Raw genomic sequence first — 115,458 nt, 5'->3', positions numbered from 1 at the left:
TTGTGCTCAGAATACCAGCAATCTATAATTGGTAATATTCATGGAATAGTTGCTAGAGTCGGTAGTTAGCAATTTTCAATTCTACCCAGTAATAATGGAGGGGTTGATTGTAAGGTTTTCAAAAGATCGCTCAGGACAATTTGGGGTTAAAAAGTGGAGTTCAAATGTTCCAGTTGAGTTAGCAGGTGGGAGGGGGACTGTCAGACATACCACGTTCAACTCTTTCCTGCACATACATTTTGTCTACTGAGGGCTAAGGGAAGTCCTAGGAGCCAAGGGGGCTCAGCATAAACTAGGCTAGGCTAACTGCCTGTGAAGAACTGGAATTATGCATGTGAACAAGTACAGGAATACAGTTTCAGAGTTCAGGAGGGAGTGATTGTCCAAGAAAAGAGGGTGATTAACAAAAACTGGTTCAATTGATGAGGCAGTCCATGATGGAGCAGTTCTTGAGAGGAATTTTCAAGGTCAGATCAGCGCGTGTGTTTGTGTGTGTGTGTGTGTGTGTGTGTGTGTGTGTGTGTGTCGGGGGGGGGGGGTGAATGTTTAATTACTCTATTGCCCATGTTTATTGAGTGTTAACTTGGGTGTTAAAGACAAGCTGTGAGCGTATTGTAGGTGTATTACTGTGCTAACTTTGTATAGTAACGTTGTTACTGATTGTTCAAAACTGGAATAAGTTACACAAAAACAATGCTACACATGCGTATAGTAAAAGATGCTACACACACACACACACAAAATATGCATAGAAACAAAAACAATGCTATGCACGCACAAAAGCAAGACCATAAACTAACGCATACACTCGCAAAAACAATATCCTGTCTGCTCTCTTACACAGTGTCCTAAGATCTTTAATGTCTCTTGCAATGAAGAGCAGAGAACTTCTTCTTAGAGTCACAGCTAACACTCATCCTTCAAATGACATCATAAAGTATCATATCATTGCTATTTGTGGGAGTTTACTGTGTGAGAATTAACTGTGGTCTTTCCTACCTTACAGCAGTGACTGTACTTCAGAGGTATTTCACCAGTTGTAAACCACTTGGGGCAGTCCTGTGAAAGGTGCTACAGAAATGCAAACCTTATCTCTTGTTTTCAATGGCCACTGCAGCCAACCATTGAGGCCTTCATCCCTGAGTAGAAATTAATTCCCCCTTCCTTCCATTTCAATGCTCCTCCATTACAGCTTGTTTCTCGGTGGTCCTGCCTGGACAGACGACTTTCATTTATTTTTCAGGAAATTAATAAAATATACTTAACAGATTTTAAGTCCTCCACTGAAGACTGCAACCCATCCCTCACTAAATTACAACTACATCCTTATTTTTGAATGTTCTTCCCACCAAGATGCATCATCTCCCACTCGTCTGCTTCAAACCCACATGCCACCCATCTGCCAATTTTACCAACTTGACTATACCCTTTTGAAGTTCTACATTGGCCTCCTCGCAGTTTACAAATTTTCCGTGTTTTGTGAGATCTGCAAACTTTGAAATTGTTGCCTGAACGTCAACATTTAGATCAGTAAGATAGATTAGGAAAAACAAGGGTTCCAATACCAGCCCTGTGGAACTTCACGGAAAACCTTTCTCCAGCCCAAATAATATCCATTGACCACTATTCTGCGTATCCCATCAATCAGGCAATTTTGTATCCATGTTGCTACTGTTCCTTTTATTGCATGACTTGTATGTTTCCTCAAAGGTCTGTCATATGGCATTGTATCAAATGCCTTTCAGAAGTCAAACACACCACATCAACAGCATTACCATTATACAGCATTTCTGTTGTCCCTTTGCAAAACTCCAGCAAATTAGTTAAACACAGCTGCCTTTTTAGAAGTAGTCAAAGATCGTAAGAATTGCAGATGCTGGAGTCAGAGATAACACAGTGTGGAGCTGAAGGAACACAGCAGGCCAGGCAACATCAGAGGAGCAGGAAAGTTAATGTTTCAAGTCAGGACCCTTCTTCAGAAATGGGGAGGGGGTTGGGAGCTCAGAAATAAATAGAGAGGAGAGGTGGGGCTGGGGAAGGTAGGTGGGATAGTGATAGATGAGTGCAGGTGGGGATTGATCAGTGAGGTGGGAAGAGCGAATCGGTGGGAGAAAGATGGACAGGTTGTGTCAGGTCAAGGAGGCAGGGATGAGAGGGAGGGTTGCTCACGAATCCATGCTGACTCTTCCTAGTCAATCCACTCTTTTCAATGTGACTACTAATTCTATCCCAAACAATCATTTCTAGAAGGTTCCCAGCACCCCAAAGTTAAACTGGCTGATCTTCTTGACTGATCTCTAACTGGCGGGCTTATCTCTCCAGCATTTATTGATCAAGGCTTCATTTTTTAAAAATCATAGTCTATCCAACATTTTTCATTATTGATTTTGAACCTTTAATGTTTTTGAGGAGATTTGTAGCTCAGATTGTGGATGAGCTTACCGACTTGCTTACTGAGCCGGTGGGTTTGATTGAAGATGTTTTGTCACCCTGCTAGCTCACATCATCAGTACGTTTGTGGTGAAGCGCTGGTGTTCGGTCCCACTTGTTGTTTGCTGGGGTGGAATGGCATCACTTCCAGTCCTGTTTCTCAGCCATTTGTATATTGGGTCCAGTTCAGTGTGTTTGTTGACAGTGTTCCAGTTGGAAAGCCATGCCTCCAGGAATTCCCTGGCATGTCCCTGTTTGGCTTGTGCAACTATGGATGTTTTGTCCCAGTCAAGCTCGTGTCCTTCTTTGTCCGTGTGTACTGAGACCAGTGAGAATTAGTTGTGTTTCTTGGTGGATACAATCCGTCATTACCTCCATGACAGACCATAACAAGAAGACACAAAAAGGCCAGACACACTAGTCATCCTACCTTACATCAGACACATATCAGAAATGACCACAAGGCCAGTCAGACCTCTAGGTATCAGGGTAGCCCACAACCAACAGCCACCCTGTGACAACTACTGATGAATGTAATGGATCCCATTCCCACAACCAATAAAACTGACATAATATACAAAATAAAATTGTATCAGAGATAGTAAGAACTGCAGATTTTGGAGAATCCAAGATAACAAGGTGTAGAGCCGGATGAACACAGCAGGCCAAGCAGCTTCATAGGAGCAGAAAGGCTGACGTTTCAAGCCTAGATCCTTCATCAGAAAGGGTCTTGGCCCGAAACGTCTGCCTTCTGGCTCCTATGATGCTGCTTGGCCTGCTGTGTTCATCCAGCTCTACACCTTGTTACAAAATAAAATGCAAGGATTGTGCGAAACATTGCATAGGCTAAACTTGAAGAAAACTGACAATAAAGATACACAAACACCAACTAGCTACCAAGAAACACAACTAATTCTCACTGGTCTCAGTACACACGGACAAAGAAGGAGACGAGTTTGACTGGGACAACACATCAATAATCGCACAAGCCAAACAGAGACATGCCAGGGAATTCCTGGAGGCATGGCATTCCGACTAGAACTCCATCAACAAACACACTGAACTGAACCCGATATGCAAATCACTGAAAAAAAGAACCAGAAGTGATGCTCACCACCCTGCAAGCCGAGGTATATAAATAATGAGGGGCAGAACACCAACACTTCACCGGAGGCACACTGACAAAGTTACTTAGCAGGGTGACGAAACATCTACAATCAAACACACTGGCTCAGCAACATTGAACCCATCTAACGACGTTTCTCCTCCCCCCATGATATGGGTAGCACCTTCCCCTTTGGTAAAGACAAATGCAAAGTATTCATTCACATTTCAGCCATGACCACTGCCTCCACTTGTAAATCCCCTTCCGGTCTCTAATCCATCCTGTTCCTTCTTTCACCACTCTTTTACTATTTACGTGCCCAGAAAACTTTGGGACATCCCTGTACATTGGCCATCAGTCTTTTCTCATAATTTCTCTTTGCTTCTCTTATTTGCTTTTTCACCTCCTCTCTGAACGTTCTGTATTCACCATCAGTGTACCTTGAGAGAGAGAGGCTGAGAGATAGCAGTCGGGGTACAGTTATCTCCCCGAGAGGGAGAGCTCAGAGATAGCAGTCAGTGTAGATATCTCCGTAAGATAGAACTTAGAAATAAAAGTCAGTGTAAAGCCATCTCTCTGGGAGAGGGGACAAAGATTCACCAATGTACAGATATATCTCCAAGGGAGGCATCTCAGACTCCAGCCAGGGTACAGATATCTCCCAGAGAGAGACAATTCTGAGAGACACCAGTCAGTGATATCTACCTGAGATAGAAGAATTAACAGATATCAGACTGTGTGCAGATATCTCCAAGGGAAAGGAACGGAGTTACACTAGTGATTGAGTCTGTTTACAAATACATGAAGACCAGTCAGTATGCAGATATCCTTGCACGAGATGTTGAAAGTTACAGAGACTCTGTGGGACTGAGCACCAGCAGTCATTATGAGATTTCACCTTGAGCGGGATTGAGAGAAACCAGATATCACATTGAGAGTGAGTGTGAGACAGCAGATATCACAGAGACCAAATGTCACTGAGAAACTGAAACTCACCAGAAGTCTCCATGAGTCCAAGAGATGCCAGATATTACCAACAGAGACCAAGAGATGCCAGCTATTACTGAGATACAGCCATTCTGCATGAATTAATGACTCTATATCATCCGGAGCGGCAACAAATATGAGAAAAAGTCGTTTTCTTGGGTCCCTATTAGAAACTGCAATCCTTTATCATAGAATCCCTACAATGTGGAAACAGGCCCTTCGGCACAACAAATCCACACCAAACCTCAGAGCATCCCACCTAATTTACAATAACAAAGTGTGGAGCTACATGAACACAGCACACCAAGCAGCATCTTAGCAGCACAAAAGCTGACGCTTCAGGCTTTTCTGATGAAGGGTCTAGGCCCAAAACGTCAGCTTTTGTGCTCCAAAGATGCTGCTTGGCCTGCTGCGTTCATCCAGCACCACACTTTGTTATCTCGGATTCTCCAGCATCTGCAGTTCCCATTATCTCCCCTCCCCTGCCCAATCTACACCTCCCTGAACATTACAGGCAATTTAGCATGGCCAGTCCACCTAAACTGCACATCTTTGGACTGTGGGAGGAAACTGGAGCACCTGGAGGAAACCGATGCAGACACAGGGAGAATGTACAAACTCCACGCAGTCACCCAAAGCTGAAATCAAACATGGGTCCCTGGCGGTGTGAGGCAGCAGTGCTAGCCACTGTGCCACTCTGCCGCTCATCCCTTTCCATGGCAAGTAGTTGAGGCTAAATTAGATTGTTTGTAACCTTTAAGTCACATTTTTAATTAAGTTAAATTCTGTTTGTGCATACCCATGCTGACATTATGATCACCTCCTTTACCGCCAACATACCACAACATGAGAAGCAACAAGCAATTTTTTGCTGTCTCAGTTTCATTAAGACTAATGAATTGGGACAGTACTGCAGCCACAATGGCTGTCTACAGAGCAACACTGACAACCCAACTAACAAAGTGTGAAGCTGGATGAACACAGCAGGCCAAGCAGCATCTCAGGAGCACAAAAGCTGACATTTCGGGTCTAGACCCTTCATCAGAGAGGGGGATGGGGAGAGGGAACTGGAATAAATAGGGAGAGAGGGGGAGGCGGACCGTTGTATAAACATACAACGCATCATCCTCCGACACTTCCGCCATCTACAATTCAACCCCACCACCCGAGCCATTTTTCCATCCCCACCCTTGGCTGCTTTCCGAAGAGACCACTCTCTTCGCGACTCACTTGTCCGCTCCACACTCCCCTCCAACCCCACCACACCCGGCACCTTCCCCTGCAACCACAGGAAGTGCTACACTTGCCCCCACACCTCCTCCCTCACCCCTATCCCAGGCCCCAAGATGATTTTCCACATCAAGTAATGTTCACCTGCATATCTGCCAATGTGGTATATTCTATCTATTGCACCCGGTGTGGCTTGGGGAAACCAAATGGAGGCTTGGGGACCGCTTTGCAGAACACCTCCACTCGGTTCGCAACAAACAACTGCACCTCCCAGTCGCGAACCATTTTAACTCCCCCTCCCACTCCTCAGACGACATGTCCATCATGGGCCTCCTGCAGTGCCACAACGATGCCACCCGAAGGTTGCAGGAACAGCAACTCATATTCCGCTTGGGAACTCTGCAGCCCAATGGTATCAATGTGGACTTCACCAGCTTCAAAATCTCCCTCCCCCCACTGCATCCCAAAACCAGCCCAACCTGTCTCTGCCTCCCTAACCCGTTCTTCCTCTCACCCATCCCTTCCTCCAACCTCAAGCCGCACCTCCATTTCCTACCTGTCCGTCTTCCCTGGACTGACCTATCCCCTCCCTACCTCCCCACCTATACTCTCCTCTCCACCTATCTTCTTTTCTCTCCATCTTCGGTCCGCCTCCCCCTCTCTCCCTATTTATTCCAGAACCCTCTCCCCATCCCCCTCTCTGATGAGGGGTCTAGGCCCGAAACGTCAGCTTTTGTGCTCCTGAGCCTGCTGTGTTCATCCAGCTATGCAGTTTGTTGCCTTGCCTTGTCTTGTCCTTGGAACTGGGAAAATCTTTTTCTCTTCTATCCAATTCTGATCTGGAAGCTCTGAATGAGTTTACTTCCACTATATTTTCAGGCTATATGTTCCAGACCCTAATCACTTTTACTATTACTGGATTTCCCCTCGCATTGCCTTTCATTATTTTGTTGTTCAGTTTGTGTACTTCGATTATTGACATCTTCACCAAGGGAAGCAACTTTCACCTATCTTTCTGTTTTATCCATTCATGGGATGAGGGAGTCGCTGGCTAGGCAGCATTTATTGCCCGTCCCTAATTGCCCAGAGGGCAGTTAAGACACAACCACATTGCTGTGGGTCTGCAGTCACATGTAGGTCAGACCAGGTAAGGGTAGAATCAACAACGGATTCATGGTCATTACATGGAAAACGTGTTTAAATTTGATTTGGTACAGAATAAGGAGCTCTGACAAATTCAGGGGAGACCGAAGGCAACTGGTGGATGTGGCCGTGTGTTCCCGTCCAGAGATGAGCGTCACTGATGGACAAAGGGGGAAGGAACTGTTGTTGTTTTAATACAGTGTCCCAAGGCATCAGAAACAGGGAGCGCCCGCCTACCTGCTACTCACTCGGGGAAACTCCCTCAATGAGAATCCCGAGAGCAGGCCCCGTCTCCATGGGAACCAAGGTCTGTGGGAGACCACGTGTCTCGGCGGAGCATGCCGGTCCACAGCGCGGAGACCGCCGGGTAAAAGCGGGACACGATCACGTGGCAAAAGCGGCAAGTCCGATTGGCCAGAGAGAATTTAAACCCGGGGCCGGGCGGCGGGACCAGAGACTGAGACAAAGCGGGAGGAAGGTACCGGGGGCATGGGGCACCACTGGGCAACACGGGGGAGACATACACATACACACACACAGGGCACGTACGGGGTGGGCCAGACATTGGGGACAGGGGCAGGCGGGCACTGGGTACACAGGGGGATGCGGGCTCACCCTGACACCGGGTACATGGGGAGGGGGTAGCGGGTGCTGGGTACACTGGGAGATGGGGGGTTATCCTGACACCGGGTACATGGGGAGGGGGGCAGGAGGGTACTGGGTACACAGGGAGATGGGGGGGTGGGTCACCCTGACAGTGGGTACACGGGGAGATAGGGGGGTCACCCTGACACCGGGTATGCGGGGACAGGGGCAGACGGGCACTGGGTACACAGGGAGATGGGGGGGTGGGTCACCCTGACAGTGGGTACACGGGGAGATGGGGTGTCACCCTGACACCGGGTATGCGGGGTCAGGGGCAGGCACGAAACTGGGTACATGGAGATGGGGGGTCACCCTGACACCGGGTAGATGGGGACAGGGGCAGGTGGGCACTGGTTACACAGGGAGATGGGGGGGATCACCCTGACACCGGGTACATGGGGAGGGGGGCAGGGGGATACTGGTTACACAGGGAGATGGGGGGGATCACCCTGACACCGGGTACATGGGGAGGGGGGCAGGGGGGTACTGGGTACACAGGGAGATGGGAGGGCACCCTGACACTGGGTACATGGGAAGGGGGGTACTGGGTACACAGGGAGATTGGGGGGGTCACCCTGACACCGGGTACATGGGGAGGGGGGGCAGGAGGGCACTGGGTACACAGGGAGATGGGGGGATCACCATGACACTGGGTACCTGGGGAGCAGGGCAGTGGGGTAGTCGGTACACAGGGAGATGAGGGGGGTCACCCTGACACCAGGTATATGGGGGTTCACCCTGACACCGGGTACCTGGGGAGCGGGGCAGGCGGGCACTGGGTGCACAGAGAGATGGGGGTGTCACCCTGACACTGGGTACAGGGGGAGAGGGGCAGGGGGTACTGGGTACACGGGGAGATGGGGGGGGCAGGTCACCCTGACAGTGGGTACACGGGGACAGGGGAAGGTGGGCACTGGGTATGCCGGGAGATGCGTGGGGTCACCCTAACACCGGGTACATGGGGCAGGGGTGGGGGGGTTACTGGTTACACAGGGAGATGGGAAGGTCATCCTGGCACCGGGTACATGGGGAGGGGGCAGGGCTGTGCTGGTTACACAGGGAGATGGGGGGGGGGGTCACCCTGACACCGGGTACATGGGGAGGGGGCAGGGGGGCACTGGATACACAGGGAGATGGGTGTGTTCACCCTGACACCGGGTACATGGGGAGGGGGGCAGGTGGGCAATGGGTACATGGGGAGAGCGGGGGTCACCCTGACACCGGGTACATGGGGAGGGGGCAGGAGGGTACTGGGTACACAGGGAGATGGGGACAGGGGCAGGGGGTGTACTGGGTAGATGGGGGTGTCACCCTGACACCGGGTACATGGGGAGGGGGCAGGGCTGTGCTGGTTACACAGGGTGATGGGGGGGAGGTCACCCTGACACCGGGTACATGGGGAGGGGGCAGGGGGGCACTGGGTACAGAGGGAGATGGGGGGGAGGTCACCCTGACACCGGGTACATGGGGAGGGGGCAGGGGGGCACTGGGTACACAGGGAGATGGGAGGTCACCCTGACACGGGTCGAGTAGGGGATGGTAAGGGGGCGCCCTGAGTCGGGGCCACATGGAGAGGGTGGGTCTGGCGGGATGTGGGCGGGGACTGGGGGAAAGTGGGCGGAGTAAAGGCGGCGGCGGCGTGAGGAGCCCATTGTGGGGAGGGACCGCCCGAGGACGCCGGGGCTCTGGCCTGCGGCTGGTGAGTGAGCGAGCGAGCGAGCGAGGGAGGGAGGAAGGAGGAGGAGGAAGGAGAGCCCGAGGCCTGGACTCGCGGAATGGGGGTTCAGCTCCTCCGCCAGCCCGAGGCTGCGGCCTGTGCTCTGGCCGGGTTCCTACCTCGCTGACGGAGCCCGAGTACAGGCCCGAGGCTGCGGCCTCCATCCCTGAGAGGTGGATGGTGTGTTGGACGGGGGGGGAAAGAGAAGGGGGGTGGGGTTGTGTGTGTGTGTGGGGCCGGGGCCTTAGAATCGCTGGACACGCTTTACCTGTGTCTCTCCCTGTCTCTCCCTGTGTCCCTGGGGGTAAGGTATTTACCTCGTGGGGATAAACCTTCTCTATCAAACCCTGTCCCATCAGACATGAACTCCCTGGGTTCACTCCGCCTGACCCTTCACTGTGTCCTGGCTGCTATCTCCTGACCAATATCGTACTGTGGGTCTGGGCATTGGTGGCTGTTTGTGCTTTGAGAACTCGCCCTCAGCATTTCCTGACAGTGTGCTGGTGTTGACCAAACCTTGCCAACAAACAGGCATTCTGGTGCTTGATAACGGATCGTGGAGCATTTGCGGTGTCCGCGCCTTTTTTATTTGACAGTATTGTTATGGAAGGCATTGGTAAGGATTGTTGGGACAAAATGGTTGGAGCTTCTCCATATTAGCTGAGGCTGCTCAATCTAATCCCACTCAGTACAACAGTGAACACTCATCTCTTTGTGGGGACTTGTGGTGCTGATAGTGCTGCTATTTCAGAGATCAGAATGAGGCATTCAGGGGGAGGAGAAGGGGAATGCAGGCAGGGTGGCATAATACAGGGATGGTGGTGTGATTGTTGCAAAAAAAAAGGTGAAAGTGTGGGTGAGGTGTCTACATTGTGGCTGACCTGGTGAAGTGAATTAGCCCATCCTCATTTCTTGTGACCGTCCCTCAGTAACTTCCTTCTCTTTGCAGGATTATTCGTGATGGAGTGGCAGCCCGACGAGCAGGGTCTTCAGCAAGTTCTTCAGTTGCTCAAAGACTCTCAGTCACCAGATACTGCAACACAGCGTGCAGTGCAACAAGTATCCTGTCTATTCAAAGATTCAAATTGTTCAGCTATGTGTATAATCCTAATTCTCACTTGCTTTCACTTCCACTTTTGGTCATGCTATCTTTGACCTTCTCATTGATAGTTTAAAAATTTGACAGATGAAGTTGAATAATCATTGGGGAAATTACTGTAGTGCTGTCTAATACTTGATGTGCATTTTACATTTTTAGTGGAGGCATCGGATGTTGATTATTCAGTGTTCACCCACCAATCGGGCGCTTTCGTCCTGATGATCCTGACTTAGGGGTTTTTGGAACTGCAACCATCCAGGTCACTAGAGAGTGTCCTGTTATACTGCTCGTTTCATTGAAGATGGTGGGCAGGCTTTGGGGAGTCACTCACCCAGCCCCTGACCTGTTTTTGCTGGCTCAGTTTTGATATGCCTGGTCCAGTTCATATTCTGCTAATGGTAACTTCCCAGGATATTGCTCCTAGGGTAAACCAGTAATCCAGAGGCTCAGGCTAATGCTGTGTGGTCATGGGTCTAAATTCTATTTCAGCAGCTGGTGGGACTTAAATCCAAATAAATCTGGAAGATGAAGTCTGTCTGAAATGTAAAAATGGATCATAAATGCCAGCAGCCCCCACATCCCATGGAAGAATGAGGGGCTGGGGGGAGGTGGGGTGAAGGAGCGAGAAGAGAAATATGCTCTAGTGCCACAGGAATACGTGGGCAATATTCTCCATTCAAAATTTGCCTCCAGGGTCAATTATTTGTAGCTGTATGTTTTTTGTCATGCTCGCTATCCTCTGTCTATTGTAGTGCAGGGAGTGGATAATGATTGGGTTTGGTTGCTTTTATTTGTGTTATCACCTCTTTAGTTTATCAGGTGAGAATTTTAGTATTACATTGCTTTATTATCCTAAACTTCATTTCCAGAAATTGGAGCAGCTGAATCAGTATCCAGACTTCAACAACTACCTGATCTTTGTCCTGACCAGACTGAAATCTGAAGGTGCCATTCATTTAAGTTCCCTATTTTATTTGAAAAGACATGCACATTTCCACTTTGCCAACCTTCTGGTAGAACACTGGCTCATCCACATGAGGTGTGGTGTCATGCAAGGTGGATGCTGCCTGCCAGCTGTAATTTTTTTATACAGTGAGGTGTGCTCCCTCCTGATGTTACCACCTGTTGGTGTTTCCAAAGGCTCACTGTTGACTAGATGGGACAAACGGCCTACTGCTATGACTGTACCCAATATAACATGCTAGTGCTGCTTTTAAATAGTTAAGGCACCCTGAATGTGCCACTTGTTATGCTGGTATTTACAATGTGGTATCATTCCAGTAACGTGATGTTGTTTCTCCATCTTTAGATGAACCTACACGGTCCCTCAGTGGCCTCATTCTCAAGAACAATGTCAAGGCTCACTACCAGAGTTTCCCACAGGGGGTTGCTGACTTTATCAAGCAGGAGTGTTTGAATAATATTGGAGATGCCTCTCCACTCATCAGAGCAACCATAGGTAACTGAACTAATCAGATACTGGTTTCTGTGAACTGCTGCTTTGAGGGATCTGCTGTTCTGTCAGCAGTTAACCGAAAATCCTGCTTAACCCCACAGTCTCTATGGTCAAATGAGAAATCCTTTGAGTTAGTGTTCTGGCAGTGGTCTCTTTGCAATGTTTTCAGTGACTTTGCATGAATGTCGTTGAAGGCCATCCTGTTGGAGTGCCTGGTCCACTCCCGCTTTCACGCGAGACCGGTTTTTAATTTAAATGAATATGATCCAGCGATGTGGGTTGAGGCATAGGTCAATAGCAGCACGGTGGCATGTGCAGGGAATATTCCAGAAAGTGCAGAGTAGAGACATTCCAACGAATAAGAGAATTCTAAGGCTTGGACCCACTATCCATGGATAACTAAAGTCGGTATCAAATTCAAAGAAAAGTCATCTGTGCAAAGATGAGTGGCAAGCCAAAAGATTGGACAGAATATGGAAAAATAGTCAGTAAGTTAGTCAAAAGTATAAAAGCAGACAGGAAAAGTTTCTTCAAGCATGTTAAAGAAAACCCAAACAAAGAAAAGAGATGGCAGTAGTGAGTTCACCAGAGAAGATGTGATACTGTGGCTCAGTGGTCAGCACTGCTGCCTCAAAGAGACCTGGCTTCGATTCCAGCCTCGGGTGACAGTGTGGAGTTTGCACGTTCTCCCTGTGTCTGTGTGGGTTTCCTCTCGGTGCTCTGGTTTCCCTCCACAGTCTAAAGATGTGCAGGTTAGGTGGATTAGTCATAGGAAATGCAGGGTTACAGGGATAGGTAAGGGGTCTGGATGAGATGTTCTTCAGAGGGTCAGTGTGGACTTAATGGGCCGAATGGCCTGTTTCCCCACTATTGGGATCCTATGATTCTGACAATAAATAGGAATTGGAAGGGGGGAGTGGACCATGGGAAAATTGTAGTTACTGAGTAAAATGTTGGAACAGGGAATTGACGAGTTCCTGGATCCTGATGGGTTTTGTTCTATTGCCTTAAAAGAAGTAGCAAGTAAGCTGAGGGTTCTGAAAAAGGGTCACTGGACACTGAATGTTAACTTTTTTAAAAAACTTGATAGATGCTGCCAGACTTGACTTTCCCCAGGTTTTTTTTGTTTTAATTAAGCGAGTGAGATAGTTGAGTTGGTTTTAATTTTCAGAAACTTGCACAGGAAAGTCCTTTTAGTTTGGAAAATTAATAAAACTCATTCAAAAAAAGGGAAACGGAAAAGAAACAGTGTGCCACCTTTAGCCAAAGTTCTGTCAAAGGGAAAATATTGGAGACTTTTATTAAAGATGCTATTATAGGTTACTTCGATAAGTTTAAGGCAGAGCCAGTATGGTTTCAACAGAGGGAAATCTAGTTTAACTAACTTATTGGAGTTATTTGAGCAAGTTATTTGTGTAATGGTAAAGGTGAATCAGTGGATGTATTGTACTTCTTGTGGCATTTGGTAAAATACTACAAAAGTTATTGCGTAAATTAAGAACTCGTAGTGTAGGGAGTAACATATTGATGTGGATAGCAGATTGGCTGACTAACACCAGAGAACGGATAAATAGATCTTTTCCTGCCTGACAGGATTTCATGAGTGGTGGGTCAGTCCTGGGTCCTCAACATTTTTCAGAATAATTCATATGAATCATTTTGAAAAGACCATAGCTACAGTAGCTAAATTTGCTGGTGACATACAGACTGGGAAGTGAGTTTTGAAGCAGACACAACGACCCGACGAGGGGATACATAGATTGAGTGGGCAAAGATCTAGCAAATGCCATAATGTGAAAAAACTTGAAATTGTATATATTGCAAAAATAAAAGCCCTGTAAATAGTACGGGGTCTGGAAAGATCTTAGAGATGTAATGCATGAGTTGCAAGAGGTTAGTATGCAGGTACAGGTCATAAGTGACATAAAGCTCACAAGATCACTTGTTGAAGCGCGGTAACCATTATCTAATTTAAAGCAGATTTTGAAACTTGCCAATTTTTAACACATTTATTCATGTATTTCAGGCAGAAATAACTGACTTTTGCTTGTTGAAGTGCACTATGTTCAAGTAGAATTAACACCTTGGTGTTGAAGCATTTCTGTTCGATTAATGGAAAGCAAACCCAGCCCACAATATGAATAATGTTTCTTGCAAGTACTTAGCAGCTTTCAAGTCAACCATAGAAAGCTCTGGCAGCTTAATATCCAGTTCAAAACTTCTGAAATGAGCAATGGCATTACTTGATTTCTGTTTTTGTTATTTGAGCTTATCATTCTGTTAAAAGTAGGTGCAAGATCTACAATTTAAACTAATTTTATACTATTTCAAAATGCGAAGTCTTGTAGAAACTAAGCCTGACTTGTGTATCAGACATCAGATGAATGTTTGCATATGCTGGTGCTTGCACTCACCTGATCCCTTTTGATATATGCAACATGAACTGTGCAAACAGTAACCGTGTAAGCAGGAATTATGCAGTAAGCGTTTACTTCTAATAAACTTGGTTAAGTTGAATTCTTAACTAGAGTAGAGCCTGTGCTTGAATCGAGAACTTCCCAGTAAATGATGGCATAACAATTATAACTATCAGTAAAGTTCCTTCTTATCTTGCACAGCGCCTTCTTCCTGTGAATGATCGATTGTTCATCAAGCAGTTGAAAACCTTCTGACGTTGTTCAAATTTTCGCACTTGCTCCAATTTTAATTTGTTTCCAATAAATGAGGTACAAGACTTATAGACCCACCTTTGCCCCAAAAAGAGTGCCTGGCAATATATTCTTAGGGTCTGTGTCCTCATGCAATCAGAATGCTGTAGGGTTAAGTTTAATTTTAAAGTTCAGTAATTGGTTCAAAAGTCATTGGCTATACTTTTGCCTTGTGAACGCTTTTACAACAATGTACTTACCCTGTTGCACCAATTCCATTGTACAGTCTTCTAGCTTGAGGGCTGTAATCTGCTACAGAGTCTTGGTTCTAATGGCCTCCCAATAGAAAGCTACAGGAGAATAAGATGTAGATATCTGAGTGAGGCTTTAATCATTGCATGTCACTGTTGAAATATTGGAATTTTGATGCAGTTGGTTGCATGTTGTAATTCTGCCCATGTCTGGAGTCCAAATGTTTTCTTCTGGTTTAGTCATGTTTTGGGGTTCATAATAAGCTATCAGTGATCTGGAATACAGTTGTGGGTTTGAGTGCTCTGATCAACAAGTGTTTCTCTCCCCCACCTGCCTTCCACATGCTTGGGTCTATAGTCTATGTGACCCTTGCCAGAATCATTGATCTGTTAAGATGCCTGACCTTTATAGTCTGGTTTCTGCAGGTATTTTGATTACTACCATTGCTTCAAAGGGAGAGCTCCAAGCTTGGCCAGAGCTCCTGCCTCAACTCTGTAACCTACTCAATTCTGAGGACTATAACACATGTGAGGGAGCCTTTGGAGCTTTGCAGAAGATTTGTGAGGATTCATCAGAGATGCTGGATAGTGATGCCCTGAACAGACCCCTGAACATCATGATTCCCAAGTTCCTGCAATTTTTCAAACATTGTAGTCCTAAAATCAGGTAGGAGTTTGTTGCACCCTCTTGCTGAACTGTGGTGAAAGGGAAAATGACCTGGAGCAGCAGGGGGTCACGATTCATATGCCTAACTATTTTTCTCTCAGGTCCCATGCAATCGCTTGTGTAAATCAATTCATCATCGGAAGGGCTCAGGCACTGATGGACAATGTCGATACCTTCATTGAGGTATGATATTTGTGTAATAGATAATGAATCATTGTCTCAGTCAATTATATGTACTCGCAGTTCTCTTTCTAGTATGTGCTGAAGTGGCAGCCCCAATTTGGAGGCAGTTTGGGATCTTACTCATGGTTGCTATCGAGCATCCAACTAAGAAGTATGTATGAATAGAGCCAACTCTACCTATGCCCAGTGGCATGTATAGTGGGGCTTCAAAATGCAGACTTTGTTCTCTGAGACACTTGTACCTGAGATTTTTTTTTGTCAGTCTGAAAGACCCTATTGAGTGGTGGCATTGCTTTCTGACAAAGTGTATTCGGGCACTCAACTTAGAATCAGAAGGAAATCTGTTTAGTCAAAATGCTCCTGAAGCAATATGCTGCTGTAGTGTGGTCAGACCAAAATGGTGTAATCTGATGACAGGACTGAGAACTGTGCAATATTATGATATAGCAAGAGTTTACTTCCATCAAATTTATTCCTGACATTGCTGTCATTAAAAGGAAGGTACATTTTACTGGGGTCAAAATTCGATTATTTTAATTGAATATTAAAAGAAGGTGAATGTACATCACAGCTGTCTCTCCTTAGCTTTCAGTTCTCAGTGTGATGGAAGGACCTGTGATTATTTTTAATAACTTGAGAGATGTGGGTGATGCTACATTTAGTACCTGTTCCTAATTACTCTCGAATTTGGGGAAATTCCTCACCATTTAAGAGGGTGGATAGGAGTTACCACATTGCTCGGTTTGTAGTCACATGTAGGTCAGACCAGGTAAGGATGGTGGATTTCTTTCCCACAGAACATTATTAAACCAGATTGGTCTCATGGTTGCTGTTAGACTAGCTTTTAATTTCAGATTTTGAGTTTGAATTTCACTGTTTGTCTGGGACCTTGGGTTACTAATCCCGTGACATTATCACTGTTAGGAAAGGTGACTACATTGGGAAACACATTGATACATAGAGATGGGCCTGTCTTTGTGTAGAGGTCAGTTGCGTTAGTGTCCTTGCTGAACTTTGACGTGAACTGCCTGGGTGAGTTCATTGGATATTAGGGAACCTTAAACTGAAACCAGTGCTAGCCAGCTGTTGGGAGTGTCCAGTAACAGTGATAAATCCCCTAGAAATCTCTTCATTAGGCAGTTCCCAAACTCAATGTCCTGCTTGTCTTCTGCAGCATCTCTTTGCACTGGCGACAGATGACGATTCTGAGGTGAGGAAGAATGTGTGTCGGGCACTGGTGATGCTGCTGGAGGTTCGGATAGATCGTCTTATCCCACACATGCACAGTATAATCCAGGTATGTGTCTGTTGTGTATACTGTGGCGGTTCAGGTATGTAACGGTACATGTCTGACTGAGTGTACAAAATGGTAAAAGTAAAGTTGCTATGGTCTTATCAGACTCTAGGGCTGCTTTCTGAGATTTTTAACCGAAGAGCTTGGGAAGGGGGTTCCTCTATGATAACCTCAGCCCATGTGAGATCACTCTGCCTTGTAAACCACCTATCTAGCTGACTTCCACACTTTAAGTATGCCGCATCAATAAGCTATTTAGAAGTGCCGTCCCTGTTGGAGTAGATGTAATCCTTAAATGAGGAGACTGCCAGCCTGTGTTTATGGTGTTATTTAATAGAAGAGCATTGGCCAAGACCCCAGAAACACCTAGTTGTTGTTGTGTATCTGATGCACTGAACCTGTGGAATAATTGGAGATAATGGGAACTGCAGATGCTGGAGATTCCAAGATAACAAAGTGTGGAGCTGGATGAACACAGCAGGCCAAGCAGCATCTCAGGAGCACAAAAGCTGACGTTTCGGGCCTAGACCCTTCATCAGAGAGGGGGATGGGGGGAGGGAACTGGAATAAATAGGGAGAGAGGGGGAGGCGGACCGAAGATGGAGAGTAAAGAAGATAGGTGGAGAGAGTGTAGGTGGGGAGGTAGGAAGGGGATAGGTCAGTCCAGGGAAGACGGACAGGTCAAGGAGGTGGGATGAGGTTAGTAGGTAGCGGGGGGTGCGGCTTGGGGTGGGAGGAAGGGATGGGTGAGAGGAAGAACCGGTTAGGGAGGCAGAGACTGGTTGGACTGGTTTTGGGATGCAGTGGGTGGGGGGGAAGAGCTGGGCTGGTTGTGTGGTGCAGTGGGGGGAGGGGAGATTTTGAAACTAGTGAAGTCCACATTGATACCATATGGCTGCAGGGTTCCCAGGCGGAATATGAGTTGCTGTTCCTGCAACCTTCGGGTGGCATCATTGTGGCAGTGCAGGAGGCCCATGATGGACATGTCATCAAGAAAATGGGAGGGGGAGTGGAAATGGTTTGCGACTGGGAGGTGCAGTTGTTTTTTGCGAACTGAGCGGAGGTGTTCTGCAAAGCGGTCCCCAAGCCTCCGCTTGGTTTCCCCAATGTAGAGGAAGCCGCACCGGGTACAGTGGATGCAGTATACCACGTTGGTAGATGTTTGGTAGATGGTATATGAATATATGAATAATTGGTAGATGAATAATTGGACATGACTTTTCACAAAGAAAGCACCTTAGATAGAACAGCACTCTTCTGGTGTTATATCCACACAATGCGGCAGTGTCTCAGTGTGATGTCTGTCTTGAGTTAAGGCTAGGATACATGCCCTTCATCTAGCTCTAGCCAGCAATTTATTTGTTTGATTTCCAGCATCTATAGTATTTTGCTTCATCCTTCAGTATCTGTCTAGAATATCCCGCAGGTGGGGTCATAGTCAGGTTTGGATGGGATTCTCTCTCTTCCTTCCCCCATGGAGAAGGGTACATAGAACATTACAGCACAGTACAGGCCCTTCGGCCCTCGATGTTGTGCCGACCTGTCATACCGATCTGAAGCCCATCTAACCTACACTATTCCATGTACGTCCATCTGCTTATCCAATGACGACTTAAATGTACCTAAAGTTGGCAAATCTACTACCGTTGCAGTACTGTGTGTAGTCACTGTTCAGGGACATGAACCATTTTGGTCTACAGCCCCACCCATCCAAGTTGCTCAGTGATGGCAACTTTGGAATATGCTCTGATTCCAGTCTGGCTGTAGGAGCATTTCTGACGGAGGTGGAGGCAAGTTAATTAACTTTCTGGGTTGCTGTAGATGTTGGGGCTGTTGGCTTTTTGAAAGACCCTGGGACATGGTGTAGGGCTGCTGGATAGTTTCAGAATAATGGGCGGACCTTTTGCCTGTCAGGCTGAGGAATTCTCTGACTCCTTGTTTTATCTCCTCACACACTCAGTATATGCTGCAGAGGACGCAAGACGCTGATGAAAACGTGGCATTGGAAGCATGCGAGTTCTGGCTAACATTGGCTGAACAACCAATCTGTAAGGAGGCGTTGTCAGGACACCTAATACAGTAAGGACCAGCCACTGGAGTTGATCATAGTGAGGGCTTGGACTACCTTCGGAGCACAGCAAGTGTTACACAGATACCACAGTCTACCCAGTTTCCCGAGCCCCAGAGTGATGGAGTTATTGACTAATTGGTGATGAATATCCATCAATGAGTTGAAAACACCCAGGAGCATTGAGGAAGACTCCTAGTTGGAGATCATGTTGACCATGCATTCACATTCCAGTTCCCCTCAAGCTTGTTCTGCTGATTGTGCTAACAGATTTCAACTGTATGCTACAGAATGTAATTTATTTCAAAAAATCTAATTTTGTGTAAATTGCCTCTACTGTATCTATGGACAGTCTGCTACACAGATTTGTAGTTTGTGTACTGTATTGAGGCTACCGCAGGTCAGTTTTGCACTTGCTCCCTTTTTGTACAAGAAATGTCTACTTCTACTGTTGTGAACAAGGTGAAACAGATTTTGTGGTACCATATCATCAGGAAATGAGATTCATCTTGAGTGGTGTCTTGTCACTAGATAGTATGCTTCATGTTTGTGTGATATTTTGTAAGGTGTTCTTTCATTAACGAACAATTAATTTTTGACTTTTTTAGATTGATTCCTATCTTAGTGAATGGAATGAAATATTCTGAGATTGACATCATACTTCTAAAGGTAGGAACAGTTAACTGTTAAAGTAATTCTGAATTGTGTTGGCCAGTAGCATATTTTCCCTCCTTTTTCAATTCTAAATCCACCCACAGGTCCTGTAAGGAATGGGTTGAAGCTAACTGTATGAGGTTCCTGCACAACCTTGACTTGCATTTATAGAATTCCAAATCTCTGCAGCACCCTCTCAATTTTGTTTGATTTATTGATTGGTCCTGTTCTTTCCTTTTGTGGTTGTGTACGAAGGGTGATGTAGAAGAGGATGAAGCAGTTCCAGATAGTGAGCAGGACATCAAACCCCGTTTTCATAAGTCCCGCACAGTTACACTCCAGCACGAGGAGGATGCTACTGAGGAAGATGAGGATTTTGATGACGATGATGATGACACGCTCTCTGACTGGAACCTGAGTATGTTTGTGCAAGATGATTTCCTTACTATTGGGCAGAGTATCTAGAGCTCCAAGCTGTAATGACCATATAGGTTCCTGATCCTTGCTGATGTATCCACTCAACTTGGCATGCCTTCCTCTTGACCTGTCTGCTGGATAGGCTAGGCAGATGAAGTCACACTCGCATCTCCTGTAATGCCACTGAATGAATTGGGGCATCAGGCTGATTTGGGACATTCTGGTTACCTGTAATCATACAGCACTTGTAGAAGCAGAAAGGTCAATGGAAAAGGCAGTTAAACTGAAAAGCTTGGATTTGTGCAAGTTTCTAAACCCAATAACCAGCTGCAGTACAAGTCATGAATAGATAAGGGAATGGGTTCTTCTGAGGGACCCTGCCAAGTGTGTCTGAAATTACTCACTCAAGGCCAGTCTGCCACAGTGTCTGGGTTCTCCTGCTGTATTGTTTAAAGTAGTGTAGACAATGAAGTAGTTTGGCCTTGTAGGTGGCTGTGGTAGGTTGCATCCAATCTGGGCTGGTTATGGTTGTGATCAGAGATAATGGGAACTGCAGGTGCTGGAGAATTCAAGATAATAAAGTGTGAGGCTGGATGAACACAGCAGGCCAAGCAGCATCTTAGGAGCATAAAAGCTGATGTTTCGGGCCTAGACCCTACTTCATCTAGGCCTGAAACGTCAACTTTTGTGCTCCTGAGATGCTGCGTGGCCTGCTGTGTTCATCCAGCTCCACACTTTGTTACCTTGGGCTAGTTATGTACCACTTTGTGTAAACTGCTGTGTATCAGGTGAACACCACTCTTATTGCTGTCTTCCTAACAGGAAAGTGTTCGGCTGCTGCACTGGATGTCTTGGCTAATGTTTTCCGGGATGATCTTCTGCCTCACCTCCTGCCACTACTGAAAGGGTTGCTGTTCCATCCAGATTGGGTTATTAAAGAATCTGGGATCCTGGTTCTGGGAGCAATTGCAGAAGGTATGAGGCTGGAGCTGAGCTGTACTGTGGGCGAGAACAGTTCTCTCGGGGCGTACTATCTGAAATATACAAATCTATCGGGTGCCTGCATTCTGGACAGCTGTTTCCATGTTGCCCTTATGTTGCCATATAGCACTTTGCCTCCCCTTGGCATGACGATGGCCTAGTGGTATTATCCCTGGACTGTTAATCCAGAGACCCAGATAATGTTCTGGGGACCTGGGTTCAAATCCTGGCATGGCAGATGGTGGAATTTGAATTCAGTAAATATCTGGAATTAACAGTCTAATGGTGACCATGAATCCATTGCTAATTGTTGGTAAAACCCACCTCGTTCACTAATGTCCTTTTAGGGAAGGAAATCGCCATCCTTGCCTGGTCTGGCCCACATGTGACTCCAGCCCCACAGCAATGTGGTTGACTCTTAATTGCCCTCTGAGCAATTAGGGATGGGTAATAAATGCTGCCTGGCCAGCAACGCCTTCATCCCGGGGAAAAAAGGCCTGCTGCTGTCAGATCCAGGCTCAACAAGTTCTCCCCCAGTGGTCCAAACGTACAGCTTTTAGTTCTCTGTAGGACCTGTTTCAGTCCAGGAATCCAAACAGGCCATAAACGTTTTAGTTTTAATCTGGTCTAGTCCTGATATCACTCTGCAAACAGTGTCCAACGTATCCCAGAGATAGTAGGAACTGCCGATGCTGAAGCATGTGAGAACACGGTGTGAAGCTGGATGAACACAGCAGGCCAAGAAGCATCAGAGGAGCTGGAAAGTTTGACGTTTCGGGTCGGGGCTCTTCTGTGTTCATCCAGTTTCACACCATGTTATCTCCAATGTACCCCACCCTGGTTATCAACTTACACCTATCCCTCCAGCCGTTTCTGGCTACTCCAACATCATAGTCTGTTATTCATGACAAACTGTGGAGAGTAGGGAGCTGTGCAAGGGGCTGGTGAGACGACATCGGTGAGCAGTTTTGATCCCCTTATTTATGGAAAGATATTATTTCACTGGAGGCAGTTCAGTGAAGGTCACTAGGATGATCCCTGGCATGGAGGCCTTGTCATATAAGCAAAGGATAAACAGGTTGGAACTTTACTCACTGGAGTTCAGAAGTATTTATGATGAACTCATTGAAACAAATAGGATTATTAAGGGGCTTGACAGGGTAAATATTGAGAGGATTTGGGACAGTCTAGGACCAGACATCATAGTATAAGAATAAAAGGTTCGAATTTAAGACTGAGATGAGGAGGAATTTCTTTGGATGGTTGAGAGTCTTTTTCATCTCCATTGCCAAAGAGAGCTGTGGAGGCAAAGTCCTTCTGTATCTATGTATCCTATATCTAGGGCTGAGGACAGATTCTTGATCAGTAGAGGAGTTCAGGCTTATGGGGCAAGTGAACATGAGTGTTGGAGCAGACCTGATTCTGTTGAATGGTCAAACAGGCTCGAGACCAAACAACCTGCTCCTGTTTCCTCCTACTAATGTTCTTATGGAAAGGGACCTCCCTCATCATCTGTGTTGGCTTGTTAGTAATCCTGCTTCCTTTCTGCCCCTAGGTTGTATGCAGGGGATGGTTCCTTATCTCCCCGAGTTGATCCCACACCTTATACAGTGTCTGCCAGATAAGAAGGCACTGGTGCGCTCAATTGCCTGCTGGACACTCAGTCGCTATGCACATTGGGTGGTCAGCCAGCCACCAGACCAGTATCTCAAACCGCTGATGACTGAACTTCTGAAGAGAATCCTGGACGGAAACAAGAAAGTACAAGAGGCTGCATGCAGGTGAGCTGAGCCAACTTGCTTCCTCAACAAATAGTATAGAGCCATTGGTCATCTGGAGCCTCTGTAAAGCTGTTCTCAGTCCTGCTGATAGCTGTCTGACAAGGAGGGACAGAGCCTGCTACTGAAAGTGAACAGAAAGGGACCATTCCCCGTGCAGTGGGGCAGGACAACAAAGGGTCCACCGCTGGTTGTCTGCTGATTCTTCTAAGTATAAGCATCAGCTGACTGATCACTGTCGGAGTAGTCTGGCTGCTGAGGTGCTGGAGAGTGACTGTATCCCGGTGACGATCAGGAGTGCCTTAAGGCTGTTCTGGCTGAAGCACAGTTGTTTAACTGAGCCACATGTTGTGTTCTACATTTGCAGTGTTTTTTTGGGCAAGACGACTGAAGAGCCCTGATTACTGTATAGTTTTGTATATGCGCTGAGGTCTGGTAGGGTGAGTCAGTTGTGGGCACATCTCTCAATCTCAACTTTGCAGGGCTCATGACTTGGTGATGAATGATTTCACTTCATCTGGAGATGCCTGCGGTGGGTAACTCCTGGTGGGTGGTGAAGGGGATAGCCGTAAGGTTATTAGAAGCTGAGGGAGGGGTACATTATCATTTGAACCTGATTTCAACTACGGAGCAGCTTTCCTTTTCCTGTTTTGAGTGCCTGTAAATGCCTTCAGCGTGGCCTTACTGCTGTTTGTGACCTTGACTCTCCCTTTCTTCTCCCTGCAGTGCGTTTGCTACATTAGAGGAGGAAGCCTGCACTGAACTGGTCCCATATCTCAGCTACATCCTCGACACGCTGGTCTTTGCATTTGGGAAATACCAGCACAAGAACCTGCTGATTCTGTACGATGCCATTGGTACATTGGCTGACTCTGTGGGACATCACCTCAATCAGCCAGTAGGCAGTGGCTCTGAATTTTATTGAGGGATGGGGTTCAGATGGTGGAGGCCAAAGTCCAGTGCAGAGATTTAAACTCCACGCTGGGGAACTGAGGCCAAAGCAGAATTCAAACAATGGTTTTATTTGGATTTACTGGGTGCAGGGTGGGTGGTTGCAAGAGTGAAAAGTGATCTATAAAGGCTGGGATTCTGCATGTGGTTGACAGTGATACGAGACTGGGTTTCTCTGTGTAATTAATATGCTGTTTTTACTGTATTGGAGAGGCTGAGATTTCTTGGTTCTGTTGCCAGTGCAAGCATTAATGGCATAATGTTCCACTCTGCACTCTCAGGAATACATCCAGAAACTAATGCCTCCCCTCATTCAGAAATGGAATGAGTTGAAGGATGAAGATAAGGATCTCTTTCCTCTGCTGGAGGTGAGTATCTGTTGGACTCTCTGGTACCCCAGAGACTACTATTTGTGAAGATTACACTAGAGATCTTGTGTGCAGTTTTGATCTCTTTATCTAAGGAAGAATGTTCTGGCTAGAAGGGAGTGCAACAAAGACTTACCATACTGACTCCTGGGATGACAGGGCTGATGCATGAAGAGACAATGGATCAGTTAGGGCTGTATTCAGTGGAATTTACAATAATGAATGGGGATTGCCTAAAAACCTGTAAAATTCTAACAGTAAATGCAGGGAGCATGTTCCCATCGATTGGAGAGTTCAGAACTAGGGAATCACAGTTTAAGGACATGAGGTAGGCCAATTAGGGCGGAGATGAGAAATTTCTTCTCCCAGAGTGCAGTGAGGCTGTGGAAATCTCTGCCACAAAAGTGGCAGAGTTGTGGTTTTATTCTTTTACCATTCCTGCACCCATTAACCTGTGTTTCAGTTCAGAGAGTCAGAGTTTTCCACATGGAAGGAAGCTGCGACCTTTCTTCCTTTGGAGGAGCTCTCCACCTAATTCCTGTCTTTTACTCTTGCTCCCTCATCTCTCAAATTCAGTTTTATTGGAAGTTTATCCCTCTGGTTTTGTAGAGTAGAGATTCTGTTTGGGTAGTCTGGATCCTAACATTTTGTTAAAATATTTGCCGAGCACCATCTGTGTCCTGCTGACTAAGTTTTCCATGGACTCACTTAGCCTACTTGGAGTAAATCTTAGTGCTGTTTATCCTCCCGAATAGCTATGTTTGCTATTGAACCCCACTGGCCAGAAAGTGCTTGTAAATCCTGGGTCTGCACTGGTGTGCCTGTGAGCTTGGAAATGGGCAGTATCTGGGATTACTGCTTATTTATGTCCAGAATCACTTCTCAGAAGTGTATGGAGTTGCTCCGCAAGGGCCAACAAACTCTCTCTGGTGCCCTTTGGCAGTGTTTTCCACAGGCCTCTGTCCAAGAGGTGAGAGCACTCTGACGTTTGGGTCGTATTAGCTTACAAGAAGCTTTTTGTCAATGTTTCAGGTTGCTGCGATGGTCTCAGATCTTAGTTGAAGCTGCCATATCTTCTTGTAATGTCTGATTCCAGTATGTGACCCTAATGTAGCCTGTCTGAGTTTGAGGTTATAGTTTCCTTGCTGACCTTGTACTATTGTTCCTGATATGCTGTACCTCCTTTGTGGTATTGGTATTCATTATTCCTTCTTCCTTAGTGCCTGTCATCGGTGGCCACTGCACTGCAGAGTGGCTTCCTCCCATACTGTGAGCCTGTCTATCAGCGCTGTGTAACACTTGTGCAGAAGACACTTGCCCAGGCCATGGTAAGTTCCTTTTAACTGGAGTTTGAATCTGGAAAACACGCTCTTGTGAAGTTTAGGAACTTTGGGTGAATTAGAATGACCTGGGCTCCAAGTTGTTTGGTCTCCTCAGACTTTGGGTTTTGATATAGACTTGCTGAAGTGAGGTTTTGGTCTGTAAAAGACTTGAAAAGATGTGGGGTGATGATGGGTTGGAAAATGATGTTTGTTGGTATGGATCTTTTGGCCATACTGAGGAACGCATTAACTCAATCAGTGAATGGGTGGGACCAGAAACATGTAAATCAAACTGAATTCTCTCTTGTGGTGCTGTAACAGATTAGCTCCTTTGCTTACTGTACACAGGAGGCATTGAGAGGTTAACTGTGATAGTAACTTGTGTAGGAATGCCAAATGTTGACACCTGTTGGGAGTTGTACAGTAGACTGGTTTTATGTCGGCACAGTAATTAGGTACCATCTATGTTCTGTTATGTAAATGACAAGACTCTGCTTTGTCACATTGTATCCCCCGATTAACCTTTTTAATCTGAATGTTTCCAGATGTACAACACGCAACCAGACCAGTACGAGGCTCCAGACAAGGACTTCATGATTGTAGCTCTGGACTTGCTGAGTGGCTTGGCAGAGGGTTTGGGCGGTCATGTGGAGCAGCTAGTGGCTCGAAGCAATATCATGACCCTTCTGTTCCAGTGTATGCAGGTGAATGAAGAGTGAACATGAAGAAATGACTTGTTTGTCTTTGTACAGTGAATCCATTGTGAAGAATCTCTAGTGTGAATAGAAAGCCTTGCCAAACAAGCATTCTCCTGAATGTATTGCGGTTACCCCCCTTAAAACCATTCTTCCCTGTGTACGTGAGAATGTAGCAAGGCTACTGTAGCATGGATGAGACTGAATTTTGAAGGCATCAATACGTGCCTCGACACTCTTGTTTGAGCAGTGTCGGAGGTAAATTGCCTCACAGAAGTCCAGGAGATTTCGCCCATTCCACTAACTTACGGAACCTCCTTACACCTGCATGATAGGGACAGAAGGGGGTCTTGACTTAGCATCTTGTCTGTGAGGGAGCACCTCCCTCAGTATGCAGCTGATTGTGTTTAATTGGTGATTGAATCATTGCCAATTTGCTTCTACTGTTTCTCAGTGAACATTGAGCAGAAGTGCTGTTGTGGCTGTGAACCAACATGGGGGTGAATAGATCACTGGGTAATACCATAATCTGATCCAGGCCTTGCTGCTGAGAACCAACCAGGTCATTACTCGACAGCAGCTCCATGTTTCCTCTAACCTGTACCAAACACTGATCCTGTAGACTGTGTGCTTATGGCCTGGTTGCTCACTCCCCAGTTAATATGATATTGGGCAGTGGAAGGAGACCCCTGATGTTATAGGAAGTTGGGCTTATTTCATGAGGCAGTGGGTCGTGTTGACTGTATACTGTTTTGATAATTATGTTTGGTGTTTCTCCTTCCTGTAGGATACAATGCCTGAGGTCCGGCAGAGCTCGTTTGCACTTCTGGGGGATCTCACCAAAGCTTGTTTCCAGCATGTCAAGCAGTGTATAGGTGAGTGCTTTGGTATTACGTAGCCAGGGTGTCTCTGACTTCTTGTACAAAGCTGGTTTCTTACTGTCTGTTAGGTCCTGATACTTCCCTCCTGCAACTGGCATGGGGTTAGGGGATGAATACTGGGGGGAAACTCTTGAGCGTTGGAGGTAATTTTGAAGCTCTAGAAATGAAAGATTACACATTCCTAAAATGTGGCTCAAATATTTGTACTGTCTGCTCCACAAGTCCTTTAATGTTCTCTCGTTGTGCTTTTTCTGTGATGTCTGACTGTGTTACCATCCCCCCCTTGAATAGTGGGTGTGCAGCCTCTGGTTGGCAGCTACCCCACTGTTTCCATTGCCATTGGCATTTCTTAAACCATTCCTGTACCAAGGAACTATTTAAACGTGACACTGTCCTCTTAAAAACTGGAGCTCCAACCTGGATTCTGGATGACCTGTGTCCTGGGGAAGTAATGCACCTTTAGAAAGTAGGGTCTAGTGAAACATTCACCTATTGGTGAAATGATGTGAATCTGCTTAACTTGAGACCCTGATTTCTTCCTTTTGTCTTCACCTTAGCTGAGTTCATGCCAATCTTGGGCACCAACCTGAACCCGGAATTTATTTCAGTGTGCAATAATGCCACCTGGGCGATTGGGGAGATTTGCATGCAGATGGGTAAGTTCTTGCTTTTCATGGAGTGTGCAGTATTGGCCGAACCTATTTTATAATATGATCTACTTTGAGGAGCACTTGTGCAGTGGTAGTGTCCCCACCTCTGGGCTTAGAAGGCTTGGTTTCATGCCTCTGTTTGGAGTTTGAATGTTCTCCGTGTGTCTGTGTAGGCTTCTGCTGGTTTCCTCCTGCAATCCAAAGGTGTGCATGGTAGGTGCATTGGCCATGAAAAATTGCCTGTAGTGTCCAGGTGACATGGGAAGTGCAAGGTTACAGGGAAGGGGTAGGGGGTGGATCTGGGTAGGTGCTGTTTGGAGGGGTGTTTTGGGCTTGTTGGGCCATGATATGAAGGCTACTGTCTCTGTTCACTGAGACAAGGTGTTTCTTGATGTAAGGAGAACCCCAAACCAGAATTCCCCAGCAGTTTTGAGCTGAAGTTTGCACATCTTTATGGGAGAGAAATAGCAGTAATTGGAAATGGTGAAGACAACATGTTTGATAATATTCACGTGAAGCAATTTGTTTGCACATCGTTATGGGAGAGAAATAGCAGTAACTGAAAATTGATCTGTTGAAGCTGTTGTAGAAAGCTGCTGTGTTTCAGTCTACTGATGCTATCTTCTGAGCTTCCCTAACATTTTTGTTTTGAGAACAGTGGTAAATTTCAGGTGAACTGTACAGTTGATTTGAATTCATTTTCACTGCCCTTTTAAATATGAGCTCAAATAAAACTGAATATTCTGTAGATTACCAGGGTGTAACCAATAACTGAACTGGACTAACTATATAAATAATATTTACAAGAGCAATTTTGGAGGTTTGAGATACTGCAGAGTGGCTCACTTCCTGTCCACCATTTGCACGGTGCAATGTCAGGAGTGTTTTGGAATGCCCTCCCTGCCCCTGGATGGCTGCAGCTCCAACAAAGCTTGACACCATCCAGAACAAAGCAGTCTGCTGACTAGTACCCTGTCCACTATTTTTCGTATTCACTCCTTCCTCCATTGCACCATGGTAGTGTGGTATCTCTTATAACGTACACAAAATACTGGAACTTCCTTTCTAGCAACGTGGAGGTCCTTGAACCCCATGGGCTGCAGCATTTTGAGGTAGCTCGCCACCACCTTGTGTGGATGGGCATCAAAGTTGGTTTTGGAAATGGTGAAGACAACATGTTTGATAATATTCACGTGAAGCATTTTGTTTCTTCCTGTCTGGGGGGGAAATTACTGGAATACTGTGCAAGTAGAAAATAAAGATCTTCTGCCTCAACAGGTGCTGAGATGCAGCCATATGTATCACTGGTTCTGAATAACTTGGTGGAAATAATTAACAGACCAAACACTCCCAAGACTTTGCTTGAGAACACTGGTAAGAGACAAATAGGAGTGTGCTCTGTGCTGGCTTTGTTTGGAGCCATGTGACTACCTAACTTCAAAAAACTTTCTGATTTAGCCCTGTCGAACACAGTTGCTAACTGTGTAAGAGCTGTATGTCAAAGGAATGACGTCCGACTGCTGGACAGTTTGGAAAATAGCCCCCACTTTAAATTCTAGGCAGTTACCGTTGGATGATGTAGATATTCACTATCTATACTTCGCCTCGTGACAAGATATTTAATTCCTGTCCCTGACTAAAAGGCGATACTGAGGGCATTCTGAAGCAGCTGTAAGCTGTTATGTCTCCTAATACTCTGGGCAGGTGCACAGGGCTTTTGAGATTTGTGGGTTTTGGGACAGACATGGAACTATAAATTCCACTCATTGTTCCCTGTGCATTTCTCATTAATAGGTAACTAATTGAAAACGTTCCTGCCACTGCACTGTATAGTATGTTAGAAATTGTTCTGCTTTTGGCTTGATTCACTCAATATTGAAGGTCAGTCTAGTGCCTTTTGGGATGGTTTACTGTACTGCCTTGCCACACTGCTGTGATGACTAGAAAATTGCAGACATTTGAATCCTGAACTGAAGAATGTTGAACTTTTTTCTATTCTGAGCATGTGGCTTTGCGGGTAGCTCTCAATGGTAGCAATCGCAATGATTTGATTTTCATTTTTCTGTCTCTCCTCCCCACAGCTATTACCATTGGCCGTTTGGGTTATGTGTGTCCCCAGGAAGTTGCACCTATGTTACAGCAATTCATCAGACCATGGTGAGTGTTTCCTTTTTTCTTCCCACCTTCATTTCTGACCATTGTATTTACAGTCTGGAGGGAAAGTGTGAGCTCTGTCCTAGTGTATGTGCTGCTGTTCTGTTTTTTTTTAACAACCGTTGCCAGAGCCAGGCATTCCTGAAATCCAGGTCCTAATGAACCGAGTCTAGTGGAGATTTGGATTTTGCTGCATTTAACTGCTACTATGGCTTTGTAATTCCCAGGTGCACATCTCTGAGAAATATCCGTGATAACGAAGAGAAGGATTCTGCCTTCCGTGGGATCTGTATGATGATTGGAGTGAATCCAGGTGGCGTGGTGCAGGTAAGGAAATATTCTTTACATTGTCCATTTGAGAGACTGTCCTGGGTCACTGCTGAGATGCCTTGTGTCGAGCTGACTGATCATTGGTTGGACCATTGGGTGGCTTTTGTATTCTCTTCCCTTTTTGGCGTGTGATGTCGGTGTCACTGTTTGGGCCAATACTTATTGCCTGTCCGTGATTTGACTTTCAAAGGTGATGGTAAGCTGCTTCCTTGAATCACTGTAAACCATGTGTAGTTACAGCCTCATTGTTGGGAAGAGAGTTCCAGGATTTCAATTTGGGAATGATGATAGAGCAGTGATCAGAGTTCCAAATTAGGATGGTTTCAGTTTGGGAAACTACCAGGTGGTGCTCCCATGCATCTGTGGCCCACGTACTTTGGATGGTTATGGTAATGGGTTGGGAAAGCCTTAGTCGGCTACTGAAGGTATTTTGTTGACACCATGGTAATAGTATATGCTGTTGTTGGTAAGGGTGTTGAATAAAGTTGGAGGTTGGTGGGGTGCTGCTTTGTCATGGAGGATATCAAGCTTCATGTGTGGCAACTGCACTCGTCCAGGCAATTATATTTACTGCACTTACGGGGAAATAGTTTGCAAACTAATTGTAAACTCACCATTTTGGTTCTTGCAGGATTTCATTTTCTTCTGCGATGCTGTTGCTTCGTGGGTGAACCCAAAGGATGACCTACGTGATATGTTTTACAAGGTGGGTGTTCGTTAAGTGGACAATGTCCTCTTTGCGCCTTCCACTCCACTCAAACCAAAACTGTTGAGCGCTGCAGTCAGTTGGTCCCCAGATAGCAGTCTGTCTATTTGAACGATGCTGTGACCAAGTGTTGCTCTTCTGTGGGATACACAACATAAGGACACTGCTCGCAACAACTGACTAAGAACCCTGCCCATCGCTCTTTATAGTAGTGAATGTGGTGCTCTGTGGTCCACATTAAAGACTTTAACTCTCCCCATGTCAGTGTGTCTCTTGCACCATTTGGTATGGCATTTTTTTAAAGACTGAATATTAGCATCCCTGAGAAATGCTGAAATTCATCCAAGTGATAAATCTGTGTACGTTGCCAGTTCCTCAGTCGCATGTTCCTGAAGCGTGCCTCCATCTCTCCGGCAGTCTTTGACACATGTTACATTGAATGAATGATCTAGAATCCTAACCATTCTATCTCACTGTTCGCCACCATGGTAACCCTGTCACACTGGAGCTGAACGTGCCTAATCCTCTAGCTGATCTCCACCTCTGCCTAGCTGCTACTAATCAAATCGGCCCCATTTTAATTCCATTGATATGCACCAGATGCTTTTACTGCAGCAGAGGTATACTAATTCAAGCTGTTGTGTAGGTCCTGGCAGCTGAATCTTCCAATGTGGATGAATGGCTGGTTGTCTGGTGCAGGTGCAGTAGGAGCCGGCCACTTTCCAACCCAAGCACCACCTCTCACTGCCCTGCCTAATGCAGCTGACATAGAGCAGACACTTAGCATTGAACCAGGAATCCTGCTGTGGATAACAAGAACTGCACGTGCTGGAGTCAAGAGTCAATACACAGTGGAGCTGGAGGAACGCAACAGATCAGGCAGCATCAGAGGAGTAGGAGGGTCGATGTTTTGGGCCTACACTCTTCATCCGAAACATCGACTCTCCTATTCCTCTGATGCCTGACTTGTTGCGTTCCTCCAGCTCCACTCTATTGACCCTGCTGTGATGGCTGACTGTGTTTACCTGGATAATTCATTTACTCCACCTTTAATCTAGGAAACAGGCTGCTTATCGGTGATGCTTGTATTGCCACCCAGAAAGCATGCCACATGTGCTGACCTTTTCATTCGCTACTTTCTAACCGTGGACCCTGTTGTGTCTCTTGCAGATCCTACATGGCTTCAAGGAGCAGGTTGGTGAGGAGAACTGGCAGCAGTTTTCAGAGCAATTCCCACCACTTCTGAAGGACAGGCTGTCCGCATTCTATGGCGTATAGCTGAGATTAAGGGATACCATGTCAGGTGGGCATTCTGTGATCATAAGGCATCAGTTAAGGTAGACAATACTGACCAATCCCCTTCCCAACATATAGCATCTCTAACCCTGCTCCTCCTGTCTGATTCTTTTGTCCTTGCTGGAGAACCTTTGTTTTTATTTCTTTCTTTTAAAACAAAAAAGGTGCAAAGTAGGCAGAGAGATAGGGAGATTGATGTGTTCTTCCCCTTCCTTTTCATTTTTATCTCAGTGCTAAAAGGAATCCCTGTGCCTAGCTGTGATCAGTTTTCCAGGCACAGCTTCCAGCCTCCGCAGAGTGGGGAGGAACAACCAGCGTCTTAACTGTGGCAGTTTAAGACTGATTTGTTGATTGCTCGGGGTCAATGTGATTATTTTGATGTTATTTATGGGTTTGTTAGGTACTCAGGATTAATACTAAAGTCTGTGTCTCTCTGTGTCTCTTTTTCAGGTTTCTGTTGCTGGGAGGGCTACTGGGAAATCATCCACATCTTGGAGTTGCACTGCCCTGTCATTGGGGGGTTAGGGTGGAGCTGGTGGGACAAAAACAAGCTCCCTTTCTCTGAAAATATAGGGGGGAATAGAGCCTCTAAACCAGAGCAAACTGGATTAATTAGCGGAGGGATCTTGCACACCTTCTGTCTGAAGAGAATCTTCCACTACACATGGACATTCCAAAGTTCTCGAGGGTCAGATCTCTCAGTTGGACAACTTGGGAGGGGGTAAAGTGTGGGAATTTTAGGAAAAAAAATTAAATATAGGCAAGCTTAGTGAAGAATTCCACAAGATTAACAATCAGCTAGATTCAAGCGGTCTTGTCCACATCTAAATTTGGGACGTTGCAAGTCTGATGCTTGTGCTGTGGTTTGAGTAGATGTTTTTAAAATTAAAAGGAAAACAAATTTTTTTAACACATTAAAACTAGAAAGCGTACCAAGCTTTGTATTGTCACATAGATACCCTAGCAGTCATCCAAGAGAGTCACTGTGTAAAACCAGACTGCATGGAGGTGAGCTGTAATAGTCTAGTGAGCTCTGAATAGAACATAATAAGTCGTAATGTGTGTAGATCAAGGCTTCACTACCATTTCCAATGGGTCACAATGTGGAGAGACACTCAGCCCTCTGCTCCCCTCGAGGCCGGAAGTGGACAGGAGAGGCCGGTCTGAAAGCCTGTAACCCTGATACTGTAATGAAGCAAGTCTGTACTGTCATTCTGTGGCAATGCCCTGGTGAACTATGAACTGTTGGGTTTGTTTTGTGATAATGTGCTGCTGCATCTTCTCGTCTCCATATCCTTAATGCAAATGTGTAAACTAAATGGCAAGTGTTAAAAAAGAAAAGCAAACTTTTTATAAAAAAAAATTAGTTGCTTTTGTGACTTTTATTTTAAGATGTTGTTTAGCTTCATGCAACAGAACAACTTGACCAGCATATGTCATCGGACACTGGACTGTTGACCTTTTCCTGAATATGCTGAGTCTGTTGTTCTAGTATTGGGGCAGGCAGGAGAAGCACTGCTGTTGAGTAGCTGGAAACTATGGTGAATTGGATGCTCTCGATTGAAGGCTGGTGAAGGGGTATTTCTTATGATTTGCTGGCGTTTCATGTTCCCAGATTGAGTTCTTCCTCTTGGACCTTATGACGATTTGTTTCCATTCTTGGCATAAATTTATGTCAGACGCACTTGGATGTGCCTGCGTGCCACTTTATTTTCTCTCGAAACGAAGTAGCTTCCTGTGGCAACTTTCCCTAATGCAGAGTTTGCCCTCTGAAGGTAGGCTGATGGCTTAACCTGAGAACCAGCTAGAGGGGATAATGAATGTGGAAAGTATATTGCTCCGACTCTCTACTGATTTCTGAACTGGGAATCATGCCGCTTTCCCTTTTTCTGCGTGCAAACCCCCCCCCCCCCCCCGCGCGCGCCATGTGAGGCCTGCAGTCTCTTATCTCTGTCCGAGTGTGTTAAGCCTGGCCTTCACAATGGAAGAGTCTTCACCCCAACTCTGTCCTTGACCGGGGGGGAACCCTCACTGTATGCAGTGGCCCTCTGTCACAGTTTGTTGCAGGAGCCTGGATTTGGGTGGAGAAAATGTAGTTCCTTTACAGGTTGAAATGTTCTGCCTGTCATTCCTCTGGCATCTCAGATGATAGTGTTAGTCATTGCTGTTCCAGTGGGGTGGTGGGGGCTCCACTTGCTGATGTTCTTGTGATGTGCCTGTCAAGTGTAAGGGGCAAGAAGCTGTGTGCACCATACCAGTGGTGACAGTGACGTGCAGGTATTGCGTGAGGTTACAGATAGTGTTGATGCTTCAGTGTGAAAAGGGCCTGATAGGATGAGGAACAAGCCCTATACTATGCTATTGGCACATGGTCATGGTCAAGGACCAGAAACATGAGGAGACTGTTGGCAGCCACTCATGTTTACCAGCCGCCCTGTATCCGCACTGCAGCATGCTGACAAAGTTCTTTGTTGCTTGCCCATAGTCCTTAAGTTTTTCTTTTTTTATTGTTCTAATCTTGAAGGGTCTCTACTCATTGCATTTGGTTGATGTCAGGGTTTTAACTTCCTACAAACAGGGATTCTTACTGCTCAGGTGTGTAATTGTTTGAACCTGGCTGTTGAAACAGACCCAAGGATATCCCCTGAAGGAACAGTGCACTGTTATCACGAGGCAGGAGTAACAGGCAACACCAGGGGGTTGATGGAGATTTTTCAGGCAGGGTTGGCTATGGAATTCCCTGTGGGGAACATTATTAAGCTGATTCCCCTGATCTCACTAATGTGACCTAAAACCTTTGAGTGTGGAAATATCTTTGGTTCCAATCAATGCTGATGAATTCTGTAATAATAGCATGGTGTTGGAGCAATTCAACAGATCTTGGAAGTCTCTGTGGAGAGAAGGAGAAAGGAAAAAGCTAATGTTTCAAGTCCAAATAACTTGTGACTCTTGAGCTCGAGTTTCTCCAATGCTACATGTTTTTATTTCAGACTTCTAGAATCGGCAGTGTTTTTGCTTTTATTCTGATTTATTTCTGTGCTTGATCTTCCTGCCAATCGATTGTGTGTCTGTTAATTTATTAATGTTTGTTTAATTAATAGCTGCGGCCTCAGCAACAGCACTGAAGTGAGAATGAGCATGAGAGATGGGTAAATCTGTTGATATTGTTCCTTTGCCTGTCCTCTGGACCCAAGTGATTGGATTTATCTAGCTGTAATTTGGGGCTCTCTAGCTGTTTGTGGGCTGTGAATGTTGCATGCGCAATACAGTGTATCTTCCTAAATATCATTCATAAAAATAAACAGCATTGTATCTTTGTCATGCTGGTGTAATCAAGATGTAACCTGTTTATGATCTGAAAGGGGGGGGGGGGGGCGGTGAGATGGGGTGGGAAGCAAAAAAAAATTACAAGAGACCAATCAGGCTGCTTTGTTTTAATGGAATCACAGGTTTCTATGCAGTTGGTCATTTCTATTGAAAAGGGGGAGAATTGAAACTCTTTATCAGAGTTTATTGTCTGAAGGATACTTTCAGATTTTTCTGTTGATGGTGCTGCTGCAGATGTTTGTAGTAGGGGTAAAGCTATATCTGACTGTCTGTATCCTCTGTCCCATGTTCTGTGGAAGCCATTTGAGGAATGACAGCTTTCTATGGAGCTTGTATGTTTACTTGTAACAATTCCACTTTTTTTTCAATAAATCCTTTGCAGCATACTTTTGAATTTGAATTCTAGGTCCTCTGTCATAGCAGTAAATCAGCCTGAGGGTGAGGATGGTGGGCTGGAGAAAAGTGAGCTCTGGGGTTGTGGTGCATCTCCCAGTGAGGCCTCGCCACTCGGGAATTTGTATTGAGCTGATTGGCTGTGAGACTTGTCCTAGGCCACCCAATTGCCAAAGACATCTCCAGCTCAAGAATGTTCCTCATTGAGGACCACTCCTGGAGGTGGAGTGCCCTGACACTGGTGTTAATAACCCTTTTTGTGGTGGATCTCAATGATTTGTTTTTACCCAGACTAAGAAAACTAACTTGATTTTGTGGGGTTATAAAGTGTGGAGCTGGATGAACACAGCAGGCCAAGCAGCATCTCGGAAGCACAAAAGCTGACGTTTCGGGCCTAGACCCTTCAGCTTTTGTGCTCCTGAGATGCTGCTTGGCCTGTTGTGTTCATCCAGCTCCACACTTTGTTATCTCGGATTCTCCAGCATCTGCAGTTCCCATTATCTTTGATTTTGTGCGGCTGTCTTTACAAAATGAATAGAGAATGAGCAGGACTGTCTTAACTGGAAGTTAAGGGAATATCGTGACTGGCTGCAGTCTCGTGTTGTGCCCTTTGCCATTCCCTATGTGTGTCCCTGTCACTGTGACCACTCTGGATTTGAGTGGGAAAATACAGAAATTGAGCTCTGTTTAAACACCCCACGCCTTCACTGAAACACTGACTGTGATCCTGTGATTGGTACTTTGGTACAGCACTGTGGTGAGGTCACTCTGTTTAATTCATTTTCTGTCCATGGAGAGGGAGAGACCAGAGGGAAAGCTGACCAGAACAGCCACTGCCCAACTTTGTGCATGGGGCATTATGCAAAGATTTCATTCGAGATGGAAAGTCTATGCACTAATAGGTGGCTTAAATGAGTGAAGTATGGGAGGGATGGGGACAGTGTGTGGTGAGGGCTGTATGCTTCAGCTGTGTCTTTCTCAGATTCTCTTGCTGAACTTTCAGCTCAGAGCTATCTCTTCCCTGCTGTCTGGCAGCAGTGTTACATTGTTGTATGTTTGTAAATTACAACATGTTTGTTGTAATGCCAGGTGCTTGCACCTTTCCTTTAAGATTTTTTCATTATTGTGTATGTTTTTTTAAGGACTGAAGTTTTTTTTATGACTGTAGTTTGCATCTATCTTGTTTTTATTCTTGTATTATGAAGAATAATGATCTCAATGTGGCTTCTGTCCAGGGTTTTGCAGCATTGACCATAGTGGCCTGAGCACAAATGGGGAGCCACACACAAGTTTTTACCTGGAAGGTCACTTTTTTTTTCAAACTGGGGAGCTGAAGCTCATCAAGGTCATCAACCTGAAACATTAACTCTTTCTCTGTCCACAGACTCTGCCTGACTTGAGTATTTCCAGCAACTTCTGCTTTTCATCTGAGGAATGGCACTTGATTTAAATCTGATATGTGTAAGCGGAACATCTATAGACTGCTAGTGACCAGGCTAAACTTATAAATGTTTGCACTTGGTTTGCTCCTTAGGACCCACATTCCAAACCCATGACCTCCAGCCCTTGAAAGACAATGACAGCAGATTCATGGAAGCCACCTCCACACCATTCTGCCTTGGAAGTATACAGCATAGAAACAGGCCCTTCAGCCCACATAGCCTGCACCGATTCCTAATTCTTATTTTGATCCACTGCCTATATCCCAAGTGTGGTATCTATCCTTCTGTTTGCCTCTGTTCATGTGTCTATCAAGATATGCCTTAAATGTTGCTAATGTACCTACTTCCAGCAGTTCCACTGGCAGTGCATTCCAAGCACCCTTGCCACCTGTGGAAAAATTTTCTCTCCAGTTCTCCCCTAAACTACTATCCACCCCATCTATGATAATAAAATGTGAGGCTGGATGAACACAGCAGGCCGAGCAGCATCTCAGGAGCACAAAAGCTGACGTTTCAGGCCTAGACCCTTCATCAGAGAAGGGGATGGGGTGAGGGTTCTGGAATAAATAGGGAGAGAGGGGGAGGTGGAGATGGAGAGAAAGATGGAGAGAAAAGATGATAGGTGGAGAGAGTATAGGTGGGGAGGTAGGGAGGGGATAGGTCAGTCCAGGGAAGACGGACAGGTCAAGGAGGTGGGATGAGGTTAGTAGGTAGATGGGGGTGCGGCTTGGAGTGGGAGGAAGGGATGGGTGAGAGGAAGAACTGGTTAGGGAGGCAGAGACAGGTTGGACTGGTTTTGGGATGCAGTGGGTGGAGGGGAAGAGCTGGGCTGGTTGTGTGGTGCAGTGGGGGGAGGGGACGAACTGGGCTGGTTTAGGGATGCGTTGGGGGAAGGGAAGATTTTGAAACTGGTGAAGTCCACATTGATACCATTAGGCTGCAGGGTTCCCAGGCGGAATATGAGTTGCTGTTCCTGCAACCTTCGGGTGGCATCATTGTGGCACTGCAGGAGGCCCATGATGGACATGTCATCTAAAGAATGGGAGGGGGAGTGGAAATGGTTTGCGACTGGGAGGTGCAGTTGTTTGTTGCGGACTGAGCGGAGGTGTTCTGCAAAGCGGTCCCCAAGCCTCCGCTTGGTTTCCCCAATGTAGAGGAAGCCACACCGGGTACAGTAGATGCAGTATACCACATTGGCAGATGTGCAGGTGAACCTCTGCTTAATGTGGAATGTCATCTTGGGGCCTGGGATAGGGGTGAGGGAGGAGGTGTGGGGGCAAGTGTAGCATTTCCTGCGGTTGCAGGGGAAGGTGCCGGGTGTGGTGGGGTTGGAGGGCAGTGTGGAGCGAACAAGGGAGTCACGGAGAGAGTGGTCTCTCCGGAAAGCAGACGGGTTGGGGATGGAAAAATGTCTTGGGTGGTGGGGTTGGATTGTAGATGGCGGAAGTGTCGGAGGATGATGTGTTGTATCCGGAGGTTGGTGGGGTGGTGTGTGAGAACGAGGGGGATCCTCTTTTGGCAGTTGTGGCGGGGCGGGGTGTGAGGGATGTGTTGTGGGAAATGCGGGAGACGGGGTCGAGGGCGTTCTCGATCACTGGGGGTGGGGAAGTTGCGGTCCTTGATGAACTTGGACATCTGGGATGTGCGGGAGTGGAATGTCTTGTCGTGGGAGCAGATGCGGCGGAGGCGGAGGAATTGGGAATAGGGGATGGAATGCTTTTCAATTTAATAGACCTCTTTCTGTTCCAGCAGGATTGCTATATCCAAATCCTGAAACTGCTTTGGTGAGGGAAGTAGATGAAGACCTAACCAGTAGTAATGGGATGAAGAAATGAACAGCTTAAAATTCCTTTTAACAAGACCCAAAAAAGATTGTGCTGAAAGTGGCTTTGAGTTTGCTGCTCAGAGATAATGGGAACTGCAGATGCTGGAGAATTCAAGATAACAAGGCTCTAGGCCTGAAACGTCAGCTTTTGTGCTCCTGAGATGCTGCTTGGCCTGCTGTGTTCATCCAGCTTCACACTTTTATCTTGAATTTGCTGCTATTGGATCAAATGGCTTTACTGGGCCAGTTACTGCCTACATACCATTTGGGGTGATGGACATAATTTGACTTTAGCATTTCAACTCAGCATTTTTAGTCTTTCAGATATGTTCGAATTGTGAAATGAAGTTTAGCAGAACTTGAGAGGTACATAATGCATGGTCAATTGGTCTATAATTAGAAATGTATTCTATGCAGGAAATTGTATTGAGTTGCATTGTTTGACACTTCCTTATTTTAGGATGGAAGTTAAAGTATTGGTTTTGTAGTGGAGTTGGAATCTAGGCTTTGCTGTGACTTGATTTGGCAATAATGCTGCAAGACTAGACATAAATTTGTCACTGAGACACATTTTGAGCTGTCAGCATAACATTTATAGAATCCCCAGTGTGTGGAAACCAGCCCATTCACCCCAACAAGACCATACACCACCTGAAGAATATCTCACTCAGTCCTGTCCCTGCATTCATTTGAATAAATTTTTTAAAGCTTTTAGGTAGCTTAATGTTGACCACTTATTCTTTTCGTGCTTCTGAAGAGTGGTCCTATTACACACAAAATACTAATCAACTCCTTATTGCTATGACTCCTGCTCAGCAGCTATTCTGTTCTCCCTCATTCCCTTTCAGGCTCTTACTTGCTTATTACTATTGTTGTTACTAGAATGCAGGACCTTTGGTAATAGTTGCTGCTTAGAGTGCAATAGTTTGTGATTCTAGATCAACAACTGCACTTATTTCCAAATGAGGTTTTTGTAATTTTTTTTAGTGATTTACAGCTTCAACATGACTATCTCAACTATCTTCTCTGGTATGTGGCACAGCACGGAGCTCTCAGTGCCTGTGATGTGCTGTTGTTCAGGATTTGTGACACAGCACTTCCAGTAAAATTAGCAAAGTAGACCAAGAGCTGGTAACCTAAGCAATCAGCTGTGGTGACTGGAGAGAGGGGTTTTAATTTATGAGATAATAGGAACTGCAGATGCTGGAGAATCCGAGGTAACAAGATGTGTGCTCCTGCTCCACAGGCCAAGCAGCGTCTTAGGAGCAGGAAAACTGACGTTTCAGACCTGGACCCTCCGTTAGCTTTCCTGCTCCTAAAAGGCTGCTGTGTTTATCTAGCTCCACAGCTTGTTAGTGGCTTTTAATTTATATTGCCTGAGGTGAGTTTGCTTGTTAAGGCTACCGTTGTTGCAAGGGTAGATAACCATCATTGTATCAGTGATAATGGGAACTGCAGATGCTGGAGAATCCAAGATAACAAAGTGTGAAGCTGGATGAACACAGCAGGCCCAGCAGCATCTCAGGAGCTCCTGCTGTGTTCATCCAGCCTCACATTTTATTCTTAGATAACCACCATCTTGTGTTTAACTATTTTGAAAAAGTTTAGATAACGGTTTAAGGCCTTTTTCCCCACCCCCACCCAGTTGGCTTCAATGAAAAGGCGCTAAAGAAATGAAGGCCAGTGCTTCTCCTTTATTCCAGGGGCCAGCATCAGATCCGTTTTCCCGAGTTGTGACTCGGGAATGTTGCTGCTGCTGCTTTGGTGTTGTACAGTTCTATCCCAGTACTAGAGAAAGCTGCTACCGGCGGGGTGGGTGGCGATGGAGGGGAATCATGGTGGGGGGGGGGGGGGGGGGTGCGACGACCTGGGGTATTGCTAACACCATCTCCCCAGGCGGCCCCTCGTGCACAGCAAGATTCCACAAAGGGCCCTCTATTAGCTAACACCGGACTTCCGGGTCCTGCGGGTGCGTCACGCCCAATAAGGGCCAGGCCTTCGATGAGCAGGCGCGTGGGTATGATGCCCTGCCCGATGCCGCTGGGCCTACTGTGTTCATCTGCACCTTGTTATCTCCGGTACCCCTGTCCCAATCAGGAGGCAGGTGGTGCAGCGCCCCGCCCAATGAGGGCTGGTCCTCCAATCAAATGCATAACCGCGGGTCATCCATATGACGTTTTAGGCCCGTGCCCCGCACGTCATGTGACCTAGATCTGTGACGTACTTCGGCCGCGCCGCCGGCGGAGGGAATGCGGAAGCTGAGGTAGCGGAAAACGCCCGGCCTCAGCCGCGCTGCGGGCCCGGCCTAACAGTACAGGCCGCAACCGAGGGGTGGGGATGAACGGGAGTGGGTGGGGTCTGGGTAGGAGGAGGGGTCAGCGGGTGTGGTCTGCGGGTCAGAATGGAGGTGGGGTTTGTGTCAGAAGTCAGGAAGGTGATGGTCACTGAGTGAAGGGGGTTCCTGTTCCTGAGAGTAGGGGGTGGAGGGTGGGGGCGTGCGGGCGGGGAGGCCCTAATCCTTGGGGCTGGGGGAGGCCCGCCCTAATCCTGAGGGCTGGGGGAGAGGGTGCGCCCCGATCCTGAGGGCTGGGGTGGGGGGTGGGCGCCCCGATCCTGAGGGGTGGGGGGTGGGCGCCCCGATCCTGAGGGGTGGGGGGTGGGCGCCCCGATCCTGAGGGCTGCGGTGGGGGGCGCCCCGATCCTGAGGGCTGCGGTGGGGGGCGCCCCGATCCTGAGGGCTGCGGTGGGGGGCGCCCCGATCCTGAGGGCTGCGGTGGGGGGCGCCCCGATCCTGAGGGCTGCGGTGGGGGGCGCCCCGATCCTGAGGGCTGCGGTGGGGCGCCCCGATCCTGAGGGCTGCGGTGGCGGGGGGGGGGGCGCCCCGATCCTGAGGGCTGCGGTGGGGCGCCCCGATCCTGAGGGCTGCGGTGGCGGGGGGGGGGCGCCCCGATCCTGAGGGCTGCGGTGGGGGGCGCCCCGATCCTGAGGGCTGCGGTGGGGGGGGGGGGCGCCCCGATCCTGAGGGCTGGGGGGGGGGGGGGGGGCGCCCCGATCCTGAGGGGTGGGGGGGTGGGCGGTGGGCGCCCCGATCCTGAGGGCTGCGGTGGGGCGCCCCGATCCTGAGGGCTGCGGTGGGGGGGGGGGGGCGCCCCGATCCTGAGGGCTGCGGTGGGGGGGGGGGGCGCCCCGATCCTGAGGGCTGCGGTGGGGGGGGGGGGCGCCCCGATCCTGAGGGCTGCGGTGGGGGGGGGGCGCCCCGATCCTGAGGGCTGCAGTGGGGGGGGGGCGCCCCGATCCTGAGGGCTGCAGTGGGGGGGGGGCGCCCCGATCCTGAGGGCTGCAGTGGGGGGGGGCGCCCCGATCCTGAGGGCTGCAGTGGGGGGGGGCGCCCTGATCCTGAGGGCTGGGGGGGTGCTGGGGTCTGCTATTCCTGAGGTCAGGATTTTGTGGGGTGGCTAGGCGGGCTGTTCCTGAAGGCTGGAGGGTAGGGATTTGCCAGTTGGTCTGAGGTTGGGAACTGATTTAGACTGGAATGAGTTTTTCCTCAAGTTGCTTATGACTTGTAGAGGTCACTGTCCTGTTTTGACTCCGAAATGAGCCCAGTCTCCTCTCCCCAAACCCTGCAAATTTTTCCCCTTCAGTGTTTTTCTGGTTCCCTTTGAAAGTTCCAACAATATTTGCTTTCATAGCACCTTCAGGCAGTGTTCCAGATCACAATACCCCACTGTGTCAGTTATTTTCTTCATTGCTGTCCTAATTATTATATCATTTAGTTTAAATCCATGCCAATCACATACTCTGGATTTACTCTATCTTTACTCATTCATAATACCAAACATCTCTCCCCTTAGAGCAGCGAAGGCGCTGATGTTTAAAAATTGAAGACTCACCCAGTCTCCTCTGATCAATGGGTTTGTAGGAAGTTCCATTAGACATATTTTGTACATTGAGTGAAAGATTGTGTGAGGATATCTGTTTGCTTTTTAAAATGTGGGTGAAATGCTTTTAGCCCAGGAGCCTGAGACAGGATCTGTGAAAAAATCCTCGCTTTGTGTAAGCCAGGTATTTCTCATTGTTGAGGACAAACTGTCAAGTTAATGTCAAATCTGGCAAGTTAATGAAATGCAATGTGCCACTAAGAGACATTGAAAAAGTGTTTCAATACTATCTCAGAAAATAGCGCAATAAGGAGCCACTCAACGCCCTGCTTCTGCTCTGCCAATCAATATGATCATCTCTATGGCCTCAGCTCCACTCTCCTGTTTGCTCCTGATACCTATTTGACTTCTTTGACAATCATAAACCTGTTTTTATTCAAATCAGTTGAATGGGAAAGGCTTGATTGCCTGTAGAATGCCAAAGAATAACAATTGTCTGAGAAAAGAAGCTGCTCCTTGTTGCTGAGTTCATTTGAATTGTTTTGTTTCTGTGTCCCCTAGTTGCGCATTCCCCGAGAGGGCGAAACATCCTTCTACCAGTCTGAGTTACTTTAACCTGTGGCTCGTTTCCAGGATTCACTGAGTGAATTTACATTCAGTTTGTTTTTGCAGCTTGTATTCCACTGAGACTGGAGCAGTGAAGAAATGATGATGAGTGAGTCCTGTGACAGCCTGAGCACGCAGTCTCATCACCTCCCTGAGGGAGAGTCTGACCTAGAGCGGGAGGATGAGCTGGAGCTCCAGGCCCAGGAGTACGTGGACCGCGTGCGGAACCCTGAAATGTCTGGCCCTCGACCCCAAAGCTGCCCCCCAGAGCCAAGCAGTGAAAGCCAACTTCGTGTCAGCAAGTCAAGTGCTTCAGACCTGAGTGTGAAACTGCGTTCCAGCCAGGTGCTGGCTGGAGACACTGGCCAGTCAGGTCTGCTGTCCCTCCCCTGGGAGCTGGTGCTGGAGATCTGCTCATACCTGGATGCCAGGTTTGTGCTCGGAGTGTTGCCATTGGTTTGTCGAGCGTTCCAGTGTGTCCTGACTGATGAGGTGACTTGGAGAATCCGGGCCCAGAAGATCCTGGGGCTGAGCTACCCAGTGTTGGAAGGTTTGTGTCACTGTTCGTCTGTCTTTGTCTCTGTCTCCATTGGAGACATGACTGCGGTGGGGCAATTTCAGACAGAGAGGGTGGGACTAAGGTGTGTTGAGATAAGTGAGTGGGTGGTTGAGTTTAAGGCTGGAGCTGTGGCTTGGATTTTGAGTCAGACCTGTCTCATTCTAATTCAGTTGCTCTTTTCATAGGAAAGGAATTTGATTGGCCATCAGCATGTATTGAGCTTGAGGAGCATCTGTCTCATTGGTCCACCAGTAACCCAAAGGTTCAACATTTCTCACTGAGCGATGGACATTTTGCCTCTGTCGACTCTGTCTTGTTGATTCAGGTGACTTTGTAGTCAGTGATCCTGCCGAACCTACTTCTGAAATGGTGTTGCTGGGCAGAGCCTTTGTGTCTGCCTGCCTTCCCACCTGCCTGTCTGCCTGCCTTCCGGCCTGTCTGTCTGCCTCCCCGCCTTTCTGTCTGTCTGCCTTCCCGCCTGTCTGTCTGCCTGCCTTCCGGCCTGTCTGTCTGCCTCCCCGCCTTTCTGTCTGCCTGCCTTCCCACCTGCCTGTCTGCCTGCCCTCCGGCCTCTCTGCCTGTCTGTCTGCCTCCCCGCCTTTCTGTCTGTCTGCCTTCCCGCCTGTCTGTCTGCCTTCCCGCCTGTCTGTCTGCCTTCCCGCCTGTCTGTCTGCCTGCCTGCCCACCCGCCTGTCTGCCCACCCACCCGCCTGTCTGCCCACCCGCCTGTCTGCCCACCCGCCTTTCCACCTGTCTGTCCGCCTGCGCCTCCCCGACTCTGTCCACCTGTGCCTGCGCTTCTGAGTCTGCATCAGTATGACTACCACTAAAAGTGTACTAATCCCAAATTTCCTGCTCATGTCCCATATCCTTGAATGTCATATTATTTTAATTACTCCCCCAAATATTTTTTAAAAATTGTAAGATTTCCAGCCTACACTACCTTCCCCGGCAGTGCATTCCCAATTCCCAACACCCGCTGAGTGAAAAAGTTTCTTTTCCCCAATTCCCTCTGAATCTCCTGCTCTTTACCCTAAAACTATGTTCTGTCATGATTGACCCCTCAAACAAGGGCAACAGCTGCTCCCTATTCATCCTGTCCATACCCTTCATTATCTTATACACCCCAATCATGTTCCAAACCCCCACCTCAGTCTTCTCTGCTCTAAAGAAAACAACCCAAGCCTATCTAACATCTCTTTATAGTTCAGTTTCTCCATCCCAGCCAACGTCCTGGTGAACTCGTCCATACACCCTCCTGTGCAATTACATCTTGCCTGTAGTGAGGTGACCAGACTGCACACAGTATTCCAACTGTGGCCTGACCAATGCTCTGTACAACTGCAACGTTACCTCCTTGCTCTTATACTCTGTGCCACGACTTGATGAAAACATGTGTCCCATGTGCCTTCTTAACGATCTCATTCATGTGCTCTGCCAACCTCAGGGATTGGTGAATAATTACCCCAAGATCCTTCTGTTCCTCAGAGCTACCAAGTGTCCTGTATTCATGAGATACTCCCTCGTCTTGTTTCTTCTTCCAAAGTGCATCACCTCACACTTCTCAGGGTTAAATACTATCTGCTACTGTGTCTGCCCATCCTACCAACCTCTCCCCATCTTCCCGTAATCTACAACCATCTTCTTCAGTATTAACTATTCTACCAATGTTGGTGTCATCTGCAAACCTGCTTAATATTTATGTGTATGACAAACAATAAGGGTGCCAGTACTAATCCTCATGCTGTCAAGGTGTGTAATCCTAATGCATGGTGTCCTGGGACACGTGATCCTGATGAGTGTGATCACAGGCAGAGTAACTGCTGATTGTTGAGATTGTAACAGTTTTGTTATTTCCTGTCCTGCAGAATGCTTCGCTATGTGTTTCGGGATCCAGGGATCGGAATGTGAATATCTGGGACCTGAGACGTTTAGGGCAGGATGGGGAGAAGGTTCTGGTGAAAACTCTCGGAGACCAGCCACGGGGGACTCACAGGGTGAGGAGAGAGGTGTCAACTCCCGGTCTTTCTGTAACACAGGTTTTCAGCGACATGAGTCAATGGTGCGCAGGTTGTCAGCTATTTGTAAGCATGTCTCTGACAGTTAACTTTATAAATCATTGTGCATGTTTGGCCTGTTCCACGCTCTGTCCATTCGCACAGGCTGCAGATGGAACCGCTGAGGCGGTGGCAGCACTGGGCAAGTTCATCTGAACAACAGGCCTGCAGCTAGTGAGGGAAACCTTTTCAAAAGCTGGTATTACCCCTGCCCCCTCAGCTGGAACATTCTGGTCCTGGCCAATAACTATTCTCCAAGCTCATTGTCTGTCTGTCTGATTGATTGTCACATGTACCAAACTACAGTGAAAAGCTTTGTTTATGAGCGTTACAGGCGGGTCCCAGCAAGCAAAGGATGTACAGATCAAACAGACTTAGAGGCGTGCAAGTTACCTTGCAGGTTACATTATTTGAGGCTAGAGTCCAATTAACAGTCTGATAATTGTCTGATCTGGTCAATACTCCTGTTTTATGGGATCTTTGTATGTAAAAATTGGCTACCACTGTTCTTATATTTACAGTAGTGACTGCAGTTCAGGACTCCCTCCACTGTAAAGCTCTTAGGGACATTCTGAGCTCATGAAGGATACTGTGGGAATGCATGTACTAGATTCTGTTGTGAATTTCTCTGCCTGTTGTTTACCACTGTGACTGTCTGCTCTTGTTACAGGGTTGGGTTTGGGCTCTTGCAGCACAGGACCATATGCTGTGCTCTGGATCGTGGGACAGTAGTGTCAAGCTCTGGGACATGGCTTCAGAGGGGGCAGGAGTGCGAGAGATCAGGTAATGTCTGTGCCTCAGTCAGTTTCCAGTGGTGTGAGTTTCTGAGGCAGCAGGTGCAGTGTGAGGATTGACGTAGGCATACTCTGGTGATGTTGTTTGCCTGTGAGGGTAACAGAGGGGACTTGTCCTTCGTGCTGTTTCCTTTGCCTGTTCTCTGAGGGCAGCTGAGGTTCCCAACAGGCACAGCTCAGATAAAGTTCTTCCATTGAAAGGCCAAGAGGCTGACGCCAGCCTGTCAGTCAGGCTCTCTGCTGCCTCATCCTTCACAGGAAGCTGGCCCTGTCTCCCTCCCTGACCTCTGTTACAACTCGGTCACGATCCAATGGGGGAACTGAAACTATTCCTTTGATTTGTCATTTTATCCTGCAAGGGCTGCTGGAAGTAGATTTTTTCACAAAGTTAAATTCTCCCACTTGGTTTGTGAGCAGGCAGTTTGCTGAGATCAGATAGGAGAAGGAGTAGGTTATTCGGCCCTTCTGCTGGATGATGGGGTGGCCTCGAAAGGCCTGCTCCTATTGCTTTGTTCCTTACGTTATATTCGGTCCTTTGTGTGATAAAGACCAAAATTCGGTTTACCATCTCAGTGACTTGTTGCCCCAGGCTACTCAGCTCCCTGTATAGCTCAGAGTTCAGCAACCCCCTTCCTTTTGTATAACATGCTGTTTCTCTCTTCTTCCTGTCAAAATGGGCAACGTCATCTGTTCTCACATTGTACACCATCTGTCAATCTGTTTATATCTCTTTACAAACTCTTTGTTTCTTCTCTATAACTTACTTTCCTGCCTGACTTGAATCACCTCTAATTTGGTGACTCTGTTCGATGGCCCTACCTCCGGGTCACATTGTGAATAGTTAAGGCCCCAGTACAGTGACACTCGACTGGTTAGAGTTTACCAGCCAATTATTCAACTAAACTCTTGGTTTCCTATCAGTTTATCAAAGTTGTATCATGTTTATAAATCACCTCCTACACCGTGAGCTCTTCTCGTTTGCAGCAATTTTTAAATGACACTGTTGAATGTTTTTGGGAAGTCAAAATAAACCAATACCCATTGAGTATTGCGGAATATTTTACGGTCTACTTACATGTTATTTATTATTTCTCATATTCCAATTTCTCCCTTTTTTATTAAAATCCAAAAGAACTGCGGATGCTGTAAATCAGGAACAATAACAAAGTTGCTGGAAAAGCTCAGCAGGTCTGATAACTGACTTTCTCTTCACAGATGCTAACGTTTCGGGTCCAGTGACCCTTCCTCAGAACTTTTTAATTATTCTCTTAGTCATTTTTTGTTGGTTTGTAACATTTTGAACAATCCTTTACCAACCACTAGGTTTTGCAGCATTGTGCTTGTGATCTTTAAATGTGACACCATGGATGGTTCACGCTTCTCAAAGCGGTGTTCTTTCTGAATGGAATATATTTTTGTTGAGCTATAAAATATTTCCTTCAATGTTTGACACTGCTTCTCTACTGTCTTAGCTTTTAACCTGTTTCCTTAGACCACTTTAACAAACTCCATCTTCATACCTTCATAGAACAGCACAGCAAAGGAACAGGCTTTTTGGCCCACCATATCTGTGCTGACTATGATACCATTCTAAACTAATTCTATCTATGTGCACATAGTCTGTAACCTTCTATTTGTTACTCGTATGTGCTTCTGTCTAAATATCTCTTAAATGTTGTTATTGCATCTGTTCTGTCATCTCCCTCAACAGCATGTGCCAGGCACCTAATACCCTCTGTGTAAAAATCTTACCCCCTCTCACCTTAAACCCATTCTGCCTGCTTTTTGACATTTCCACCCTGGGAGAAAGACTTCAACTATCCACTCTTTCCTGCCTCTCCCAGTTTAATATATTTCGACCAGATCGTCCCTCAGCCTCCGATGCTCTCTCAAAAACAATCCAGAGTTGTTCAATCTCTCCTTATAGCTAGTACACACCAATCCAGGCCACATCCAGATAAAGCTCTTCTGGACGTAAATATTTTCGTTTAAGTTTGATGCTTGTTTTAAACTCACATTTCTCACCCTCAAGTGTGTAATTTATTGAGTTATGATCACTTTTCCTGTGACATTATTAATTAATCTTGTGGCATTACAAATTGCTAAGTCCAAAAAAAAGCTTGTTCTTTGATTGGTTCCCAAATGTATTATTCTAAGAAACTCCTGAATACTTCCTGTGAGCTTCTCCTCCAAGGTATCTTTGTCAGCTTGATTTGTTCTAGAGTGTAGTCACTGTTTCAGTAGTTGGGGCTATAAGCTACGCTGATCTTTAACTACTTTCCTGTGATGTTTCTCATCTGCACCAAACTGATTTTACATTTTAATTCTTGAAAACAAGATCATTTGTCTCTGCTGTACTAGTTTTCATTCATGTTTATCTGGGCCCCCCACCTCCCAGTTGTTTCTGGTTGTCTTTCCAAAATGTCAGATTCCACCAGATGTTTCACGTGGGTTGCTATGTGCCCTCAGCTCCTGTAGAGTAGGAAACCGAGACCTGAGGAACCCCCTCCACCCTGAGACACAGCTCTGCACCACCACCATCATCCCCACTGTCCCCACCCTCTCCTGGCTTCACAGTGTCTCTATCAAGGCATCTTTGGGATGCCATGCTATGGTGCCTTCAAGCCAGAGCTGGAAGCTTGTCTCTGTGGATGTGCAGTGAGTGGGTAGAGGGCTGCTATCTGTCAGTGGGCAGGGGAGGGCTGTGATTTCGTGTTATACGCGGGGAGGTGATCATGCAACCCAGTTACGCGGACTGATGTTTTGTTTCTGCAGGGGGAAAGCAGCTGTGCTGTGCCTGGTTTACCAGCCTGATGTACTGGTCACTGGATCATACGACAAGACTGTAACCTTGTATGACCCAAGAGGTTAGCCCAGCGATTCGAGCACTTTTTGTTTAGAACATACAGCATAGGAAAAGGCCCTTTGGCTCACAGTGTTGTGCTGAACATGACATCAAATGAAACTAATCCCTTCTGCCTGCCCTTGGTTCATATCCCTCCAACCCTTGCATATTCATGTGCCTGTCTAAAAACCCCGTAAATGCCCGTATTGTGCCTGCCTCCGCCACTACCCCTGGCAGCACATTCTAGACTCTGACCACTCTGTTAAAATACTTGCCCCTCACATGTCCTTTTGAACTGACCCCCTCTTAAATACATGCCCCCCCCGCCCCCCACAGTATTAAACATTTCAATGCTGGGAGAAAGATTCTGACCATCAAACCTGTGTATGCATTTCGTAACTTTTTAGACTTCTGTCAAATCTTCCCTCAGACTCTGCACTCCAGAGAAAACCGCCCAAGTTTTTCTAGTCTCTCCTTATAACTCATACCCTCTAATCCAGGCAGCATCCTAGTTTACCTCTTCTGCACCCTCTCCAAAGCCTCCACATCCTTCCTGTAATGTGGTGACCGGAACTGAATGCAATATTCAGTGTGGCCTGACCAAAGTCTTGTAAAACTGCAGCATGACATCCTGACTCTTGTACTCAATTCCTTGACCAATAAAGGTAAGCAATCCTTACCACCCTATTTACCACCCTATTTACTTGCATGGCTACTTTCAGCGAGCAATGGGCTTGAATCCCAAGATCCTACTGCACATGAATGCTGTTCAGATTCCTGCCATTAACTGTGTACTTTCCCTTAACATTTGATCTCCCAAAGTGCAGCACTTCACACTTTGTCGTGGGGCTCTTCCGGTTCGTGCTGTATGTGATTGGTGGGGGACTGATTATCTGAACAGGGATCAGCACCTTCAGGAGAGGAGCATCTGTACTATTTCTATTCCTGATACTATTTCTGCCTGTTGGAGCTTTAGCCTTTTAACCTTCCATACGCTGTGGTACAATAACTGGGGCTCAAATTTTTCCTGTCTCTCCGTACTTGGCTTTGCCTCTCAGAGGGAGAGAGAGTCTAATGGTCATTGTGAACTGTGGGTTGAGGTTGGTTTCTGTGTTTTGTTTAATTCCGTGTCTGACTGTGTACCTCTCCTGTGTCCCCTGCAGCCGGTTACCCAGTGTTGGCCAGTCGCAAGCTACACTCCAGCGCTGTGCTCTGTCTCGCTGCCAATGACCACTTTGTCCTTTCAGGCAGTGAGGATCGGACATTAGTTGTGGTTGATCGACGAACCAATCATATTCTCCAAAAGCTACAGGTACATCAATTCAGACAGAGTTTAATCACAGAAACAGCACTAACCCTGTCCCAGAGAGTTTAATCACTGCAGTGACACTGACCCTGTCCCAGAGAGTTTAATCACAGAAACAGCACTGACCCTGTCCCAGAGAGTTTAATCACAGCAGTGACACTGACCCTGTCCCAGAGAGTTTAATCACAGAAACAGCACTGACCCTGTCCCAGAGAGTTTAATCACTGCGGTGACACTGACCCTGTACGGAGAGTTTAATCACAGAAACAGCACTGACCCTGTCCCAGAGAGTTTAATCACTGCAGTGACACTGACCCTGTCCCAGAGAGTTTAATCACAGCAGTGACACTGACCCTGTCCCGGAGAGTTTAATCACTGCAGTGACACTGACCCTGTCCCAGAGAGTTTAATCACAGAAACAGCACTGACCCTGTCCCAGAGAGTTTAATCACAGCAGTGACACTGACCCTGTCCCAGAGAGTTTAATCACAGAAACAGCACTGACCATGTCCCAGAGAGTTTAATCACTGCAGTGACACTGACCCTGTCCCAGAGAGTTTAATCACAGAAACAGCACTGACCATGTCCCAGAAAGTTTAATCACAGCAGTGACACTGACCCTATCCCGGAGGGTTTAATCATAGCAGTGACACTGACCCTGTCCTGGAGAGTTTAATCACAGAAGTGACACTGACCCTGTCCCAGAGCGTTTAATCACAGCAGTGACACTGACCCTGTCCCGGAGAGTTTAATCACAGCAGTGACACTGACCCTGTCCCGGAAAGTTTAATCACAGCAGTGACACTGACCCTGTCCTGGAGAGTTTAATCACAGCAGTGACACTGACCCTGTCCCAGAGAGTTTAATCACTGCGGTGACACTGACCCTGTCCCAGAGAGTTTAATCACAGCAACAGCACTGACCCTGTCCCAGAGAGTTTAATGACTGCAGTGACACTGACCCTGTCCCAGAGAGTTTAATCACAGAAACAGCACTGACCCTGTCCCAGAGAGTTTAATGACTGCAGTGACACTGACCCTGTCCCAGAGAGTTTAATCACAGAAACAGCACTGACCCTGTCCCAGAGAGTTTAATCACTGCAGTGACACTGACCCTGTCCCGGACAGTTTAATCACAGCAGTGACACTGACCCTGTCCCGGAGAGTTTAATCACTGCAGTGACACTGACCCTGTCCCAGAGAGTTTAATCACTGCAGTGACACTGACTCTGTCCCAGAGAGATTAATCACAGAAACAGCACTGACCATGCCCCAGAAAGTTTAATCACAGCAGTGACACTGACCCTATCCCAGAGAGTTTAATCATAGCAGTGACACTGACCCTGTCCTGGAGAGTTTAATCACAGAAGTGACACTGACCCTGTCCCAGAGCGTTTAATCACAGCAGTGACACTGACCCTGTCCCGGAGAGTTTAATCACAGCAGTGACACTGACCCTGTCCCGGAAAGTTTAATCACAGCAGTGACACTGACCCTGTCCCAGAGAGTTTAATCACTGCGGTGACACTGACCCTGTCCCAGAGAGTTTAATCACAGAAACAGCACTGACCCTGTCCCAGAGAGTTTAATCACAGCAACAGCAATGACCCTGTCCCAGAGAGTTTAATTACTGCAGTGACACTGACCCTGTCCCAGAGAGTTTAATCACAGAAACAGCACTGACCCTGTCCCAGAGATTTTAATCACAGAAACAGCACTGACCCTGTCCCAGAGAGTTTAATCACAGAAACAGCACTGACCCTGTCCCAGAGAGTTTAATCACAGCAGTGACACTGACCCTGTCCCAGAGAGTTTAATCACAGAAACAGCACTGACCCTGTCCCAGAGAGTTTAATGACTGCAGTGACACTGACCCTGTCCCAGAGAGTTTAATCACAGAAACAGCACTGACCCTGTCCCAGAGAGTTTAATCACAGCAGTGACACTGACCCTGTCCCAGAGAGTTTAATCACAGAAACAGCACTGACCCTGTCCCAGAGAGTTTAATCACAGAAACAGCACTGACCCTGTCCCAGAGCGTTTAATCACTGCAGTGACACTGACCCTGTCCCAGAGAGTTTAATCACAGAAACAGCACTGACCCTGTCCCCAAGAGTTTAATCACTGCAGTGACACTGACCCTGTCCCTGAGAGTTTAATCACAGCAACAGCACTGACCCTGTCCCAGAGAGTTTAATCACTGCAGTGACACTGACCCTGTCCCAGAGAGTTTAATCACAGAAACAGCACTGACCCTGTCCCAGAGGGTTTAATCACAGAAACAGCACTGACCCTGTCCCAGAGGGTTTAATCACAGAAACAGCACTGACCCTGTCCCAGAGGGTTTAATCACAGAAACAGCACTGACCCTGTCCCAGAGGGTTTAATCACAGAAATAGCACTGACCCTGTCCCAGAGAGTTTAACCACAGCCACAGCACTGACCCTGTCCCAGAGAGTTTAATCACAGCAGTGACACTGACCCTGTCCCAGCGAGTTTAATCACAGAAACAGCACTGACTCTGTCCCAGAGAGTTTAATCACTGCAGTGACACTGACCCTGTCCCAGAGAGTTTAACCACAGCAACAGCACTGACCCTGTCCCAGAGAGTTTAATGACTGCAGTGACACTGACCCTGTCCCAGACAGTTTAACCACAGCAACAGCACTGACCCTGTCCCAGAGAGTTTAATGACTGCAGTGACACTGACCCTGTCCCAGAGAGTTTAATCACAGAAACAGCACTGACCCTGTCCCAGAGAGTTTAATCACTGCAGTGACACTGACCCTGTCCCAGAGAGTTTAACCACAGCAACAGCACTGACCCTGTCCCAGAGAGTTTAATGACTGCAGTGACACTGACCCTGTCCCAGAGGGTTTAATCACAGAAACAGCACTGACCCTGTCCCAGAGAGTTTAACCACAGCAACAGCACTGACCCTGTCCCAGAGAGTTTAATGACTGCAGTGACACTGACCCTGTCCCAGAGGGTTTAATCACAGAAACAGCACTGACCCTGTCCCAGAGAGTTTAATGACTGCAGTGACACTGACCCTGTCCCAGAGAGTTTAATCACAGAAACAGCACTGACCCTGTCCCAGAGAGTTTAATCACAGCAGTGACACTGACCCTGTCCCAGAAAGTTTAACCACAGAAACAGCACTGACCCTGTCCCAGAGGGTTTAATCACAGCAACAGCACTGACCCTGTCCCAGAGAGTTTAATCACTGCAGTGACACTGACCCTGTCCCAGAGAGTTTAATCACAGAAACAGCACTGACCCTGTCCCAGAGAGTTTAATCACTGCAGTGACACTGACCCTGTCCCTGAGAGTTTAATCACAGAAACAGCACTGACCCTGTCCCAGAGAGTTTAATCACTGCAGTGACACTGACCCTGTCCCAGAGAGTTTAACCACAGAAACAGCACTGACCCTGTCCCAGAGAGTTTAATCACAGAAACAGCACTGACCCTGTCCCAGAGAGTTTAATCACTGCAGTGACATTGCATCTCTCACGATTCAAGTCCCACCAATAACTGAACACTCTTTCTTCCAAATGTTTCATTCTCTGTGTCAGTCTGTTTCTTTCCTCGCTGTTTCTCTCTTTGTCTGAACATAGCAAGGGGAGGGTACGATGTCACCTTTGCTTGGGTGGTTTTAAAAAGATCTGATAGATTGTAGGTAGTGGTTTGTTTTGAAAGATATACTCCGTGGTTCAATGGACATGTACATTACTTCAAGACAAAGGGAAAGGTGGCTCTGCCATGGTTCATGTTCAGGTTCGACATTGCTCCATGTCAAAGCAAATGGCCTGTTCAAATACCTGTGCTGATAGAAGGCCTCTAGAGACAACCCAGAGATCTACTTGCTGATCCTGGGTATGGAGGAGACGATGAATGGATTGGACCTGTGCTCAATGGAGTTCAGACAACTGATAGGTGACCATATTGAACTATGTAAATGATAATTTATATGTTTGATATGGGAGCTGGGCAGGATTGATTTCGAGGTTGTTAGCCCTTGTTGCGAAGGGTATCGTCCCTGAGTAAGAGGTTGCCCAGTTTAAACACAGAAGAGGAGGAATGCTTTTGTTCTGAGTGTAGTGGATCTTTGAAATCATTTACCACAGACGGCTGTTGAGACTGGGCTGTTAAGAATACTCACGGCTAAGATAGACAAACGAAGGGGTTACAGACACGAGACAGGAAAGTGGAGCTGAGGATGGTCAGCTCACTGAATGGCAAGGCAGAGTGGATGGGCTGAATGGTTTCCTTTTCTGAGCAATTCTTAAATGTGCTCAGGCCAGAGGAGTTGGTTTAATGTAGGATCCAACAAATGAAGAAACGAGAAGACAATCTGAAAGTAAGCACAACAGTGGGCTGTAGAAGCTTCCATCTACAGACAGGTTACAGAATAAGGCCATTCATTGTGTGCATGGGCTGAAGAAAGTAACCGTCCATTCAGATGGCACTTTCCAGGCTCTGGTCACATGGACTGATGGGTTACACTGCCCCAGGGTGCAGCTCCAGGTTCCTTCTCACTGAGTTGAAGGTTTCCATTGTGAACACTGCACTGGGCCACGAGCAACAGACTTGCACAACCCTCTGGGGCGAGGGAGCGAAAATGTCTAATCCCTTTGCCCCTCTTCATTGGGAATATAGCTGTTCACTGTGCATTCTGCTAAGTCAATCCGCAGCCTCCCCTGTTCTGAGGAAAATGGGCCTCACCTCCCTGCCAACCTTCAATCGGATCTACAAGCTTCCATTGATGTCTAAAAGGAAGGAAAAAGATTTTCAGGGGATTTGACAGGGTCCAACACACCAGTTTGGTAAATAAAATTAGAGCACACAAGGATATGGGGTATTTTGAAAAAAAAGTTCATGGGAAGTGCGTGTCATAGTCGGGGCCAGTATTTGTTTTCCATCCCTGGTTACGCCCTTGAGGGTGCTGGTGAGCTGCCTTCCTGGAATGCTGTGCTCAATGTGCTTTTGGCTGACCTACAATGCTATTAGGGAGGGAGTTCCAGATTTTGACTCTGCGACCATGGAGGAATGGCGAAATATTTCCAAGTCGGGATGGTGAGTGGCTTGGAGGGGAACTTGTGGATGGTGTCCCCATTCAGATACTAATATTCTACTGAAGCTTGACAATTGGTTAATGATAGAAAGCAGAGAGTTCTCGGGATAGCGCACTGTTACTCGTGGGGTTCCACCAGGAACAGCGACTGTTCACACTGTATATCAATTATTCGGATGTGGGGACTATTGTAATATTTCCAAGTTTGCCAATAAAGCGCAAGAAGGTTACATAAGGACTTGAGCAGCTTAATTGAATGGGTTAGAACATGCCAATGCAGTATACTGTGAATAAATGTGAAGTTATTCAGTTTGGTAGCATGATCAGAAAGGTGGAATATTTTTACATGGTGAGAGGTTGGGAAGTTCAGGTGCTCCAGAAAGATCTGGGAGGCTGTGTTCACAAGTCACTCTGACCCAGCATGTAGATGCAATAAACAATGAGGAAAGCAAACGGGATTCTGGCTTTCATTTCAAAGGGAATTGAGATAGAATCTTGCTGCAAGTGTATAGCACCTTGGTGACCCATCACCTGAAGCATTTGAGTGCAGTTTTGGCCACCTGGTCCACCTGGTGAAGGTTTGCCAAATGAAGCACACAGTGACAGGATTGCTCTTGAGGGAAGATTGAGGAGACAGTGTATGCGTTCCTGAGAGTTTCAAATATCCAGAGGTGATCACATTGAAACCCATAGTATTCTTGCAGGCCGTGACGGAGTGAATGGAGATAGGATATTCCCCGTGGCTGGAGAATCCTGGGATATCATCTCAGGATCAATGCAGAAATGGCCATTAACACTAAGATGAGCAGGAAGCTATTCATTCAGGAGACGGTGAACCTTTAAACTTTTGTTCCCCAAATGCCTATGGAAGCTCCATCATTGAATAGATTCAAGACAGTAACCATTAGATTCCTGATGAATAAGAGCATTAAGTGATATTGAGATAGGGTGGGCAAGCGGCAAGACGAGATGGTCATCCATAAACTAAAATGGGTGGCACATCTGAATGACCTATTCCTGTTTTTGTGTTCATTATTATGAACCTGGCCTATTCCCTGTCATGTTTTCTCTGCACCTTGCCCCCTCCTCCACTCCCCTTTCGCTCTCTCCCTCGCGCGCTGCCTCCCTCGCGCTACCTCTCACTCTGCTCCTTTCCACTGTCTCTCACTCTCAGATGCACACAGTTTGTCTGTCTGTCTCTCTGTTTGTCTCTTTTTCATTGTCAATGTGTGTCTGTCCATCTCACTGTTTTTCTCTCTCACTCACACACTGTCTCACTGTTTGTCTCTCTCCCTCAGTTGGATTCCTATCTGTTGACCATGTCGTATGCTCACGGCCAGCTGTGGGCTGGGGACAAGTGGGGACTGGTCCATGTCTTTGACCAACAGGGTGGCTGTTTCCAGCACGTCAAGGTAAGACCATATACCCTGGGTCAGGTGAGGGGGTGTGGGGTGTTGGGGAATGGTGCACATGGGTATTGATGGGCTAAGCCAGGGCATTGATGCTGTGTGGCTCAGAGATATGGGGCATCTAACAGGAACCTTGCAATCTGCTGTTGCTATGACTCAATTTGCTCAGGGTACCAATGATCAAATCCCACTATTCCAGACCCAATTAAACACCAAGCCGATCAGTTTGCCTGACTGCTATTCAGGACAAAACTAATTCACACCAGGTTTTGTCATACACAGGAAAATAGCTGTGTAAGATAGAAACATATCTATTTTTTAACAGATGGCAGAGACAAAACAAAATCATGATTTCATTACTATGCAATTTAAATTTTACTCCATCAAAATATCAAGCATACATGCATTCATTCAGAAGACATCTCTCACAAATATTATGGCTGGAAAAATATAGTCAGTGAAAACAGTTTGTAGATCGGAAGAGTCCAGATCACAAGGTAGTGAGGTGTCCTGTGCAGCTTCTTTTGCTTCTAGTTGTGGTGACAAGCTGTTATCTACAGAGTGATGGTCACTCTTTATTTCAATACCTGATAAGATGAACCAAAACCTTCCCTTGGATTAGAATTTCTTAGAATAAAACTCTCCCTCTACACTGATAAGTACAGAGACAAAAATGCTTGGTGTTTCCGTGGATAGAAAAAATGGGAAGGCAGTTCAGTGAGTCCATGTTCACAGGACTTGCTGAGATAGTTTTTGTTTTGCTGATCTGAGCACTGCTTCTTGGTCGGTCTTCCGGGGATCCGGTCACTACTTGCATGAGGTGTAGGGTGACACTTTCACACTGACTCTTACAGCATCTGATGAGAGGACAGAGACTGGCTGGCTTCAGGATGAGATGCTTTTTACAGCAGAAATCAACAGCTCCCACTGATTTCCAAACATGCACACCCTCAAAGTGTTCATCTTGCTGGGAGCCAATTACCTAGCTGTTAGCAGGCAGAAGTCTTTTGTCCTGGATAACAGGTCCCTAGTCCATACAGCAATCAGCTACTCATTGCCAGCCACAGCTTGCTCTGGATGCACCCCTTGGCTCCAGCTCATCTGCAAACTAGAGGCTTCCACTACTCTGGAACATAAGGTACTGGAGCAGTATTAGGCCATTTGGCCCACAGAGTCTACAGTGCAATTCAATCGCCGATAATACTTTTCTCAACCTCAAAGTGTACAATCTCACACTTTCCCAGATTGTGCTCCATCTGCCACTTCTTTGCCCACTGTCCCAGCCTGTCCAAGTCCTCTGTAGCCTCCTCAATACTACCCCGTCCCTCCACCTAGCTTTGTGTCACCTGCAAACATAGCAACAATGCCCTCAGTTCCTTCATCCAGATCATTAAAGTATAATATGATGAGTTGTGGGCCCAGCACTGACCACTGTTGAACTCTATTAGTGTGCCACCCTGACAGTGACCTTTATCCCCATTCCCTGCCTTCTGCCAGTCAGCCAATCTTCTATCCACACCAGTCCCTTGCCCCTAACAGCATGAGCTCTTATTGAACAGCCTCTTGTGTGGCACCTTGTCAAAGTTCAATTGGAAATACTGGTTGAACAGCAGCTGTGTAAATAGTGCTTAAAATGAGGGTCCCAGAGCAGGTGCAGCAATCCTTTCCCCATTTCATACCACCATCAAAAATACAGAAATATCAAAAGATACAGTCTTTCCATCTTGCTGTCACACTGGCTATTTCTTTGATTTCTCCCTCAGTGTTTTAATGTTGGCCACCGCTCACAGCTTACAGGAATCAAACAGTCCCTCGGGACCTTGTACACTTCGTCAACAGATAAAAGTATCAAGGTAAGCTTTGGGGGTTGATGCACGTCTGATCCTTGGCACTGACATGTTTTGTAGTGCTCACAGGCTTCCTCAATGTTCCCACGTTGTATCCTCTGTCCTCTGCCTGCAGGAGGCTGGTGGCTCAGGGAGTGCACTGGCTCCAATAGGGGTAAATGCTCAGGACTGCAGTCACTGGTCTGATCCATGTCGATTGAGACTGATTTGCAGTTTCACTGCCTTTAGTTGTTGTGGTCCCATGTCATGTTTACCAGGTGACGATGAACCCTTTGACCTCCCAGCATCCAGCGGGTTTGCAGGAGTGAATCACGGTTTCTTGTCCCCTTTCTGTCATCCTCTGTTCACTCCTAAGTGGATTCACTCCCCCCTGACTACAGTTTCCCCTTAATCTGAATCACTTTATCATTTTAACTCCTCCCAGCCGGTCACTGTCTGTACCCCTGCCATTGACAATCCGTGCAAACTGTTTTAATCCTGTGGGAGCTGGCACACAGCTCTGGAGTGTAGGGAGTTAATGGTTGGTTCAGCGAACAGTTTTGTGTTAATCAGGAACGGTTTACTTATACACTCTCTGTCCGGTCTGTCTCTAGGTGCATGTGCCTACAGAGCCTCCACACACAGTTTGCACTTTACCACACGTTGATGTAGTGAATGGGGTGAGTATATTAATAGACTTTGTCTTTGGGCAGTGATGTGGGTTTGGAGTTGCTATTTCCGTCAGTGATTGCTCTTTGTTGGAGCTATAACCCTTGTGATCCTGGGATAGGTTTGTGGGTGCAGCTATACAAATGGCCCAGAGACCCCTGAGCCCTGCAGACTGTGCCAGAATTCAAGGAGCGGTTTGTCTTGGGCTGAGCTGCATAGTCAGTCAGCTCTCACTGTGCTCATTGTGATGGGATTAACTGCTGCAGAACCTTGGTGAGTCCTCACCTGGAGAAATATGTCGACTTTCAGTTCCTTTGTGTAAAGAAGGTATATACTTTCCAGAGACGGATTGCAGCAGATGTTCTCCAGATTAAAACAAAACAAACAAAATAAAAAACTGCGGAGGCTGGAAGTCTGAAATAAATACTGAGAATGCTGGAGAAACTCAGCAGGTCTGGCAGCATCTGTGGAGAGAGAAACAGGTTCTGAGGAAGATTAACACCTTCCTGTTTTGGGGCCACAGACTAATCTGGAGTTGAAGGATTGTTTCTTATGGAGAGATTTTTGAGAAAACCAGGTTTGTATAGAGTTTCAAAGAGTGAGAGGTGATCTCAGTGAAGCTTAGCACCGTTCTTACAGGCTGGATGCCGATAGGATGCCTCCCCTGATTGGATCCAGCAGAGCCAGGAGGTAAAATCTCAGGATTTTATAGGCCATTAAAGAGTGAGATGAGGAATTAACTCGCTCAGAGGGTGGTCACTCTTTGTAAATCTCTACTCCAGAAGCTGTGGGTGCTCAATCCTTGAGCACGTTCAAGGCAGAAATCAGTGGGTTTTTGTAAAATAATGGCATTAGGCCATATGGAGAACTGATGATATAGAATGATGAAGCTAACCTAATGGGCTAAATGGCCCACCCCTTTTTCCGATGTTACATAGAAAGACTGACCACAAAAGTGTGGCACCAATAAGCACCAAATGCCCTAAGCATGGAGTCTTTACCCTGAGGAGGTTCTCACTCTGGGGAGTCTGTGCCCCTTGGATCCCCTGCCTCCAAGGTAAGGGTAGAGGGAGCTTCTGCTGGAGTCGGTGAGGGTAGAGCTCTGTGTTTGTGGGAATGTTGGAAAGCACTGGGGTAATGGTGACCCTGATGTCTTTTCAGATCAGTGTGGAGGGAGACGTGTTGGCAGCTGCTTCGGGATCAATGACTGTGGAAATCTGGAGGAGGACAAAGTGACGAAGAGACTGGTTCGAGCATGGAGAGTGGTTCAGGCTCTTGAGAGGCTCTTCAGTTGTTGGACAGTCTTACCTTTACCAGGGGCTGCAGGCAGGCAGCTGGGGTGGGTTTGGTGGGTGGGGTTCCCTCTTAACCATGACTGCTCATGTCATGTGACTGAAAATTCCACTCACCACCCCTACCCAAAATGTCCTAATGCATTAAATTCCTATTGAACAAGACACTTTATATATTAATATTATTCCTGTCGCCACTTGCATCTCGTGTTTCTGTGTGACACTGGAAGGTGCTGTTAGTGTAGAAATGTGAGGTCCTGACCACCGCCACACCCCGCAACCATGGTCAGTGAATGGGGCCACAGTTAGACCCGAGTCTCTGTCTCGGAGTGAGTTTCTGGAAAGCTCTGGTCATTTACCCCTTTCTAAGCCAGTGCACCAGATTACAATGTGTCTGTGGAATAGATCCTGCTTTGTGAACAAGAATAGAACACATTTGAAGGGGTTAATGCCAGCAATCAGGCTGGTGTCCTGAATGGTCAGTGCCGCTCGCTGAGACCTGTAAGGAGCACTAACCTTGCAGCACTGACTGTATGTCTGACTGGTGTTTGAGCTGTGCACTGCTGAGTGGTAATCTCCCAATGTCATGGCAACCACATCCTGTAAACCCCCACCCCCCAAACTGGTCTGATCCCTGTGATGGGGTTTGTTCCATAGGCAGCCTCTGCCCTGTAAGTAGGTAGTAACAGCAAGAGCTTCAGATATGGCAGCTTCACCATCCGTCTGATTCCTCAGGCTGGTGTTACCGCCCAAGTCGGAAGGTAATGTCCCGCTCTCTGGTTAGGGAGTGCTGCACTGGCTCAGCTACCATTTATTTGAGACATCAAACAGTGAGCCTGGGTTTCCTCGCGAGTGGATGTAGACAGTCCTGCAAGGCACTACATTCCAAAGGAGGGCAGGGGAGTTAAATAATGACTTTTTAAACAGTTGTTAATTATACTTGATACGAAAACATGCACACATCCTGACCAATGTATATCCCTGAAGTAACATCACGAAAACAGATTCTCTGGTGATTTACCTCATTGTTGTTTGTGGAATCTTGCTGTTCAAATTGGCTGCTGCATTTCCAGAATTATAATAGTGTGTGCATTTGGAAATTACTTAGAGCTTGTCAAAGTTTTATGATTGGAAATGGAAGTCTTGTTCTTGTAATATTTGTTTAATTTGCTAAGGGACTGACCTGGAGAATTCCTTTGCTGCTACAGTGACATTGACTAACTAGCTTTAATGGTGTGCTTCTGGAATAACAATACAATTTAAATGAAGAAAGAACCTCTCTAACATCTCTGGGACTGGCTTGTTTCCTCTCTGAATGTGCTGTGTCATGTTATAAATGAAGGAACGGAGAAGCATTTGCTTAAAGGCCCAGACAGCCAGTGCACACTCATTCCACCGAGCAGCAGCTCAACAAAACAGCAACAATGCACAAATGGTGGAAAATAACTTGAACATGGGAGAATATTTATTAATAAAAATAAAAGATTTAAACAGCCTTTGAGGTGCATCATATTGTGTTCATATGGCAGAAAGGCCACAAATTCCCACCTGCATCTGAAGCTCAGGAATTCAAGTTTCTTTCCAGAAACTTCAACACAAAATCTAGGCAAACAGTCCCATGTGAAATAACGTGAGTGCGCCATGTTGTTGGAGGGTCAATGCCAAGGGAGTGCTGCACTGTCGGAGGATCAGTGCCAGGGGAGTGCCACATTGTTGGTGGATTGGCGCTGAGGGATTGCCACATTGTTGGAGGATCAGTGCTGAAGGATTGTGGGGCTGTAGAGGGGTCAGTGCTGAGGGATTGCCATGAAGCGAGCTGATCCTTTGGGTGAAATGTTAGTTTGTGGTCTTCGATGTAAAAAATCTGGCCCTGATTTGAAGAACAGTGCAGTCCTGATTGGTCAGGAAACCAATCCTTATCTCTAACCATCAACCCAATCATTGGCTGCGTGATTATTGCATCACAGCACATGGACATGCAAGGGCTGCGGTCTTGTCTGATTATAATTAATTTTCAGAGCTGTCATTCAGACCCTTTGAGATGTCCCGGAGAAGGGTCCTGGACGTTTGGAATTATCTTGGTGCCCTAGCCCGTGATCAACGCAGACAGGTTCCGAGAAAGCAGCAGAAATATGAAACAGCTCAGAATTAACACTGACAGCGTTTAATTGTCAAAAACCATTCAGATCCAAATTGGTGACTTTAAACCAACAACAAACATTTCTGCCCCCGACCCTGTGCCCAGCTCCATGGAGCTGCAGCCAATGACAAGAAAGTGGTGGGGACAGTCATTAAGCGCCTGTCTTTGGACACCACAGGGGGCTGAGGGATCCCTCAGGCTTGACCGTGATACGCAATCCCCTGTCTTCCCCCACCAATCTCTTTCTTTTCGCTGCTTCATCCTTGTGTTCCACTCAGCGTCTGGTCCCAGGATTTGAGGGGTGGGGTGGTTAATGGGGAGAAGTACATTACAGGGTGAAATATGAAGAATCAATCTGTTTTGGGCAGAATCTGGGGTCCAAGCTGGCAGTGCCCTGAGTGAAGTTAAAATATGATGCAGGGCTTTTTATCCTTGAAAGGATTGTCTGAGGTTGGGATTCCTGTCAACAGTGGGTCATTTGTTACATGGTCCTCGCAGTAGCGCATCAGATCAGCTGCAGCTTTGGAAATCTGGAGACAAGAACACAAAGTGAGACGTGGAGCTGGTAGAAAGTAATTGCTGTAAGAATAGGACAGAACAAGCCTGGCCTAATGGAAGACTGAACTGGTCTGACTTGTCCGTACCAACCATGTTTCCCAAACTAAACTACTTCCATTTGCCTGTGTTTGGCTGTTCTCCCTCTAAACATTTCCTATTCATACACCTGTCCAAATGTCTTTATTAATGTTGTAATTGTACCTGCCTCCACCACTTCCTCTGGCAGTTCATTCCACACATGAACCACTCTCTGTGTGAAGAAGTCACACTTCTTGTCCCTTTTAAATCTTTCTCCTCCTGCCCTAAATATGTCCCCTAATTTTAAACTCCACCCACAGTCAGGAAGAGACCTTGGCTATTCACCGCATCCATACCCCTTATGATTTTATAAGGTCGCCCCTTGACCTCTTATGCTCCAGTGAAAAAAAATTCTCAGCCTATCCAGAGATAATGGGAACTGCAGATGCTGGAGAATCCAAGATAACAAAGTGTGAAGCTGGATGAACCCAGCAGGCCAAGCAGCATCTCAGGATGAAGGGTCTAGGCCCGAAACATAGAACACTACAGCACAGTACAGGCCCTTCGGCCCTCGATGTTGTGCCGACCTGTCATACCGATCTCAAGTCCGTCTAACCTACACTATTCCATGTACGCCCATATGCTTGTCCAATGACGACTTAAATTTACCTAAAGTTGGCGAATCTACTACCGTTGCAGGCAAAGCGTTCCATTCCCTTACTACTCTCTGAGTAAAGAAACTACCTCTGACATCTGTCCTATATCTTTCACCCCTCAATTTAAAGCTATGCCCCCTCGTGCTTGCCGTCACCATCCTAGGAAAAAGGCTCTCCCTATCCAACCCTCTGATTATTTTATATGTTTCAATTAAGTCACCTCTCAACCTTCTTCTCTCTAATGAAAACAGCCTCAAGTCCCTCAGCCTTTCCTTGTAAGACCTTCCCTCCATACCAGGCAACATCCTAGTAAATCTCCTCTGCACCCTTTCCAAAGTTTCCACATCCTTATAATACGGTGACCAGAACTGTACACAATACTCCAAGTGCGGCCACACCAGAGTTTTGTACAGCTTCACCATAACCTCTTGGTTCCGGAACTCGATCCCTCTATTAATAAAAGCTAAAACACTGTATGCCTTCTTAACAGCCCTGTCAACCTGGGTGGCAACTTTCAAGGATCTGTGTACATGAACACCGAGATCTCTCTGCTCATCTACACTACCAAGAATTTTACCATTAGCCCTGTATTTTGCATTCCGGTTACTCCTACCAAAGTGCATCACCTCACACTTGTCTGCATTAAACGCCATTTGTCACCTCTCAGCCCAGCTCTGCAGCTTATCTATGTCTCTCTGCAACCTACAGCATCCTTCGTCACTGTCCACAATTCCACCAACCTTGGTGTCATCTGCAAATTTATTAACCCATCCTTCTACACCCTCATCCAGGTCATTTGTAAAAATGACAAACAGCAGTGGACCTAACACCGACCCTTGCAGTACACCACTAGTAACTGGTCTCCAGGATGAACACTTCCCATCAACTACCACCCTCTGTCTTCTTTCAGCAAGCCAATTTCCGATCCAAACTGCTATATCTGCCACAATCCCATTCCTCCGCATTTTGTACAATAGCCTACTGTGGGGAACCTTATCGAACGCCTTGCTGAAATCCATATACACCACATCAACCGGTTCACTCTCATCTACCTGTTTGGTCACCTCAAAGAACTCAATAAGGTTTGTGAGGCACAACCTTCCCTTCACAAAACCGTGCTGACTATCGCTAATCAATTTATTCTTTTCTAGATGATTATAAATCCTATCCCTTATAACCCTTTCCAACACTTTACCAACAACTGAAGTAAGGCTCACTGGTCTATAATTACCAGGGTTGTCTCTACTCCCCTTCTTGAACAGGGGAACCACATTTGCTATCCTCCAGTTGTCTGGCACTATTCCTGTAGACAATGATGAGTTAAAGATCAATGTCAAAGGCTCGGCAATCTCCTCCCTGGCTTCCCAGAGGACCCGAGGGTAAATCCCATCCGGCCCAGGGGACTTATCTATCTTCACCCTCTGTCGGAGTTCTCATACCTCTTCCTTGTGAACCTCAATCCCACCTAGTCTAGTAGCCTGTATCTCAGTATTCTCCTCGACAACATTGTCATTTTCTAGAGTGAATACTGTTGAAAAATATTCATTTAGTGCTTCCCCTATCTCATCTGACTCCACGCACAACTTACCACTACTATACTTGATTGGGCCTAATCTTACTTTCATCATTCTTTTATTCCTTAAATACCTATAGAAAGCCTTAGGGTTTACCCTGATCCTATCCGCCAACAACTTCTCATGTCTCCTCCTGGCTCTTCTGAGCTCTCTCTTTAGGTCTTTCCTAGCTATCTTGTAGCCCTCAAGCGCCCTAACTGAGCCTTCACATCTCATCCTAACATAAGCCTTCTTCTTCCTCTTGACCAGAGATTCCACCTCCTTTGTAAACCACGGCTCCCGCACTCTACAGCTTCCTCCCTGCCTGACAGGTGCATACTTACCTCGGACACACAGGAGCTTTTCCTTGAATAAGCTCCACATTTCTAATGTGCCCATCCCCTGCAGTTTCCTTCCCCATCCTATGCTCCCTAAATCTTGCCTAATCTCATCATAATTGCCTTTCCCCCAGCTATAACTCTTGCCCAATGGTATACGCCTATCCCTTTCCATCACTAAAGTAAACATAACAGAATTGTGATCGCTATCACCAAAGTGCTCACCTACTTCCAAATCTAACACCTGGCCAGGCTCGTTACCCAGTACCAAATCAAATGTGGCTTCGCCCCTTGTTGGCCTATCTACATACTGTGTCAGGAAGCCCTTCTGCACACACTGGACAAAAACTGACCCATCTGTAGTACTCGAACTATCGTGTTCCAGTCAATATTTGGTAAGTTGAAGTCCCCCATGACAACTACCCTGTCTCTCTCACTCCTATCGAGAATCATCTTTGCTATCCTTTCCTCTACATATCTGGAACTATTTGGAGGCCTATAGAAAACTCCCAACAGGGTGACCTCTCCTTTCCTGTTTCTAACCTCAGCCCATACTACCTCAGTTGACAAGTCCCCAAACATCCTTTCTGCAACTGTAATACTGTCCTTGACCAACAATGCCACACCTCCAACCCCCTTTTACCATCCTCTCTGTTCTTACTGAAACATTTAAATCCCAGAACCTGCAACAACCATTCCTGTCCCTGCTCTATCCATGTCTCTGAAATGGCCACAACATCGAAGTCCCAGGTTCTAACCCATTCTGCAAGCTCACCCACCTTATTCCGGACGCTCCTGGCATTGAAGTAGACACACTTCAAACCAACTTCTTGCTTGCCGGTGCCATCTTGCGTCCCTGAAACTTTATTATTTCGGACCTCCTTACTCTCAACCTTTGCTATACTCGAACTACAATTTTGGTTCCCATCCCCCTGCTGAATTAGTTTAAACCCACCCAAATAGCCTTAGCAAATTTCCCCCCCAGGATATCGGTACCCCTCTGGTTCAGGTGAAGACCATCTTGCTTTTAGAGGTCCCACCTACCCCAGAAAGAGCCCCAATGATCCAAGAATCCAAAACCCTCCCTCCTGCACCATCCCTGTAGCCACGTGTTCAACTCCTCTCTCTCCCTATTCCTCGCCTCACTGGCACGTGGCACGGGCAACAAACCAGAGACAACAACTCTGTTCGTCCTAGCTCTCAGCTTCCATCATAGCTCCCTGAATTTCTGCCTTAAATCCCCGTCTCTCTTCCTACCTATGTTGTTGGTGCCAATGTGGACCACGACTTGGGGCTGCTCCCCCTCCCCCTTGAGGATCCCAAAAACACGATCAGAGACATCACACACCCTGGCACCTGGGAGGCAACACACCAACCGTGAGTCTCTCTCATCCCCGCAGAACCTCCTATCTGTCCGCCCAACTATGGAGTCTCCAATGACTACTGCTCTGCTCCTCTTCCCCCTTCCCTTCTGAGCAGCAGGGACAGACTCTGTGCCAGAGACCTGTGCCCCACTGCTTTCCCCTGGTAAGTCATCCCCCCCAGCAATATCCAAAACGTTTTACTTATTGTTGAGGGGAATGGCCACAAGGGACCCCTGCACTGCCTGCCGGTTCCCTTTCCGTCCCCTGACCGTAACCCATCTGCCTTTTTCTGGTACTTGAGGAGCGACTACCTCCCTGTAACTCCTCTCAATAACCCCCTCTGCCTCCCGAATGATCCGAAGTTCATCCAGCTCCAGCTCCAGTTCCCTAACGCGGTTTTCAAGGAGCTGGAGTTGGGTGCACTTCCCGCAGATGGAGTCACTAGTGGTGACCCTTACCTCCCACATTCTGCAGGAGGAACATTCAACTGCCCTGACCTCCGTTCCCATTATTCTAAATTCCCAAGACTTAAAAAATAAAGAATAAAAAATAAACTTGTTACCTTAACAGTCAGGCGCACAGAACCTTTTTTTTTGGTTAGAGGAGGAGGATGGGTGGGAGACACTACCCGGGTAGTGTTCCAGATAACGCAACCACACAAATATATTCCCTCACTCACTCACCAGTCCCGTGTCGGCTCCTGCTCAGCGTCCCTCCGCCTATTCACAAGGTAAGCTTTTTATAGATTCAAAAACAGTGCCTCACCGGCTTCCCGACAGGCTCCTGCTCCAAGCTCCCGCTCGCGCTGCTGCTGCAACCAGAAATGATGATGTATTTTTATATTGATGTGTGTTGGGTAGTGACACAGCTTGGAAATGTCAGCTTTTGTGCTCCTGAGATACTGCTTGGCCTGCTGTGTTCATCCAGCTCCACACTTCATTAGCCCAGCCTCTTCTTATAACTCTAACCCTCCAGTGTCTGTGTGATCCTTGTAAATCTTTTCTGCATCCTTTCCAAGACAATAATAATTTTCCTATAGCAGGGTGACCAAAACTGTACAGGACTCTGAAAATCCTCAGTTCGTGACGATGAACTTTAGCAATGATAACAATCGTGCTCTGGTATCGGTGAGGAACCTGTGCGGTGCCTCTTGGGTGAAGTTGCTCACCATGATTTTTTACAATGACCTCTGTGACTGTTTGTTTTCTCCTGTCCTTTTCTAGAGCCTGTGACTGATGCAGTACATAAAACACCTGGGAAGAAGAGCTCTTGTGGTGAAGTGGTAATGTCCCTACCTCTGGGCCAGGAGACCTGGGTTCAAGTCCCAGCTGTTCCAGATGAGCATATTGATTAAAACCTCCCAGGAGACAGCAGATAGTGAGAATGTGACCCATGTCAGTGACAGTCTAATCAGCAGAAACGTCTTTACTCAGAGTCATGAGAATGTAAAACCTGTTCCCACACAGACAGTTTCAAATGAATCGTGTTGATGTATTGAGGGAGAACGCGAGAGAGGATGAGATGGGGGGAGAAGATTGACACTGAGTCAGAGAATTTAAGCTGAATGTTCTGATTGGGTGCTCTGCAGTTGATGTATTTTTATATTGATGTGTATTGGGTAGTGACACAGCTTGGAAACTGATATTTATTTCTCAGCATAGCTTGTGTGTTTGTGAATAAAGTGTGAAATGGAACATGAACAAGGTTTTCTGAAGTGAGAATCAATGCCTACCATTTGGGAACCCCCCCCCCCACTGGTTTACAATTTTCACACAGACTAATTAAAGGAAGGACTGAGGGTGAATAGATCTGAGGTGTTCCTTTTGTCTAGAACCATAAACCCAGGTGCCTGAGATCAAAGCAGTTAAACAGAATTAGACTCCAATTTGTCACGTGATCTTCGAATCAGGTATTGTTAACCCAAACCCACATTTTGACAATATTGGAATAAGGAATTGCAGGTGCAGGTGAAACAACATCAGAAATTGCTGGAGAAAGTCAGTATGGTGTGAAGGGAGGGTCTTATGAGGAAAGGCTGAGGGACTTGAAGCTGTTTTCGTTAGAGAGAAGAAGATTAAGAGTTGACCCAATAGAAGTGTACAGGATGGTCAGAGGATTAGCTGAGTGGTCAGTGAGAGCCCTTTTACTCGGATGGTGATGGCTAGCATGAGGGGACATAGCTTTTAATTGAGGGGTGATAGATATAGGACAGATGTCAGAGGTGTGTCCTTTACTCAGAGAGTAGGAAGGGTGTGGAATGCCCTGCCTGTAACAGTAGTAGACTCGCCAAGTTTAGGGGCATTTAAATGGTCATTGGATAAACATATGGATAATAATGGAACAGTGTAGGTTCGATGGGCTTCAGTTTGGTTTCACAGGTCAGCACGACATCGAGGGCTGAAGGGCCTGTACTGCGCTGTAGTGTTCTATGTTCTATGTTGTAACAGGTCTTGCAGCCTCTGTGTGGAGAAAGCAGAATTAACGTCTCAAGTCCAGTGACCTTTTGTCAGAAAGTGCTGGTGAAAGGGTCACTGGACTCAAAACAATGGCTTTGTTTTTCCTGTCCATAGAGGCTGTGACGCCTGCTGAGTTTCTCCAGCACTTCCTGATTTTGTGACTGACAATGTTGGAAGTTGGCTGTTGTGTCCTGAAGTAAAACTCGTTCACCTGGAGATGGGGAGAATAGTCGAGGATCTCTGTTTTTTGATTGACGACACGTGTTCTAAATTGTGGGTTTTACTGCATCAGCTGATATATAATCAATTCCCCACCCCTGGGGTGGGGCTATTTGCTCATTGATCCACTGCCCTCAGGGTGGGAGGGAGCTTGTGCCACTCACTGGCTAACAGTGGAGAGTAGCGAATTAATGAATTAATCTGTGTAGCATTTTGGACAGCACATACCAAGATACAAATTAGAAACTGGAGTAGGCTACTCAAGCCCGAGGTTGCTCTGGTGTTCAGTAGGATCATGGCTGATCAGTTTGTGTTTTGAATTTCACATTCCCACCTATCCCTATTATCTATGATTCACCTGCCTAACAGGAATCTACCCACAGAGATAATGGGAACTGCAGATGCTGGAGAATTCCAAGATAATAAAATGTGAGGCTGGATGAACACAGCAGGCCAAGCAGCATCTCAGGAGCTCAAAAGCTGACGTTTCGGGCCTGGACCCTTCATCTGATGAAGGGTCCAGGCCCGAAACGTCAGCTTTTGTGCTCCTGAGATGTTGCTTGGCCTGCTGTGTTCATCCAGCCTCACATTTTATTATCTAGGAATCTACCCACATCTACCTTAAGAATGTTCAACGATCCCATCTCCACTGCCTTCTGAGACATCAATTTCCAAAGTTGCACAATCCCCAGAGAAAAACAAATTCCTCATCTCTGTCCTAAAAGAGTGAGCCCTAATTTTAAAACCATGCCATCCCCCACCACCAAATTATGTACTGACACTCAAGAGGTAGCATCCTTTCCACACCCACCTTGTGAAGATCATTCATGATCTTATACACTTCGATTAACCTCACTCTTCTCAAATCTACTTCAAACAAGCCCAGTATGTCCAAGTTATCCTAGTTACACAATCCACTCATTCCGGGTATCAATCTCAAGAGCCTCCTCTGACCTGCCTCCAAAGCATTGATATTGTTCATTGAGTAAGGAGACCAAAACTGCCCACAATATTCGAGGTAGATACAATCTCAGCAATGCCCGGTATAACTGTAGCAGAACATCCTTACTTCTTTATTCAATTCCTCTCATTGTAAAAAAATTGCATTCAGTCAGCCTTCTAATCATTTGCTTTGTGTAACTTTGAATGCATCGCGCACTTGAACGCCCAGTTCCACTCACATCTCCAGTTTCTGCAGTTGTTCTCTGATTATGTCATAATCCATTGTGTTCTTCCTGTCAAAATGAACAACGTTACGTTTTCCCACCTTGCACTCCTTCTGCCAGATGTTTGCCCATTCTCTCATACATCGGTCTGCATCCTTGTTATATCCTCTTTGTAACTAACTTTCCTGTCTGTCTTTATGTCATCTGAAAATTTAGCTACTATGCCTTCAATCTCTCCATCTAATCATCGATATAGATTTAAATGTTGAGGGGCCTACGCAGACCCCGATGGGACTTCACACTCTGCCAGTCTGAAGACGAATCTCCTCGCACAGTGCCTACTTTTGGCCAGCCCATCTTTTACCAATAACAATATCTTAACTCCCTGCACTACAGGCTCCTACTTTGCACAATAACCATTAATGGATAGCCTTGTCAAATGCCTTCTAGAAATCCAAGTATAGCACATTAGTGGGCTCCTCTTTATCCGCTGTGCATGTTACTACTTCCAATAAATTGTGAAATATGACTTCCCTTTACACAAAACCATGCTAACTCTTCCTTGACTACCTTGAGGTTTTCCTAGTGCCCAGTTATAATTAATCCTCCCACATTACACAATTTAATCCAAGAAAATGCTGCTCTAAGAAACTATTTTTAAAAAGTTCCATGAAGTCCTCACCCAGGCTAACACTGCCAATGTGATTTTTCCAGTTTATAGGCAGATTAAAGTCATCCCTAATTATTGCATCTCTGTCACAGACACCCAGACTTTCTCTTGTATATTTTATCCCACATTGTGGTTACTCCTAGGGGGGCCAGTAGACCATTCTCATTGGTGAAATCTTCCACTACTATTCCTCATCTCTACCAAAACTCTTTCTACATCCTGTTCCCCTAAATTGAGATCATCTTTAACTGTTGCACAAATGTCATCCTTGGTTAGGATTCCCAATTAATTAATTAGAGAGTTCTGGAGAGTAGACGATTGATTGGTTCATATTTTTCATAAATTATTTACAAGTAAATCCCAACTCTGAAGCTGCTCACTTGAATTCTTTCCATGCCAGCCTCCATACGAAGTTGTTCCACAGCCTTCCTAGCCTGAGCGATGTGGCTCATGGTGACCATTTTTGAAGTCATCGTGTGACCCTCTGGGATTTGCTGTCAATAATTTCACAGTCACAGACACGGAACTAAAACAAGAAAACAGTGATGTTGGTACAGTCAGTCATACAGCAGGGAAACAGACCTGTCACTCCAACCAGTCCACACCAAACACAATCCCAAACTAAACTAGTCCCACCTGCCTGCTCCTGGCCCATTTCCCTCCAAATACCTTCTTATTCATCTTCAAATTCAATAGACGATTACCACTGACTATTTACAAATTACACATGACACCTTAACAAACACAACTGGTTATTAAAAATGTATTCAACGTTGGGATGTGGGTATTGCTGGCTCGGTCTGTGAATTGCCCAAAGGGCAGTCAACCACATCACTATGGCCAAGGGCCACGTGCGCCATTTAAGGATGGCAGATTTCCTTCAAGGAAGGCTATTACTAACCAGATGGGTTTTATAACAATTGAGTGCAGTTTCACGGTCACCATTAGGCTAGGTAATGTATTGGAAAGACAATTCTAGAACATTAGATGTATCACTTATTCACGTACAGGCATGGAACCCAATCTAGCCAAGCAGAGAAACTGTGAAAGTTGGATAAGGTACAGTGTAATAAAATGTGAGGCTGGATGAACACAGCAGGCCCAGCAGCATCTCAGGAGCATAAAAGCTGACGTTTCGGGCCTAGACACTTCATCAGAGAGGGGGATGGGGTGAGGGTTCTGGAATAAATAGGGAGAGAGGGGGAGGCAGACCGAAGATGGAGAGAAAAGAAGATAGGTGGAGAGGAGAGTATAGGTGGGGAGGTAGGGATGGGATAAGTCAGTCCAGGGAAGACGGACAGGTCAAGGAGGTGGGATGAGGGTGGTAGGTAGGAGATGGAGGTGCGGCTTGGGGTGGGAGGAAGGGATGGGTGAGAGGAAGAACAGGTTAGGGAGGCAGAGACAGGTTGGACTGGTTTTAGGATGCTGTGGGTGGAGGGGAAGAGCTGGGCTGGTTGTGTAGTGCAGTGGGGGGAGGGGACGAACTGGGTTGGTTTTGGGATGCGGTGGGGGAAGGGGAGATTTTGAAGCTGGTGAAGTCCACATTGATACCATTGGGCTGCAGGATTCCCAAGCGGAATATGAGTTGCTGTTCCTGCAGCCTTTGGGCAATCCATCATGGGCCTCCTGCAGTGCCACAATGATGCCACCCTCATCCCACCTCCTTGACCTGTCCGTCTTCCCTGGACTGACCTATCCCCTCCCTACCTCCCCACCTATACTCTCCTCTCCACCTATCTTCTTTTCTCTCCGTCTTTGGTCCGCCTCCCCCTCTCTCCCTATTTATTCCAGTTCCCTCTCCCCATCCCCCTCTCTGATGAAGGGTCTAGGCCCGAAACGTTAGCTTTTATGCTCCTGAGATGCTGCTGGGCCTGCTGTGTTCATCCAGCCTCACATTTTATTATCTTGGATTCTCCAGCATCTGCAGTTCCCATTATCACTGAGGTACAGTGTCATTATTTAACCAATACACATCCTTGGAGCTAAGAGATAGCCTTTCCTCACTGACTTGAATGAATGGCCTAGAGGAATATGGTCACTGAATTGGATAATTACCTCCAGATCATTGAAACAACACCGAGTACAGGTATCTGTACGAACTCTCCCAAAACAAACCAGGCAACATAGAATAAAACACAGAACTGCGGATGCTGGAAATCTGAAACATAAACCAATTGCTGGAGGAACTTGAAGGAGAGTCACTGGACCCGAAACATTGACTGTTTCTCTCCTCAGATGTTGTCAGACTTGCTGAGTTTCTCCAGAAGTTTCTGTTTTTGAAACAGTACAGAACGTGGACCCTGATAACTATATGCCTGTCTCTAACTCTCCTTCCCCATTAGCCCTCTTCCCTCATCACACCCTCTCCCGCCCAGGTTAAATTCCAGCTCTGATGGGTCCCCATTCCCCGGTTTCAGGTCCTCCACAGCCAGCAGTGCACTGAGCCGTCCTCCCCTCAACCCTAACTTCACTGCTGTCTTTAATCTTCACTTTTATCCGACACTACAACCCTTTGGTGCTGACGTAGTTTTGGAACAGAAATCCATTCACCTGTCTAAGCCCATGCCAAGCAGCAATTCCTGATGAGAAGCTCTGTGTTGAAAACAGTTCATTAACTGCTGTTTAGGATCAAAGACAGCTGAACATACCTGAGCTCAGGGTGACTTTCCAGTTGCTGTTTACCGAAGCTCAGGCAGACACAATGCAGCTAAATCACCAGAAACAGATCCTGATTCTTCTTCGAGATACAGTGATGATGTGGTGGGTTCGGGGAGATAGCTGCATTTCCCCAGTCTGATCCATCAGCTGCTGTCGCTAACTGTGCCCCAGCTCCCTTTCCCCATCACAGCCTGGACCCTGGGGTTTCACCACAGAAAGCTGCTCTTTAAAATGTGTCACAGGACTGGCACACACTGAGAATCCTTCAGTTAAATGTCAGACTTCAAAAACAGCCCTCCCCTCAACTCCCTTGCCTCCTGTCTACTTATAATTTTTTGTTTTAAAAATAAGTTCTCTCTGGAATTCTGCTAATCGTTTGGAGGCCCTCAGCTCCCAGAGCTTCACCTCACATCTTCAAAGTTAAAAAGATTCTGGGATTGAAAAAAGTTGAAGATGCTTAAAACTTCCAGCTGCCAAAACCACAACACATTCCCTTCGACGGTTCCAACTGAGTGAATGTAAACAGATCAGGCTGCAATCAAACCCCGATAGCTACCACACAGCTCCCCCAACACAATCACCAAACCTGCTCCAACTTCCCCCAAATACCTCTGCCCGCCATACCCTACCCCACCCCACAGGCCCACAGAATCCTCTCAAATCCCCATCTTGCTCCAAACCCTTGATCCAACACTCAATACCTATCCCTCCACAATCCCCCAATCCCCTCAACGCACACCCTCTCCCAAACTCCTCTTCCAATTCCTCCTTTTCCACATCCTCCACTTATTCCTTCAACAACACTCTCCTCTGATTTCCCCCCACCCCTGGACACTCCCCCGAACCCACACCCTCCCCGGTCTCCTCCCCAATCCCCTCACCCTCCTTGGTTCCCCCTACCTAATCCCCACACACTCCCCGAATTCCCCCTCACCGCACACCTCCCCCAAATACCCCCACCCTCATTCCACCTTCTGGTCCCAATGTCCTTACCCTCCTCCGATCCCCCTGACCCAACACCCTCCCTTAATCCACTCCACACCCACACCCTCCACCGATCCCCTGACCCAACACCCTCCCTTAATCCACTCCACACCCACACCCTCCATCGATCCCCTGACCCAACACCCTCCCTTAATCCAGTCCACACCCACACCCTCCCCCGATACCCCTGACCCCACAACCTCCCTTAATCCACTCCACACCCACACCCTCTCCGATCCCCCTGACCCAACACCTTCCCTTAATCCACTCCACACCCACACCCTCCCCCGATCCCCTGACCCAACACCTTCCCTTAATCCACTCCACACCCACACCCTCCACCGATCCCCTGACCCAACACCTTCCCTTAATCCACTCCACACCCACACCCTCCCCAATTCCCCTGACCCAACATCCTCCCTTAATCCACTCCACACCCACACCCTCCCCTGATCCCCCTGGCCCAATATCTTCCCTTAATCCACTCCACACCCACACCCTCCCCCGATCCCCCTGACTCAACATCCTCCCTTAATCCACTCCACACCCACACCCTTCCCTGATCCCCCTGACCCCACAACCTCCCTTAATCCACTCCACACCCACACCCTTCCCTGATCCCCCTGACCCCACAACCTCCCTTAATCCACTCCACACCCACACCCTTCCCTGATCCCCCTGACCCCAAAACCTCCCTTAATCCACTCCACAGCACACCCTCCCTTAATCCACTCCACACCCACACCCTCCCCCGATCCCCCTGACCCAACACCCTCCCTTAATCCACTCCACACCCACAGCCTCCCCCGATCCCCTGACCCAACACCTTCCCTTAATCCACTCCACACCCACACCCTCCCCCAATCCCCCTGACCCAACACCCTCCCTTAATCCACACCACACCCACACCCTCCCCCGATCCCCTGACCCAACACCTTCCCTTAATCCACTCCACACCCACACCCTCCGCCGATCCCCCGACCCAACAGCCTCCGTTAATCCACTCCACACCCACACCCTCCCCCGATTCCCCTGACCCCACACCCTCCCCTAATCCACTCCACACGCACACCTTCCGCAAACCCTTCCACAATTTATCCCAATCCCCCCCAAACCCTCTTTAATTCCCCACCCGACACCCTCCAATTTCCCTGACCCAACACCCTTCACTCCACACCCTCCCCCAATACCGCCCACATCCTCTCCCAATTGCCTCAAACCACACAAGTCCCTGAATACCCCACTCCCATATCTCTCCCGGTCCCAGTGATGTCACCCTCCCCCAATTCCCTCCACTCTTCCCCAATCACTCTTCCCCACACTCTCCCCCCGATTACCCCCACACCCTCCCCTTGTCCCTCCCTCAGTACACACCCTACCCAATCACTCCACACCCTCCCACAATTTCTCCAACCCACGTTTCCTCAAATATCCCCCTCACACCCTCCCCCAGTATTCCCACCTCACACCCCGAAAGCCTCTAATCTACCCTGCCCCAATCAAAACCCCCCCGCAATCATCCCACACCGTCCTTCAATATCCACCACCCCATTCCTTCCCTGTTCCTGCCCCCACTCTCCCAATCCACCCCAAGTCACACCATCCTCAAATCTACCCCCATTCCACACCTTCACGCTCAATTCCCCTACCGCACACCCTCCTCTAATATCCCTATCCACACACTCACCACCTCCTCTTCCCTCAACCCCACCCCAATCCTTCAACATTGCACCATTCCCCAATGCCCCTTACCCCATTCCCCCATCTCCTACCCTGAACACCCTTACCCCTCGTCCCCAACCCCCGTTACCCCACACATTACCCTGACCCCAAACCCCCTTATGCTCCTCCCTGATCCCCATTACCCCACACCAAATTATCCCCACCCCAAATCCCCTGCCTGAACCCTCCTTCCCCTCACACACCCCCTCCCAGAACCCCTTACCCCACACCCCCTCCCCGATGGCCCTCACCCCACAACCCCCTCCCTGATCCCGCTCACCCCACCCTCCCTGATCCCCCACACCCCTCCTCCCCGATCACCCTTACCCCACCCGTCCCCTTCCCCGATCCCCCTTTCCCGACCCCTCCTCCTCCCCGATCCCCTTTCCCCCACACAGCCCCTCCCCGATCCGATTTCCCCTCCCCAATTTCTCCTTACCCCTCCCCGATCACCTGACCCCACTCCTCCCCCTCTGATTTCCCCTTACCCCATAAGCCCCTCCCTGACTCCCCTTACCCCACTCACCCCCTCCCTGATCGCCCTTACCCTACCCCTGCCCGACTCTCCTTACCCCATAAGCTCCTCCCCGATCCCCCTTACCCCACCCCTCCCCTCCCCTCCCCGATTTCCCCTTACAGGTTAGGGTGGCCGGGATGAGCTGGGCTGGTTTTGGGATGCAGTGGGGGAAGGGGAGATTTTGAAGCTTGTGAAGTCCACATTGATACCATTGGGCTGCAGGGTTCCCAAGCGGAACATGAGCTGCTGTTCCTGCAACCTTCGGGTAGCATCATTGTGGCACTGCAGGAGGCCCAAGATGGACATGTCGTCTGAGGAATGGGAGGGGGAGTTGAAATGGTTCGCGACTGGGAGGTGCAGTTGTTTATTGCAAACCGAGCAGAGGTGTTCTGCAAAGCAGTCCCCAAGCCTCCGCTTGGTTTCCCCAATGTAGAGGAGGCTACACCGGGTACAGCGGATGCAGTATACCACATTGGTAGATGTGCTGGTGAAATCTGCTTGATGTGGAAAGTCATCTTGGGGCCTGGGATGAGGGTGAGGGAGGAGGTGTGGGGGCAAGTGTAGCATTTCCTGCGGTTGCAGGGGAAGGTGCCGGGTGTGGTGGGGTTGGAGGGGAGTGTGGAGCGGACAAGGGAGTCCCGGAGAGAGTGGTCTCTCCGGAAGGCAGACAAGGGTGGGGATGGAAAAATGTCTTTGGTGGTGGGGTCGGATTGTAGATGGCGGTAAGTGTCGGAGGATGATGCCTTGTATCCGGAGGTTGGTGGGGTGGTGTGTGAGAACGAGGGGGATTCTCTTTGGGCGATTATTGCGGGGGCGGGGTGTGAGGGATGTGTTGCGGGAAATGCAGGAGACACGGTCAAGGGCGTTCTCGACCACTGCGGGGGGAAAGTTGCGGTCCTTGAAGAACGCGGCCATCTGAATGTTCAGGAGTGGAATGCCTCATCCTGGGAGTAGATGTGTACAAGTGTGAGGTGATGCACTTTGGTAGGAGTAACCAGAAGGCAAAGTACAGGGCTAATGGTAAGATTCTTAGTAGTGTAGATGAGCAGAGAGATCTCGGTGTCCATGTACACAGATCCTTGAAAGTTGCCACCCAGGTTGACAGGGCTATTAAGAAGGCATAGAGTGTTTTAGCTTTTGTTAATAGAGGGATCGAGTTTCGGAACCAAGAGGTTATGCTGCAGCTGTAGAAAACTCTGGTGCGGCCGCACTTGGAGTGTTGTGTACAGTTCTGGTCACCGCATTATAAGAAGGATGTGGAAGCTTTGGAAAGGGTGCAGAGGAGATTTACTAGGATGTTGCCTGGTATGGAGGAAAAGTCTTACAAGGAAAGGCTGAGGGACTTGAGGCTGTTTTCATTAGAGAGAAGAAGGTTGAGAGATGACTTAATTGAAACATATAAAATAATCAGAGGGTTAGATAGAGTGGATAGGGAGAGCCTTTTTCCTAGCATGGTGACGGTGAGCACGAGGGGGCATAGCTTTAAACTGAGGGGTGAAAGACATAGGACAGATGTCAGAGGTAGTTTCTTTACTCAGAGAGTAGTAAGGAAATGGAACGCTTTGCCTGCAACGATAGTAGATTCGCCAACTTTAGGTACATTTAAGTCGTCATTGGATAAGCATATGGACGTCCATGGAATAGTGTAGGTTGGATGGGCTTGAGATCGGTATGACAGGTCGGCACAACATCGAGGGCCGAAGGGCCTGTACTGTGCTGTAGTGTTCTATGTTCTATGTGGCGGAGGCGGAGGAATTGGGAATAGGGGATGGCATTTTTGCAGGAAGTTCATTGGGAGGAGGTGAATTCTAGGTATCTGTGGGAGTCGGTGGCTTGAAGTGGACATCGGTTGTAGGGGATAACAAAGTGTGGAGCTGGATGAACACAGCAGGCCAAGCAGCATCTCAGGAGCACTTTATTATCTTGGGTTCTCCAGCATCTGCAGTTCCCATTATCTCTGATCAAAATTTTAACCTCCTTTGCCGCCATCCCCCGTCGTTTGACCACACCCCTTCCTTTGACCACACCCCCTTCCTTTGACGCCATCCCCCTTCCTTTGACCACACCCCCTTCCTTTGACCCCCATCCCCCTCCTTTGACCCCACCCCCTTCCTTTGACCACACCCCCTTCCTTTGACCACACCCCCTTCCTTTGACCACACCCCCTTCCTTTGACCACACCCCCTTCCTTTGACGCCATCCCCCTTCCTTTGACCACACCCCCTTCCTTTGACCACACCCCCTTCCTTTGACCCCATCCCCCTCCTTTGACCCCACCCCCTTCCTTTGACCACACCCCCTTCCTTTGACCACACCCCTCTCGCTCTGACTCCACCCAACCCCGTCCTGGCTCCGCCCACACGCTGTCCCAGCCGGACCTCGACGCGCAGGCGCACTTTGATTCTCCTTTCGCGTCGTGATACCTTGGTGAGAAAAATAGAGACCGGGGATCGGGGCCTAGATAACAAAAAAGTACCGACAGAACAGCGGATGCTGTAAATGAGGATCACGGACAGAAGGTGCTGGAGAACCTCAGCAGGTCTGGCAGCGTCTGTGAAGGAAAAAACAGAGTTAACATTTCAGGCCCAGTGACCCTTCCTCAGAGGTGATCGGGGCCCAGTCCCAGTGTCTCAGGGAGAGGGTGGGTATGTGCCCCCCCCCGGGGTCAGTGTTAACCCTGTGGGGGTGTGGGTGGGGGGGGGGCAGTGGTTGGTCAGCGTTAACCCTGTGGGGTTGGGGTTGGGGTTGGGGTTGGGGTTGGGGGGGGCAGTGGTTGGTCAGTGTTAACCCTGTGGGGGTGGGGGTGGGGGTGGGGGGGGCAGTGGTTGGTCAGTGTTAACCCTGTGGGGGGGCAGTGGTTGGTCAGCGTTAACCCTGTGGGGGTGGGGGTGGGGTTGGGGTTGGGGGGGGCAGTGGTTGGTCAGTGTTAACCCTGTGGGGGTGGGGGTGGGGGTGGGGGGGGCAGTGGTTGGTCAGTGTTAACCCTGTGGGGGGGCAGTGGTTGGTCAGTGTTAACCCGGGGGGGGGGGGGGGGCAGTGGTTGGTCAGTATTTACTTGGAAGTGGGGGTGTGTGGGGAAGTCTGTGTTTACCCAAAAGGGCTAAATCACCTGGGAGGTCTGTGTTGTGGATCTAACGGTGAGCTGTTTCTGAGCCTAGATGCTCTTCACTTGGATCAGGGATGGCTGAGTCGGTTCCATCAGTCGCCCTGGATGCAGTTCTGAAGCCAAGTTCCAACATCGCTGAGGGCTCACTGCAGGTCAAAGGATATGACTTCAACAGGGGCATCAACTACCAGGCTCTGATGCAGTCCTACCTCACCACCGGATACCAGGCTACCAACTTTGGACAGGCCGTACAGCAAATTAATAGCATGGTAATCCCAGAGACCCTTCACCTTCTTTCGTGGGGGACACGGGAGTAAAACTGAGGTTTGGGGGCACAAGTTAAGTGATAGGGACAAAGGTGAGTTATTGGAGAAATCAGCCATGTAACTGTTGCGTGATAGAGCAGACTGGGGTGGGGGGGGTGGCGGTGGCTGGGCCTGAGCTGCTGAAAATAACCTCACCTGGCTAGAGGGGCCAAATATCCTCCTGTTGCTGCTGATAGTTATGATTATTGGTGGGCAGTATGCCAGGGGAATGAGAATCCTGATATCTGACTGACTCTTTCAGATTGAGAAGAAGCTGGAACCGTTGGATGAAGACGAACAGAACACAATCAATCTGAACCCGTGTCAACGAGAGAGATCAGGCTGCACAATATTCTTGGGATATACATCCAATCTCATCAGTTCGGGCATCCGTGAGACCATCCGCTACCTCGTGCAGCATAACATGGTACAGTCTGACCCGTGTCACTGACGGTGGGGTGGGGGGGAGGGGGGCAGTCTGGCCCGTGCCACTGATGGCGGGGGGGGGTGCAGGGGGGCAGTCTGACCCGTGTCACTGATCGGGGGTGGGGTGGGGGGGGACACTCTGACCCTTTTCACTGATCGGGGGTACAGGCTGACCCGCGCCACTCCCGGGGCGGGGGTACAGTCTGACCCGCGCCACTGACGGCGGGGGTGGGGTGCAGGGGGACAGTCTGACCTGTGTGACTGATCGGGGTGGGGACACTCTGACCCGTGTCACTGACGGGGGGGACAGCTCCACCCGCACCACTGACACAATACTGTGTGCCCATTTCCACTGACCATTTAAATTGCTTCTGTCATTTGCATTGGTGACTTGGCAACTGTGTGTAAGTTTTGTGTATTGCCTTGGGTGATGCTCTCACTGGGCTGAGCAATCTGTTTTACTCTCCCTGTGACAGTGACAACCAGCCAGTAGTTTCACTCAGGAATTCCCAATCCTGTGTGATGTTTGATGCACCCAGGACTTGTTTGGGATCTCAGTATGCATGTTGAAGCCAGCCAATCAGCTCATTGCTGGCGTGAGCCATCACAATCCTGACCAAATCCCTCTGTTAGAAATACCCACACTGGGGTACGCAAACACTCTCAGGTGCCCAAATACACCGTTGTATACACACGCATGCACTCTCTCACACACACACGTACTCTCTCACACACACACGTACTCTCTCTCATGCAGGTACAGTCTCACACACTGTCCCATACAACGAGGTTCACACACACATACTCACGCACACACATAGAGAGACACACGCACCTACTCACTCACTCACACACACAGACACACACACACACACACAGAGACACAGACACACACACATACTCACACACACACGTACTCACTCACACACAGACAGAGACACACACACACACACGTTTTCTCTCTCTCTCTCACACACACACACACACACACACACACACACACACACACACACACACACACGTACTCATTCACACATGAAGGTACAGTCTCACACATTGTCCCATACAATGAGGTACACACACACACACGCACACAGAGACACACACACGTACTCACACACACAGACACAGAGACACACACACGTACTCACTCACGTACACACACACACACGCACTCTCACTCACACACACACACAGACACCGACACACACAGAGACACACACACACGTACTCACTCACAGACACACACACATACTCACACACACACACACACTCACTCACACACACAGACACACACACACACGTTCTCTCTCTCTCTCTCACACATGCACACACACACACACACACATACACACATACTCACATGAAGGTACAGTCTCACACACTGTCCCATACAACGAGGTACGCACACGTACTCACACACACACACACACACACAGACACACACACGTACTCACACACACAGACACAGAGACACACACACGTACTCACTTACATACACACACACACGCACTCTCACTCACACACATACACAGACACCGACACACACACAGAGACACACACACACGTACTCACTCACACACAGACTCTCTCACACACACACACGTACTCATTCACACATGAAGGTACAGTCTCACACACTATCCCATACAACGAGGTACGCACATGCACGTGCGCACGCGCACACACACACACACACAGACTGACACAGAGACACACACATACACACACACACAGACACACACACGTACTCACTCACATACACACACACACGTACTCACTCACACACACACACGTACTCTCTCTCTCTTTCTCACACACGTACCCTCTCACACACACGTACTCATTCACACATGCAAGTACAGTCTCACACACTGTCCCATACAACGAGGTACGCACACACACACACACGTACTCTCACACACACACACACACACACACACACGTACTCACACATACACGCACACAGAGACACACACACGTACTCACACACAGACACAGAGACACACACACGTACTCACTCACATACACACACACACGCACTCTCACTCACACACATACACAGACACCGACACACACACAGAGACACACACACATGTACTCACTCACACACAGACTCTCACACACACACACGTACTCATTCACACATGAAGGTACAGTCTCACACACTATCCCATACAACGAGGTACGCACATGCACGTGCGCACGCGCACACACACACACACACACACACACACACACACACACACAGACACACACACGTACTCACTCACATACACACACACACACACGTACTCACACACACACACACACGTACTCTCTCTCTCTCTCTCTCTCACTCACACACGTACCCTCTCACACACACGTACTCATTCACACATGCAAGTACAGTCTCACACACTGTCCCATACAACGAGGTACGCACAGGCGCGCGCGCGCACACACACACACACACACACACACACACACACACGTACTCGCTCAAAAACACACACACACGTACTCTCACTCACACACACAGAGACACACACAGAGACACACACACAGGCACACAGAGAGACACACACACACACGTACTCACTCACATACACACACACGTACTCTCACTCACACACACACACACACACACACACACACACAGACACACACACATGTACTCTCTCTCTCTCTCTCTCTCACACGCACGCACGCGCGCGCACACACACACACGTACTCATTCACACATGCAGGTACACTCTTACACACTGTCCCATACAACGAGGTACACACACACACACACACACACACACACACACACACACACACACACACACACACACACACACACTGTCCCACACAGCGAGGTACATACGCACTCACACACACAGGTACACTCTCACACACTGTCCCACACAACGAGGTACACACGCACATACTCACTCACATCCACACACACGCACTCACATCCGCGCACTCTCGCACCCGCGTGCTCTTACACCCACGCACACTCTCTCGAACACGCACACACACTCCTAGGTACATACACATACTCACACCCAAATACATGGGTGCACATACGCATACTGACTCACACCCAAACACACAGGTAGATGCATAGATGCTCACTCCCAAACACACAGGTTGACACACTTCCTGGCACAAACCCACATCTACAGATACACGTGTACTCACCCACAGCCAAATACACAGGTACACACACACATACTAATATTCTGATACACAGGTAGCTACACACAAATACCCACACCCAAATGCACAGGTACACGTACTCAACCACACATAAGTACACAGAGATACTCACCCACACCCAAATACGTAGGTACACAATCGTACATGCATGCATTTCCCAGGCTTTCAGGGCCAAACCCATTTGTGGACACGTGCTGTGGATTTTGTTCAGGAACGGAAATACTGCGGTTGGTAATTGGTGTAGTGATCTTTTTGGAGCCCTGATTCTCCATATTCGGAGGCAGAAGAAGCTCGTTAACTCTGTTGTCCAGTGTCCTATTATTTCCCTCACTGTAACCTTCTTTACAGGTTGACTGTGTGGTGACCACAGCAGGAGGTGTTGAGGAAGATCTTATCAAGTGTCTTGCTCCCACCTTTGTGGGGGATTTCAGTCTGAAGGGGAAGGAGCTTCGTGACAGTGGCATAAACAGGTAGTATCCAGCCTGGGACATCAGTTAAAGCTGCAATTCTGACATGGATTAGGAAATCTCAGGCTCAGGGAAATCCCATTGGGAATTTGGGCTTGATATCATAGTCCAGTGACTGACTGTAGTCAGTCTCAGGGGCTGTAATCCTCTCCTTTAGCCTCTGTCTGTCAGAATTTCATTGCCTGTTGCCTGGGTTACTGTGCTTGTCATCAGGAACTGCCACCAGTGCTGCAGACAAGATCGAATCACACACCAAGCTGTTGTGTTCAGTGTGCAAAGTTTAGTTTCGTTGCCGTTTCGTGCTCCTGGACAAAGCTGCCATGGCAACTCTTTCCTGTCAGCTCCCCCCCCCCCCCCCCCCCCCCCCGCCCCACCCCAACCCCTAGCCCCACCACTGGCCTGCCCTGCCGATCCTGGAGGCCTCTCAGCTCCTCTCTTGGAACGCCTTGTAAATTGGAGACCTGGATAATCTGGGTTACCTGTCTATTTCTGAAGCTGCCTCAGGCCACAGGGCTGCCTGATTGTAGACCGGTGTCCTGTTGTGCCGTTATTTTCCCTTGGCACGAGGTTGTGGAGAAGCCTGGTGCCCGTGGAACCTGAACCATCAGTATTTGCACCATTGGAGGCTGTGGTTTTGGAGGAGTGAGTTAAATAAAAGTCTGTAGCTGTTTGGTTTGGCCAGCCCAACTCTGAAAGCTGAAACATTGCAGCCTAACCCAGTTCGTCTTCACTCATTCCTGAGAAGCATGTTTTCTTTTGATTTTGGATGTAAGTTATTTGTAATTGCTTAACAGAATTGGAAATCTACTGGTTCCAAATGAAAACTATTGCAAGTTCGAGGACTGGGTGATGCCTATTCTGGATCAGATGGTTTTAGAACAGAATGAGCAGGTGAGACAACCCTTCATCCTTCAGCTAGATCTGCATACTCTAATCTGGCTGTAAAGGGCTGAGTGATGAGGGACTGGCTTATTCTGTATTTCTTTGAGTTGTAACAGAAAAAGGGATGATCTGACTGAGCAGTTTCTAATTGGATGGATGGAGAGAAACTCTACTGGGGGAGCAATGCAGAACAAAGGACCAAAACAGTAACATGAGAGCAAGTTTGTGTCAGAGTCAAATTGAGAAGCACTTTGTCACACATAGGCTGGAGAAGCTTAGGAGCTCAGTACCTCAAAGACCCAGGGAGGCACTGACATTTTCAAGACAAAAATTAATGAGATTTTTGGCAACAGATATCCATAATGTGGAACAAAGGAGATGAAATAAAGTTGAGATACAGATACAGGATCTGAGTTAATGAGAATGGATGTGAGAGGCTGAATGGCCTCTTATTAAATTAATGCTTTGTACAGTGTTGGAGCTTGTAATATGAGTGACCATGAAGTGACTTGATTTGTTCATTTGTTCAGAGGCTTGCAATGAGGTTATACTGGGCTGGCTTTTGCAGTTCAGGCTCTTGTCATGAAATGTAGTGATTGTATTGTCTCTCTTGTTGCAGGGGATGAAATGGACTCCATCAAAGGTGATTGCTCGACTTGGGAAGGAGATTGATAATCCAGAGTCCGTTTATTATTGGACTTCCAAGGTGTGGTATTCAGCCCATGTCTCAATCTCAATCCTTCAACTTCCAACTCCTTTTCCATCTCTGCTGATCAGATTTCTGTTCCTGCCATTAAAAAAATGAAAAATCAAATCACAGTGGCCAGAGGCATTATCTTCCCTGCTGCTTCTGATGCAGCTGTTCACAAGCTTCTCCACTGGCCAGATCCCTAGGACTGTTTGTAGCAGATTCCCCTCTTTCATATCTAACTTTAGTGTCCTGATCTGACTTTGTTGTTTCTGGAATCTATCAAAGAATCTATCGTCGATGCCTGTTCTGCTATTATGTATTACACATTGCAAACATCATTCACAGTCATGGGTTTAACTTCTATAAGTATAGAGACCCCCCCAACCACCTTACTGTGTTCCCGTTGTGTTGTCGGGCTGTTGGATGAAGGTCAGAATTGCCTGGTTTGGCATTGGGATGATGGAAGCCAGTGTCTTCAGCTTCCACCACAATCAATTCCAGCCAGCCTCACCCCTCATCTTGGGTTAGACCAGACTGTTGTCATTCCCAGAGTTGTTTGGACCTGAGCTGTACTTCTGATCCCAGAATCCCTGGCACTTTTAAACTGTTTTTTTTTAAATGTCCCACTTTGGTATCAACTCCGCTTTGTCTTAATCTGTCCAAACTTTCTCCTTTTGTCTCTGTCTGGTTTCACTTTGCGTCCATGCTCAGTATTCACACTCTTAACTGCACTGTTTCTGGGCTCATTTGATACCTGCACTCTGTATCTATGCCCTGTATCTGACTTTAGAGCTACGTGTATCCCTTTCGCTGCTTAGTGCATGTTCAGGAATTCCTGCTGCGACCCTCTCTGTCTCTACACTTCCCTGTGTTTTGTTAAGGCCCTTTCTGAAACTCACCATTTTGTCACCAATCATATTAACTGCTATTTTCTCAGCGTTAGTCTCCTTCTGAAACTCTTATTCCGGTGTTCCAGCTTCTGTCTGCTGATGGCAGTCTCTATCCATTGGCCTACCTCATCAGACATTCCGACCTGTAGGAAACTCTGGCCTTGGCAGCTTTCTTTTTGCTTTTTTTTCCTCAAACGATCTTGTTCTATGCAGTGTGGGCAGTGTTTTGGTGAGTCGGGGAGCGTGTCTGTCTCTCCTGTATTACTTCTCTTGGCATTAGAATGTAGAACAGTGCAGCGCAGGAACAGCCCATCATGTCTGTGCTGACCGTTGTGCCATTCTGAACAAACCTATCTGCCTGCATGTGGCCTTATCCCTATTCCCTGCCTGTCCTTGTTACAGAATAACATTCCTGTCTTCAGCCCAGCTCTGACTGATGGCTCGATTGGGGACATGATCTATTTCCACTCATACAGGAATCCTGGTTTGGTGCTGGACATCGTGGAAGGTGAGTGGGGAAACACTCCCTGTGCCCCTCAGGAATGGGGAGGGAGCTGCTCCCTGTGACCATCCTTTGAGTGTGAGAGTAGAAGTTGAGGTTGTGTTCTGTGCTTTGGGAGGCAGGGTGACAGTGGGAGGGGAACTGGATTTATTTTGTGTGTGTGTGAGAGAGAGGACCATGGTTGGTGGAGGAGACGAATGCGTCACATTGGAGAAAGGCAGTCTGAGCCTGGTGATGGTGTTCTGTGTTAGGGGAGGGGATGGGGACTGTATTGGATGTCAGAGGGTGGGAATGGTACTCAGTGAGGGGTGCGGACACTGGTGCCAGAGGCAGGGACAGGGGTATGGTTGAGAGATGGACATTGTTGGCTGCAGTCAATGATGTTACTTTTTCTTTCCTGTTGGTGCAGACATCCGCAGAATCAACAACCAGGCAGTGTATGCCAAGAGAACTGGAATGATCATTCTGGGGGGTGGTGTGGTCAAACATCACATTGCGAACGCTAACCTCATGGTCAGTAATCTCGATAGAAACCATCTTCACTTCCACTGGGCCCAATCCTTCTGCTCTTTCACTCATCCTAATTCCTTTCTTGTTTCCCCCACAAAAACAGAGAAATGGAGCAGACTATTCTGTCTATGTGAACACGGGTCAGGAATTTGACGGCTCGGATTCTGGAGCCAGACCAGATGAAGCTGTTTCTTGGGGTAAAATCCGGACGGATGCCAAACCTGTGAAAGTGAGTTTCTCCTGCTTTTTGGTTCATAACAAAAATAGTACCTGGAGGCATCTCTCTCTCTCACGCTCCGTCTGCCTGTCTGTCTGTATGTCCCCTGAGATTGCTGTCTGTACTGGCTGCTAACTACAGAGGCTGACTCTTGTCATTGTTATAGGGAGGCTGCCTGATGTTGCAAAGATTCAAGTCTTCCTGCACAACGATAAGCTTATGTCCCTCCACATAACCCTAACTCAAGTCACTTTAATTCCCCTACAGTGAATACAAGGAAAACACTGTACCTCACAGCACTGACCGTGTGTGCTACCAGTTTCACAGGATTTACACTACTTCCCATTCGCTGTTGCAGACAGCTGCATGGTTGGTGGAGTGGGGGTTGGCCTGTTTAGTGCAGGGATGGCAGGGGAGGGGCAGTTAGAAAGGGATAATTTTGAGTTAATTATGTGTTTTTCTCTGTCTCTTCTAGGTGTGTGCAGATGCTACTCTTGTCTTCCCTCTGCTAGTGGCTGAAACGTTTGCTCAGAACTTCGATGCACTTTCCCCTCAGTCAAAGATGCTTTAAGCCCCTGACCTCCTTTCCCTGAATATTCCAGGTGCAGTACTGGAATGCTGCTAGTGGTCTGTCCTGCAGAACTTTCCCATGGGAATTAAGTGCTACTACCTTGGGAACACGCTACGAATCTCAACTTCCTCATTTGCATTGTGTGGAATTTGTAGAGTGCAAATGGGAGTCAAGGGCGGTTAGTGCGAAAGTTGAGGAGGAGCGGTGAGAGTCAGGGGGAGGGTCATGTGTGAACTCCAAAGATTGGCTTCTGCTCTGATACATACTAAGAGCTGAATTATTTGGAAAGGTAAATGTTTGATTTGAAACTGGTGTGGCTGAAGTAGTGCTGTTCTGTCTGCTTTAGCTTTGCCAGAGAGCGAGGTGGAATGGCAGAGGTGGGGGTGTTAAGATCAGGGACACATGGCCAGTGATACCTAGAGGACTTCCATAAAATTGATTCAGGAAATTTCTGGGATCATTGGGTTCAGACTTTGGTTCAGCTTGCATCCTGAGTGTAGCCATGCCCGTGGCGTTTGATCTGTGGCATATCCTAGTGTTAAAATGCCACTCACTGCGTGTGAGTAGCTATAATCCATGATTCTAAACTGATTTTGCACTGGCTTGCTGTCTGTGTACTGGGTGGGATATGAGAAGCAGGGATTTGCTGTCAGATGCTGGCTGGACCAGTCCTAAAACACTGTCCCCTCACCCTTACTGAGCATCTCAGGTAGACGGCTGATTGGGAGAATCTGCAGATCAAGTGAATTTGCTGAAATGGTCATTTATTTATTTGAAGCTGAAGCTGCTGCTTTCTGCACGCAAATAAAATTAGTCAGTCAAAGTTTATGATTGTTTTATGGTGATTATAAAACATTAATGGTTTTGAGTTGAACTGTTGAGACTATGCTTTTGTTCACTTAGAATCCTGATGTTACAAACACAAATACCTTGAATCAGTGAACCTTAGCCACTTTCAAACAATAATTTTATTCACAACAAAATAAACATACATGGACAGCAGACTGTCAGTGCTGGATGTGGAGTAATTAAAGACATTAACTTGAATATTCTCATGGTTATGAGTACCAGCCAGAGCTGTTATTGTTTTGAGTGAGACTCAAACGGCTGTGTAAAGGTCAGTGTTTGTTGGTAATACACGGAGCAGGTGGTCCTGCTCTGGTGATGGTCAAGATGGGCTCTGCATAGTTGCCTCATCGCTGTCATCTCCCCAGACCTGGACTGTATCCTCAGTGGCTGTGAGTAAACAGCACTGGGTGGGATGGTAGCTCAGTGACTGTACCACACCCTTCCCAACAGACAGGGTGAGTGTGCAGGATCCCTGCAAACAACACAAGACATCACAACATGTCAAACAGAACCTTTTTCATCCTGTCACATCCTGAAACAACACTGCCTTGTAGCGTCAGAAACCAACAGTCCACACAGCAACATCGCACAGACAGCACCGTGTTAACACCAAGGTAAGCTTTAGTGATGTTAGATAAAGGATATATTTTGGAATTCTTCTGCTGCTCCTTGAAATAATGCCTTGGAATCAGTTACATTCCCCACGGAGAGTGGACAGGGCCTTATTTACTGTTGAGTCACAGAGTTAGGAGCTCCGACTGTGCAGCCCTTCCTGAATGAGGCATTGTCCTGTCAGTCTGGGTTAGCTGCTCTGATCTCTGAAACGCAACATCAATCCATGACTCGTGAAAGTGCTACTCACTGAGGCACCATCAAGTGCCATTTTCCAGCACTTTAACCAATGACCATTCCTCCTGTGTGCGTGTATAGGGCAGCTAATGCAATCCAGGCTGAATCACTCCTCAAACCACAGAACAGTCACAGCACAGCATGCCATTCTGTCTCCTGTCTCAGTGCTGGCTCTGTGGATTAGCAATGCAGCAAGTGCTATTCCCCTTCCTTAATTCTGTGCTTTCTTCCTTGTCAGATAATCCAATTCCCACTTTACTGCCTTGATCAAGCTGCCTCCACTAGTGGTGCCCATTCCAGACCCTAACCACTTTGTGTGGGGAAACATTTCTCCTCGTGTTAACATTGCTTCTTTTGCCAGTTACCTTCAGTCTGAGTCCTTGGTTTCTCAATCCTTCTACCCACAGGATAAGAGCAAAATTCTAGGATTGCTGGGAACCTGAAACAAACACAGAAAATACTGCACAAACTCAGCTGGTTCAGCAGTATCTGTGGAGACTTCAGTACGACTCCTGTTCAGATTTGAATTCTCCAGTATTTTCTGTGTTTCTTCCACTAATGGGAACAGTTTCTCTCCCTCTACTCTATCCAGACCCATATCCAGTGTCCTCTCAGCCTTCTGTCCTGCCTGCAGACTCACCAGGAGTTGGCACCAGACTCAGTCAGGAGGAAATCTTCAGATGTGATGCATTTGCTTACCTCGATCAGATCCCAGAAATGCACGAGCCCATCCTCTGAGCCGCTCACTACATGTGTGTCAGATTCATTAAAGCAGCAGTCCAGTTTGCAGTCTGTGTTTCTGTGTCCTGTATACCTGCTCAAAGTGAAGCTTGAGTTCAGAGTGGATTCAGTTCATTTGCTTTATCTTCCGGCTGGGCTACGAAGAAGTCAGTCCCATGAACACTGGTGAGCAGACATCCTTTAGCACTAAATCCACTGTGCAACTGGGAGAAGGGCAACACCTTGCTCCGTCACACCCTAGGGATTCAAGCAAGCCTGAGGAACTGCCTCCCATTCCGTTCACCACGTGTTGTTAAATTCTGATACAAGTTTAATTCCATGTTCTAATGAACAACATAGACTCAAGGAAATCACTGAGAGCAATGTCAGGGTCTGAACCAGATAGACTATTGGCCTGGGGAACACATCAGTCAGTAACAGAAGAACGTTAGTCACTCCAAAACTGAAAATTCAACACTGCGTGGAACCAAATAAATAAATCTTTATAGAAAATACTTTAATCTTCTGTCCACATGATCATCTGTGGGGTTTTTCTTTTAGTTGTGTTTGAGAGAGCGTGTCGAGGAGGATCAGTGTCATGTTTGAGGTGCAGCACTGTCTCCCTGGGGAAGGAAGGGAGGGTGAGGGGTCAGTGCTGAGAGTGTTCAGCCTCTCACTGCCTTAGGAGGAGAATGGCAGTTACCCTCAATCCTGGCCACAGCCAGATTATCACGGGCAGGGAGGGAGCTGTACAATACCAGCGTAACATCTCTCCCCCACCCAGGGAGGGAGCTGTACAACACCAGCGTAACATCTCTCCCCCACCCAGGGAGGGAGCTGTACAACACCAGCGTAACATCTCTCCCCCACCCAGGGAGGGAGCTGTACAACACCAGCGTAACATCTCTCCCCCACCCAGGGAGGGAGCTGTACAACACCAGCGTAACATCTTCCCCCCTCCCCCCAGGAAGGGTGGGGCTGTACAACACCAGGGTAGCATTAAGCCGAGCAGATGCATGCATTCCCTTTGGACTAGTCAAATTCCTGGTCAGGTTCAAGTGCCCTGAGCCCAACTACCATTCGTAGGTTTGATCTGGGGAATGGGGAAGTTGGGCCTATATCCCCTTGGTTGGTTGCCAGACGGTGCATTGGTGGTGAAGGAAGAGGCTGGAGAGCTGAAGTTTGATTCTACCATGTCAGAATGTGACTAATTTCACTTACTCGCCAAGGAGCTCCCCAGTCTCCTTATCTAACAGACGCAGTGTAGAGTCCAGGCTCGAACTCAACGTACATTGTCTATCTTTGCTGAAACACACACTCGTTATTGGACCTGAGAGACAGAGAGGGAGAGAGAGAGTGAGGAACAGTCTGTCTGCCTGTAATAAGGACACACACTGTCTTTGTACTGACAGTGACTCGTGTAGCATCAATGATACTCAGTAACATTGTAGTTACACGGATTGTCTAAGACATACAGACCAGGACTGAGGATCAATCCATCTCAGTTCATGTGCTATATTTCCAACTCATTAAGATTTGACATGGCCCCTCTTGGTCAGCACTTACTTCCAATAAAATCTGCAAAGAGCTGTCCCATCCGTAAGTCGTACCTCCGAACTCGCCCATCAACAGACCTAGAGGAACAGGAAGCTGTTAGGCTGCACAGCAAATCGATCAGGTCACATGTGACTCATTCAGAAAAATGCTCCTGTTCACTCACCCTGTTAGAATTTCATGGTCTGAAACTTTCACACTGGAAATCCCATCCTTTGCTTCATCCAGGATTTGAATAGGCTGCGATGTCCGTGAGCGACAATCCCAGCATCGAACCGAGGTGTCAATGGAGCCTGCAAACACAGAAAAATAGAAAATAGCAGGAGTAGGCCATCTGGCCCATTCCACCGTTCAATTTGATCACGGCTGATCATCCAACTCAGCTACCTGTTCATGCTTTCTCCCCAAACCCTTCTGATTCTCTGGTTAGGTAGAAAATGCAGCATTAACCGAGAATCAGCCTGATGATAAGTGGGGATGTTACAGCCACAGCTAACTCTCAGTGAATCACACAAAAAGAATCAGACCGAAACAATTTAACAGGCTGGAAGGACACAGTGGTCAATACTGTTTGAATTACACTGTTTGATACCTCACAAATATGGAAGTTCATCGAGTTGGACAACATGAAACAAACAGCATCTAAGCACACACCAGCACTGCTGGGCAATCTCAGGCGGGCAGACATTTAGCCACTACTTGCAGTCATTACGCTAACTACCAGGTTATGAAACTTGCTGGTGCTGTGTTGCGATAGACTGCAGCAAAGTGCACACAGACTGGAGGTATGCTCTGTCTGGATCTTACTGGAAGGCGTGCACTCACCTGAAACAACGACTGTTGATTCCTCATTGAATTGAACACAGTTCACTTTCTGTTAAAGAAAAGAGAAATCACAACTGGCACCAATGAGAGCTGGGGAGATGGTAGTGAGAAGGAGTGGAGTTGGAGAGCTGAGTGAAGGTGACACTCAACAGCTACCTGTGAGGAGGATTCTAAACATAGGACGGGAGTTACAAGACCTTAAGATGTTAGAGCAGAGGCAGGCCATTTGGATCCACCATTGAATAAGATCATAGCCGATTTGATAATCTTCAACTCCACTTCCCTGTCTTTCCCCATAACCCTCGATTCCCGACAGGCCCAACCTATTCAACCTCTCCCCATAAGACAGTCCCTCCATACCTAGACCAACCATGTGAACCTTCTATCCACTGCCATGTAACTTGCCTGAGATAACAAAACTTCACAGTCTTCCAGCTGTAGTCTAACTAGTGCCTTCTCCAGTTTAAATAAGATTTCCCTATTTTGACACTCCATACTCTTTGAATGAATGTTAATGTTCCATTTGCTTTCCCTATTACTGCTGAACTTGGATGTAAGCTTTTTGAGATTCGTGTACAACAACCCCCAAATCCCTCTGTGCTGCAGCTTTCTGCAGTCTTTCCCCATATAAATAATATTCAGCTTCTCTATTCTTCCTGCCAAACATGTCCCTATCCCTCTGCAGACTCTTTGTGTCGTCCTCATCACTTGCCTTCCAACCTATTTTTGGTGAGAGTACATTCACTTCCCTCATCCAAATCGTTAATATATATTGTAAATAATTGTAGCCCCAGTACTGACTCGTATGGTACTCCACTAGTTACAGGTTGCCCCCCAAATCCCAACTCTCTGCCTTCTGTTAGTTAGCCATTGCTCTTTCCATGCTAATATTCCACATTCAATAGCTAGGACTGTTATGGGTAGTCTTATCTATGGTACCTTATCGAACACCCATTGGAAATCCAAATACATTACATTTACTGGTTCCCCTTTATCCACCCTCCTTGTCAGCTTCCCAAAGAACTGCAATACATTTGTCATGCACTGTATTCCTTTCATGAAGTCATGCTAACTCCGCTTGATCATCGTATATATTTCTAAATGCCCTAATATTAAGTCCTTCTGGCATAAGCCAACAGGTTGATAGCTACCTGTTTATTATCTCCCTTTTATTGAATAAGGATTTTACACTGCCAATTTTCCAATCTCTGTGACACTCCCTGAACCTAAAGGATCCTTGGAAGACTACTACCTCTGTAGCTACATTTGAAATCCAAGGTCACAACCCATCGGGTCCAGCAGACACACTAGCCTTTAGCTCTATTAATTTCCCTAACACCCTAAAATATAGGAGCAGAATTAGGCCATTTGGTTGATCAAGTCAACTCCACCATTTGATCATGGCTGATAGGTTTCTCAACCCCATTCTCCTGCCTTCTCCCTGTAACCAATGACCTCCCTTTACTAATCAAGTATACACTTAATGATTTGGCATCTGCAGCAATGAGTTCCACTGACTCACTACTCTCTAGCTGAAGAAATTCATCCTCATCTCAGTTCTAAAGGGCTATCCCTTTACCCTGGGTCCTAGTGTCTCCTACTGGAGGAAAAATCTTCTCCATTTTCATTCTATTCAGGCCTCTCATTATTCTGTAAGTTTCAATCAGATTCAGCCCTTATCCTTTGAAACTCCATCGAGTACAGACCCAGAGTCTTCAAATGGCAAGCCTTTCATCCCTGAGATCACTCCTGTGAACTTACATTGGACACCCACCCCCCACTCCCACCAAACTAAACAGCAACAGGGCACGAAACTGCTCACAATATTCTAAATGTCTAACTGGAGCCTTATATAGCCTCAGAAGGACATCTCTTGTATTCCAGCCCTCTTGATTCAAATGCCAACATTGCATTTGCCTTTTTAACTGCCAACTGAACCTGTATGTTAACGTAAAGAGAATCCTGAACACAGCCTCCTATGTCCCTTTGTGCTTCAGATTTCCAAAGCCTTTCCCCACTTAGAAAAATAGTCTACAGCTCTATTTTTCCGACCATAGTGGTGAACCTCACACTTGTTGGTCCAGTGCAGGCAGCTATAATGTGGTGGCGGTGGATAATTGGCCCAGCAGCCAAAGCTGGAGCCTGAAGACTGGCGGCTTCAATGTTAGTCAGGTCTGGTGTAGATGGCAGTGAGATGGTGCAGGGACAGCGATGGTGCAGGAGGGACGGTGCAGGGACAGTGGCGGTGCAGGAGGGACGGTGCAGGGACAGCGATGGTGCAGGAGGGACGGTGCAGGGACAGCGATGGTGCAGGAGGGACGGTGCAGGGACGGCGATGGGGCAGGAGGGACGGTGCAGGGACGGCGATGGGGCAGGAGGGACGGTGCAGGGACGGCGATGGGGCAGGAGGGACGGTGCAGGGACGGCGATGCGGCAGGAGGGACGGTGCAGGGACGGCGATGGGGCAGGAGGGACGGTGCAGGGACGGCGATGGGGCAGGAGGGACGGTGCAGGGACAGTGATGGTGCAGGAGGGTCGGTGCAGGGACAGCGATGGTGCAGGAGGGACGGTGCAGGGACAGCGATGGTGCAGGAGGGACGGTGCAGGGACAGCGATGGTGCAGGAGGGACGGTGCAGGGACAGCGATGGTGCAGGAGGGACGGTGCAGGGACAGCGATGGTGCAGGAGGGACGGTGCAGGGACAGCGATGGTGCAGGAGGGACGGTGCAGGGACGGCGATGGTGCAGGAGGGACGGTGCAGGGACAGCGATGGTGCAGGAGGGACGGTGCAGGGACAGCGATGGTGCAGGAGGGATGGTGCAGGGACAGCGATGGTGCAGGAGGGACGGTGCAGGGACAGTGATGGTGCAGGAGGGACGGTGCAGGGACAGCGATGGTGCAGGAGGGACGGTGCAGGGACAGCGATGGTGCAGGAGGGACGGTGCAGGGACGGTGGCGGTGCAGGAGGGTCGGTGCAGGGGCGGCGATGGGGCAGGAGGGACGGTGCAGGGGCGGCGATGGGGCAGGAGGGACGGTGCAGGGACAGCGATGGTGCAGGAGGGACGGTGCAGGGACGGCGATGGTGCAGGAGGGACGGTGCAGGGACGGCGATGGTGCAGGAGGGACGGTGCAGGGACGGCGATGGTGCAGGAGGGACGGTGCAGGGACGGCGATGGGGCAGGAGGGACGGTGCAGGGACGGCGATGGGGCAGGAGGGACGGTGCAGGGACGGCGATGGGGCAGGAGGGACGGTGCAGGGACGGCGATGGGGCAGGAGGGACGGTGCAGGGACAGTGGCGGTGCAGGAGGGTCGGTGCAGGGGCGGCGATGGGGCAGGAGGGACGGTGCAGGGACGGCGATGGGGCAGGAGGGACGGTGCAGGGACGGCGATGGGGCAGGAGGGACGGTGCAGGGACGGCGATGGTGCAGGAGGGACGGTGCAGGGACAGCGATGGTGCAGGAGGGACGGTGCAGGGACAGCGATGGTGCAGGAGGGACGGTGCAGGGACAGCGATGGTGCAGGAGGGACGGTGCAGGGACAGTGGCGGTGCAGGAGGGTCGGTGCAGGGACGGCGATGGGGCAGGAGGGACGGTGCAGGGACGGTGGCGGTGCAGGAGGGACGGTGCAGGGACGGCGATGGGGCAGGAGGGACGGTGCAGGGACGGCGATGCGGCAGGAGGGACGGTGCAGGGACAGCGATGGTGCAGGAGGGACGGTGCAGGGACAGTGGCGGTGCAGGAGGGTCGGTGCAGGGACGGCGATGGGGCAGGAGGGACGGTGCAGGGACGGTGGCGGTGCAGGAGGGACGGTGCAGGGACGGCGATGGGGCAGGAGGGACGGTGCAGGGACGGCGATGCGGCAGGAGGGACGGTGCAGGGACGGCGATGGGGCAGGAGGGACAGTGCAGGGACGGCGATGGTGCAGGAGGGACGGTGCAGGGACGGCGATGGGGCAGGAGGGACGGTGCAGGGACGGCGATGGTGCAGGAGGGACGGTGCAGGGACAGTGGCGGTGCAGGAGGGACGGTGCAGGGACGGCGATGGTGCAGGAGGGACGGTGCAGGGACGGCGATGGTGCAGGAGGGACGGTGCAGGGACGGCGATGGGGCAGGAGGGACGGTGCAGGGACGGCGATGGTGCAGGAGGGACGGTGCAGGGACAGTGGCGGTGCAGGAGGGACGGTGCAGGGACGGCGATGGTGCAGGAGGGTCGGTGCAGGGACGGCGATGGTGCAGGAGGGACGGTGCAGGGACGGCGATGGGGCAGGAGGGACGGTGCAGGGACGGCGATGGTGCAGGAGGGACAGTGCAGGAGGGACGGTGCAGGGACAACGATGGTGCAGGAGGGACGGTGCAGGGACGGCGATGGTGCAGGAGGGACGGTGCAGGGACGGCGATGGGGCAGGAGGGACGGTGCAGGGACAACGATGGTGCAGGAGGGACGGTGCAGGGACGGCGATGGTGCAGGAGGGACGGTGCAGGGACGGCGATGGGGCAGGAGGGACGGTGCAGGGACGGCGATGGGGCAGGAGGGACGGTGCAGGGACGGCGATGGGGCAGGAGGGACGGTGCAGGGACGGCGATGGTGCAGGAGGGACGGTGCAGGGACGGCGATGGTGCAGGAGGGACAGTGCAGGGACGGCGGCGGTGCAGGAGGGACAGTGCAGGAGGGACGGTGCAGGGACAACGATGGTGCAGGAGGGACGGTGCAGGGACGGCGATGGTGCAGGAGGGACGGTGCAGGGACGGCGATGGGGCAGGAGGGACGGTGCAGGGACAACGATGGTGCAGGAGGGACGGTGCAGGGACGGCGATGGTGCAGGAGGGACGGTGCAGGGACGGCGATGGGGCAGGAGGGACGGTGCAGGGACGGCGATGGGGCAGGAGGGACGGTGCAGGGACGGCGATGGGGCAGGAGGGACGGTGCAGGGACGGCGATGGGGCAGGAGGGACGGTGCAGGGACGGCGATGGGGCAGGAGGGACGGTGCAGGGACGGCGATGGGGCAGGAGGGACGGTGCAGGGACGGCGATGGGGCAGGAGGGACGGTGCAGGGACGGCGATGGGGCAGGAGGGACGGTGCAGGGACGGCGATGGGGCAGGAGGGACGGTGCAGGGACGGCGATGGGGCAGGAGGGACGGTGCAGGGACGGCGATGGGGCAGGAGGGACGGTGCAGGGACGGCGATGGGGCAGGAGGGACGGTGCAGGGACGGCGATGCGGCAGGAGGGACGGTGCAGGGACGGCGATGGGGCAGGAGGGACGGTGCAGGGACGGCGATGGGGCAGGAGGGACGGTGCAGGGACGGCGATGGGGCAGGAGGGACGGTGCAGGGACGGCGATGGGGCAGGAGGGACGGTGCAGGGACGGCGATGGGGCAGGAGGGACGGTGCAGGGACGGCGATGCGGCAGGAGGGACGGTGCAGGGACGGCGATGCGGCAGGAGGGACGGTGCAGGGACGGCGATGCGGCAGGAGGGACGGTGCAGGGACGGCGATGGGGCAGGAGGGACGGTGCAGGGACGGCGATGGGGCAGGAGGGACGGTGCAGGGACGGCGATGCTGCAGTAGGGACGGTGCAGGGACGGCGATGCGGCAGGAGGGACGGTGCAGGGACGGCGATGCTGCAGGAGGGACGGTGCAGGGACGGCGATGGTGCAGGAGGGACGGTGCAGGGACGGCGATGCTGCAGGAGGGACGGTGCAGGGACGGCGATGGTGCAGGAGGGACGGTGCAGGGACGGCGATGGGGCAGGAGGGAAGGTGCAGGGACAGCGATGGTGCAGGAGGGACAGTGCAGGGACAGCGATGGTGCAGGAGGGACGGTGCAGGGACAGCGATGGGGCAGGAGGGAAGGTGCAGGGACAGCGATGGTGCAGGAGGGACAGTGCAGGGACAGCGATGGTGCAGGAGGGACGGTGCAGGGACAGCGATGGTGCAGGAGGGACGGTGCAGGGACAGCGATGGTGCAGGAGGGACGGTGGCGCAGAAGTCATGATGCTGAACTGGCTCAGGACTGATGGTGTCTCTTCAAGCTATATCTTTCTATTTTTTCTTATTCTTAAAATTGTTCAAAATGGCACTGGATTCTGGCGATAGTGAAAAAGCTTTTCACTGTACTTCATTGTCTATGTCACTGTAAAGTACATGTGACAATAAAAATCATTCATTCATCGTATTCTATCTGCCACTTCTTTGCCCACTCTCCCAGCTTGTCCAAGTCCTTCTACAGCCTCCCCACCTTCTCAACACTACCTGATCTCCTATCTGTCTTTTTGTCATCTACAAACTTAGCAACAATGCCTCAGTTCTTTTGTCCAGGTCATTAGTGTATAATGTGAATAGTTGTGGTCCCAACACAGACTCTGCAGAACTCCATGAGTCACCAGCTGCCATCCTGAAAAAGAGCCTAAACAACTGCACCTCCCAGTCGCAAACCATTTCCACTCCCCCTCCCATTCTCTTGATGACATGTCCATCATGGGCCTCCTGCACTGCCACAATGATGCCACCCGAAGGTTGCAGGAACAGCAACTCATATTCCGCCTGGGAACCCTGCAGCCCAATGGTATCAATGTGGACTTCACCAGTTTCAAAATCTCCCCTTCCCCCACCGCATCCCAAAACCAGCCCAGTTCATCCCCTCCCCCCACTGCACCACACAACCAGCCCAGCTCTTCCCCCCCACCCACTGCATCCCAAAACCAGTCCAACCTGTCTCTGCCTCCCTAACCGGTTCTTCCTCTCACCCATCCCTTCCTCCCACCCCAAGCCGCACCCCCAGCTACCTACTAACCTCATCCCACCTCCTTGACCTGTCCGTCTTCCCTGGACTGACCTATCCCCTCCCTACCTCCCCACCTACACTCTCTCCACCTATCTTCTTTACTCTCCATCTTCGGTCCGCCTCCCCCTCTCTCCCTATTTATTCCAGTTCCCTCCCCGCATCCCGCTCTCTGATGAAGGGTCTAGGCCCGAAACGTCAGCTTTTGTGCTCCTGAGATGCTGCTTGGCCTGCTGTGTTCATCCAGCCTCACATTTTATTATCTTGGAATCTCCAGCATCTGCAGTTCCCATTATCTCCTTTATCCCTACTCTTTGCTTTCTGCCAGACAGCCAAGCAGAGAGCAGAGATCAACACCTCCCCCTCCTCTTGAGCTCTGATTTCCAAACATGCACACCCTCAAAGTGTTCATCTCGCTGGGAGCCAATTACCTAGCTGTTAGCAGGCAGAAGTTTTTTGTCCTCGATAACAGGTCCCTAGTCCATACAGCAATCAGCTACTCATTGCCAGCCACAGCTTGCTCTGGATGCACCCCTTGGCTCCAGCTCATCTGCAAACTAGAGGCTTCCACTACTCTGGAACATAAGCTACTGGAGCAGTATTAGGCCATTCGGCCCACAGAGCCTGCAATGGGCCCAATGTCCCATGAATTGAACCTGTTTATCCCACACGCCCAATCTTTGAGCCATGCATAAAACTATTTAATCTTGTTCACCCTCTGCCAATTAGCTGGTGGCTCAGGTAGTAATGCAGAGATTATCATCATTTTAATTTGCCCCTCGCTGCTCCTATTCACTCAGCAGAACCTCTTTTCCTCTTTCAGCTGTAATCATTGGTATCTACATAGACTGCGCCAACTCGATCTTTCCCCTCCCCCTCCACATTTCTCTGCAGCCCAGCTGAGAGATCCTGAACCTGGGCACCAGACAGAGAACACAACCTTCAGGACTGTTAATCCTGGTCACAGAGAGTAGTATCTATTCCCCTGTCTACACCATCTCCGATTAAAACCACATTTCTCTTTCCTCCCCCCTTTATAATGACTCTCTGTACCACAGTGCTACGGTCATTTTGATCATCCTCCCTACAGCCCCTGCTCTCATCCACACATGGAACAAGAACCTCCAACCTGTTAGACAGGTCTGAGGGCTGAGGCTCAGATAGCCCTACTTGCCTCGTTCATAGTCACATACCCCTGTCCCTGATCATTGGACAATTTTGCAATTGTTAATCTAAGGGATGCGAGTGTCTCCTAAAACACAGTGTCCAGGTCATTCTCCCCCCCCCGACTCCCTGATGTGTCACAGTGTTTGAAGATCATACTCTAGCTAATCAACTCTTAAGCTGGAGTTCCACAAACAACCAACACTTGTTACAGATGTGATCACTAAGAACCGCAATGGGGTCCAGCAGCTCCCATATCATGCAGTTACAACACATCACCTGGCCTGGCATCTATATTTTAATTATTTAGTTTTTATCTTAATTTGACTTTTAAAAATGTTGTTCTGGTCTTTCAGTTTGTAGCTTGTAAATATTTCCCGTTTACCTTCAACCTGAAAGTAATCAGTAACAAGCAATCAAATTAGTGGCTATCACCAACCAATGAACTTTTGGTTTACCTGTAATGCCACTGTTTTGCGCTGAGGCCTGATCTGAGGCTTCAGTTTATCCTGTTTAAACAAATTTTATCAACTGTGAGCCAAAGAAAAAAGCATCTCATTTCCCCCTGAACTGAATTCCCACACTGTTTTGAAAATCTCCAAACTATATACTCACTCAGGCAGTGAGTGTCTCACTGTGGATATGATCTCACCTTCCTGACCATGTGGAGCTTACTCCCCAAGTACTTCTTCTCTAGTGAGTTTTTTTTTGTCAGCGAGTTTTGAGAAGATTTGTAGCTCAGGTTGAGGCTCTGGATGTGAGTTTGCTCGCTGAGCTGGAAGGTTAGTTTTCAGATGTTTCGTCACCATTCTAGGTAACATCATCAGTGAGCCTCCAACGAAGCGCTGGTGTTATGTCCCGCTTTCTATTTATCTGGTTAGGTTTCCTTGGGTTGGTGATGTCATTTCCTGTTCTTTTTCTCAGAGGATGGTAGATGGGCTCCAAATCAATGTGTTTTGGAGCCAATCTACCATCCTCTGAGAAAAAGAACAGGAAATGACATCACCAACGTAGGAAATGACATCACCAACCCAAGGAAACCTAACAGATAAATAGAAAGCAGGACATAACACCAGCGCTTCATCAGAGGCTCACTGATGATGTTACCTAGAGTGGTGACGAAACATCTGAAAACTAACCTTCCAGCTCAGCAAGCAAACTCACATCCAGTTTTTTTTGTGTGTTTATTTTGTCCTTCTCCTTCCATTAGCCCTTTGAGTACTTAGTATTTTTGGAATATTGTTTCTGTCCTCCACTGTGAAGACTGATGCAAAGTACTTACTCAACTCCTCTGCCACTTTCTGTTTGCCCATTGTTATTTCCTGAGCCTCTTTCTCTAAGATGCCTGGTCTCTCCCTTTTCATATTTTTAAAGAAGCTCTTACTGTCCCTTTTAAATTATTTGCCATTTATCCTCTTGTTTTGTTTTCTCCCTCTTTTATTTGCAACCATTTTTATAACTTGCCCAATCCCCTGGTTTATCACTAATCTCTGCCAAATTGTATTTTGTTTTCTTTGAATTTGATACTATTCTTCACTTTCAGTGGTTAATCCATGACTAGTCTATTCCCTTTCCAAATTCCACTCCCCTCATTGGGGTATCTCTTTGTTGTTGATTGTGAACTATTTTCTTAAATGTCTGCCATTGCATCTCAACCAGCTTTTCTGCTGAGCTCCTCGCCCACTCCATCCTAGCCATCACAAGCCCTATTCCTTATGAAATATCCTGATCCCTGTTGGATCTACAACATATTGTTCCCAGAAACTGTGCTGAATACTCTGCAAGTTCTTCCTTGTGGCAACTAATGCCAAATTGATTTTCCCAATCTGCATTAATATTAATGTCACCCAGGATTGGGGTACTGCCTTTTCACATCCCCTCATTTATCTCCTGATCCATTCTGTTCTACAGAATAGCCATTGTTAGGGACTTGTTAACTACCCCTCCTAAAGTCTACTTCCCTATTTTATCTTACCTCCATTCATATGGATTTTACATCTTCTGATCCAAAGTGATTTCATGCTATCGCACTTATTCCATCTCTTACTAACAAAGCTGCTCCACCACCTTTCTTTCCCACCTGTCCTTTGGAAATGTCACTGAATGCCTCATAATGTTCAGTTCCCAGCTTTGGTCTCTTTCTAACCATGTCTGTAAGATTGTATCCATTAACCTCTATTTGTGACAGTAATTCATTTATTTGGTTCTGAATACAACATGTATTTAAGTAAACAGCCATTAATTTTGCATTTTACAATTTTTTTGGCCTGTAGCTGCTTTGTCTTATTCTAGTACACTGTTCCTTCCTGTACCACTCTGTGAATCATTATTAAAATACATGCCATGACATTATATTTTTTTTGGCTTCATAAGCATACACGGGTCCCCTCTCCTAACCTTGCCCTGTTCTAACTAGTTTGAACCATTCTCTCTAGCCCTAGTTACATGATTTGCCTGGACAGTGGTCCCAATGTGGTTCTGTCTGACTAGAACAACTTGCTTCTACTCCAGTAGAGCTGCTAGTGACCCATGAACTGAAACCCTTCCTCCCCCATTCATTTAACTCCATGATTATAATTACCCTGAGCCCGTTTGCCCATGGTTCAGGCAATAATCCCTTTGTGGTTTTGTTTTTTTTTTCGTTTACAATCCTATCAATGTCACAGGTCCCAATGGGGATGACAACGGACTCCCTCCTCCCCCCACTCAGGTTCTTCACCATTCCCAAGGAGATGTCCTTAACCCTGACACGGGGCAGGGAACATTGCTTTCGAGGCTCAAGCTCACAGCTGTACAGAACTGTATCTATCCTCCTGAACATACTGCCCTTTACCACAGCTCTGTTCCTATTGCCAAGCTCCCAACCCTCTCAAAGCTCCAGCATGTACAGGTCCCTGTGCTAAGGTGTCCTGGTCACTTTGCTCGTTCTCCTGCTGTTCCACTCCTGACCACTCCCTGTAACTGCTGGACAGTTACAAGGACAAAGGCTCCTCAAGAGCTGCCCCACAGGTTCCCAAATGTGGTTCAGCTACAATCACATCCTTCCCATTCCTGATCACAGACCAAGTAATACAAGGGTATGACCACCCTCTGGAGAAACATCCAGGTAACTCCCTGCTTCCCTGATGAGGAATATCTCCTCACCTCAGAGCTGGAGTTGCTCAAGCTGCAAACACTTGCTGCAGATATAGGGGAGAGCAATATGAGGTGGAGGTGGAAGGCTATAGGCAGAGTCACTGATCACAACCTCCACAGTAGCAGGGGACAGCAAACAGTCAGTATGTTGACTGTCCCCCCAATCTCTGTGTCTGCCCCGAGCACTATAACACTTCCCGCAGGGAACACCTTCGATTGTTTACACCTCGAGATATTCTAGTATTCCATTTATTTATTAAACAGCTTCTTACCCCTCCATGACCCCTGAATTTCCGGACCAGCTGTCCTGTAGCCACATCCCAGAGGGCAACAGTTTTATCGGATCCACACGAGCAAATCTGGCTGTTGTCGCAGGATCTGAGGGAGGTGAGCAATCAAGCCAATAAAAGGGAAGTTGCAGCAGGAAAATGTACAAATCCTCAGCATGATGCTAGACCCCACATCCCACACAAGGGTAAAGGTCATTGGGTAAAGGTCAGCTGACCCTGAAGGCAAAAGGCATGCAATGCACAGGCTGGGGGAAGGGGGTCACATCAATATCAAAGCTATTAGAAATGTAAAAGGTAAACCAGTGCTTCAGGGTAGGTGATGATGAAAATTAACCAGTTCAGCAAACAAGGCCATTCAGTCCATCAAATCAATTTCTACAGCTTTGTCAATGTCTTGTTGTAGAAGCTGTGCCTCTGGGAAGACAAGGGCTCAGGGCTAAGATGCTGCTAACACCTGACGGAGAGGAGAAACATTATACTTAGGACTGGATGACTGTGGCAAGGAAAGTGTTCTTGGTGAATGTTGCAATTGGTGATTTTCACAAATATCAAACAGAGTGGAACGTGCAAGCACTATAGCTCGACATTACCCGCAAATCTATCAGCATGCAGCGCACACAGTTACCCCAAACAGGAAGCATTTAAAAATGCAGAAAAGTGGTGCCAGTGAAAAGGTGCACAGGAAGTGATGCATAGATAAACCTAACCCCTAACCCTGACCCTGACCCTAACCCATGGATAACCCTAACCCTAACCCATGGATAACCCTGACCCTATCCCTAACCCTAACCCTAACACTATCCCTAACCCTAACACTATCCCTAACCCTATCGCATAAATAACCCTAACCCTATCGCAAGTGATGCATAGATAACCCTAACCCCTGACCCTGACCCTAACCCTAACCGTAACCCTGACCCTGACCCTAACCCTATCACAGGTGATGCATAGATAACCCTAACCCTGACCGTAACCTTAACCCTGACCCTGACTCATGGATAACCCTAACCCTAACGCTGACCCTAACCCTGACCCTATCCCTAACACTAACCCTAACCCTATAACCCTATCCCTATAACACTAACCCTATCGCAAGTGATGCATAGATAACCCTAACCCCTAACCCTGATCCTAACCCTAACCGTAACCCTGACCCTGACCCTAACCCTAACCGTAACCCTGACCCTGACCCTAAACCTAACCCTGGCCCTAAACCTAACCCTAACCCTATCGCCAGATAACCCTAACCCTAACCCTGACCCTATCCCTAACCCTATCGCAAGTGATGCATAGATAACCCTAACCCCTGACCCTGACCCAAACCCTAACCCTATCGTAAGTGATGCATAGATAACCCTAACCCCTAACCCTGACCCTATCGCCGGATAACCCTAACCCTGACCCTGACCCTAACCCTAACCGTAACCCTGACCCTGACCCTAACCCTATCGCAGGTGATGCACAGATAACCCTAACCCTGACCCTGACCCTAACCCTGACCGTAACCCTAACCCTAACCCTGACCCTGACCCATGGATAACCCTAACCCTGACCCTAACCCTGACCCTATCCCTAACACTAACCCTAACCCTATAACCCTAACCCTATCCCTATAACCCTAACCCTAACACTAACCCTATCGCAAGTGATGCATAGATAACCCTAACCCTAACCCTATCGCAAGTGATGCATAGATAACCCTAACCCTAACCCTATCGCAAGTGATGCATAGATAACCCTGACCCTAACCCTAACCGTAACCCTGACCCTGACCCTAACCCTAACCGTAACCGTAACCCTGACCCTGACCCTAACCCTATCGCCGGATAACCCTAACCCTAACCCTGACCCTATCCCTAACCCTATCGCATAAATAACCCTAACCCTATCGCAAGTGATGCATAGATAACCCTTACCCCTGACCCTGACCCAAACCCTAACCCTAACCCTATCGCAAGTGATGCATAGATAACCCTAACCCCTAACCCTGACCCTGACCCTAACCCTAACCCTATCGCCGGATAACCCTAACCCTGACCCTGACCCTAACCCATGGATAACCCTAACCCTAACCCATGGATAACCCTGACCCTATCCTTAACCCTAACCCTAACACTATCCCTAACCCTATCGCATAAATAACCCTAACCCTATCGCAAGTGATGCATAGATAAACCTAACCCCTGACCCTGACCCTGATCCTAACCCTAACCGTAACCCTGACCCTAACCCTATCGCAGGTGATGCATAGATAACCCTAACCCTGACCCTGACCCTAACCGTAACCCTAACCCTGACCCTGACCCTAACCCATGGATAACCCTAACCCTAACGCTGACCCTAACCCTGACCCTATCCCTAACACTAACCCTAACCCTATAACCCTAACCTTAACCCTATCCCTAACCCTAACCCTATAACCCTAACCCTAACACAAGTGATGCATAGATAACCCTAACCCTATCGCAAGTGATGCATAGATAACCCTAACCCTATCGCAAGTGATGCATAGATAACCCTAACCCCTAACCCTGACCCTATCGCAAGTGATGCATAGATAACCCTAACCCTATCGCAAGTGATGCATAGATAACCCTAACCCCTAACCCTGACCCTATCGCAGGTGATGCATAGATAACCCTAACCCTAACCCTGACCCTGACCCTGACCCTAACCCTAACCGTAACCCTGACCCTAACCCTAACCGTATCGCCGGATAACCCTAACCCTGACCCTAACCCATGGATAACCCTAACCCTATAACCCTAACCCATGGATAACCCTAACCCTAACCCTGACCCTATCGCAACTGATGCATAGATAACCCTAACCCCTGACCCTGTCCCTGACCCTAACCCTATCGCAGGTGATGCATAGATAACCCTAACCCTAACCGTAACCCTGACCCTAACCCTAACCCTGACCCTAACCCTTACCCTAACACTAACCCTATCGCCGGATAACCCTAACCCTAACCCAGACCCTGACCCTAACCCATGGATAACCCTAACCCTAACCCTGACCCTATCCCTATAACCCTAACCCAAACCCTATAACCCTAACCCTAACACTAGCCCTATCCCTAACCCTAACCCTAACCCCGACGGTCAGCCTGCACACTGTGTAAACTGGGGGCAGACTAATAGTGTAGCCTTACCCAGCAGCATCCAGAACCTCATATCCATGGCCACTGTAGGTCTTCAGGAGTGTGCCTCGATGTGGATTCCACAGTTTTAGAGTTTTGTCGCTGCCGCAGGTCAAACAGTAATTGCCATCCACTAGGTACAGAACACAGAGCATGACAAGTACTAGTAAACGGTCGAAAATGGCATCGTCAAATAGATTGTCTTCAAATTCCATTCAAATACACGGCACATGAATGGAACATATCGCATATACCTAGGGACAGGTAATAAGGGATGTATAAATGGAGTACTTAGAGCATAAAAGGGTTTACTGGGAGAGAATAACAGGTGAATGGTTTATTGTGGGGCATATCAAAAGGTATTGAAGTTTTTACAGAGATATTAGGAGAGGGTTATATTAGAGTCATAAAGATGTACAACACAGAAATGGACCCTTCGGTCCAACTCATCCATGCTGACCAGATATTTTCAATTGCTTCAGCGGTAGGAGTCCAGGAGAAAGCACAAGGGCAGCCTGGGAAGGTAAGCTTCCACCCAATAAATCTGGGAGCTAACTAATACCCGATACACTACACACGTAGTGTCTCCCTCCCTTCCACCTCCTCAAACCTAATAATAATCACTAAGTCTGGTGAGCAGGTGAGCTATTTGCATTTTTTCCCTCATCTCTCTGTTATCTTTTGGGGTGGTCACTCAGACGCCAAATCCTCCGGGAGCAGGTCGGAAGGCAAAGCCGGAGTCTGTGAGAGTATAGAAGAGGGTAAACTTACTGGTGCAGAGGACACTGCAAAACTAAAAACAAAACTAATTCATTTTAAATATTTAACTAAGTAGAGATGGCTGGACAGGTGATGTGCTGGAGCTGTATGATGTGGGAGCTCGCTGATCCCATTGAGAACTGCAGTGATCACATCTGTAGCAAGTGTTGGCTGCTTGAGGAGCTCCGGCTCAAAACTGATGAGCGGGAATCCGAACTCCAAACACTGCGGCACGTCAGGGAGGGAGAGAGATACCTGGATGCTGTGTTCCGGCCGGCAGTCACACCTGTGGCACGGGAGGCATATAAAGGCTGTATTGGGTTTATACAAGGCGGGGTTCACAGGGAGGGGGATGTAACCGGGTATCGGGGTTCACAGGGAGGGGGATGTAACCGCGTTTTGGGGTTCACGGGGAGGGGGATGTAACCGGGTATCGGGGTTCACGGGGAGGGGGGTGTAACCGGGTATCGGGGTTCACGGGGAGGGGGACACATCCGGGTATCGGGGTTCACGGGGAGGGGGGGTGTAACCGGGTATCGGGGTTCACGGGGAGGGGGATGTAACCGGGTATCGGGGTTCACGGGGAGAGGGGTGTAACCGGGTATCGGGGGTTCACGGGGAGGGGGGTGTAACCGGGTATCGGGGTTCACGGGGAGGGGGGTGTAACCGGGTATCGGGGGTTCACGGGGAGGGGGGACACATCCGGGTATCGGGGGTTCACGGGGAGGGGGGTGTAACCGGGTACACGGGGAGGGGGATGTAACCGGGTATCGGGGTTCACGGGGAGGGGGGGTGTAACCGGGTATCGGGGTTCACGGGGAGGGGTGTGTAACCGGGTATCGGGGTTCACGGGGAGGGGGACACATCCGGGTATCGGGGTTCACAGGAGGGGGATGTAACCGGGTATCGGGGTTCACGGGGAGGGGGGTGTATCCGGGTTCTCGGGGAGGGGGATGTAACCGGGTATCGGGGTTCACGGGGAGGGGGATGTAACCGGGTATCGGGGCTCACGGGGAGGGGGATGTAACCGGGTATCGGGGAGAACCAGGATGTTTGGTCCTCCAGCCGCTGGAGGCGCTGTGTGAGCTCCCGCTCGGTGAGGAAGTGGCGGGTCCCGCGGCGGTGGAAGGGCAGCGGGAAGAGGCCGCGAACCGGCGGCGCTTACCGTTGAAGCGCACGGCCCGCACTGCGCGCTGCCCGCTCGGGAAACTCCGAAGCCGCGTCCTCGGGAACGCGGGGCCTGGGGCCGTGGGGCGGGAAACGCCATGGCGGCTTGACTTCCGGTTCCGGGTGAAGGGTCGGCGGCAACATGGCGGATCGCGGCGGCCGAACAAGGTTCTGAGGTAAAGATGCGACGCCGGGACAAAGTCTTCACAGATTCCCTACAGTGTGGAAACAGGCCCTTCAGCCAACAAGTCCACACTGACCCTCAGAACATCCGACCAGGCCCATTCCCTTATAACCCGCCTAATCTACACATCCCTGGACTCTATGGAAATTTAGCACAGCCAACCCCACCAAGCCTGCACATCTTTGGGCTGTGGAGGAAACCCACTCAGACATGGGAGGACATGCAAACTTCACAGACACTCCTTAGGTGGAATTGAACCCAGGTCCTAGCTCTGTGAGGCAGCAGTGCTAACCACTGAGCCACCATACCATGGATGAATTCCTGGAGTGTATGTAAGATGGATTTTTAGACCAGTACATTAAGGACCTGGCTTGGAGCAAACTTCTGCAATGAGAATAGCTAATTAATAATATTGTTGAGAGGTCCCCAAGGAAAAAGTGATCATAATTTGACAGAATTCTTAATTGGAATAGAAAACTTAGCTCCTAGATCTAAACAAAGCAAACTATAAAGTTATGAGGGTGAATCACCTGCGATAAACTGGGTAATTCAGTAGAAGGCATCAAAGTGAATAAGCAAGGATAAAAATTTAAGGAATACCACCAGCGAGGAAACAGACCCTTCTGGGTCACCCTGTCCCTGCTGCCCAGGAATCATTATTAATCCAGTCTTCGTGCCGGCGTTAGCCCATTATCCCTATAAACCCTTCCTCCCCATACACCCACCAGATTGTCCTTTTAAATGTTATAATTGTACCGCTCATCACCCCACACCCCCCTCATCCTCCCCCCCCACCCCCCCTCATCCTCCCCCCCACCCCCCCTCATCCTCCCCCCCACCCCCCCCTCATCCTCCCCCCCACCCCCCCTCACCCTCCCCCCCCACCCCACCTCATCCTCCCCCCCCACCCCCCCTCATCCTCCCCCCCCCACCCCCCCCTCATCCTCCCCCCACCCCTCATCCTCACCCCCACCCCCCCCTACCCCTCATCCTCCCCCCCACCCCCCCCTCATCCTCCCACCCCCACCCCCCCTCATCCTCCCCCCCCCACCCCCCCTCATCCTCCCCCCCACCCCCCCTCATCCACCACCCCCCCACCCCCCCTCATCCTCACCCCCCACCCCCCCTCATCCTCCACCCACCCCCCCTCATCCTCCCCCCCACCCCCCCCATCTCCCCCCCCCACCCCACCTCATCCTCCACCCCACCCCCACCCATCCTCCCCCCCACCCCATCCCCCCATCCTCCCCCCACCCCACCCCCCCCATCCTCACCCCACCCCCCATCCTCACCCCAACCCACCCCCCATCCTCCCCCCACCCCACCCCCCCCCACCCCACCCCCCCCCATCCTCCCCCCCACCCCACCCCCCCATCCTCCCCCCCACCCCACCCCCCCATCCTCCCCCCCACCCCACCTCAATCTCCCCCCCTCATCTTCCCCCCCTCATCTCCCCCCCTCACTTCCCCCCCTCATCCTCCCCCCCCCACCCCCCCCCCTCAACCTCCCCCCCCACCCCCCCTCATCCTCCCCCCCCACCCCCCCCACATCCTCCCCCCCCACCCCCCCCTCCATCCTCCCCCCCCACCCCCCCCTCATCCTCCCCCCCACCCCCCCCTCATCTCCCCCCCATCCCCCCCTCATCCTCCCCCCATCCCCCCCTCATCCCCCCCCGCATCCCCCCCTCATCCTCCCCCCCATCCCCCCTCATCCACCCCCCCTCCCCCCTCATCCTCCCCCCCACCTCCCCATCCTCCCCCCCCATCCTCCCCCCCCATCCCCCCCCTCATCCTCCCCCCCATCCCCCCCCTCATCCTCCCCCCCACCCCCCCCTCATCCTCCCACCCCATCCCCCCCCCTCATCCTCCCACCCCACCCCCCCCTCATCCTCCCACCCCATCCCCCCCCCTCATCCTCCCCCCCCACCCGCCCCCTCATCCTCCCCCCCACCCCCTCATCCTCCCCCCCCACCCCCCCTCATCCTCCGCCCCCACCCCCCCACATTCTCCCCCCCACCCCCCCCTACTTCTCCCCCACCCCCCCTCATCCACCCCCACCCCCCCTCATCCTCCCCCACCCCCCCTCATCCACCCCCCCACCCCCCCTCATCCTCCCCCCCCACCCCCCCCTCATCCTCCCCCCCACCCCCCCTCATCCTCCCCCCCACCCCCCCCCCATCCTCCCCCCCACCCCCCCCCCTCATCCTCCCCCCCACCCCCCCCTCATCCTCCCCCCCACCTCCCCCTCATCCTCCCCCCCACCTCCCCCTCATCCTCCCCCCCATTCCCCCTCATCCTCCCCCCCATTCCCCTCATCCTCCCCCCCCATTCCCCTCATCCTCCCCCCCCATTCCCCCATCATCCTCCCCCCCAGCCCCCCTCATCCTCCCCCCCCCACCCCCCCTCCTCCCCCCCACCCCCCCTCATCCTCCCCCCCCACCCCCCCTCATCCTCCCCCCCCCACCCCCCCTCCCTCCCCCCACATCCTCCGCCCCATCCCCCCTCATCCTCCGCCCCATCCTCCGCACACCCCCCCTCATCCTCCGCCCCACCCCCCCTCATCCTCCGCCCACCCCCCCTCATCCTCCCCCCCACCCCACCCCATCCTCCCCCCCACCCCCCCTCATCCTCCCCCCCCCACCCCCCCTCATCCTCCCCCCCCACCCCCCCTCATCCTCCCCCCCACATCCTCCGCCCCATCCCCCCTCATCCTCCGCCCCATCCTCCGCCCCACCCCCCCCTCATCCTCCGCCCACCCCCCCTCATCCTCCGCCCCACCCCCCCCTCATCCTCCCCCCCACCCCACCCATCCTCCCCCCCACCCCACCTCATCCTCCCCCCACCCCACCTCATCCTCCCCCCACCCCACCTCATCCTCCCCCCACCCCCTCATCCTCCCCCCAGCCCCCCATCCTCTCCCCCCACCCCCTCATCCTCCCCCCCACCCCCGTCATCTCCCCCCCCACCCCCCCTCATCTCCCCCCCACCACCCCCCCTCATCCTCCCCCCCCCACCCCCCCTCATCCTCCCCCCCCACCCCCCCTCATCCTCCCCCCCCCACCCCCCCTCATCCTCCCCCCCACCCCCCCTCATCCTCCCCCCACCCCCCCTCATCTCCCCCCCCCACCACCCCCCCTCATCCTCCCCCCCACCCCCCCCTCATCCTCCCCCCCCACCCCCCCATCCTCCCCCCCCACCCCCCCCATCCTCCCCCCACCCCCCCCTCATCCTCCCCCCCCACCCCCCTCATCTCCCCCCCACCCCCCCTCATCTCCCCCCCCACCCCCCCTCATCTCCCCCCCCACCACCCCCCCTCATCCTCCCCCCCACCCCCCCTCATCCTCCCCCCCACCCCCCCTCATCCTCCCCCCCCACCCCCCCTCATCCTCCCCCCACCCCCCCTCATCCTCCCCCCCACCCCCCCTCATCCCCCCCCCATCCCCCCCCACCCCCCTCATCCCCGCCCCCACCCCCCCTCATCCCCGCCCCCACCCCCCTCATCCTCCCCCCCACCCATCCTCCCCCCACCCCCCCTCATCATCCCCCCCACCCCCCCTCATCATCCCCCCACCCCCCCCTCATCCCCCCCACCCCCCTCATCCCCCCCCCCCACCCCCCTCATCCCCGCCCCCACCCCCCCTCATCCTCCCCCCCACCCCCCTCATCCTCCCCCCCACCCCCCTCATCCTCCCCCCACCCCCCTCACCTCCCCCCTCATCCTCCCCCCCCTCATCCTCCCCCCTCATCCTCCCCCCCTCATTCCCCCCTCTCATTCCCCCCCTCATTTCCTCCCCAATCCCCTCCCCATCCCCTCCCCCATCCCCTCCCCCATCCCCTCCCCCATCCCCTCCCCC

At 49.1% G+C, this 115,458-nt stretch overlaps 5 protein-coding genes across 19 annotated transcripts; 3 read left to right on the top strand and 2 right to left on the bottom strand.

Annotated features, from left to right (window-relative positions):
* The first annotated feature begins 7,266 nt into the window (after positions 1–7,266).
* On the top strand, positions 7,267–35,819 carry LOC125447448 (transportin-2). 4 transcript variants are annotated; one of them, XM_048521796.2, is made up of 24 exons: positions 7,267–7,373; positions 10,207–10,316; positions 11,226–11,301; positions 11,666–11,815; positions 15,138–15,378; positions 15,480–15,561; positions 16,736–16,858; positions 18,816–18,934; positions 19,532–19,592; positions 19,833–19,995; positions 20,817–20,969; positions 22,531–22,756; positions 23,480–23,651; positions 23,986–24,072; positions 25,293–25,400; positions 25,940–26,098; positions 26,877–26,964; positions 27,528–27,626; positions 28,899–28,994; positions 29,702–29,777; positions 30,002–30,101; positions 30,736–30,810; positions 31,981–32,113; positions 32,557–35,819. In XM_048521796.2, exons 2-23 carry the CDS (start codon positions 10,218–10,220, stop codon positions 32,086–32,088), a joined length of 2,661 nt encoding a protein of 886 aa, XP_048377753.1. In that variant the 5' UTR covers positions 7,267–7,373; positions 10,207–10,217; the 3' UTR covers positions 32,089–32,113; positions 32,557–35,819. The 4 variants fall into 4 exon arrangements, with proteins under 4 accessions (XP_048377753.1, XP_048377752.1, XP_048377755.1 ...); XM_048521795.2 differs by lacking the exon at positions 7,267–7,373 and adding an exon at positions 9,148–9,239; XM_048521798.2 differs by lacking the exon at positions 7,267–7,373 and adding an exon at positions 9,300–9,430.
* A 5,480-nt stretch (positions 35,820–41,299) lies between these two features.
* On the top strand, positions 41,300–62,905 carry fbxw9 (F-box and WD repeat domain containing 9). 8 transcript variants are annotated; one of them, XM_059639929.1, is made up of 12 exons: positions 42,514–42,821; positions 42,945–43,004; positions 43,644–44,127; positions 44,322–44,461; positions 46,005–46,133; positions 46,864–46,976; positions 49,763–49,854; positions 50,996–51,144; positions 57,512–57,625; positions 59,386–59,475; positions 60,063–60,128; positions 61,279–62,905. In XM_059639929.1, the coding sequence occupies exons 3-12, from the start codon at positions 43,677–43,679 to the stop codon at positions 61,351–61,353; spliced, it is 1,419 nt and encodes a 472-aa protein (XP_059495912.1). In that variant the 5' UTR covers positions 42,514–42,821; positions 42,945–43,004; positions 43,644–43,676; the 3' UTR covers positions 61,354–62,905. The 8 variants fall into 8 exon arrangements, with proteins under 8 accessions (XP_059495913.1, XP_059495914.1, XP_059495916.1 ...); XM_059639927.1 differs by having other exon boundaries at positions 42,945–43,155; XM_059639930.1 differs by lacking the exons at positions 42,514–42,821; positions 42,945–43,004 and adding an exon at positions 41,300–41,356.
* A 601-nt stretch (positions 62,906–63,506) lies between these two features.
* On the bottom strand, positions 63,507–81,043 carry LOC125447544 (guanine nucleotide-binding protein G(I)/G(S)/G(O) subunit gamma-7-like). 3 transcript variants are annotated; one of them, XM_059640052.1, is made up of 4 exons: positions 80,852–81,043; positions 75,196–75,403; positions 72,928–73,073; positions 63,507–64,079 (listed from the first exon to the last, which is right to left on the bottom strand). In XM_059640052.1, exons 3-4 carry the CDS (start codon positions 73,018–73,020, stop codon positions 63,954–63,956), a joined length of 219 nt encoding a protein of 72 aa, XP_059496035.1. In that variant the 5' UTR covers positions 73,021–73,073; positions 75,196–75,403; positions 80,852–81,043; the 3' UTR covers positions 63,507–63,953. The 3 variants fall into 3 exon arrangements, with proteins under 3 accessions (XP_059496035.1, XP_059496034.1, XP_059496033.1); XM_059640051.1 differs by lacking the exon at positions 80,852–81,043 and having other exon boundaries at positions 75,196–75,490; XM_059640050.1 differs by lacking the exons at positions 72,928–73,073; positions 75,196–75,403; positions 80,852–81,043 and adding an exon at positions 69,332–69,498.
* On the top strand, positions 80,756–91,012 carry dhps (deoxyhypusine synthase). 3 transcript variants are annotated; one of them, XM_059640048.1, is made up of 10 exons: positions 80,756–80,855; positions 81,587–81,803; positions 82,102–82,266; positions 85,803–85,924; positions 86,716–86,812; positions 87,423–87,509; positions 88,787–88,892; positions 89,296–89,399; positions 89,500–89,625; positions 90,089–91,012. In XM_059640048.1, the coding sequence occupies exons 2-10, from the start codon at positions 81,609–81,611 to the stop codon at positions 90,182–90,184; spliced, it is 1,098 nt and encodes a 365-aa protein (XP_059496031.1). In that variant the 5' UTR covers positions 80,756–80,855; positions 81,587–81,608; the 3' UTR covers positions 90,185–91,012. The 3 variants fall into 3 exon arrangements, with proteins under 3 accessions (XP_059496031.1, XP_059496030.1, XP_059496032.1); XM_059640047.1 differs by having other exon boundaries at positions 80,825–80,967; XM_059640049.1 differs by lacking the exons at positions 80,756–80,855; positions 81,587–81,803; positions 82,102–82,266 and having other exon boundaries at positions 85,816–85,923.
* A 126-nt stretch (positions 91,013–91,138) lies between these two features.
* Positions 91,139–111,521, bottom strand: wdr83 (WD repeat domain containing 83). The gene is given in 10 exon segments (XM_048521811.2): positions 91,139–91,505; positions 92,582–92,696; positions 93,824–93,932; positions 94,169–94,236; positions 94,323–94,449; positions 94,982–95,030; positions 106,333–106,438; positions 109,508–109,628; positions 111,420–111,494; positions 111,497–111,521. Coding segments are annotated over 10 exon segments (948 nt in total). The 3' UTR covers positions 91,139–91,352.
* Positions 111,522–115,458: the final 3,937 nt, after the last annotated feature.

This window comes from Stegostoma tigrinum, chromosome 35, assembly GCF_030684315.1.
Source record: "Stegostoma tigrinum isolate sSteTig4 chromosome 35, sSteTig4.hap1, whole genome shotgun sequence".
Taxonomy (NCBI): domain Eukaryota; kingdom Metazoa; phylum Chordata; class Chondrichthyes; order Orectolobiformes; family Stegostomatidae; genus Stegostoma; species Stegostoma tigrinum.
This window is presented reverse-complemented; position numbering and strand designations above follow the sequence as displayed.

Excerpts from the sequence above, each read along its gene's own strand:
- LOC125447448 (XM_048521796.2), top strand. The coding sequence starts at position 10,218 with ATGGAGTGGCAGCCCGACGAGCAGGGTCTTCAGCAAGTTCTTCAGTTG. Across the intron at positions 15,379-15,479 it reads CATTGTAGTCCTAAAATCAG|GTCCCATGCAATCGCTTGTG; the intron begins GTAGGAGTTTGT and ends TTTTTCTCTCAG. Across the intron at positions 20,970-22,530 it reads TCTGGGAGCAATTGCAGAAG|GTTGTATGCAGGGGATGGTT; the intron begins GTATGAGGCTGG and ends TTCTGCCCCTAG.
- dhps (XM_059640048.1), top strand. The coding sequence starts at position 81,609 with ATGGCTGAGTCGGTTCCATCAGTCGCCCTGGATGCAGTTCTGAAGCCA. Across the intron at positions 89,400-89,499 it reads TTGCGAACGCTAACCTCATG|AGAAATGGAGCAGACTATTC; the intron begins GTCAGTAATCTC and ends CCACAAAAACAG. Across the intron at positions 89,626-90,088 it reads CGGATGCCAAACCTGTGAAA|GTGTGTGCAGATGCTACTCT; the intron begins GTGAGTTTCTCC and ends TGTCTCTTCTAG.
- LOC125447544 (XM_059640050.1), bottom strand. The coding sequence starts at position 69,430 with ATGGGTCACATTCTCACTATCTGCTGTCTCCTGGGAGGTTTTAATCAA. Across the intron at positions 64,080-69,331 it reads CCAGGTCTCCTGGCCCAGAG|ATTTCCAAAGCTGCAGCTGA; the intron begins GTAGGGACATTA and ends TCTTGTCTCCAG.
- fbxw9 (XM_059639930.1), top strand. The coding sequence starts at position 43,677 with ATGATGATGAGTGAGTCCTGTGACAGCCTGAGCACGCAGTCTCATCAC. Across the intron at positions 46,134-46,863 it reads AGCCACGGGGGACTCACAGG|GGTTGGGTTTGGGCTCTTGC; the intron begins GTGAGGAGAGAG and ends CTCTTGTTACAG. Across the intron at positions 49,855-50,995 it reads AACCTTGTATGACCCAAGAG|CCGGTTACCCAGTGTTGGCC; the intron begins GTTAGCCCAGCG and ends TGTCCCCTGCAG.